Source organism: Nannobrachium achirus (genome assembly GCF_963921795.1).
Source record: "Nannobrachium achirus genome assembly, chromosome: 19".
Taxonomy (NCBI): Eukaryota; Metazoa; Chordata; class Actinopteri; order Myctophiformes; family Myctophidae; genus Nannobrachium; species Nannobrachium achirus.
This window is the reverse complement of record NC_137826.1, coordinates 32546218-32668113: the sequence shown is the minus strand read 5'-3', so window position 1 is coordinate 32668113 and position 121896 is coordinate 32546218. Positions and strand designations below refer to the sequence as shown.

Genomic DNA, 121896 nt, shown 5'->3' with positions numbered 1-121896 from the left:
AATCCATTTTGAGAACCACTGCTCTACATCACTGGTTCCCAAACACTGGGTCAGGGCCCATTTGTGGGTCACCGACACATTTTTATGGGTCCCTTACTTGTTGGTTTCCTACATTTTGTTTTTAATTATTATCAATTCAAAACATTTTCAAAAAACAAACGTTTAAGAAGTAGTGAAAAAAGCCGATCTACAAGCTTGCGACGTGTCGTGTGCTTAGATCCATCTGCTATTTTCAATAGTTTGTGGCTCGAGCTGAAAAGTTTGGGAACCACTGCTCTACATGACAAGAATAGTAAAGAGTCACTGGACATGCAGCAGCCCATAGTAAATATATATTCTGTATATACTGTACATACATATATTATACACATATACATACTGTATATACATTGTGATCGTGGAATGATAGATTGATGCACAGTTAACAAAACAAGCATGAGTATGATGCCAAAATGGTGTACAATGTTACTGCGACAAAAAGTGACTGGTGTACAGAAAAAAATAAAGATTTTCTAAAACAAAAACATCGAACCATGGAACGGACATGGGTGATGAATTACTGTATAGACACCATTTTCTAATTTGGTGAGGCACAAAATCGCCTACTTTCTGTTAGCATTAAGTCTTCAGAACTTTTGCTATTTAGAAATCCAAAATTAAATCCAAGTTTTAAAACCTTATAGGTCAAGGGTCTTCAACCATGGGTCCGGGACCCCTAGGGGGCCCTCAGAGTTACTACAAGGGATCCTCCAAAATGTTGTTCTCCTTTTTTATATTAACCATGTGAACCCTAGTGTCCTTATTCTGAGAACTTTGGCCAAAAATAGCAGATCTACAAGCTCTACAAGCAGATCTCACAGCGCCTCGCATTGCGAGGCGTTGTTGACCTTTCACTATGTACATAGTGAAAGGTCAACTTTATTAAGTATTGACAGTTCAAGTGGTTAAATATATTAAAAGATTAATTGTCATGAATCCAAAATTCACTGATGATTGTGCTGTCAAACAATGAAACTATATGGAATATCTGAACAGGTTGTGGTGGTCCCTGCTTAATCTCAGTCCTTGGTCTGAAAACATTGAAGACCCCTGCCATAGGTGGACGTTTTAAAACTAAGCATGCCCTCGAGAGGTCAAAGTGCCTATGGAAGCGGGACCACTTGGTCATCCTGTTGATGATGGGATGGAAGATGGGGTGGACATTGCCCTCTGCTGGTGAAACATGAGATGGCAGGTGGGTTGAACAATCAGATGTTGAGGGATCAGGACAGCACGATGGTGTTCTGTGAGTCCACGTCCTGTAGGTTAATGAAATCTGTACTTACTCCGCTGTCATACACAGGGTTTTCAAAGGCTGACTCTTCAGTCATATTGTCATACGGTGGCAAGGATGACGGCATTCTGAGAGACTTCCCCTGGAATCTGCGTGACGAGGAGAGAGAAGCGTTGTATAAAAGCTTGTTTAAATTGCAAACCTAACAAAGGAGTAAAGATAAATACTGTAAATGAACTTTTCCCCTCTGCTTACTTTGCAAAGTAGATGTAAATTCCAAGGACAATGACCAAAATGACTGCAGTTGGAATGAATACAGCGAGGGCTACATGGGTACCCTCCATACCATTTTCTGAATCAGCAACTAAAAGAAAGAAAGAAAGAAAGAAAAAAGAAAGAAAGAAAAAACATATTATCGCGGTACGTGGGCTCCTCAGTAATAGACAAAAAATGTTATGATATTGTAATGCTTCATAATGACATAATGACATACCATCCAGCTTACGTTCATTCACATATTGGGTTGAGGATACTAGAAAAGAGTAATTATAGTTAGTGAGTAGCCAAAAAGTACAGTAAAAAAAGCTATACAGCTAGCACTGCGCTTAAAAGGCATACATTTACCGAAAATATCTGATCTACAAGCTTATGTGTTGTGACTGTGAGCTTGTAGATCAGCCGTTTTCAACAAAGTGGTAGGGGGGAATTGGATAGACCCCTGGGAGACACCGGTCAATTAAGTATAGGGTTTAAGTGGTTAAGGGTTCTTTACTGTTTAAATAACCTTTTTTAGAACCAAGCTGTTTCGGTCCCAGTTGGCACCTTTATTTTCCTGTGTGTGGCATGTTGCATAACATGGCGTGTAGTCATTACCCACCTCTGCAGGCGGGGGGCGTGCCATTCCACTGTGACGGGTGACCGGGGATGCAGTGGATGGTGGGCTCCCCCTGCAGGTCATATCCTGCGTGGCAGGAGAAGGTGAGCATCTCCCCTGCGTGGTAGAAGGCCTTCTCTGAGCTCTGCATGCTGGTGGAGGGAGCACCAGGGTTCCTGCACGGCTCGTACCTCTCAGCTGACAGGAAGACAGTGTGACAACGCACATAACCTGGTCAAAAGCTTTGGTTCCAGAGCACAGGAACTCTGCTTGTGCATGGTTTGGATGTCATCATCACATTATCCTGCATCAGTGATTCTCAGCATTCTTTTTTGAGCTCTGCACTACAAGCATATTTAATAATCCTCAAGGCCCACCCCTCCCCACAACAAAATATTGTAGATTATTTAGTATATGAGGGGAAAAAAAGCTGCGAGATCTGCATATCTTTGAAAAATCGTGAGTGTTTGTGGAAGTATTTTTGACCTGATTCTATGTCTTCTAAATCCTTCTTCTAAATCAGTGGTTCTCAAACCTTTTTATGTCAAGGACCCCCAAAATTCTATGTATTTGGCTGCGGACCCCCACCTCAAAGTATGTTGTTCCAGGAATCACCAAGAAGCAAATATTTGAGTTACACATGTTCACTTTTAAATATTCAAAGACTTGCAAAAAAAAAATCATGATTTTTCCAAAAATAGCAGATGATCCCTTACGAGTGCATTTAGGCAGCCTCTCACTCCACTTGGGGATGGCTGAGTCTCTGTTGTAGCAGGTGAGCAGGCTGTTTCCAGACAGGACGTAGCCCTTGTTGCAGATGTACTGCACCGTTGATCCCACTGCAAAGCGGCTGCCCGTCTGCACCTTGCGACTGTGCTCCACATTCCCTGGGTCTTGACACATCAATACTGGTCCACAAAATAAAATAAAATGACATTGTACAGAACTGCGTTAATGATAATAATCACATGACGTGTGACATTTAGACCTGACTGAGGCAGATTCTAAAAAAAAAATGTCTAAATCCTAATAGTTTTCTGAAAAAATATATTATTTCCTCTGTAGCAGATGAAAACATGAAATGACGCAGATGCTTTCCCAGATTGTGAGGTATAAACAGGTTACGTGTCGTATACGTATGTATACAGGTTACCACAGGTCTAAATGGGTTAATACAAGCAACATAAGGGACCCCACAAGATAAGAACATAATTTAATGTGATACATACTGTAACTCTTTGTATTGTTTATAATGTGTTGATGCCTATTGTTCAACGCAATTAATTAACCATCAATATCAGTGTTTTCCATGTTGTATTGGCACTGTGAAGGGATTGCTGTTCTCACAACTAAAAGTGAACCAAAGATATCCTATACATTTCCAAGCTAAAGATACAGCAACATTAAGAATGAGGTTTATTGAAACCTAGTGTAGCCACTAGGGGGAGGTAGGTCACTAGAGGATAAAAGTGACATCATGAGTGATCAGCATGTAAGGCCTTTTACAGGCAGATACAATTTACAATTTAAGCATATTTAAGACGCTCTTAACCCAGAGCGACTTACAATAAGCAAGGACAGCACAAGGTAATACATCAAATGCATAGAAGTAGTTAACTAAAAGCGTAGGTTAACCAAGAACCTATCAACTAAAACCCTTAAAATCAAAATATCTATAATTAGTACATCAAAGCTATTTCTCTTTTTCCAGAGCGCTGCCATGTAGCTGCACATAGCTTGTAGCTGTCGGCGCACAGCCGCGCACACATAGGTGCCGCTTGACACCGCAGTTATCGTTGCCGCTCTGAGAAATCGGTCAATACACACTAGAGCTTCATTGTATGATAGGATGCCAAGTTGAAAATGGCCTGGCATCGGTTCATATAAAAATGCTAAATTACACATTTTGCTTTTGCATAAGCCTTTATGATCATCGAGGGTAGGCAACTGTTACGGTAAGTGCTATGGGCTAAGGTGGAGTCTGAAGGGGAGTGGGGGGGGTGTTGAAGGGTTCGATCAGATAGATAGCCGCCAATCCTTGGGTCCTAACACTACGCTGGATAAAGTTTTGTGATGGGGAAAATCTGCATGGCAGTCTGATGAAGTGGAGAAGCTATGGTTGATGATGTCTTGGTCCACTGCATATATTGGCATACATACAGCGTTGAGAGCCATCAGGTTTATGTTGACTGCTTTTCTTTATCTTTCAATCAGTGTATATGTTGCACATCAGCTGGTTGTTGAGTGAGTGGGATTCTATTAATCGTTTATAGACTTATTGTCATATAGTGTGCTCTTTTGCACTTAATGGTCTGCCATAACCACATGAACCCTATTCAAGGGTGAACATTCCGCGAAAACAGATCTATGAGCTCACAACACAACGCGTTGTGAACGTGTAGAGCTTGTAGATTGGCTATTTTCGATGAAGAGTTTTGGTGTTGATGGGAAAAAGGAAGGGATCAAGTGTAGTGCCCTGGTATAGACTCCGGTCAATGAAGAATATTATGCTTGAGGGTCTCTTTGCACTAATTTGTTTGGAGTGCTGTGCTTTGTACACTTGGCTTTGCTTCATGTATTCTATACTGTTTCTTTTACGTTGCTCCGAGGAGTTGGTGTACAAAGGTTGGTGCCAACTAAGTGTAGTGTGTTGTTTGATGGTGTGGTTAACATGGCTTGATTGTAATTCCAGCAGCAAGCCAAAGTCAATTCACAATTTCACATCATTAACTCAATACATTTCATGCACCCAATCACCACACATCATAATAAAGGACCACAATTGAAACGAGCTATAACCTTTTTTGCGTTATTCTTTTGATTAAGGTGGGTCTTAATGAATTACAATAGAATAAAACAAACAGCCTGGCTTATTCCCATTACTTATGTTGTACCAATAAACATAACCTATTCTTCTATTTTACACAGGACTCCTGTCTTGTATTAATTATAGCAGGGCTACACTAGCATGAACTGATGATCAGGCTGCGCAGTCCATAAGTTTTCAAAAGATTAATGGTCATACACCTTTTTAAAATGACTGATGAATGATCAGCATAGATATCATATGGTCTCCAATCTTCAGCAATATGAGTTATCCGGCTTGGACTGTGGCCTACTATCCATCACAGTAAAAGGATCAGACGTGTTAGATGGAACTGAATATCCTTTTGTATTGATCAACTTTAGAATTTAGACCAGCGATTTTCAAACATTTGAATTTCAAGGATCCCCAAATTGATATGTATTTGAAAATATTTTGTCGCAGGGAGCCCCAGGAGAAGATTTGTAAAAATTAAAAAAAGAAAATTAACAAAATAAAAGGAAAAGAAAATAGAGGAAAAAAGCAGATCTGCAAGCTACCAACGTGTTGCATGTGTAGCACTGTGAGCTTGTAGATTTTTTGGATAATAAAATAAAATACAGCTCAAGTAAGTGGACCCTCCCTCCCTGGGCTCCACTTAACCAGATAACCAAATATGTGTCCCCTACAACTGGAAGGACAACAGAACAAGGAGGGGAAACAGAAAGGAAATTAAAATGTGTACCGTCCGTCCTATGCTATCTCACCTTCCCGACACGTGGGCACCTCTCCACTCCAGGTGAGGTCCCACTGGCACATGAGGATCTCGGAGCCCACCACCTCGTAGCCAGGGTAGCACTGGTAGGTGATCACCGTGCCGTGGATGAGGTCCGGGTGGGACGTGCTCTTCCAGCCGTTGGTGATCTCCGGCAGCTCCGGACAGGTGTCATTCCGAGGCACCTCTGTAGGTGGTGGGGGGAGGAGGATGGAGAAATGTGAAGCAGAGAATGAATGATCCATGTCGGAATAACTTAGACCAGAGGTCTTCAACAGGGGGTCCGGGACCCCTAGGGGGTCCCCAGAGTTACTACAGGGGGTCCTTCAAATCTTTGTGTCATAGAAACCTTTTTTCTCCTTTTTTATATTAACCACTTGAACCCTAGCGTCCATATTCTGAGAACTCTAGCCAAAAATAGCAAATCTACAAGCTCACAAGATCGGCTATTTTCGGCAAAGAGGTTTGGTGCAGAGGGGAACTTTTCTGTAATATTCCCTGAAAGAAGGAACTTTGTGCTTCTTTTTTTTTACTCCCCAATCCCCCCACCACGAGCTCTGTGCCAATAAAGAACGTAGGGCGACTGAATAGAACATGGCTTTGAAGTTCAATATATACAACCACACTAACAATATACAGGCATGGGCTACATTACCTACAGTATCATATGTAGTATAGCGCAGCGTGTGTCTGTGCACCCGCAGGTACTTTAGATACATGCATATCTACCTACACACAGACAGACACTTATGCTACTTATTAGGATTTTGTGTTTCTGTCGTTTTCTACAGCTGATAACAGCAATATTCGGCTCCAGTCAGGCAAATCCAGAGTAGGCTCTGAGGAATAAACCAAAACCTTCTGTGCTGATAATGAATCGCAAGTGTGTCCTATATGCAACGTATATACTGGTGATTGAACATACAGTACACAGTAAAAGCCTCAGTGTCAATTCATCTTACGGGTCAAATCGTAAATTAATACAGTCTCAGAGTTAAAGGATTTCCAGATTTTGTGGTCAGTTTTCTTGTACAGGTTAAAGTGATTTAGGTGTGCCAATGTACAAACATAGACAGTAGCCATGCAGTATTGTCAATGCTTGCACTTTGGCACACACTCACACACACCTTAACTCCAACACACCCATCATACTGTACATTTATTTTACGAGCCGCAGCTGTGTTGCTTACATCACGTTGCACTATAAAGGTAAGCCTTATGCAGCCTGTCATGTTTTAGTATTTACCCTGAACCAGAAAATAAACTACAAAATCAGCCCAGGGCTTCATGCCTCTTTAAACTAACACTGAGGGCTTTAAAGCTACTAATTTGCAAGACCAGTGCCCTGTGCTCTGCTGTGTGCCAGGAGAGCCACGGCATATGGCTTGGCAGCGGCACCAGCCAGTCTGTTCTGTTGTCCCTTTGACTGCAGCACATAAGGACATTAAGGACACAAGGACATTAAGCACTGGCTAACTGCAACTGATGTGGAACACAGTCAGTGTGTAAAGCAGGGGTGGGCAACTTTGATGATGGAGCGTTTTGAGCTTGTAGATCTGCTATTTTTGCTATTTTTGAATTGGATTCCTGAAAAGTAACTTCTTTTTGTTTTAATTTCAAATGCATTTATATGTTCTTATGTTAATTTATGAACTTAAATACAAATACATTGGACATAACAAATACAATAACATTTTAATACTAGTCATTTAGCTACTGATATAAACTGAAGTAATTGAAGCGGTTAATTTTTCCATGTTTTGAATTGTAACAGCTGAAATCAATAATATATCAGTACTCTAATATCAACCTGAGGGCCGCATTAAGTGAAGGTTGGGGCCGCATGTGGCACTCGGGCCGCCAGTTGCCCATGTATGGTGTAAAGTAACTAGTAAGTACATTTACTTAAGTGTTGTACAAGTTTGAGTTATTTGTACTTTACTTGAGTATTTCCAATGTCCAGTATACTTCTACTCAGGCACGTGCACACATGGACATCAAAGGGGGCTTGAGACCCTGCCCTTTTATCCATCTGTAAAAAGTGCCCTCTCAAGACAATGAATGCAGTTTTTACTAAGGTGAAAGAACGCAAATGCCCCCTTTCCATGCCATACCCATGAAGGCAGCATTCAAGAGAATTGCCTTGTCTAACTCTCCTGAACTTTAATGCAGCATCTTATGTTGTGAAAGAATTGCCCTCTCTGTGTAGAAGTCAAGCATTGAAAATAGCCGACCTCTAAGATCACAACGCATTACAGCGCAAGCTCACAATGCGTCGCATACAAAAAGATCTACAGCACTCAGTCCACTGCCTCATGCCTACAACCGCAGCACACACGTGCCAATATCTTATAGCATAGCACACTCTCTCTTACATGTATTATTGCTATTCTGAGCATGTGGATAATCTAACAATGTCCTTCTGTTTGTCAGGATTTGTGAACATAAGCCAGTTGTGAACAATCTCCTAAAGCTTAAAAGGAGAAAGCAAACACTCATGATGTCATCAAGGAACTGTCTTCTAGAGCTGTTCAGCTGACAGAATAATAATTGTGTTCACACTAACAATCCACAGGATGATTTTCAAAGAACATTTGATGGTTAAAATACTTTCTGGTTCTGAGCACAGCTGTGAAAAAGATCACGTTTAGCTCTAAAAGCTTAAAGTTATTACGGTGCAGTATGTCTCCACAAAATAATGACTTGCATACGGTACACTGTCAACACAGCAGCAGCAGAAAGATTGGCACAATTAAATGACAAACCAAACTTCATGGCCTCCTCATTTCTTTCCCTCTACACCATATCGTTTTGGGTAAAATAGCCAATCGATGCATTGCAACACTACGTAACTCTGCAATATTCACCAAATGCTTGTCCATTTCTATTTCAAGTGTTCACCTAATACGACATGCCCAGAATAGGGATGCATGTGAATAAGAAAAACATTTAGAGCTACATTTTCGTCCATACCTTTACCCCTTTTCTCTAAACTTATTTTCCTTTTTTTACTACTTTGAAAAACGTTTTAAAAAACTTACATCGAAACGCTGTGAGTTTGTAGATCAGCTATTTGAAATATTTATATATGTTTTTCAAAATCGTAAAAAATGGCAAAAGAGTTTAGGGATAAGGGATAAGGCATGGACAAAAATAGAGCCATTAGTATTTCAGCCGTGGTGTAAAGTAACTAAGTACATTTACTCAAGTAATGTACTTAAGTACAATTTTGAGTTATTTGTACTTAACTATTTCCATTTTCCAGTACTTTTACTTCTACTCCACTACATCTCGGATCCAAATATTGTACTTTTACGCCACTACATTCATTTGAAAACTTCAGTTACTAGTTACTTTGCAGATATACATTATAATATTATAAAACATACATTAACTACTTTATATTTTATATGTAGGATCTTTGAAAATAGGCGATCTACAAGCTCACAACGCGTCGCATCGCGACGCGTTGTGAGCTTGTAGATCTGCTATTTTCAAACATTTTGTACTTTTACTTTTGGTACTTTGAGTACATTTTGATGACAACTTTTACTCGAGTACATTTTGAATTCCGTACTTCTTCTTGTAACAGAGTATTTCTACATTGCAGTATTGATACTTTTACTTAAGTAATCCATTTGAGTGCTTTTTCCACCCACTGTTCAGCAGTGACGACGTCCCCTCACCAAAAAAGTGCACCATGAATCCGTTGTTGTAGCCGTAGATGTTGGTGGCCGGGTCGGACTGGAACTGGATGGTCACGTCTGCCATGGAGGTGTAGAGCTTGAAGCGGGAGCGGGTGCCACTGTACTGACCCAGGATGTTGGCTGTGAGGTCATCACCGTCATAGAAGGTCAGGAGGTCGTTCTTGCCCACATGGAGTCTGTGGAGAAATAATGTCATGATTTTCTCGTGTGTCCTCGTCCACAAAAGGTTGGGAGGCACTGCGTTATATAGCATGGACTGACACATAAACACACAGCCACTAGCTGAGTAACTTGAAATGAAGACTCTGTTGAAATTAGATATTATGTGAGTTAAGTGACTTTTGTTTTGAATATAATTACGGTACTTTTTTAATTACTTTTAAATGTTGAATGTTAAAATGTGTGTGCTTAATTGATTATTTTCTTAGATTATTCTGTCGATTACTTTTACGATGAATGGAATAAGCTGTTGTTTTATTGACGAGAACACATTTGAATAGAATATTTTGTAATAATTGGCTAAGTTGATTAGTATGATCAACCACTTAAGTGCTATATTATACTTCGCTTTGCAACGGTGTCTCACACACATGTAGGAAAATAGCTGATCTACAAGCGCATTTTGCATTGTTTTATTCATCTTTTTTTCTTTTAATCATCGATTAAATCAGTTGAGTATTCAGAGGGAGGCATTCTTACAGGCGTCATTTACACAAAATAAATAGCTGGATACGTTCCCAGACGCAACCTTGATGACATTGAGGTTTTCATGGTGGGTAGAGCTTTGCACACTATTGTGTAAGAATATTTATGTGCATTTGTTGTGTATTTGCTTGCAGTTTTTTTTTTCTGTTGACAATGGATGACTCTGATGTGCTGTAAAGAGCACTAAATAATTCAACATACATTTTTCCCTGCTGCTACGAGAATGTACCACACTGTAATATAAATAAATATTATTTGCAAATACAACGGCATAATAACCTTAAAAACATTCTTCGCCATTCTATAACTGAACACAACATCAGTGCCATGATTACTGAGACTCTTGGAAAAAGGCAAACTTTCCCAGTTTGCTCAAATGACTGTGAATTCTTCAACTTGGCAATAGGGTTTGCTTACAAAAAGCAAACAACTTAAACAATCTGGCATCCATGACCCTGACAACAAAATACTGGACAAGGGAAAGGGTATTGAATAAGTAAGTAATTGAATCTATAATGGAGAAAACATTGACATAATCATACTCATTCATTATAATAGACACACGTGTGTGAGAGTGAATAATGGCGAGTTGGCAACTCACAAAAAAACACTGTTTGCCGAAAGCTCTGCTGTAACTGATTAACTTAAGAATGCATTAACCTTTCCATATAGAGATTCATAAGTCCTTGCCCTCTTTTTTCCTGAGCGAGAGCAAAGCTTGACATTTATTCAGAGATAGGGGAAGGAAAGCGCAGGGAGAAAGGAGAAATAATAAGCCGCCGAACCCGTCGCACAGTTCCCTGCTGAAATAATCTGCAGGGGAAAACTGCGGTTGTTCTTTATGTGCCTCAAGGCAGGTGTCAAAATAGCTGTGCAGGTCTCTGAGCGCATCTGTGGGTTGTCTTCTGTTAATGTTCACTGGCTGTCTTGGTGAGCACTTAAGGGTGGTAAAAAAGCTGCATCCTCCAGTCAACCATGGATGGAAAACATTGTCTTGTAAGCTATCATTCACCTGTCTTCTGCATCAGATATACAGCATATTTATATTTACTCTGCACCTACTGTAAATTATTGCTATTTTGAGACACCCGTGAGACTGTTTGTTTAAAATGTAGGCCAAAATCATTTATCTTACTCCCTTCATAAAATTGTATACAAATGAGTGGCAGATATGGCCGGGTACCCCACTTTCTAACACAGTTATGATGTCCTGCTCTGTCATTTGAGAGAGTTATTTTTCTCTCCCCTTTCTCTTTCTTTGTGTTAGCCTGGTGGCATGTTTGCTTTCATATTTGTATCTCCATCTATTTCAAGCCCCCAGGGCTCTGAAGATGACCGTCGGCCAATCTGTTGATCGGACGGTCAGTCCAACAGCATTCTTTTTATCTATTTTTTATTTTTATCCCACGATTTTGCAACCCATTTTTTCACCCAGTGCCAATTGCCTATGTAATCCTGGGCTCTGCACTCCCTCTGCCGCTTCTGGGGAGACAACAGGCTGACCTCATGCTTCCTTCAGTGCATGAGTAGTCCAAGTTGTTTCTTTTCACCTGACAGGGGGGATTTCCCTGGTTTGGACGTAGTGCGTGGAAGGAACACGTTATTTCAACCGGTTCCATTCCCCTCCATCAGGCGCCCCGGCTGGCCAGGGGGAGGCATTATAGAGACCAGGATTACAGCATGTTTTTGTGAGGGTATCTACCCAGGGAGACACAGGGAGAACATGCAAACTCCACACAGAAAGGCCCTTTCGCCAACCCCACCTAGGGTGTGGGCGCTGATGACGCGGAGAAGGGAACATGCCCCCAGCGCCCACATCGTCCCCCGGCGGGAATCGAACCCAGGACCTTCCAACAGTCCAACAATAATTGCTCTAACTATCCTATCCTAAAATGGTAGCAAAAAAAGTAAGATTAACATTATTATCTTGTTGTTGCTGTTGTATTGTGTTAGCGTAGTTTCCGTGGAACATGTCCTCCAACATTTCATTGCTTGTACGTTGTACCTGTATGAGCAAGTGACAAATAAATCCCTCATGACTCTTGCTTCTTGATTCAACCAGGAGCAATATAAGAAGGGATAGCAGAATTGGGGAACGTGGAAATATTTGTGCCCAAGCCCCCGATATCAATCTCTCCAAATGATTTTGATGGCCCCATGGCCTTTCCTCTTGTGCCACCATTTGATGAAATATTCCACTTTCACTCAAAAATCTTCTGGGTGGGTTTCTACTGTCTGAGCACATTAATGCTCAACAGAGAAAGAACTACACTGCTTTTGGTCACCCTATTGACTTTCCTCTATGCAAGAAATACTATTGGGCATGCTGTTGACTTTCCTCTATGCAAGAAATACTGTTGGGAATGCTGTTTATATTTCTATAGAATTCTTCTCATTTGGCATCACTTCTCTCTCCTCTTTGCATGTGTATGAAGACATGCATCAAGTTATGTAAAAGTAGTCATCACTTCTCTCTCCTCTTTGCAAGTGCATGAAGACATGCATCAAGTTATGTCAAACTAGTCATGTTACAAATAAATGGTAATAAACCAGATTGAATTTTGAACATTTTCTGACACCGAGTGTCGCACTGAGAGCTTGTAGATTTTAAAATTTGTGAACATTTGTGCAAGTCTTTGAATATATGTACCCGATTCTAAATCAGTAGTTCTCAAACCCTTTCATGTCAAGGACCCCCAAAATGTATTTGAACCCCAGAAGCAGAGATTTGAGTTACAAAAGTTTGCTTTGAAAAATATACAGTATAGCCAAAGATTTGCTCAAAATGTCAAGATTTAAAAAAATTAGCAGATCTAAATCTATAGCCAAAAGTATAAACTAATGGTTAAAGTGGTTAAAACGGTCCAGGTCTTTAATGGGTTAAGCCCAAATGTCATCAGCTGACATCATGTACTGTGAGAGGAAAAACATAAAGCTGCCTGACACGCAGACACATTGGAGCTGAACTAAAGTGTGTCCCAGCAGAATGAGGTAGAGCTGGACAAATTGATCCCTCTGTTATGTGTTCAGCAAATGGAGTAAATTAAGCCTCCGCTTTCTCTTCCGTAGAGCCTGAGGCGAGACTGCATGGGTCTGCGTTGAAGATGATAGGGCAGACAGACAGACATGGGTAAAGCCTAATTTATGCTCCGTCGAACGAACGGTCTCATGTGCCTGAAATAGCAGACCTACTGTACAAGCTCATATTTATGTGCTGAGCATGCGACGCGTTGTGAGCTTGTCGGGCTGATATTTTCAGGATGAATCGGAAGTTATGAATCTGGCTTAAGTTGACTAACTGTTTCTATGTGAGGTTGTTCAGAGGACACGTCAAGCACCCAGTCACAGATCCTAAGGCATGTCACCATGATACGTTTTGCAGAACATAATTATTGTTTAGGCATTGGGCCAAACGCTGGCAGAGGTTTTAGTTAACTGTCAGATATACAGTATAAGTTGGCCCGCCAAGTAGTAGTCAGGCGAAAACTCTCAAATGTAAAAAAGAAAAACGACAACAATAAAATACAGCATTAATATATGAAAAGGGTATGATACACGACTGAATAGAGGTCAGCCTTCTCCACAACAACAGATATTTCTCAACATTTAAAAGTAATGTGGTTCCCTCTACTTGTGCTTTTTAATTAAACTACAAAGAATAGATTTTTAAATGCCGGGGCGCTGACCCTCTGCTGAGCTCCATTGAAAAATGACCTCTGCGGAATCGTGCTGAATTCCTCTGTCCAACCAAGCACATTACATTACCCACTGGCCAAGTCTTCTACAGGGGTCTCAGAGTCTCTCCTCACTCACTGACTAAAGTGTAAGGGGTCTGCAACTTGCTTAAAATGCCATAAGAATCTATTTTGTTTTGTGTCCTGTCCTAGTACTTAATTGTTTGTGCTGTGCTGTTAGGTGATATAATTGCTATATGAATAGTTATTGTTTATTTATTATTTTGCCTGGGTACAGTGGGTAGTAAACCCCAACAGTGCTGTGCACATTGCAATGCACAAGAATCTCCACAAGAGGTCAGAGTGGAGCCAGGATGTCTTATCGACTACATTAAAAACGGACTAACCCGGCTGACAACACTGACAAAAACTAATAAACTAATATAGAGTTTTTCACAGCATTAAACTGGCAGGCATCCTGGCACTGTGTAACGCACTGCAGATGACACGATCATTATGACTGCAGGTGGGAATCACAACTGCTGGAGTCACCTGTTGTTTGCCTCTACAACATGGCTCCAGCTCGACTCCTGCTCCTGTGTTAATTAGCATTGAGCCAACCCTCCTGTTTGGCCTAAATTAATTAATCAGCACTCATTATGTACACTGCTCCTCTCTGTAACTGCTGGTTCAGACACAGTGATGCATGATAATAGTGGGTTGAATTGAAAGCCTTCTCATTAATGTCAAAGTGTGTGTCCAGTCCACCCTCCTAACGAGACCACGCTCGTCCACAAGAGTTGCTGTGTGTGTGTGTGTGTGTGTGTGTGTGTGTGTGTGTGTGTGTGTGTGTGTGTGTGTGTGTGTGTGTGTGTGTGTGTGTGTGTGTGTGTGTGTGTGTGTGTGTGTGTGTGTGTGTGTGTGTGTGTGTGTGTGTGCGCGTTGCACACACGCATACAAACACACAGTAAAAAAAAGCATACTCTTGCCACTCACACGCACATTCTGTATATTCTTACTCCATATCATCACTGTCGGGCAGAAACCTTGTAACTCCAAGTTTCAAAAATACTGTACTATGTTCTTTCGTAAATTAAAGCCACACTTCATCATACAAGAGTGTTGCACAAACGTTGTGAAAATAGCATATCTACAAGCTTGTTTGCTTGTAGATCTGCTATTTTCATTTTTAATACTAATAAAAAAGTAACAGTTTTGGACAGAACAGGTTTCCACACGACAACGACGATATGACACATAAGCAAAACAGAGTCCTCAGGGAGAAGTGGTGTCATGATGGGACCAGACCAGCTGCGCAGGGTTTGTGCTCAGGAAAACATGCATACCAAACTGAGATCAACTGGAGACCATGGAGAGAGTCTTTACTTATAGTACCATATGTGAAGGAATTAATACTAGACAAAGTATTCAAACAAATCAGCATGGAAAACATGATAGACATTTGTTTGTCCGGCCACCACTTCCGTCCCGAATAACATTATCCTGAAAACTACTGGCTGAATTGTTTGTACCATTTGATTAGTAGTAAAAATGTATTGCCATATCATCATGATTGTCTTAATCTTAATTTGTCTTAATCTTAATCACTTAAACGGAAAAAAAATACAAAATAGTAGTACCACCCACATACGGTATAAAGCCCATATAATATCAAGGGTTGTCGGGCCGAAACCCCAAATGTTCATTTTCAATTTGCTCAAGTGGAGTTAGGAGTTTTTGACCGAAGGGCTTTTTACTACTTTTCATTGGTTCAATATTATTTTAACCAACACACAGACGTAAAGCGTGTTCAACAGCACATACATATTTATGAAAAAAGAGAGGGCCAATCAGGTGGAGTTAGCTGGTTTGGCAGAAAGTGTGGAGTTAGAAGGTTTTGTCCCAATCACTTTTTACTACTTTCCATTGGTTCAATATTATTTTAACCAACACTCATCTTAGTCAGCTGTAAAGGGTGTTCAATAGCCCTGATTTATGCCAAAAAAAATCAAAAACCTAAAAAATGGAGTTAAGAGGTTTTGGCCAGACAGTGACGATATATGAGGTAAACCGATAACATGGGTAATATCCAGCCCATACAATAATCCCAAAAGCATAAAATAAATGGGTAAAATACATTTCCAACACATACTGTAGGAACACCATACATAAAACAACTGTGGAATTAACAGCAACATCAAACGACCCAGTAGATTCAGTGCTTCAAAAACATCTGCTATATTGCACCATAGTTGCTAAGTCCGCTTAAAATTAAGCAACTTTGGGCTTGTTTTTCTTGCTTTACTTGTAGATATAACACGCACGCAGTGCCACGCACACACCAACCAAGTTCAAAGAACTCCAGAGGGATATTGGAGATGTCCAACATTAGCCCATAAAGATTCATGAAGCAAGATTCAGTTGCTTCTTATTGTTATTCTGAGTATTAAATTCTCATTTTAAACTTGGTTTCAGTAAAAAGGAGGCTGACAAAGGGTGAATTAAGGAGGCGGACAGCTTCAGAATGTGTGCTATTCTGGAACATTTTGTACGAAGGAAGGACATAAATGTTGAGTGAGGTGGGTCCTTTAGAACTTTTCTTTTCAAACAAGCCTACACTAGAGATGTATAAGATAACATCCAAAAATTCTGAATGCAGTACACACAACCACCATATCCAACTTTCTGCTGTCTCCTGTCCTTGAGCAAGACATTTGAAATTGAGCTGAATCGAAAGTCCGTCTGAGGAGGGATGTGTACAGCCCATGCAGTTTCTGCAGGAACTGCTTCTTCTAGTTACACAATGCTCTCTACTGCCTCTCTATAAGTGTTTCCCAACACTGACTAACCCGGCTGTGTAAACACTGTTAAATGTGAAGTACTATACACTATACATCATTGTGAAGTACTCTAAATAACATTGTTTATTGTGTGCGTGCGCGTGTGGGAGGTTCCGGCTTCGTCAGATGTAAGACGATGTCTTTTTTTCCCCCTTTCAGATATCTAAAAAAAGATCACTATTCTTGAGAATAGTATTGTTGCACTGCCTCTGTCTAGGTTTGGCGAAGCGGGGCTTTTAGAATGTTAGTCAGAGTCATTGGCTGGCTTTTAAAATCAGGTAACCACTATGGAGCCTTAATCTCATCTAACCCTAACCCATGCAAACAAAGGAGCCATAATGCCCTCTATGATCTTGGGAGTCTGTCGATAAGCACCCTCTTCTGCTATAATTTATATCCATCTGTAGCTCAAACTTGTATGCATGGAACAGGAGAAAATGCTAACCCGGTCTCTTTTTTTTACCTTAACGCTTGACTGTTCCTACCTACTAAACTGTTATAGAAGGTACTGTGAAGTTGTTTATTTAACTGTACTGTGTACTGTGGCAGCTACTGATAAATGCTGAATAATCTTTTTTTGCTCTTGTTTTTATTTTCTCTTTCTATTTCTTTCCCCCCCTTTTTATTATTATTTTTGCCTATGCTGCTATAGTGTATGAGAGAAGCTGAACAAAAAACAGTTTTTACTCATGTACCTGTGCACAAGATGTAGCAATAAATACATGAACCTTTAACTTTGAACTTTGAATATTATAAACCAAAAACTGTTTGGGACATCCTGCAGGGTCATGCTCAAGCAATATGCCTGAAGCAGCAAGAACAAGGATATTCACCTCCCACCCCAATTGCCACGACAAGTTCAATCTCACGGGGGAAAGCTGCTGAGCTCTGTGGAAATCTTTGTTCTTACTTTAGATTGACTTAGACTCTCTGACAGGTTCCATTTCATCCCTGCCCTTGATTAATTGATTCTCTCAAAATTGTTTTTCCTCTCTTGGCTGTTAGCCCCGATGTTGTAATGTTTTTATTCGAGTGCATAAAAGTACTTATTCACTGCAGTGCTTAGTTGGTGAAGTGTATGACTAAACTTTGTCCACTAGCCCTTACCCGTTCAAAGATATGAGCTCCAAAATGATGTGCAGTGTGTGGGTTATGGGATGTGCACTGTGCACACAGTATATGAGGGATGGAAAGTAACTTTAACTGGTGCTTGCATGATGTACTGTTGGAGCATCAATGTAAGAAACCCGTTTCGTTTAATGGCTACAGAGATACTGCCCCCCCCCCCCCCCCCCCAGCCCACCCGCCCACCCGCCTGCACACACACCCGCCTGCCTGCACACACACACACACACACACACACACACACACACACACATAGCTGGTTAAACATTTTGCCTCATGCTAGATGCAGAATAGATGTGCCTCAAGCTAGATGCAGAATAGATATAGATACAGCATAAAAATGCTAATATACAGCATACGATTTGTGAAAGTGACAAACGGGCTTCACAGTTATGTCAGGTGTGTTCATATGCTAATGGTGATGCGATTTCAGATCAATTGCTCCAGCCACTGAGGAGAAACGCTGTGACAGACAGATAGACACTCACTCAGACACTCACTCAGACAGACAGACAGACATTCGGAAAATTATATGTTTGATGTAGGAGGCTTTAATCATTATTTATTTTATGATTTTGCCAGAGATGTGAAGAGCAAGCTGAGAGATGTGACAGATGTGACTCACAAACGTCACACTCACGTCAGTCACATTAAATCTGTGTGAGACTGTCCTTGCGAGCGTGTGCAAAATGAATCAGACCGTCGCCGACGCCTTGCGGCAGTGTTTGTGTTTGAGGCCTGTCAACCTCGTCTGGGCTAACGTGACCTCTACACATGCATCTGTAAAACTGCTTTTGGCAGAAACCTTGTCACATCTCAGTGTTTTATGGCTGCTCGTGGAAACGTCAAATTGCTTCTTAGCCCTTTATTATAACATTGTCACTGCCAGTTGGGAACCTTGTAGTCTAAAACATTACTTTTCAGGAAATGGGAAAAAGAACCTGAGTTCCAATGGATTCAATGTCGTTAGTATTTAGTCTCATGCTCTTCTAGTAATTTATGGTAACACTTTCTATGAAGCCCACATTTATAATGCATTATGAGGGCATTCATAATGCTTCATAACTACACTCATAAGCTTCATAGAAAGTGTTACCTAATTCATTATTTAGTCATAATGCGATGCTTAGTGAGCCTGTAGATTGTCTATTTTTGCTACTGAGTGACATTGTAGGATGAGTGGGTTTTTTCTGCATTTACTCGGCATATGGCTGCTAAGATGGCTCAGTTGAGTGCGCATTGGAAGGAGCTGTTAGGGGTTAAGTGTCTCTCTCAGGGACACTTCGACACACAGACTGGGCAAGCCAAGGGTAGAACCAGTGACCTTTCAACCCACATTTATATACTCTCATAATTATAAATAGTTAAATTAACACACTGCTTTTACTGTGTGGTAACCCTTATTGTGTGAATAGTGTCTGGGGGATGGTGAAAGACAAAGAGAGAATGTGCACGTCTGTCTGTCTGTCTGTTTGTCTGTCTGTCTGTCTGTCTGTCTGGATGTGCATGACAGCACTGTTTATGTGCTCAGGGGCGTCACACCAAATTCTGGGCCCTGGGTACAAGGATTCACTGCGGGGCCCCCCATGAATGTTAACTATTGAAAAATAGCAGATATACAAACTCACAGCGCGGCACCGAGTGCCGCGCTGCAAGCTTGTAGATCTGCTATTTTTGTGAAATTGTGAAAATGTGTGCAAGAAACCCATGTTTCCATGTCAGTGATGCTCAAACCTTTTCATGTGAAGGACCCCCAAAATGATATGAATTTGGCCACGGACCCCCATCTCAAAATATTTAGTTCCAGGGACCCCCCCAAGAAGCAAAATTTGAGTTACAAATGTTCGCTTAAAAAATACATATTCAAAGATTTGCACATATTTTCACGACTTTTCAAAAATAGCAGATCTACAAGCTCGCAGCGCGGCACTTGGTGCCGCGCTGTGAGCTTGTATATCTGCTATTTTTCAATAGCTAAAGTTACTAGGGCCCCTCCACCTCGGGCCCTAGTAACTCAGTCCCACTTTCCTACCCCTTGTGACGCCCCTGTATGTGCTGTCTGTCTGTGGTGGATGTGCATGACAGCACTGTTTATGTGCTTGAGCCGAATCACTGTTGAGAAGTCTGGATAAGTGGCTGGGAGTGTGTTTCACAAGCTGAACATATTCATTTCAAAGCCTGTTCTGAGAGACACACACCGGGGGAGAGTGAGAATAGAGGCTTACTGGCTAATCTAGTCCGAACGTGTGTGGGAAAAGGCACCGAATCCTTAACGTAGTGGAGGAAAAAAAAACATCTCATTTGTGACTGCTGCCACGGAAACTATTTTCCACAGCGCGCGTAGGGTAGAAGTGCATTCGATTAGAAAGTGAAAGTGAGAAAATTGGCTCATTAATGGTAATTGATCCATTTGCAACTCAGAGAGCGTACACATATGAGCGTACAAATGGATCCGTATGGATACATTTTGTTGAGATTTGTACAGAGTTAAATTAACACTCAGGATTTTACATAGTGTTTACGTTTTAGTTATTTTAATGAATACGACTTTATTTTAACTAATCTATGCGGTAGAGTATGTTAATACTACTCTTCCAATGAGAAATGTAGACCCTAGTGTCGGGTATGACACCTACTGGTAGCCCTGTCGGAAGCTCATAACGTACAGTCAAGATTCTACCCTATGGCAGGGTTCCCCAATTAGTTTTCCCCAAGGGCCGAATTATGTCTAGGGTACCAAGCCGAGGGCCACAACATTGCAGGGGGCGACGGTGGCGTTCCCGCTACTCCAGCGAAGGTCATGCCTAACACTGTGGTTCCCTTGACACATCACTGTAACATCACAAGTGACATCACCTATTTAAAAGTCCATATATGGGTATTCCCCAGAATCCCTTTTATGCCCATATATGATCCCCGATGTCATCGATATACATCACTGGCCAGATGGCCAAGACATGGCCCATATTTGTGTGGCTGGTTCAGATAGGGATCTCCATGTATGGGCATAAAAGGGATTGTATATATATAAACTTTATTACAGGCTCAAGGCCCACAGGGTAGAAAACAATACATTACACAAACAAGATAAAAAATAAAAATAAACAAGAAACAGTACAGTACATTTACCCAGCCCCTCCGGAGCTAAAGAGGCACTCATGCCAGTGTTCTCTAATGGTAGAAGTGTACCTGACAGAGCTACATCCAGGGTCTGCCATCAGTCCAATTAATCCATTCAAGGAGCGATCCAGTCTGCACATGAATTTATAAGTCAGGTTTCTCAACAGAGCCATGAAGGTGGTGAGACCCAAAGTAACAAAGAGCTCACTGGCCCTTGTGCTCCTGGGTTTCTTTAGCAGAATGCGAAGGCAGTCATTGTAGGCTACTTGCAGCTTCCGTAAGCTCTCTTTCTTATACTTCACCCACAGAGGGGCTGTATAGAGAGGGGTGCAGTAAGCTCTAAACAGGTTAACCTTAACATCAGTAGTACAGTGGTGAAATTTACGAACCAACATATTAGCTTGTACATAGAGCATTCTCCTCTGTCTAGACATATCCTCATCATCCTCTAAGGTGTCTGTAATAATGTGCCCAAGATATTTGGTACTTTTCGACACACACGTTGACCAGACAAGTAAAATGTATGTTGTGATGTCATGGGAACTACTCTAACAGAATCCCTTTTATGCCCATACATGGAGATCCCTATCTGAACCAGCCACACAAATATGGGCCATGACTTGCCATCTGGCATGGTCATCAATATTAAGCCCATGTCTAACTTTATATGGGAATGCCATATCTGTGTGGCTGGTTCAGACAGTGATCTCCATGCATGGGCATAAAAGGGATGTATCATATATGGATCTCCATATACAGTATGGGTACCAGGGGTCTCCATACATATGGGTAACTGGTCCGATATACATCACTGGCCAGATGGCCAAGAATTGGCGCGACCTTGAGGTCGCATGTCGCCCTGAGGCGTCTTACTAGTGATATTTACACACTAAAACATTTTAGGTGACTAAAATATAACTAAAACTAAATGGAATTTTATACAAAAGACTGTCACCTAAAACTGAAATCAAAATTTCCTGTCAAACTCAACACTCTGGTGTGACATCATCACTTACACTTGGATGTCCAGCATGATCCTCTTGTCCTCCTCGACGTGGATGCCCCAGATGCAGTCCTGACCGCGGTCGTAGGCCTCCGGCCAGTTGGGAGACAGCACCACCCCCGCAGAGTCGGTCATCTCTCCGCTGCACACAGCTGGACACACACAGCAACAGATAAGATACACAGCCAAATCCTCAGCGTTCTTTTAACAACCCATTTAGAACGGGTACACATTATTGTGTATCATTATTTTATGCTTTAACTATTGAAAAATAGCACATATACAAGCTCACAGCGCGGCACCGAGTGCCGCGCTGCGAGCTTGTAGATCTGCTATTTTTGAAAAATCGTGAAAATTAGAATTTTGACCCGATTCTATAAGTGTCTTTTGAATCCTTCTAAGATTTTTTGAAAACCCTTATGTTTATGTCAGCAATCTGGCTCCCATCGTCAAAGAAAAGGTCCTTTTCACTTAACTGGAGCTCAGTTAGCCTGTTCTTGAGAGACTACTATGTCAGTGGTTCTCAAACCTTTTCATGTGAAGGACCCCCAAAATGATATTTATTTTGCCACGGATCCCCATCTCAAAATATTTTGTTCCAGGGACCACCCAGAAGCAAAATTTGAGTTTCAAACGTTCCCTTTGAAAATACATATATTCAAAGATTTGCACACATTTTCACGACTTTTTCAAAAATGGTTAAAGCATTCAATAATTCTAGGCCTAAATGGGTTAAATCCGCTCACAACTGCCAACATTAGGCTGTGAAAAAGTTGGGGGGATTTTCTGCCGAACGGCCTGCCCTAAAATAAATGAATGAATTATTTATTTTATTTTTTCAATATTTGTACAGAATACAGAATGTGCAAAAAAAGTGATCAAAAGTCAAGTCAAAATTGCAACCTTGATGGATAAGATAGGAGCATTATTATCATTTTGCTTTTTTATTTTCTATTATTGTTGTTATTGTGGTAATTTATTTGGTTTAGTCATTCACCCATCTAGAGACTATCAAGCACCAAACAATGTGTATATAATGTTTTATTTCATGGTCTGATGTACAGTAGGTATATGGATTGTGTCCTGTTTTGCAACTTGTCTGAGCTGAGATGTCTGTGTTTGTTTTGTTTTGTTTTGTCTTTGCCATAACATTTAAAAAATCAATACAAACATTAAATGAAAAAAGAAGTCAACATTGCAAACATTCTGAGTGTGGTGGGACTGTGTGTGTGAGGGGACTAGCGATTAGAACATGTATTAGTTGTTAGAAAGGGGACAGTTTCACAACGTGGACTGGAATGTAGAAGTGTATTTCTTTTTGGGAACTATTTCATCTATTTTCACTTTTCAGCAGCAAACAGCAGAGAGGGCTTCACTGAGCGCAGTGACACACGCCAGGCAGGGTTGTTTGCGCATGCATTGTGCATGAAATTGGTAGATTAACGGGAGAAATTAAAACAGGGAGCACAGTGGGAGAAATAGGGAGACTCCTGACAATCTTGCCGTCAAAGACTGATTAGACAGTCATCTGATTAAATGTTACCATCGACAAATCCTATTCACTTTTGTATCACTTAATATATACGAAAAAAGATATACTAATATAATACTGTACAGTATGTATGAGAAATATCCACATGTAAATAGCATGTCTACAACAACTTGTGGGTCTCATTCTTAGGCAAATATAGGCAACAGCCCGATCAGAGTCCCATTGACTTCCATTATGAAGTTAAATAAGTTAAAGTTAAATATTTCAAAAAGTATCACATTTATATGAGGGTCCCTGGTGGCCCCTCATAAACTTACAGTATGTGACATAACTAGTATACTTCCATATACTATTTACTGGCAGTGAGTACAGGACATTCACAGGATTAACCACAGACTAATGCACACTCACAGTATAGATGGCTAGCCAGAGCCACAATGTAAAAAGTCAATGGGAATTTTGAATGGGAAAATGTCTATATGACCTTTTGACATCAAATGTTGATAGTCTATTCGACAATACCTCACTCCAAGATGAAGGTCAGTTCTGAAAGCAGTGGGAACATGACATAGGCCTACCGTACAAGGACACACTGAAGTGTAGAAAGTGGAATAGGTTGGTATTATAAATGCAATTGCTGTGAATTCATCGAACCGCGGGCGAGTGTCGGCTTCTATTGAAACAACTTAAATTGGCTTTCTAGGCTCCTGAACTCAAACCTTGGGAAACTGCACACTGTCCTGGAAAAGCACAGTGACCATGACATAAAGCAACCTCTGTCTCTTGTGTGTGTGTGTGTGTGTGTGTGTGTGTGTGTGTGTGTGTGTGTGTGTGTGTGTGTGTGTGTGTGTGTGTGTGTGTGTGTGTGTGTGTGTGTGTGTGTGTGTGTGTGTGTGTGTGTGTGTGTGTGTGTGTGTGTGTGTGTGGAGGCCCTGAGGTATGGTGAATAGGCTTTATGGAGAGGCCATGTGCCTCCAAGGCTATTGTGTGTGCCCTGCAAGCACGCAGATGAGCATAGATTTTTATTATAATAAGTGAAAATGTATTGACAGTCAGAGGAAAAGCAGCTTAGCGAGGTAGAATTAGCTGCCAGTGGTCTGTGTTATTTGAATAAAAAATAAAAATATCGAAGCATCAGGAGGTCCTGGTTGTGCGAAATAAAAATGTCAGGAGATTTGAATCCCTCAAAAATTCCTGGTGACGATTAAATGTATGGACTCACCCCTGCAGGCCGGCTCTGTCTCATTCCACTGAGGGTTCTGCACATCGACACACTCGATCACGACAGATCCTTGCTCCAGTGTATAGCCTGGGTTACAGGAGAACTCCACCACTGCACCTACACTGTAGGTGGAGTCACTGCCGCTGAAGTTCCCATACTTGACAAAGGGTTCATAGCACGTTCCTTTGGCAAAAGCTAAGGACGCAAACAAAATGCAATGCATCAAACATGAATAACATAATGCCGTAATTAAACGTGTATATCTCAAAATGCTATTTTCTAAAAGGGGCCTTGTTATACAATCTGAAACGGCATTAACTTACCTTCGTATCTTATGGCAGCACCGGTGGAGGTAAATGTTCCGTCTGTGGTGAATTCCACAAACAGATGACGTCCTGTGCTGAGCACGCCCTCATTGGGCAAGTACTCCACTTCATAGGAGTCGTACACCGGAGGAGAGTCTATGTTGTTCCCGTTTTTTATCAGAAGCCTGAAATGCAAAGGAATATGAAGGGCATACTGGAAAACTAAGAGAATGATCACAAGCCATCTGAGAGCCACTTTAGCGCTCCGTTGTTAGTGGTTGTAATAACGTTAATGTTATGTTGCACTTTTAACCAAGCATTGATGATGGCTTTGTTCAATAGGCCTAGCAATTTGCAAATTGGAAACAAGGTTTAGTAATGTAGGTCAGTAATTGGTAAATGGTGCATTTATATAGCACCTTTTATCCAAAGAGCTTTACAATGTGCATTTCATTCACCCATTAACCCACACATTCATACACCGACGGTGGAGGAAACCATGCAAGGCACCAACCTGCTCATTGGGAGCAATTAGTGGTTGGTGACTGGTGTCTTGCTCAAGGACACTTCACCACTAACTCTTGGGGAGCCCGGGATCGGACTGGGAATCTTCCTGTTGAAACCTTTTTTTGGATCATGACGCAACCCCCCCATACAGTATATAGGCCCAAGTCATTTGTGCCAAACAACATTATCCATTTTACAGTACTGTAGGTCTACATGAGGAAGCTGGAGGGATAACATTTGTACAGCAAACCCTGCAACGTTCGTGGCACTCCCCACACGTAGCAATAGTTGAGGCTCATCAACATGCGATTCGAATTTCAGGTTGATTTCATGTTGCTTCGATATATGGCATTTTTGGTAAGAATTAGGCTCCTCACACTCATTGTTTAAGCCATTTAAGAGCACACCGAGAGTAATTTTTGGTGTTTCTGCAACAAACAGTGATATTTGTAGCATTTTGTGGCACCCCCTAAGGGAAATCACTCGATCGCACAAGTGTGTGTGTATTTTTCTAAAATAGCTGCTACACACATGTGCACATCACGCACGCACGACCACACACACGACCACACACACGACCACACACACGACCACACACACACACACACACACACACACACACACACACACACACACACACACACACACACACACACTTGCTCTGACACTATGTGCTTCCTGCAGTGTGCATACTCTACCTGTCATCATCCTCCGCCAGAGCCACCTTCTCAAAGTGAATATGAAGCCGGTGGCCCTCTGGTGCCTCCAGGACCCAATGGCACGTCAGATTGTTACTGTAATTTCCAGGGAACCCAGGAGAGACAATACGGCCGTGGGTGGCATTTTTAATCATTCCACCACAGAATGCTGAATGAGGAGAGAGAGAGAGAGAGAGAGAGAGAGAGAGAGAAGAGTAGACACAGATAGGGTAGGGCGGGGTTGAAAGTGATGGCATAGATTATGGAACAAGTCTTGGAGAAGAAGTCTCTGTCCCCGCCTGAGGGTGGATTGAAACGGTAATCAATGGCTGGAAGCTGTGTGCTAGCTGGCTCACCAGGACCCAAATGTCTGGGTCTGTGGGAAGGACTTGTAAGGGGAAGCGCAAAGCACAGCAGGAACACTATCAGTGGGGAGCAGCTGCAGGCAGGCAGGCAGGGAGAGAGAGCGACTGGGGCTGGCATAGCAGACCAACCTTCACTACTCCAGAGAACTATCATGCAGCCCACCTCTAATTAAGGCAGCTTGGTCCAATGGTTCTTGTTTTGCCCTGTCCCCATGGAACAGCTGTCTGTGGTGCTAATCACATGCAAACACACTCATTTGGCCTTGGAAAGGGGGGGGACGAAAATGAACTATAAATATAGCTCGTAAAAAGACCACCACCTGTAGGTTTGAAGGAAGACTAAAGATGAAGTGATTACAATATTCACCCATTGTTATGTGGGTATGTTCCGTGCATAATTATGTCTTTAAATGCAGTTTAGAACCACGTGCAAAGTCAGCCCCAGTGCACATCTAATTGAACGAATTGCAAAGTTATGCTTATTGCACAGATAAGCCTGGAGCCAACATTTGCTGCCAGAATATTGCTGCTTGTACTGCAGAAAAGGGAAAAGAAGCCCCAATATCAGTTCATGCAAGGCATACTTAACACTAGTTTGGGCCATTTACAGTAAGTATTGTATTAGTGTTCTCTGAAGGGGCCATTTCATTACATCTACAGACTACACGTGACTAGGCATTTTCTTGCAGAAAACGGATGCTTCTGGGGTTCCCAAACCTTTTAGCTGGAGACCCGAAAGTACATTTTTATTCCAGAAAATGTTTGCTTTTTGGGAATGTTTTTGGAAAATGTTTTGAAAGAAATAATTAAAAACAAAATGTATTTAACAAAAAATAAAGGGACCCATAATAATTTTTCCGTGACCCAGAGATGGGTCCCAGCGTTTGGGAACCAGTGATGTGGGGAACCCTGCGGTGTTGTTCTTACCCACACATCTGGGTTCCTTCCCACTCCAGTAAGGTGTGGTGGCGTTGCGGCAGGTGAGTGTCCTGGGGCCCTGCAGCCTGTAGTCGGTGAAACAGCGGAAGTAGGCCTCACCGCCGGGATGAAGATGGGTCACAGACACTTCTCCACCAGCAGGCTCCTTCGGGAAAACACAGCTCAGCACAAAGGCTATAGGAAGGATGACAGGGGATAGAAAGGAGAGAATATATATTATTAATTAATTAGCCAGGGGGAAAAAAAGTACAAATCTCGAGCAACAAGTTAATATACAGTTGTGCCATTTCAACTCTTCAGTGTTTACTGTTATTTTCCTGAAAATGACTTTTTTCCACTGGTTTCTTTCCCTGTTTTGCTTTTAAAATTTTTATGGAGAACAGAGCTTATCTTTGAGGAAACTAGCAAAAATAGCTGATCTACAATCTAAATTTTCAGCAAATCCCCTGAAAATCTATTGTCTTGCCAATTGCAGGACGTGCAAAGTTTTGAAATGGCACATCTGTAGCAAGGTTGCATTTGATTACAGCCATACAGTATGACTGAAAGCACAGCTGCCTCTAACTTTATTAGGCACTTCTCCACTGCATGGCACCAGTTCAACTCAATTCTACACAATTCTGCTCGCATTTGTTACCAGGACCAGGAGTTCATTTTCCACTGCATATAGTCCCCCCCTCAGTGTAGCTGGTCATCCAACCCTCTGCATTGTAGGGTAAAACAACAATGGCGATGTGTCTGGAAACAATCTGTATTTCACCTCTGTATACTGTACGTTACGGTAGAGTAACAGTTTCTGGAAAAAATTAAGTTTGATAAAAAATATTCAGTTATAGGGGGTACCGGCTAGTTGAGCCGGTACCATGTGCTAGAAAAACTCTATAAATGTAAATGAATGTCTCGGCAAGGGTTTCCTTATGCATGCAACACGGTATAATTGACTATTCCTCAAGTTTTGCCAAACATTGTTGTGTGTTGAAGTAGCTATGGATGGAGTATTGATTGGCTTTATATGGTCAGGGAATTGACTGTGATTTGTGATTTTCCACTCTATATTCTGTCCATGTTCATTAGCATGAGTTTGGATTATTTGTAGCTGTAGGTCTGAAATGGGAAGGAGAAGCTCAATTTGTCCAACAGAGGCTTTCTATAATAAGGTCTGGAATTCAATCTTCAACCTGGTTGTTGTCTGAGACAGTTGTGTCTCTTTATGATGAACAAATATCCAAAAAGAAATGTGCAGTGCATACTTTATAAAGTGACCTCACAGATTAATCTTCTGTGTCCACTGATGTGTGACACATTTTGTTTGTATTGTGGATCTTGACATGCACTTTCCTTCTTAAATATGAGCTCTCATTCCCCTACAATACTTCCTCCTAAAACATTGTGCAATGCATAAATCAAAAGTATATTTTCTTGCAATTTCTCACCCCTTCTCTCTCTCTCTCTCTCTCTCTCTGTCTCTCTGTCTCTCTGTCTCTCTCTCTCTCTCTTTCTCGTAGGCCACTTCATGCACGCACGCACGCCCGCACACAGATGCATGCATAAGCAGGCATTGTAAAATTTTACCAATTACCCACGTTCAACTTTGTACATAAAAGTCAACTGCTATTTCAATTCACTGCAATAATACAAAATTAATAAATAAAACATAGAACAGATATAATAATAAATTGTTCCCCACTACTTTGGTATATTTTGTCACTGTATATTTTGCACATATTGCATGTGAAATGTCTACTCTGCATTTACCCATCCTAATTCCTAACTATTAGGATCACTGAGTGCTATTAGTACAGCACATGTGGAGCAGTTAGGGGTTAAGTGTGTTTCTCTAGGGAACACTTTGACACATACAGTAGACCCAAGAATGGATATCAGAGCGTTACAACTGTGCTGTAATCACAGCTGCAAGATAAATATACCGGTGCTGTCCCTGTAATTAAGGAAATGCCATTGCCTACAGAAGTACATTTTGATGATAGTTTGCGCAAACGTGCCCGTAGTGGAAGCTATTACGCTGCCTTCCTTTCCTGTCTAATGTCAACACCGTTCTCCCGCAATGGTGTACCGTCTTTGATGATCAATAAAATAATACAAATCACTGGAATACGGTAATTTGTTTACTTTATTAACAGTTGATCAAAGCAAACAGCCTGGACCTGCTATTGGTTTTTAATGTTGCAGAGCCGAAGAATTACACGACTCCAACTACAATTTTACATTTTGGCACATTTTACAAGTTGTCAGTCGACAACAGGAAGACAATAATACTTGGGTGCTTTTGATTCACTGAATAATAGCTTCATATTACAATCAACTATCAATTCATAGTGTAAAAGAAAAGGGGCGGGGAACATTTTTTACACTGCGTTGTGATACACATTTATTTTAAAGCACTTGCTAAATAGATAAGTCATCATAATCTCGATAGCTATTCCGCTACTTCCGTCAGAAATCACGATTTCTGATTTACTTTAGTTAAGAGTCAAGCCCTGCTATATAAACTTCAATGAGACATACACAGACTTAGTTTTCTGTATTAACACATTGACCGCCATTTTAACATTCACTGTAGGCTCCCCTGCCATTTTGTTTAAGCATTTTCTTCATATTTAGACATTTTTCCTAAATTCCCTGTTTGCACGAAAATGTCATACAGTGCATGGATTAAAAGAGGACATCCTCTAGTCTCTCCAAAAAATATTTTTTTGTATGTACGATGTAGCAATCTAGAGTTTTGGCCATTTCAAACCCCTTGTTTTTTCAAAATCCAGGTGGAAATTCAAAATAATTGGAGTTATTGACCTTTTTGTGAATGATCTGTTTTCAAGTGGATAACTCACTTGAGATGTGTCTTTATGGCTTCAGGCATTATCAGATAAGTGTACTAATGTAATTATGTAATAGGATTTATTTTTAGAATTTTCTGTTTAGAAAAATGCAGAGAAAAATATTTTTATTGGCTATATCTGACCAAAAAACTCACATACTATATTGCAGTATTTCTGTGAGTATTTCTGTGAGCCCCCACTTGGGGGCGCTTTCTCTCTGTCTCTGTGTGTCTGCTGGTTGTCTTTTGCTCTGTACAGGTGCACACACACAAATAGACATAAAAGGGGGCATGAGTCTTTTTTCTAACATGTCCTAGAATGTGAAAATAGCAGATCTACAAGCTCTACAAGCTCAACACATCGCTCTGAGACTGTGACACATTGAGAGCTTGTCATTCAATTTTATATGAGATACTTCAATGGTTTCCAGTGGAAATAAGCTTAGTCTTTTCATGGATCTCCTTTTAGTAGACCTTGTACCAGTGAACTGTACCGTCATGAAACTGTACCTTTTCCTATGCAAACTTCTAATAAAGTCTTCAATCAATCAATCAAAGTCGAGCTTGTAGATCTGCTATTTTCACATTCTAGGACATGTTGGAAAAATGTCTCCCCCTGCCCCTAAAAAAATCCTCTGCACTGCCCTGCTAAACAGCTCCTCTGCGTCTTTGCTCGTTAGTAACGACACTAGTTGATCTCTTGCTTTTTGGGAGGAGCGTGGTGGGGGAGCGTGGGAGTTTTGGTGGTGGTCCGTGAGAAGTGTTGGCTGGAGACCAGGCAGGGTAATGAGAGGACGGACCCCCTTCCAGGGACCACTTCACTTGTCTCTGACTCAACTGGATCGCGTCGTGAACTTTATGTAATCGGGCAGTTTTATTGATTGATTTTGTAAGAGTTGATTATCGTGTTCCCACTGCTCTGCGGAGCGAAGCGTTGGGCCCGCGGACCCCCTGTTAGAAAGCCGACCAGGGACCCCCCTTTGCAAAGGACCGCCTGGCGCCAATGGCCTGCTTGGCTGCTTGTGGACCATTACAAAACAATATATTATAGCCTGGATATATGGATTATAACCTGTGGATTCTAATCAACCATCATCATTCTCAGGTATGTTTTAGAAGCATTTATATGGCGAATTGGCGATAATTATTTTGTATCTAGAGAGAGAGAGAGAGACAGAGAGAGAGACAGATCTCTGAATCAGAGACTCTGATAGCACTGTGCTGATCAGGACAGGGGGACCACTGAAACAGACAGTGGTCCGTGGACCACCAGCCAGCTAAGAGATGTTCACACACACACACACACACACACACACACACACACACACACACACACACACACACACACACACACACACACACACACACACACACACACACACACAGCTGTTCTCACACTTTTTTTTTCTTCTCTTTTTTTTTCGCCAGCCTTGTGTGCGCAAAATGCGTCACTGTGCCAGTTCACTGTGGGTTATGGGGAGATTTATATGCATTTGTATTGCAATTTATACATTATTACAGTCTTTTTTTCAAACACACTTACTTTGATGTGTGATATTTTAGGTTCTCTGTAAGATAAAAGGATAAAAATTTGTCACGAGCTGGGGGAGAGTGTAATTAAACATTACATTATATAAAAGCAAATTCTCGGGACTATCGGGCCTGGCGGGGAACGACATTGGGATTTTCTCGGGACTATCGGGGGAGGCGGGGAATGAGTTAAGATGTGTTCACTTCTGCCCCACTCATGGAGCAGAACACATGCCAAACAAGCAGCTTTACTGAGGTAAGCACAGGGCTCAAACATACTGGAACAGGTGGAACAAACAGAACATGATGCTGCCTGGCAAACAGACTATAGGTTTAATAGAACTCCAAGCAGCGGCTATAGCGGCAAAGAAGTAAACAATTTAATGAATGCACAATGGGGCAGCCTGAGTGAAAGCTGGCTGAGCGGACTCCAGGACGCATGTCGGGGGAATCAGGGGAACATCTACAGGGGAGAAATATGTTATGCACAAAACGTTGCTGTTGTGGTTTCATTACCTTCTTAAATATATTACTTTCAAATAATTATCAAATTATGGCCGGGCAATGCAGTATATCGATATATAGCATTTATGTAAATGTAATGTTGTTTTGCACCTGTAAGTTTGTTAGCTTGAAAATCTGTCATTGTCATTGTCCAATGAAGTATAACTGAGCAGCCTTGACAGATATAATTAGGCCTCCTACATCGCTCTAGTATATTTACAGGGAGAATAAATTATTATTGTTTCATTAGCTGCCCACAGCCCATTTATATTTGTAGGTGCTCATAACACCGTGCATAACTTTACAATCTGTGGTGAGTCATAAACTGGACAGCTCACACAGAATCATTTGTCATCTACAGTATTGGGACAGTGATGAGATGAAGCAATTTTAAAGCTCTGTTTTTCGTTGTGCACAGATAGCTCATATTTGGAGGATGAATACACAGAATATGTGACTCATAAATTAAATCTGTGAAAAAAACACAAGTGGCAAAAACTGAATATAACCACAGCAGATTACCTGCTGACAGTTCCATTAATAAATTATATGTTTACTTTGATTAAAAGCATACTGTTCTTCTCTGGTTGATGAGCCAACAGACAGCAAACCCCACCCCATGTATAAAACAAATTGTCACTGTCGGGCGGAAACGTATCTTAAAAATATAAAATAAAGCCTGTGTTCTAATGAGCAGATTTATAAGCCGTAAGGCCCTTTTCCACCGGCAGAGATAACGATGACGATAGCCATAAAATATCACAGCGATAATTATGCCTTCACATTGATGCTCGCTCAGAGCGCATCACGAGCTGTTTGTCAGAGACCCAGTTCCATATCACTGTGATCTTAACCACATCGTTGTTGATCCTAACGATGTAGTTGTCGGCTATCGTTGTCTTTATCGGTGTTTGGTGGATGCTGCCGACCCACTTCAATTGAAAACCCACTTTTTTAAATCGTTATCGTCATCGTTATCGCTGCCGGTGGAAAAGAGCCTTTAGCCTGATATTGATATTTGACAGAGACATGACAATTTGGCATGGGCATTGAAGGCATGTTGTATATTAAGAAATGTCAAACCATCAATTGAACAATAACATATAACTATTTGCATTGCAGCACAACATGGACAATACCAGTACCCCTAAAGTCTTGTGAAACTGCCTCCATCTAATCTGCCTAACCTACTGGCTTAGGTTATTCTTCTGCACAAGTCAGTGGTTTTCACCATAATGAAACAGCTACTCTGCAAGACACAAAAAAACAGGCCCCTCAGGGACATCCATTCAATTCATAGTTTATCACTGGCTCCAATGAACCTAGTTATTGCCATTATCATAGCAGCATTTATATCTCTATTGAGCCTATACAGTAAAGGGAGCCGGAGGGAAAAAATGTCGAGCCAATTCCTGAAGAATTAAATTACGTTCTGCCTCCATTCAGCTGAATGTGTTAGTGGGCCATAAAGTATGATTGTTTCGCTATTACAAATAATGGTTCCACAGTGCCGGCAGCCTGGAAGATTAGCTGATGGTGGGCCCATTGGCAATGGATGCAGAGCTTATGTCCTTAGTTATTGTTCCTGTCTGGAGGAGACAACCCAGACCCAGTCACACTGATAATGCCCAGGTAATACCTTTGTTTCCACTGGCTGCTGGCCTGGCATTTATCACTGAGGTTTTTAGAATGCACAGATTGCATTCTAAAAACTTCATGAATAGTTGATTGTCTGAATTGCCTACTACTAGTGCTATGTATTACTAGCAACCTTATGCTAAAACTATATTTTGATTGCTACCATAGGTCGCAGTTAATTGAGTACCTGAGACGAATAACAGTCCATTTTTATTTTATTTATTTAATATAGATATTTTTTGATTTACCAGACTGTAAACCACAAACTAGTAATTTTTAATCTGTTAAATGGTTAATGCACTCTCCCCTCATTTTGTTCAATTGTCTGTTTTAATGTTATCTGCTCCCTTTGTCTGCTGAATATGGCTTGTACGGACTTGTACTGTTGTTCCACAAACTGTTAGAGATATACTGTTTTTCCACTTTACATTAGTATTATGTCTTAAAATTCCTAATATATATATGAGTTCAGTAAACAAAATGAGGGGGGAGTGCATTAAGAATTTAACAGATTAAAAACTTTGAGTTTGTGGTTTACAGTCTGGTAAATCATTTTTTTTTTTTAAATATGGACTGTTTTTCGTCTCAGGTACTCAACTATGAAAACTGTCATATCTTGTCCATAAGTGAGTAACGCCTCAATGTCTATAGCTGCTGACCTGTTTGTTGACATTGTGATGTCATATTGTTGTGACATCACCTCATCAAAGATCAAACCCTGGATATCCATACATGGAGACGACTGGATCATCACCTAGTTCTCCATATATGGAGCTTACCTCTAGGTGTAGAGTAGCGTCTGGTGACTCCATGTTATGAGAGGAGACTGGAGATGCTTGTCTATAGTCTACTCTCCCAAGACCAAACAATAGCAATGACATGGACGATACACATGGGCATAATGGCATAATGACTAAATGAGGGAGAAAACTAAAAACTAAAATTATTGATTTGAAAAAAGTTTTATGTTTTTATAGCTAGTTGTACATTACACCAAATCAAATGGGTTCATATCTGAGCCAAGTCTTCTCCAGCTTTTCTTTTTTTAAAGATTAAAAACTTTAGTAGATATATTGTGATATACATATTACGTATCACATGAAGCTGTAAACTGGTCTTGTATTGTGAAAGGTCAGTGGCAACTTGTGCCAAAGTTCAATTGATTTGAGTCCAAGCGACTCTGCAGTGTTCCATGCCAAGGGCAGAGCTGCTGTGGAGGTGGCTAGCACCGTATTCTCCAAAAGAATTCAGTGGTTTGGTCGGTGCAAACCTGTAAGCATGTTGACCTGAATAACCTCTACAGCCTCCAGGTCATGAGTCCTGCAATGGTAGCCTTGCGTTGCCAGACACGACGCGAGGCTACTGCAATGGGCCTTTCTCTTTAATGAAACCTTGCCTGTTGGCCCAAAGTTATTTCTACTTAATAGCATTTATTGAACTGGTGACCATTAAAATAAAGTGTTTAACCCGGCCACATAAATATCAATAGCTCACGGCAGAACTACTGGCCCGTCTCTCTAATGCTGAATCACTTTCCCAGGGACAACGCTATTGATCTAAAAGGCATTGCTTCCATGCAGAGTGAGGATATAGTGTTTGCCCATCCTATTTATGCCTGGTTTAAATTTGGTTGTGCGCTGGGACACGCACCATAGCAGATCAGCAAGCTCACGCATCAAAGCTTGTAGATCTAGTATACCGTAAATCACTCTTATTGGTCATTCTCATGTTATCCAGTGATAACCTAAGGGCGGAATGTCATGTCACTTACGACAAACTTGACTGACAGGTGAAATTTATGATTCATAACACTGGTAGCCTTTGGTCCAAAGCTTTCAGTTCAACTGATGATGAATAGAGGATCAAAGACTGCAGACTCTCAACAAACTCAGTCTCATATAAGGAACGTGTTTCAGCCCCTCAGGGCTTTTTCAGGTGGATGTGACCTAGCTATTTGCAGTAATTAAATATGCAAATTGCAACAACACAATACAATGTGTTCATCAGTGTTTTCTATTCCTCAGTGACACTGTAGGGTGTGGTTATTGTAAAACACTGTATTGATACCGGTGTTTTCTGTCGTAGTAACACTACTAGTGAGACGCCTCAGGGCGACACGCGCTACAGGGATGTGGACATCAGGAATCTCCATATATGGGCATACAAGGGATTTGTTCCCCTGGCATCACAGGGATCTGTCTAACAGGGCATCGTTAATATTGGTGACATCAGGGAACTCCATATATGGGCATAAAATGGATTCTGTGACATCACAGTGAAGCCAGTCCGTGATGTCAGAGCGTCAGACTCATTCTGTTTGGACACTGTACTATTTTGATAGTTGTGCTTAAGGACATATATTTATATATTATTCGTTCCCTCTCTTGATGTACCTTGCTCTTTACTGTACTCTGTTCTTGTTTTTCTTTTATCTTTTTCTTACTTCTCTGTAACTTTGTAAATAACCTTATACTGCTGTGCTGCCTCTGGGCAACTGATTTTCCCCCTTGGGATAATAAAGGTATCTATCTATCTAATTTGCTCTGCATAGTGTGGGTTACTGTAAGGACACTGTGATTGTGTGTATTTTGTTTCTGCATAGTGCAGGTGACTCTATATATACTGTCGCGTGTGTGTGCAGAAACAACCTTGTGCTTAATGGACGCTCCACTTTTCATGTGCGCTTCACATACTTTTAAACCCAGCCAATTGAGCTGTCCTCCAGCACCCGTCCCTCCACCACCACCCCCCAGTTCACATGTAATCACATCGCACTTCTGCTGCTGTTATTGAGGCATCCATCAGTCTGCCATCAGAGGCGCAGCCTCAACGCTTTAGCAGACATTAATTACCCTGAGCCCAGATCCCATCGCTCCACAGATCTGTCTGCCACGCCACGCTTGTCCAATCACATTTCGCACAATTATGAAAGATAAGGTGATACCGTGTGCATTAATTGAAATATCTCCAGCAATCGTATCCTTTTGAAATGTGTGGAAATAGGTTGCTAAGTTGCTGTCATGCTTTGGAGGGTGATGTTTGGACATAACAAAAAACAGGGTGTAAATGTGTTTCACAGATACCATTATAGATCTTCTATTGAAGATTGACAAGAATCAAGAGGGGTTAATTTCCATCATTGCTTTATGGGAATTTTCTTTAAATATTTATCTCTGTCTTTTGATATTCCTGTCGTCTTTTGATTCTATTCTTTGATTTAATCTCCCTTGCTGATCTCCATGCACTGTTTTCTCCCTTGTGCTTTCTTTGCTTTAGGATGGCTTTTATCTTTCATATCTTTTTATCATTGAAAGTGCCGAACCCTTGACGTGTGCCACTTGACGCCGAGCGGCATCCGGAGCTGCAAGCTCAGTGGAGTTCTAACCATTTATATTATATTAACAGTGAAATCACAGAGAGCTGGGCAAAAAGAACAAAGCACTCACACCAGCCGCTGCACCTGAAAGGTATGGCTCCATACGGTATGGCTTTTCACAACACAAAGGAGTCAATAGAACAATGTGTGCTGTACAGTGCATAGAACGATTGCCCTGTTGGCCCCATTTTATTTAACAATTTGCCTAGTCCATATGGAACACTAGACAAGGTGTTCCAAAAGGGTGCATGAGCTGGATGTGTTACAGCACACAAAGATACAATTTGAAAACCCTGTAATACCTAGTTGACTGAAGTCCCCCAGGACTCTGCACTCGGCCCCCTTATTTTTGCGCTCCACACTAAATTTCTTCGGCAAGTAGCTGAGTTACAAGCTCACAACATGTGACGCATTGTGAACTTGAAGATCTGCTGTTTCTGATAAATGTTCGCCTCCACAATAGGGACGCTTTAGGGTTCAAGTGGTTAAGTTACTTCCATCTGGGCATTACCCTTCATGAAGTGGCACTGAACCTTTACTCTCAGCATCAAGGCTCACATCTATTCAAAGACGGTCTGCTGTGTATTGCATTCGTCGTTGTCGGGTGGAAACCTTTCATGTCCAAAACCGTGTGTAATTGATGGCCATTACAATTTGTATGTTAAAATAAACCACTATTATAGAGTCCAGACACGATCAATGACATGGACATTAAAGACAAGAGGCGTGTGTGTGTGTGTGTGTGTGTGTGTGTGTGTGTGTGTGTGTGTGTGTGTGTGTGTGTGTGTGTGTGTGTGTGTGTGTGTGTGTGTGTGTGTGTGTGTGTGTGTGTGTGTGTGTGTGTGTGTGTGTGTCAGCTAATCTTGCAAACTACTTGACCGATTAGCATCATATTTCTTGTTCAAAATGCCAGAAGGCCAAGGAACTCAAATCCTTATTTAACGTCTACTATGTCATTTTTGTGAATTAACTCTGGTCTCTTCAGCTACTGACACACAACTCATTGTCACCGTAGTTCAACGAAAAATTGCTCTTGTAACGTAGTGTTGTTCTTATTAGTGAATACTATGATGACGATCGCAACATGCAGAGGAATGGGAGAGTGCAACTGAGAGAGACATACAGTGTGTCATTACAGTATAACACCAACATATACATTTATAAGTTATATTACATATCCCCAAATTACGAGAGTATAGATAGATGTTTGGCACATTCAACTCAAGCTGTCATACAGTCGAACTCGTCACACATTGGTCTTCTATTTCCTTTGCTCTAATTAACATATTAAAATATTATTTTCACTTGAAGACGGACTGCCTGGATTTATTTTCCTTGGGGAAACCATGTACGCAGCACTTCCTGGACCTTTGGTTAGTTATACGCACCTTAAGTACGTCTGAGCATTGATAACATGTGTCAGTACGTGGCTCTATTCTTCATCTCTGTATTGGAACAATGCATTTTAATTCCTGTTGAGAGTCTGCACGCCTCCCCTTGGAAACTGAGTGGAATCTCTTCAGTCAGTCTATAATAAATTACATTGCCTTGTGGACCAGCATACCGTCACTGTCGGGAAGAAACCTCGTATCTCCCAAGTTTCAAATTTGTATGTTTTTTCGTAAATTAAAGCCCTACTTCATCATACAAGTGTTGCACAAAATAGTGAAAATAGCAGATCTACAAGCACACAACGCCTCGCACCGCAAGGCGTTGTGTGCTTGTAGATCTGCTTGTAGATCTGCTTCCACAAGCTTGTAGATCCACTTGGGGAACGGCTATTTTCACTATTTTAAATCGTTAAAAAAAAAAAAAAAAAAAGGAAGGTTTTGGGACATACAAGGTTTCCACACGACAACGACTATATCGTACTCCATTTCACCTTTTTGTAAAGCTGGATGAAAGAACCCTTTTGACACGAGCAGCGGGGCCTGCCTGGGCTGAAAGAGTGTATAGGAGGAGTATTATTAACTCACCTTGGTAGTGCAGCAGGAGGGAGCCCGACTGGGGCTGAAAGCTGCTGTGAAAGCGGATGGCGATCTGGTTGCTCCAGCTGCGCAGCACCAGTCCTGGCATCAGCACCGACTCGTTGGCCAGGATGGAGGGTTCACGGCCCCCCGTGTCCTCCACCGTCACTCGCTCCCCATCCCACACGCTCACATTGAGCACCTGGAAAATGTAGAGAGCACATCATGTCTTACCCATTTAGGCCTAGAATTATTGAATGCTTTAACCAGTGAAAAATAGCAGATATACAAGCTCACAGCGGAGCTTGTAGATCTGCTATTTTTGAAAAAGTCGTGGAAAATGTGTGCAAATCTTTGAATATATGTATTTTCAAAGCGAACGTTTGTAACTCAAATTTTGCTTCTGGGGGGTCCCTGGAACTAAATATTTTGAGATGCGGGTCCGTGGCCAAATACATATCATTTTGGGGGTCCTTCACATGAAAACGTTTGAGAACCACTGACATAGTAGTCTCTCAAGAACAGACTAACTGAGCGCAAGTTAAGTGAAAAGGACCTTTTCTTTGACGATGGCTAGCCAGATTGCAGACATAGAAACATGGGTTTTTCTAAAAATCTAAGAAGGATTCAAAAGACACTTATAGAATCGGGTAAAATTCTAATTTTCACGATTTTTCCAAAAATTGCAGATCTACAAGCTCGCAGCGCGGCACTCGGTGCCGCGCTGTGAGCTTGTACTGTATATCTGCTATTTTTCAATAGTTAAAGCATAAAATAATGATACACAATAATGTGTACCCGTTCTAAATGGGTTAAAGTGGGTGGAGTGGTTGTTGGAGATTTGGGGGAGAGATGGAGGTGATAAAATCTGCAAAGAAAGTGTTGATCTGCAACATTAGTATGTTGGACAGTAATATAATGGTATTATAATGGTGTCAGCCTGGAAACCAGACGAATCTGCCATTGCACAAAAATAACAAAAATAAAAGCCCTCTGCAGATTTGGCATTGGCACCACTCAGTTGTGATTGGATTTCACTCCCTTCGAAGTAGGAGGGACCAATCAGGGCCCATTATGCAAATATGGGGTGGATTTATCACCAGAGGCATTTTTTTTAAACCGCCCCCTTGGAAATTCAGGTTCCATACAGAGATTCAAGACTAATATCAATGAAATAATATTAGTCTGGCCATGCCAGTCAAGTCCAATGTATGTAATGTGTCATTTTGGGATAATATTCTGATAATAATTATTGCCATAGAGTGTTTGTGTCAGGGTCCCTCCTTCTCTCCAGCTCTATAGAATATAGAACAGATGGGGTACCAATTTAATCCAATCAGGAGAGAGAACCCCACAATTAAGATTATTTATACATTTTATAATCTGTTAACTGTTAAAATGATGTAATTTTAGATTTTGTTTCATCACTTCCTCTTTCACAATGTTCACTTCTTTATCCTGTATGCTGTATGAGTTCTCTCTCCTGATTACATAAAAAGTAGGGGTGCAGGAAAAAGTCGATTCGAATTCGAATCGTGTTTCTAACATGTAATGGTAAGATTCAGAATCGATTCTCATTTTCCAAAAATCAATTTTTTATTATATATTATTTATTAGATATTATGATTTTTATTTTATGATTTTTTTATTACGATAATTTATTAGATATTATGTTGTGTTTGTACAAGTTAAAAGAATGTGTGCAAGCATGAATAAATCAGACATGTTGTCTTGGATTTACCTTTGTTTGTTTAGAGAATCGTTTTGAATCGAGAATTGTTTTTAAATCGGAAAATAATCGTTTCTGAATTTGAATCGTTTGGATTTGAAAGAATCGAAAAAAAATCGTGAATCGTGACCCCAAGAACCGATTCTGAATCGAATCGTGGGATACCCAAAGATTCGCAGCCAGCCCTAATAAAAAGCCATACATAATGCCGACCTGAAAATATATTTTCTGTTTATTAAAGAGCAGGATGGATGTGGTGACCCCTGTTACTCAACAAACACTCTAGCAATGATTAGTTCCGAATATATAACTATATATAACACTTAGTATTAACATAACAAATATATAAATTACAGTACCTTTACCACATGAGCCGTAGCATCCCTATTCCGAGCATGTTATAACAGTTAAACATTTGGCAATAGTGGATCTACAAGCTTACAGTGCACCCCAACATGGTGCATTGTGTGCTTGTAGACCTGCTATTTTCGCTATTTGATATATAGCACAAAGTACATAGGGTGTACGTAGTTAACTCAAGCCAGGGGACAGTCCACTGATGGATAGAGGCAAAGAAACAGTATTATTTTGTCCAGTTTCGCAATAACAAACTCAGGGTGAGATGTGTTTTATTTTAGCCGATTGTTTTCTCATGCAGTGTTTTTGATTAATGGTAGCGTCTGCCTGGGTCATTCCACACATGGTTTGCTTGCACGGTTGGCTTCTTCCCTTTTAGTATTCAGGATCTGTATCAGTGGTTAAAAACACTATTTCTATTCTCCCCTCTTCCTGGCAGTTACGCTGACAGCTGTGCTTTATCCCATTCCACCTGTTTGAACAGCAGCTGCTCCTAAATCTGGTGAGGGGACCCCCAGGGGATTGCATGTGATGTGGTTAAACCCTCTCAATAACGCAATACCTACACATTTAACCTCTTTAAACACCCAATTCTTTGTGAAACAGACCCGAGTTGCTACTGTGCTTAGTACGCTAGTTCACTTTTCCCCAAATGTCTTCGCCCCAAAAATAGAAGCCAATGTTCCTCCCCAGAATATAGATGCTGGGGTTTGAGTGGTTAAGAACATCTGACATAACCCCCACTGAAGTTGTCAATCTGTAGCTAGTTGTTAGAAAGAAAAATAAAACAAAAAAACAAGAGTAACCACTAACCAGGTGCGCAGGAGGTAAAAGAGTAAATGGTACTCACGGAACGAGATCAAGACACAAAAACAGAGACAATCTGGGGAACAAGCCTTTATTTATAAAAAAAAAAAAGGCAACCGAAACTAGTGCCTGATTGACTATGTAGCTAGTTGTTGTCTTTTGAGTACATTTTGAGCTTATGATCATTATTATTATTATTTATTTTTTTAAGATTTGTTTTTTGGGCTTTTATGCCTTTATTGATAGGACAGTAGATTGACAGGAAATGGGGAGAGAGATGGGGAGTGACACATGGCAAGGGTCGTCCGGATCGGGAATCGAACCGGCAACGGCGCCAGTCATCCATGCCTATGTGACAATGCCTAAGTGGTATGTGCCTGGACCAGTATGTTAATCTCACAGCAGGCTGTTATTGTTATTCTGCTCGCCACTGTACATTGACTGTATGGAAAGTCTGTCATGTTCCTGTTGGATAGCTGTCACTCACTTGAAAGGAAACTGGTGACAGGTGCAGAGAGAGGAGACTTATAAGCCTACTCTGTTTCGTAAGGTCAGACAGCCACATGCTATTGTGTGAGAGTGAAACACTGTTTTTCCCCCCTCGATTCTCAACTGAGAACACAAAGTCAAATCAATAAACCAACAATCTTTTTATAATTAGAAAATATATACAGTATATTGTAATTGTCATGCAATTCCGTAGGTGTAGCGGCTTAAACAACATCACTCCAGTACGTGATCAAAGAATGTCAGAGTCTTGGTGCATCTCTTGTCATCGACTCTCAAGGGCACAAGCAATGACAGAGCCTTAGGCGCAGTTCCCTTCTCACTTGTCTTTTTCCGTCATTATTACTGAAAGCTCAGTGTTTTGCAAAGTGGGTTACAGTATGTGGGCTGAAAACCTGCAGTAAGGCATCCGTGTGTTTGTTCATCTGTAAGCTTCTTACTCACCTCACGGCGGCCTCTGTTTATATAGGGAATTCCTTTGCAAATATAAAGCGGCACTGAATAAAAATAGAGCTTAACTTTTGCTCTCGTCCCGATACCTATATAATCTTCATTGTGCCATTTTGTCCCGATACCTATATAATCTTCATTGTGCCATTTTATTTTTTTAATTGAATCATAAACACATTTCTTGATAAGCTATCTTTCTGTTTGTGCTTGAAGGTTTTGGACCGCCAGAAAAGCATTAAGACCGACCGTCCTACAGTAGCTAGCTACCAAACAACCAACCGACCGACCAACTGTGCTATACCTATCAAATGCTCGCTATACCTACCAATTGACCGACCAACCAATACACCGTTCTACTTATCAAACGCTCTACAGTACACCTACCAAATAACTGACAGATCACCCTGCCTACCAAACGACTGACTGACTGACAGAATGTCCAATACGTATCAAACGAATTACCTGCCAAAAGATTGACAATATTGGTGTAACTAAGAGATGAGTTTAACTTGTATTTTACCAGGCATTTCAGGCTTTCGTGACCAAATACGGTTATGTTTGGTGAAATACGGTTATGTTTGGTCTTGCACATTGTGACTGCCATTGTGATGTATATCTACTTTTAACGGGACAAACATACAGACAGAGAAACCCTATTCAGATTCTAGACTCCTATAGCCACACCATAAAAATTAAATCAATGTCACTTTTCTTCTACTTCGAAAATCCCCTTCTTTCTCTCCCATTTCTATCCTTTAACATTTTTGGCTCAGGGTACGCCTGATAATAACCTTTTCATCCACGTTACCCAAAAGATAGCACTAAGTACAGTGCAACAAAGTTTTCTAAGTATGCTGCAAGTGGTTAAACTGAAGTGATATCGATGAATTCCAAATACCGTATTATCAAAGTATATCCGAGGCACCCTAGGGTGCCACGGCACCCACTTTGAGAAACCCTGCTCTACCTCCCAACACAATTATGTAAAGCTTTTGATTGGATGACAGATAACTTCTTGCCAGCGCCATGCAAGGCTCATACATATTCCAGTCAGCATTCTCTCTACAAATATCAGCCTGTCATCATCAAGGGAGATGTCCTGCATGCTAAGAGCTTCTCCAGGGAAGATAGTAAAAAGCAATAATACACTGGCTAAGTGTGTAGTGACAGGTGCTGGGAGTCCTTTTGAGAGTCATTGGTATCGTATAATATTTGTTTAATAGAAATTCATAGGTATTTTTTTTATACATTTTACACATATTGAAAACTTGTGAAATTGGACATTCTGCATAATGATACATTTTACTTTTGTACTTTATGTATAATATTTTGATACCAATACTTGTGTACTTTCACTCAAGTCAGTTTTGAATTCCGGACTGTTTCTACATCGCAATACTTACTTAAATACAAAATTTACATTTGTGCCACGGTTACACTAAATGGCAAGTGAAAAAGTACAGGCACACCAGTAGTCATATCCATGCAAAAATAGACTCTGTAACTTGTTATCACTTAATCTCTCTTAAACGTTTATTGAGCGGTGGTCACACCGTCTCCATAGTGTGGTCGTGTGTAACCTGAGCCAGGTCTGCAATAGCGTTGAGTGACCAGAGAGGTGCTGTTGAGCAGCCTTCAAATGTAGCTACATGCACGCACGCACGCACACACGCACGCGCAGTCGCGCACGCGCGCACACACACACACACACACACACACACACACACACACACACACACACACACACACACACACACACACACACACAGACATGAAAATAATGAACACCACTGCTCGGTTCACACTGGTGTGATTTTTTTAATTTACTAATACCAAATAAAAAGTCTAACCACTTATACTTTCAATAATTACGTTAAAAGTAAAAAAGAGATAATAGGTTATTGCCCAAAGTGCATCACAAATATACATGCAAGTACAGGAAGTCAGTGTGATCATAATCCAAAACGATTAACAAATGCATTTCTTTTTGAAAATGTTGTGTTTATTTATTTTGCTTTCAGTCTAAAATAGTTAAATAAAAAAAGATGCAATAGCTTATGTCTGTTAATTATCATATTTCTTGGCTCAGCACACAAATGTTTACCATTTTCTGATGAAGTTGCTGTCTCAGTCTCTGTCCTCACCAACCACACAACTAATTTATTTCAAAGCTCTCTTCTGTGCAAAATGTGTATCAGAGGAATTCAGAGAGTGTAGTACTAAAATAGATTTTTATTTTCTATTATGTAAAAAGAAAAGTTAACGTCCCAGTGACACTGATTGTTCCTTGTTACGATGAGTCTGCACATTTAGTCACGTTAATATTGATACAGCTGATCAATAACATTCATCAATAATTTTACTACACAGTGAGCAGTGTGTCGAAGTGTGATTGTTCACTGTATCTGAACACGTATGCCGACAGACTCACGCTGTGTTCACACCGACAGCTACAAAGCTGCAGGCCAGCATTCATTTTCGAGGGAAGCCAGTTGACGTGAAGATTCAAAGCGATGCCCGATGTTTGTGGATGCTACAAAATCTACAAAGCTACAATAAAGTTGAGCTGGCTTCAACTGCAGCTACAAACCCCCCCCCCCCCTCTCTCTACACCAGTGTTTCTCAAACTTTCACATTTCAAGGTTTCTCTGATTGAGTAGCCTACAAATGGAACCAAGTTAACTCGTTAGGGTTAATTTGGTTACATTTGTATTCTGTCAGTATGGGTCAATTTAACGCCCTAAAGGAGCCCACAGCGTCCATGGAATCCACTTTGAGAACAACTGCTCTACACGATTCCGTCGACAGTTAGTTCCCTGTTCTTTTTAATCCTATGCATTATATATATTTTTTGTGTGTTTCTCGCTCGTCTGATGCATGCTTGACGTCAACAAACGTGTTGATTAACATTTAACAGTGACTCGGCCACATAGAGGCTGTGTCACTTTACTTTGTAGCTTTGTAGATTTTTTAGATGCCAGTGTAAACGTAGGTTTGCATTAACTTGTAACTATTTAGAGAAAGTAAAAATGTACACGGCATCACAACAGCTCACATTCACCTTAAGGTTGCAATTCGATTCACTGTTCATCAAACGAAACATTAATGTTCTCAATCTATTTGGGAGTTATCTGACTGAACATCAATTCGATTTGTTTTTGTGTTGATTCGTAAATTAAAGAAATTCCCACAACAAAATAAAGAAAACATAATCAATAGTTGCAGCCCTACATTGAATCGCCAACAGCTCACGTTCATATTATGAGCAGGTTGTAGGAAACGTGTAGGATTTTGACCTTTGCCACCACTCTCTATTCATGTAGCAGGGAGGCTCATAGTATGAGGGACAGGTGAGCGAGTAGTGGGTGGAAATTTGCACCGGTAGATAGGCTGGCTCCACAGGGCACTGTCATCTGTCTTCCACTCTGGGACCTGTCACAGCAGCCAGGAACAGCTGTCCTGCCTCAATTATGAATCATTGGCCGTGTCAGGAGACATCAGACCACCTTATCTTCACCAGCAGCGCAGCCACAGGTCCAGAGGGAGCACGCGCGCGCGCGCACACACACACACACACACACACACACACACACACACACACACACACACACACACACACCTTACAATACTCATTCTGGGCTCACATGCATACAGTACACACTATACCCATGTAAATACATATATCGTCGTTGTCGGGTGGAAACCTTGTATCTCCAAAACCGTTCGTTTTGTATTCATCATTTTAAAAATGATTTAAACTAGTGAAAACAGCAGATCTACAAGCACACAACGGCGTTGTGTGCTTGTAGATCGGCTGTTTTCACTACTTTTGTGCGACTGCCTTGTTTGATGAAGCAGGGCTTTACTTTGCGAAAAATGTACACATTTGAAACTTGGAGATACGAGGTTTCTGCCCGACAGTGACGATATATTCTATTATATTGGGAGCTGGCTTAAAGGACAATAGCAGTGTTACTATTACAGTATGTCATTATCCATTGCGAATATTGTCCATTGTGAAGTGAACATGTAGAGTTGTTATAGTAGAGGGGGTGGGGGGCTGCACAATAACTCGGAGAGGGAGCGAGTGCCTATTTCAGGTCGGGGAGGGACGATGATGTCAGACCAGAGTTCTATCAGGAAGAGAGGGAGTGAGGGAGGGAAAGGGAACCCATTTCACCCAGGCAATAACCCCGCCAAAGCTGTGTACTAAAACTATTTGTGTACACCAAATTTGGTGGAGATCGACAACCCCCGGCTTGCTCGGCGGTGCCTCTTTTGGATCAAGTTCCCTTCAGACGTCGTGCCTCCGGTATTTGAACTGTTTTAGCTGAGCCGTCACCTTTTACGTGTTGGGTTTAGAGAACGGCACAAGTGATCGTGATGACGGTGTCAATGGATGTTCCCATCAGGTAAAATATTTGACTTTTCGGCAGTAGATTGGCAGTAGATTGGTCAAGTACATAAATGTCTGGACCATCCAACAATACCAGAGAGTGTTTCCTGCAGTGTCTTTCAAATCAACAATAACTCATTTTGGACGATGCCCAAACGTACTGGTTCATTATGTTCCAAAACCATTGGTTGGCACGGTCTACACTCTACAGAAATGGTTTCTTATTTGGAAATTTGGCATGTAGTCATGGCTGCAAGGCGCATCATGAGGAAGGAACAGATGGATTAAGATACAGGGCAAAGGGGAGAGAGTGCGTGTATTAAACATTATCTTAAATCTTAAATGTTATCTATCTATTAAATGCACTGAATCTATGTCTGTGTGTGTCTGTGTCCAATATTTGCCCATACACTGCATGCCCATAGATCCCCGAATGCTCCCAAGTTGGTGGTCATACAGTACATGACTGATGTCATAGACTGGCCTCCAAGTACTCTTATAACAGGTACTGTAGTGAATTAGTATAATTATAATAAATACTAGAAGAATTGCTCTCACAAGAGTCCAGACCTCCGCCAACACTGTGCAATTATCAAGATAGGCCATTTCAACCCAAGATAATATGAGTCATTTGTTTAGTTGAATGAGATAGTCAGATCGGATCATTCCCAACTACAATATAGTTTCTGCAAATTCCCCGCAATACGTTCTCAATTAATTTGATGACGGACAAAACTTCACTGCTGTCAGTCAATAATATAGAACTAGACCTTACCCGTTCGAATATATGTGCTGCAAAATATGTGCAGAGTGTGGGTTATGGGGAAAGTAACTGTAACTGCATAGTGCGTGCGTGAGAATATGTGGGAGCATCATAATGTAAGGAGCAGCCCATGGAGGAGTGTATTTTTATGATGGATACAAATAATTTAACAGCAAAATTAGTAGAATAGAAGTATGAGGATGTATTTGCTCCACATCATTTTTCTATACCCGTTGGAAGATGAGACACACATCACCCGTTGCATGCGTGACCCATGCAGAGAGAGAGAGAGAGAGAGAGAGAGAGAGAGAGAGAGAGAGAGAGAGAGAGAGAGACTGCAACATTCCTAACTGTGAGAGAGGTGTGTGTGGGCCCGGGGCTACAGATCCCATGGCCTGGAGGAACGGACCGTAACCCTGACAACAGGCTGTAGAGCTGTAGAGTGAAGAAACGCTAATAAATAGCTAGAATTTGGGAAAAATGAAATTCGGGCTCCGTCACCGTGTGTATAATGCTAATGGCCAATGCCATGTTAAATTTGAGATCAGTCGCTGAAGCGAGTGAATAGATAATGCATTTTGTGACTGACTGACTGACTGACTGACCTCTCTCTCTAATTATAGTATGGATTGTACATATCATTTTCCATCAACTGGAAATGTTGATAGCCTACATACTCAACGGTAAGAAGAAATGTGCAAAGTAATTCCACTCAGTCCTCTGGGCAGGTGCCAGTTTTTTATTCTTCAAATAAAATATTTCCTGAACTCTGTCAGAAAGAGAGAGCAGGGCATAGCGGTGCGGGGAGTCATCTCTTCCCTCCGGCCGTTGTCTCTTCAATCAAACGGTTTTAATGAACTGACCAGCCTGGAGGGCTAAAATACCATTGACAGACCTTGGTCTGCTGCCAGAATGCCATAAAAAATATATAACCCTGAGATCACAGTAACAAAAGATTTGCTACAGTGTGTTTGCCATTCTGCGTGATTTCTTTATACTTTGATCTGGAACTGTTTGTGAAAGTCCTTGTACAGAAAAGCATCCCAGGAATGCACTGCTGTGCAGCACGCAGCAACGTGTGAGCGTGAAGAGAGAGTTAAAAAGGAAGATGCATCTTATCACATTCCGTGCAGATAGTGGCCTGCTGCGGCTGACAGGTGTGACTAGGGTTACAGGCTATCTGACGACATGAAACATGGCCTCAAGATAATCCATACCATGTGGTGATACACACTAAAAGTCTGTTCCAATAAAGAACACGAACATGTGATGTCGGCGTATTTTGCCTTGCATTTTGAATGCTTCTGTTGACATTGACAATACATTATAGTGACAGCCCGGAATGTATTTTTCATGCCCTCTCAAATAAATCAGTAAAGAAAATGTACTCTCAGCTTATATTTACTGTTGAAAACACCCAGTTATCCACTATCATGGAAATACACAATCAGAAATCACACATAGTCACACATAAATTGGAAATTAGGTGAATAAGAAATAAGTACCTCCAAACTGCCAAGGAACTCAACCAACTTGTGGATTCAGTAGTTCCTGTGTGACACAATTGTTATTTCACAGTTTGGTTTGTTTGCTCCGGGGCAACGTTCCAAGAAATGGCATTTCCCAGGTAAATTGAGTGGAGCTTTGATAACAGTCCTTATTACTTCACTTTAAGCCAGTGATCATATTACACAGGGAACATTTTGTTCTCAGTTCATACTCAGTGTTGCCAGCTGTACGATAATTATCATATTTTTACGATAACTTTACCCCCTCTGTATGATGTACGATCTTCCACCCAATGATACCGGACGCATGACGTGTGTCCCTTTGGAGCTGCATGGCTGCCATTCTACATCAGAGTGTCAGAAGATTATTGCAGGTGGATGTGTCAAGTTTACACATACTTTGACCACAGCAAACTTGTATGGGAAAATGACTGTCCCCATGCAGCCCCGTCAACCTCCAATACACCCTGTGATGGACATCGACTCGGGGGTTGAAGTTGAACTCACATATTAGAGGGAGCCAGCCAGACCCGTTTAAAGAGAGAGTTATGATAGTCTTTGATCTCACTGTGACTCTTTGGAACTATACAGAATTCAGGCTTTTGCAATTCCCGCCCCATTCTGCCCTGTTACTATGGTGGGACATTAACCCTGGGCAGATTGTTTTTTATAGTGGCAGTGAATGGGATTTTTGTATTTTTTCATAGCCTCATTACAGCTATATAAAGTACCAAAGGAAAAACATCTAGTTACATTGCAAAACAGGGGGTTTCCCCGAAAATATATGTTTTAATTTGTTTAATCCCAGTGGGACAGAATCACCCATTGCAGATTCTTTTATAGTGGCAGTGAATGGGATTTTTTATTTTTTTCATAGCCTCATTACAGCTATATAAAGTACCCCAAAAAACACATCTACGTGATATTAATAAAAAGGGAAGAAAAAGGTACAGTAATTACATAGCAAAACAGTAGTTTTCCCCCGAAAATATATGTTTTAATTAGTTTAATCCTCTGGATCAGAGAGAGAATAGAAATAGAAAGAAAAAGCGCATCGCATCTTGGGTAGGAAGAGGACAGCCAGATTATAGTTCTCCTCACATAATAGTCTGGCTTTTCGTAATTCTGCCCATTTAAAATATATGTACCCAATCGTAACTCTTAGTTACATTGATAAGGTCCATGTGAACTAGTCTGTTGAAGCTTATTCATTACAATGATCGCAAACGCTATGGTCGCGAGCGGCCTGGCCGTGCTCCGCAGTGCGGACAGCCGGTGAAAGACGGCTGCCACTTTCTCCGACTGCAGAACTCCACCCCCGCTTGCAAAAAGTGAATGTATTTTTCTGGTTGGCCAGTCAGGGAGTCTCAGGGACCAATCAGAAGGCTGACAAACGGTGAATTGTGCGCCGATGGCAGGCATTAATTTCACACGCTTCTTGTTCTTGTCATCTCTGAGCACACACAAAAACAAAAAACAAAAAACAATTCAACTTTTGTTGTTGGTCTGACAATGAATCATAATGATGAATAATGAAGCATAATGAATATTTTCTGTTTAAAGGGAAAGTCTATGGAAACACCAGTTATGCACTGAGACTTTTGGCTTCTATATGCAATGTGCTGAATGTGGTGCACAAATATTTTCCTCCCGTTTGTGGCTGTTGTATTGCACTCATTGGCTGAAGTATGTGTGTATAGGCATGTCAAACAAGGTTGTTGCTTACAATAAATAGGCTATTTTGTGTGAAATTACTGTATTTACACCTGTGCTTTCTCTTTGTCGGATGTGTATGATAATTTTAAGCCTCTGGTACAATAGTACATTTTCCATCACTGTACTCAGGGGTACAGTGTTCCCAAGAAAGAGCAAAATGACTGCTGTGTGAATACGGTCAATCTAAGATTTTGGTTTCTGAATACTTATTACAATGTCAGCCGCTGTGGTGCAGCACTGCCAACTGCTGATTTCATGCATATCCTGACAAAGGCATTAGCGGACAGGGAGAGAGCACTATTATGATGCTATTTGTATGACTATGGCTATCTCAGTAGAACATTCACCTCTGCATAAACAGACAGAACCTTTTCCTGTTTATACGGTTGTCTAAAACAATGGCGGCTTGCTAATCAGCAAAAGTTGAACGCTAATCCCAAAGCACAGCAGTCCACGTTGTGTTTAAACACAATAGCAGCTGGCACATTTTAGCTGACACTTTAGTAAATTTCTCAACTCCCCAGTTGCCACCGCCTGACACAGTGCATACTGTATACCCAAAGATACACTTCCTTCAGGAAGTTCTTTTCAGCTGGGATGTTATAGGAACTTCAGCATATGAAGTATGTTAATGAGACTTATTAGATTCTTTCTTTCTGATGAATTGACTCTGCTGCCAGACATCCCTCATGGGCCTGGACATCTCAGTTTGTTATTTGCGGAAGGGTGCGGTTTTGCATAGATTTGAATACATGCATTGCTGATTTCAGCTCTTATTTTCGGGCTTGCATCTCCACTCAGCCCTGCTCTCCATGACACTGACAGAGCTAGAGGGAGAGCATTATTTCCCCTCTGCCAGACAGAGTCGTCTTCCCTTTATGACAGCCAGCTAGGTGGAGTAGCAATTAGTGTCACCTGAAAGCCTTCCTCTTGGGAGGGTTTGGGCTGACGAAAACTCATCTCGGCTAAGCCCTGACACCCCTAAAAAGCTCATCAAGATCAAACTGGCCTCCTTTATGTCCTGGCATCCTCCCCAAAGGCATGGCACGAAGGCTCCTGCTGTCTCATCTCAAGTTGATTAAAGCCAGCAGGGCTGTGGTGGCCTCCATTACACTGCCAGGCCTGCATGGCTCCCCTGTGACATTCTGCTGTGTGTCATGTGTTTGATGCTGCCGGAGGCGAGGGTCACAGATGGGCTGAAACCGTTCTGCCGTTCCTGGCTAAACATTAGTTTTTGTTATTTGACATTGACTCAAATAAATGGTCTGCATTTACAGTACAGCACCAATTTGTCCAAACCGCTTTACAGTGTAGGCCTACATGCATTACACTTTATCCATGCATGGTGAAGGCTTCCATCTCAAGGACAATTCTGCCTGATGGCATGAGGAGTAGGGATTGAACTGGAAACGTTCCGATTCCCAGACAAAATCCCGCCTTGCCTGGTTAGAAAAGGTTGAATAAAATAAAGGTAGAAGGAAATACTAATGGTATAAGACCACTGTGGGTCCCCAGTCAACTGTTCAACTGTGGTTAAACAAACACACATTTATTGTATCTGTCAACTCACAGCTGACAGATTTTTTAATCACGGCCGTTTTGCAACATTTGTGCCAAAAATACTTTCATGAGTTATGACAGTTATGTATCTACGGTTGTCTCTGAATGTTCAAATTACCAGACCAGGAAATTATTAAAAAAGAAAACACCATAAGTGACTTTACAGAAACAGAGAGGACAGTAGCACTGGTAAAACTAGGTCTCATCACAGTGTGATGAGGACATTATAGCCTGCCATGCAAATCTCTCTCCAGCTCTACCACTGACTCAGACCATGTTGGACAATGGAAATCAATCCCTCCCTCCACCATCCCTGCCTTGGGCTAAAATTGACCACATCCTAGACTGACCCTTGAAAATCCCGCCCTCTCCCTCCCTCTCTCGCTCTCTCTCTCTCTCTCTCGCTCTCTCTCTCTCTCTCTCTCTCTTCTAATAATAACCACTAGAGACTCACACAGGTAACGTTAGATCAGTGCATAGAAGGGGAGAAGGGGACAGATTAGTATAGGACAGATATGGCCTGGAAAGAGTCGATAGCTAGCAAACGCGAAGGATTCACTTGATCAAATGATAAAACACACGTCACATCAGATTTTTAAGTACCTCAGGATCAAAGCACAAATAGAGGTACGGGATCTAAGACACTTATTAGAATAGACCAAAGGAATGGCAAGAACATGTTAAATATAAGTTTCAGATTGTGCACAAAATTTGAATATCTCAAAATCATAACATCACGCACACCCCGTGTTGTGAATAACCACTAGCTTTCTGAACAATACATTATAATAAAACATACTAAGAAAAAGAAAGAACGTGGAAGCTACACAGTGAATGCAGCCATTAACCATTTTGTAATTTGTGAATTTATCAATTTGTAACTCTGCAAGTGTATAAATGTGACCAAATGGATCCGTATGGGATTTAGTAAATGCCTGACCATGCAGTATGAGTGAGAAACATGTTGAAGATGATGAGAATAGGAGCAGTACTGTGTCATTGCAATAATGTTGGTCATGCTAGGCCAAATTCATGCCTAGATTTAATTAAGTAAACCAATATTATCCACAACCATGGGGGTCTGCTGAATCTCTTACATGCATCTTATATTTCATGCATGGAAAGATGAAATATTCAATAAATATTCTTTTACGTTTGCTTATATGCTGTACCTTAAAGGGATATTTCACTTTCAAAAAAACTTTTGGTAATTTTATCATCTAATCAAGCTTTTATGAATACCCTAAACAGTTTTTAATTTGCTTGGTTGAATATTTAGATATTTGATGTAAATGTTACCAGGCCCTCCAGGCCCTGGGCCTCTCCCCACACACACCCATTGTAACTTCAAACTTCATTTTAACCATGATAGATTCATTAAAAACACCCATTATTTTTTCTGGTGACTCATACTACCCTCCTAATATGTGAGCAGGCCGTGTTTTTTCGATAACTTTTTTCATTTATTTTTAATAATTATTTTTTTGTATTTCATTTTTTCAATTTTCCCAAATAATTATTAACCCATTTTGTGCTCCAGAAATTAACGGATTAAAATGTCCAGAGTGCCTCTCGCTGGCTCCATAAACGGCCAGTCTCTTATTTTGAAGGCCAGAAGTCCATAGCTTAAACACAGGGGTTAAAGTTCTCCGTCCTGGGGACGGATTTCCGTCCTGAGGAGTCCCTAGGGGCTATTTATGAGATCAATGGAGATTTGCAAAAAAAATAATAAAGGGAGTGGGGGGGGTGTAGCCATGACCGCGATGTTAATAACATGACCGAAATCGTCAAAATGCAGCATAATACTTGCTAGTCAAGTCAAGTGATCTCCAAATTACAATGCATCCCTCCCCAGCGAATTATTTTAAAACATCTATGTGACTATGTATGAAGATGCGCGGCTCAGATGTGCAACAGGCTGGCCGCTGCCGCTGCCCAAGCAGCTGCTGTAACTTGACACCATTCACACCAAGTCAAGGTCCAAGCGTTAGCCATTAGCCTCAGTTAGCTTAGTTTTTAGCCCTGGTGTGTGGCTGACTGGCTGTGTTGTGTGCATGACGTGCAGATGTGCAAGCTCATAATGTGTCACTTCGTGACTAAAGTACTTTGGATTTTAACAGTGAAGTTATGGAATTCGCTCTGTATGGATAGCAGTGTCCAAAAGATGAAATCACGGGAATAATGGAAGTCACAGGAGTTTTACACCATGTAAACAGCAGGTAGGCTATGGCTATCTAAATATGTGTTTACAGGGAAGGCAGCAGTAATTGACAATAAACGGTTGCTTACGTTCTCTTGCATTAAAATAAGCAACTGAACACTTGTTATGTTTGCCAATCAGAGATTCGGGGGGGATTTATTTGTCACTCCCAAAAGTTATCCATACAGATGCTAATTCAAAACTTCGGGGCAGTGTTTCATTTGGGACCGACGCAGCGTAGCCTATCATGTTATGGCATCAACGGTAAAAATACGCTTTTCAAACGGCGGCGCGGGGGGGGGGGGGGGGGGGGGTGGAAAATACATTTCCGTCTTGGGATTTTTTTTTGCTTTAACCCCTGTAAACACTTCCGGTTTGACGTCATCGCGTCATTCACAGGAAGCGGTCATCATCCACATGGTTTTGTGTAATGGCGGAACGGAGCTTTTCAACATGTGTTTTATTAGCGAGCATCTACAGTATTGCCATCCTCGCTTTGAAAGTGTTGTTTGGAGATAATGGACATTAAAGATGAGATTCCCCGTCTGCCTCAATGTTATGGGATTACTATTTTGTGCTCGTGGATCCGTGATGATGATAAATCAGCGAGGGAGATCGTCTCGGGACCTTCCGCGCATGTACCCGGTAGGATAACCGCCGTTACAGTAATATATTACTTTTCGCGAGACATCTCGCGATTGGCACTGCGAACATCAAAGGGAATTTCGCGAGATATCTCGGGAAAGGCACTAAATGAGTTAAAAATAAATGAAAAAGGTTATCGAAAAAACACGGCCTGCTCACGTATTAGGAGGGTAGTATTAAGTCCCCAGAAAAAATAATGGGTCTATATATGAAAAATAATGAATCTATCATGGTTAAAATGAAGTTTGAAGTTACAATGGGTGTGTATGTGGAGAGAGGCCCTTCCACTGCTCCCTGTTGAAAGTGGAATATCCCTTTAAGCCAATGGTTCTCATAGTGGAGACCACCAGGGGGTCCCCAGCAAAATTAGTTAATATAGCATCAAAATTGGTTTACCTAACCACTTTAATCCTATATGCATTGGTTAATTGAAGATAGCCGATCTACAAGCTTTTTAACAACACAAATCTTTTATGGGGTCACTGGTTTTGCAATACAGGTAGTACTAACAAGTATATATTTATTGAAAGCTGGAAATTCACTCATTGCCTAATATTTGATGATCATTGTTTAAATACAACACAATACGGGCAGATTAACCGTTGGCTTCAGAGGTGAACAGAAATGTTCTAAAACGTTTATATATATATTTTTCATCCTCTTTTAATTACAAACTGCCGGAGTGTTGAAAGGAGTATTAACCAAATACAATGTCTCCCTCTTTATGATATATTGTTGGTGGATTGTCAGGGAGTGCATGAAATGATATTCCAAGACAAATTGAGGAGCTGTCTCCTTTTATCATTTCCATTGTAATTCAAGCAGAACAGCGAGAAGAATATTTATGATAAAGTCCTCTCTCCTCTATAGACCGATTTCCTGAGCGCATCCCTATAGAAAGCGCCGTCGCCATTACCGCGGTGTACCCGCGGTGCAAACAGCAGCCAGTGGTGGAGTAGAAGTAAAATGATTGAAAATGGGAAAAACTGAAGTAAAGTACAAATACTCAAAATGTTACTTGTTTGTACTGTACTTAATTAATGTAGTCAACGTAAGCCATTTACCATGAGAGGGAGTTGTTCAGGGTTGTTTGGCACGAGGCCAACAACCCACGACCCTCGAATGGTAAATTGCTTTTCTACCACTTCTACCATATAAATGAAAGAAAACACTGTTGAAATGTTACAACTGCAACACAACAGTGGGCGGGGTCCATGAGCCAACTCAAGGTTGTTGACTGATTTACCACAGTTTTAAGCCAATCAGAATCCAGTATCTGAACATGTGACCACAAAAAGTGGTAGAAAAGTTACTTTATACTACTGTTTACACCACAGTTAATGGCGGCGGCGCTCTCTACAGGGAAGCGCTCAGGAAATCGGTCTATAGCTTTAATTGTATCCTTCTTTCCTTTACTTTCTTCACCTTCACCACCTACAGCTGCCTGTCTGCCTGTGACAATGCTACCCTCCTATAAAGGATGTTAGTCCTTGAAAGAGGAGCACTCACTTCGGTATGTGACTCTTTACTTTATCTCTGAGGAAAAGAATGTTACTGTACCTGTAACAGAGTTTTACAGATGGGAAGCTCTCTGAACAGTCAAGCCCAATGGACCACCAGGATAAAACATCTGCTAATGGATTCTATCGGTTAATGGAAGGGAGCAGTCTGTGATCCCTCCTGAGGTAGATATGTGAGCATGACAAATAAGCTCAAAAGAAAAGTGGAAGCAATCAATTAGCTTGGCTCCAACAACAATCTATTTTGTCTCTGTTCCTTTATCTTAGACTATGATGAAGAGGAGATTACTGTCACCAAAGGGTACACAAAGGGACGCTGATGAATAGTGCTCTCAAAATGAAAGGCCCAAGCATTGATCTGAGCAATATTTCAGTGTGTTATTAATTGATGTAATCTGGAAAACATTCAGTCCTCCCAGGTGGAAATGTTATTATCACAGTAACCATTTTAAAACTTACAAAAGGATGATAAAGGAGGAATTGTTTTAATCATATCACTACACATTGCCAGCTTGTCGATCTATTTTCGGTGTGACGTAGTTATATGACCGTTTTGGCGTTTTTAGTACAGGCAGTTGGCTACAACAACTTAAAAACATGGCTCAATGGAGGACACTAAAAAGCTAAAGGTTTGTCTCCATTGTGGTCCAGGATAGTCGGAGCATTAATTAAAGATTAACAGAAAGCGTTGTGCATAGTGATGTTCAGCGTGAGTATGCACATTCCTTCCTTTAGTGACACTGTGTTGTACAAAATGCACATAGAAAGAGAGGGTGTGAGAGAGAGTTCAGGGAGAAAATGTTACCCACATCTGAAATCAGATGAGGGATTCTTCTCAAGTCCCACTTGATAAACCATGCATGCACACTGCACAGTCAAACCTAGAGTGTCAGTTAGTGGCTATAATCTCCATCTATCTCTCTACTATGATGTGGCTCTACACCAGGCTATAATTCTGTGTGCGCGTACGTGCGTGTGTGCGTGTGTGTGTGTGTGTGTGTGTGTGTGTGTGTGTGTGTGTGTGTTTGAGAGAGAGCTATTAAGTATATGTCACAGTCCATATATGGCCAAGATCCCTGATGTCATCAATATTAAGCCCATATCTCGGAATGCCCATTTATGGACATTTTGTGTCAGTCACCAGTGTGGTTGTTGCGACGTGAGTCACACTTACAAATGAATTCCGTCCTTGTCCCTTTTATGCCCATATATGGAGATCCTTGATATCATCAATATTAAGCAGCCCATATCTGGGAATGCCCAAATATGGACATACTGTGTCAGTCTGTTGTTTCAGCGCGACCCGCTCGCTTCCCGCCCTTAGGGCGTCTTATAATGATTAATGCCCTGCTTCATTATACAAGTGTCGCACAAAAGTAGTGAAAATTGCAGACAATCGTGACCTGACACTTTGTAGATCAGCTATTTTCACTATTATCGGTTTTGGACATACAAGGCTTCCACCCGACAGCAACGATATGTACTGTAGTGCCAAACTCAATGGCTGAAGCTCAGATTAAATACTTTACCCACTGTACAGGAGTATCATCTCGATGAAGTATTAAATTGTTTAACCAGTGAAGCTCTTTATCATTAAGCCAAATAGCAAAAATATTCAACATACTGTGAGCCTATATAACTATAGATAGTCTGTTTTCTCTATTTTGGGGGAAGAAAATATAAATTTGGGAAACTTTGTTAGGTTTATTTAGATATTATTGTAGGTTTTTACCTATAATGCCATGCCAAAAATGTTGAATAACAGAAGTTACTCCCATGGTGAAACGGTAAGATCTCATTTTGCACATGTAGTCTCATGTTTAGTCCTGTCATCGACGTACATATTATCACTTCCAGGCCAGCGTCGGAGGGTCAGGTCTGAATCACAAGTTAGCAGCATGTCTGTGTTTTGCCAGAGAAAACCCCTCTGATTGGCTAGGTTGTATCGGAAGTAGGATTGGTCTGTGGTTGTGTGTATTGATCTCTACAATGAGCAGCAAGCTGGGGACTAATTGCATCCTTGGGTAAACACAGGAGATTGAGTAGTGTTTACCTGAAGTGCTGAAACCTAAAAATCACCAGAGTGAAATGCCAGCACGAGTGGTATACATCACGGCAATGTGTTAATCTTGAAAGACAGTTTTAACCCCAGGAACCTTGGTCTTAGCATGTCACTTCTAGGCTACTACTACTAATGGTGTCCCGCATTGCTTTTAAAACCTACAGTGGCCTGGGTAGCTTTTGCGAAGCAGAGCTTAAAAGCCCTGTTATTATAACTGTATTTGGGCTCTGATGTCGCACAATGAAAATGGATGATCTACAACACGTTGGACTGCAATTTTTTGTGCGTGACATAAATCTAACATATAATTTTCGGAATGTCTGAGTGAGTGTCTGTCTGTCTGAGTGTCTGAGTGTCTGTCTGCCACAGCGTTTCTCCTCAATGGCTGGAGCAATTGATCTGAAAAACTGTGAAGCCCGTTTGTCACTTTCACAAATCATATGCTGTATATTAGCATTTTTATGGTGTATCTACTATCTATTCTGCATCTAGCATGAGGCTTATCTATTCTGCATCTAGCATGAGGCAACATGTTTAACCAGCTGTGTGTGTGTGTGTGTGTGTGTGTGTGTGTGTGTGTGTGTGTGTGTGTGTGTGTGTGTGTGGGAAGGGGGGGGGGGGGTGGGCGGGGGGGGGGGGGGGGTGTTGGCTGGCCCTCTTTCAGATGTTGTCATGTAGATCGGTACACAGTATCTCTGTAGCCTTTAAACGAAACGGGTATTTCTTACATTGATGCTCCTACATATTATCATGCAAGCACCAGAAAGTTACTTTCCATCCCTCATATACTGTGTGCACAGTGCACACCCCATAACCCACACATTGCACATCATTTCGGAGCTCATATCTTTGAACGGGTAAGGACTAGTTGAACTAATTTAGGCAAAGTTCATTTTTCTAAAACAGCCAGTCCCATTCCTTGATATGTTGCCATATTCTTAAACGTTTTAGAAAAGCAGTAAGCCCTCAAGGTCTCAGTTTTTGTTTTATAATGGCTGAGAGGGTCGGAGGCCCTCTGCTGGCATGTCGTGGCACACTACTCCCCTCAGTCATTATAAAATACTCTGTAAACTGCAACCTCGACTCCTCGAGTGGATTGTTGCTTTAGTATTGCACTGCACATCCTTGGCATGTGTAACAGGGTGCTACATGTTCTACAAGTCAGCTATGGCCTGGCCAGTGGCCAGTGTCCTCTTCCTTGCATTTACATGCTGAGGGTTACATCAACAAAAGGGACCGTAATTGAACAAGCAAGTAAAAAAGGCTGGCTCTGTTGTTGTAGAGGTGAGCACAATGAGGAAGATGGTGGCCATCATGGCTAACCCTTTCCATCACCTTCAGAAGGAAATCATAGGGCGACTGAGTACCATTGGTGAACGAAGATTCATCCTTAGTGCTGAAGACTGATGGACTGGGTAATCCTTCGTACCGGCTGCCATGATAAAGTGTGTGTGTGTGTGTGTGTGTGTGTGTGTGTGTGTGTGTGTGTGTGTGTGTGTGTGTGTGTGTGTGTGTGTGTGTGTGTGTGTGTGTGTGTGTGTGTGTGTGTGTGTGTGTGTGTGTGTGTGTGTGTGTGTGTGTGCGTGCGTGCGTGCGTGTGTGTGTGTGCGCGCGCATGTGTGCGTGCACGCATGTGTGTGCAGTTTGTGTATTTTAAGCTTTCAAAGTTACCCCAAGGAGGCATCCAGAGAAATGGTGCTCAAACAAACACTTTTTGTTTAGACTTATCTTAGCACTCCAGAGGCAGCAAGACAAAGCTCACCCATTTTCAAGTCTCTGCTGGTAAATTAAGTGTCTGAAAAATTGCTAATGCCAAGTAATGCACATCCTGACATACTACCGGTAGTTCACTTTTGTAGACTTGTGCAAGAGGGGCAGAATACTTACCAGGCATCTTACAGGCCCCAAAACATGACACCCCACATACTTCCACAAACATGCACAAGTTTGAAATACTACTACTTGGAAAAGTAATGGTTTATCTCCTTTATCTCCTACTTGTTGGACAGGAACAAAATCACAGTTTTTCAAGGCCATCTTTCCAAGGCACAGCCCATGACTTGTGGTGTCCCACAAGGAAGTGTCTTGTGCCCCTTGCTGTTTCTAATTTACATTAATATGACCTCCAGTGAAAGCAGCTTGCAGTGTAATTCTGTATTTTATGCAGATGGCTCAGCATCCTAGCTTCAGGTAAGGATGTGGTAATGCTGCATGCCATGTTTGTGAAGGATTTATCAAGTTATGGCATACAGACAAGTTGTCCGTTCACCAAAACAGAATACATTTGATTTAGTTCCCAAGCCAGGCTGTGCTAACTGGCTTTGTCCCAAATTGACGTCAGGGGCCAGGCTATAACCTGGGTGGTGAAATTACGGCATAAAAAATCATGAGCATGGTAAACAGCAGAAATAAATGTCAGGCCACAAAAGCTCAGTTTCTGGACGCAGCTAATCACCATCTACTAGCCAACTCCCTTGTTTTATGTGTTTTTGATGATGCCATCTGCTCATGGTAGGGAGGCCTGACTAAAATCCTATAAGAGTAGTTGCTAGTTTTGCAGAACAAACACTGTTAGGGTTGTTTTGGGGCTGGCCGTGAGGGACCATGTTGGCAAACAGCACTTCCAGCAGTTGGGCTGGCTCCCTCTGGAAGCTATTGCAGTACAACTGCAGCTCAACATGGTCCATAGCATCCTTAACAACAGGGCACCGGCCCCCCGAAGTACCATCACTGTCAGAGGAGTGGTGACACTCATGCTCATGCACCAGACTAGAGCTAGCATTGCAGACCTGTGCCCGGGTTTAAAATCAATATACAGTAGGTAAAAGCTTGTATAATGTAGGTTTAGTTGAGCATTTTACAGAGAAGACAGTGATGGGAGTGGTCAAAACCGTTACGGAACAACAATAACAAGAAACTGTAAACGCCACATTAAAACCAGTAAGACTCCCTAATCTGGAGATAAACGACCGTCAGGTCGGCAACCTGATGGTGGTTGTGGTTTGCCAGCCAAGGAGTGTGTTTGCAAAGTTTGGCATCGATAGGGCCAACAGTGCCGGAGATAAGAGTAGGGCCAATAGTGTGACGTGACATGACGGACAGATGGAGGGACGGAGGGACTGACGGAGCTTTTCATAGTAACTTAGGAAAAAGACAAGTAAAAAAAAAAAAGAAAAAAATCAAGGAGACAAGTAACCTATTAGAAAGAAAAAATACAGACAAAGACTAGAACTAGCACTCACCTGAATTTCAATGCCATAGCCCAGATAGACTGTCACCAGGTAGGTGCATTCCATACCGGAATCCAGAGTGATGGCAGGTTGCTGCACAATTTCGATGTTGCCCTCAGGGTCAGTGAAATTCAGAGTGCAGGGCCCTGGAGGAGACATAAAAAAAGACCTGTGATCCCTTCTGCCCAGACCATTGATCCCTCCTGTCCAGTCCACCTGTGTCGGAATAGAGCCGTATAGCCGGTCACTCTCTCCAGGCTCCCTCTCATTTTGGGATTAGTGGATGAGACAAAGTGCAGGCCAAATTGGTTTGCCACATGAACAACTCTGTTATCGCCACGGGATGAGCTCACTCAGCATTCCTAATTCTAAATGTCTCTGTCCTTGGGTCAGTAGCAGCTGTGGTGCCTTTTTCCCCAGGTAGTGCTACACCAAAAAATGAAGCCAACTTGTAATGTTATCACATAGTTTATTTTGATGAATGAAAATTGTTTTATTTGTATTTAGGCCCTGCCCTAGTAAGTAATTAATTTGTGAAAGACAGGCATAACTAATGGCATGAGCGAAATGTATGATTATGCAGTACTACATATTTTTGTACTTGGGCTAATAATAATTTCAATGTTGCTATATTAAATGATCCATATCCATTCACTGCAATAATAACAGACAAAAACAGTTTTGTTTTAAATTTATTTTTACAATCTACGTACAGTAAGTGTTTTGATAAAAACAAAACAAAGAAAATGTTAATCCAGTATCATACAAACCAAACAACCTGTTAATCGGGTGAGAACTCTGCGAGTTGTGGTACTTTTCATGCCTCAATAAGCTCGGTTTATACTGCAACGCACGTCGCAGATGCGAAGTGCTGTGGGCTTGTAGATAGGCGATACTGTCGTGCGTCAAAGCACAACTCAGCATAGACTACTACTAATACTGTAAAAGGCGTAGAAAGCGAAGCTTACCAGGACAAATATGGTGGAATGAACAGCAGCAGTCAGTGCGCACACAGAGGCCGGCTTGCATTAAAGGGTGAACTGTGCATGTGCGAAACTTTTTGGTCAATGTAAGATCTATTGCGCCCAGAGAAGTATTAGTTTAGATAACATAGAAAGTTCATTTTCTACATTTTATGGCCGATTACATTTTACTAATTAAATCATATGAACTACATAATATTGACCTTGTTGGTTTGAAATATAGAAAATATATTTTAAAGTAATATTTATGGAAGTAAGAGTTTGGGAGAGGTGGCACAGCACACTATTTTTCTCTTATGTTATTTGTTTTATTTGTTGAAAAACAATGAAGCTATGATAACATGCTCAAAAAGCTATGATAACATGCTCAAAATAGGAATGCCAGGTTGAAGGTAGTTAAATGAGAAAATGTTGTGGTCTGTTAACGGTACCTGATGTTTGCATGGTGGTGATGGTGGTGGTAGTAATGGTGCTCGTGGCAGTAGCTGTGTTTCCTTCGCGCTCTCCTACTTCAGAGGCCGTGGTCAGCTTGGTGAGCGGACGACCAGGGCCGTCTTTGTTTTTCACCGGCGTAGTCTTCGCTTCCCTGCCCTCCGTCCTAACCGAGGGGGGTGCAGAGGGGGTCTCCACAGGAACGGCGCCCTGGCCATAAGGCAGGCCTCTCCGAGTGGAAGGAGTTGTCGTGGGGTGGTTTTCATCGCTCTTAGTCTGTGTCACGTAGGTCGTCAGGGACTCTGTGGTTGCTGGCCCCACGTCTACCCCCGTTACTTTGTCCTCGGATACCTTCTTCTGGGATACGAACACAGGCAACAGAGGCGTCGTGGGAGCCAACGTGGTCAGCGGGGTAGTGGCGGCCGAGGTGGCGGTCGAGGCGATGTCCGAGAACGCCGGGGCGTCCTCGTGGGGCACTATCTGCGTGGTGGGGTCCCCTTCCTCCATGACGGAGACCGGGGCAGAGCCTGGCATGGTGGGATCGGCGGCCAGAGATCCATCGTCTCTGAAGAAACGCTGGTCTCCTTGGAAGTCCTTGGTGAGCAGCTGCTCGTGCAGCAGGCCCTTGAGGACATGGTTGTGTATGTTCAGTGGCGAAAGTGTGGTGAAGGTTTGGACCTCGCCCTCTGTGTCCAGGGTGCTGGAGGGTGTCGAGATTCTTCTCTCCAGCTCTGCGGTTTTCTGTCTGACGCCATTTGTTTCTTCTGGTGTTAGAAAGGATAGAAAGAAAGAGAAAGAAAGGATAAAGACAATATTTAAACAATAATACATAACACATGAAACGGTTACATGTCTCCATTCCGCCATGCTGCCATTCCGACATCCCCCCATTCCGACACTAACCCTATACCTAACCCTTACCCTAACCCTAACCTCTATGGAAATGCTGCCACTCCGACAATAAGAAGTCAATGACGGAATGGCAGTTTGTCGGAATGGAGAGTAGTCACCCATGAAACACATTTTCAAAATATATGGTGCACTCTTGAGAATCTGCTCAGATATCAGATGTCTGGTGTTGACATCATAGAGCACTCTGATATCAGTTAATTTATGGTCAGAGTAGACACTACGTATGTTGCCATTTGGCATTTTTGTCTTTTAAATGTACTTCAAATGAAGGTCCCATGTATACAAATTATTATAACCCGTTTGGTTAAACATAGATTCTGTGTTGAATACTAGACTACCAAGGAAGCCACAACCATCACATGTATCAATGACATACAGTACTGTACCTAGAAAGGCTCTTGAATTTTGAGTTGTTCAATAATCTTGAATAGGGAATATGGCTTCATAGCAGAAAACACCAAGCCATATGACAGTAGAGTATTCTATGTCGGAAACAAAACTATGTTTATTTTGGCAAATGTGTCTTCAATTGCAAGAGCTTAATGTTTGTCTTAAATATTGAAAATAAATATTTTGTAGCATTATGAAAGTAATTATACAGTGGCCCTCATTTATCAATGGAAACCAGCTTAAATTTGAGGAATTATTTTACAACGGGGCTCACATTTATGATTTATCAAGCAGGTATAGCCTGTCAATCACAGTGTAAACGGTGTGTTGATAAATCTCATGTGGAGACACAGTAGTAAGAGTGGGATTATCATAGCCCATGATGTGTGAATAATCTCTGTCAAACTATACGAATCACACCAAATTATAGGCTGTGTTATGATTGGAATATGTTTTGAATATCAATTTACCCAGCACTGATTAAATTACTTTGAGCGGGCCGTACGCTCAAGTCAAAGTGACGATAGATTGATAAATCCTATGACGGTTATCTTGGGGTACGCCAGTTTCTTGGTCTGCGTACTGTAAGCTTGATAAATGAGGGCCAGTATGTTTATCACCATCACCATGTAAGATAAGGTTTTAAGGATCCTGACAGATTGTTAGTGACAGATATATGAGCAGAAGCAACATAAAATAAAAATCTAGTTTCCTGACTTGATTATTAAGGTGTTCAAGTGGAACTTCCTGGTGAGCAAATCATGTATGCCTAACAGACATCAAATGAAAGCACTATGTTTGACTAGGTTTTACAATTTCTGTCTGAAAGAGGGGATGGGGGGTGGGGTGGGGGGACGTAGGTTGATGTTACTGCGCCAGATTGTGTAATATGAATTATTAGGGCATGCCTCCTAGCAGAGATTTGTTGCAGTCAGTGGTGATTCCACTCAGCTTCTGCCATGGTAATTTCAGGCTCTCTATAGCAGCAGCCACTGCTTCGAATAAATCCAATCCCCTCATTTGTCCTTTCAAACTTTGGAGACGGAGCAGCTCCTCTGTGACATGCATGTTGCCATCAACGCCTCAGTCAAAAATAAGCAGCTGGCAGGGGCAGATTAAGACTCAAGGAGGACCCTGGCCTGGGCCAATTATCTTTTAAGACCCCCCCACCCTGACCCCACACTACCCAGAACAGGCAATTGGGCGTGTGCACCCAAACACACTACTTATGAGTTGGCATGTGTGGGTTGAGAAAGCACCTGTAGACATTTTATCATACAGGATTTACATATTATAACCTAGTATACAGTACAGTGGCTCAGGGGCAGAGTGGCCGGTAGAGCGGCCTGATGGGAACCGCAAGGTTCAGGTTCCCAGTTAGATCCCTGTTTGCGACCGTCAGGTCGCACTTACTATCAAAACCTCCACAAACTGTGAGTCAGTCAGTCAGTCAGTCCGTCCGTCTGTCTGTCTGTCACACCTCACACGTCACACTATTGCCCTGCTCATATCTACGCAACCGTTGCCCCGATCCATGCCAAATTTTGCACACACGCTCCTTGGCTGCCAAACTACAACCTCCAAGGACCCCCAGAGCTCCAGGGACCCCCAGGTCCCTGGGGGACCCCCAGATGTAAAAAATGACCAAATGTGCAAAAATGACCAAATGACCACCCCAACGGGGCTGCTCACGGGGAATTCCCGGGGACCACCGACTCCTGCTGCTCCAGAACGGATGCAAAAGTGGTGGCGCCCCCAGTGGAGGACCCCCTCCACTGCAGCTCACATTAAATGCCGTAACTCGGGCTAGGAGGGTCCGGGAGAGCCGGGAACGGGGCTGCTCACGGGGAATTCCCGGGGACCACCGACTCCTGCTGCTCCAGAACGGATGCAAAAGTGGTGGCGCCCCCAGTAGAGGACCCCCTCCACTGCAGCTCACATTAAATGCCGTAACTCGGGGTCCGGGAGAGCCGGGGCCGGTACCTATTCGTCCGCCAAGGCAACGCGGACACCCCACCCCTCATTTCTCACATGGCCCTCTTCTAGCGCCACCATGAGGCCGATTCTTGCAAAACACATTTTTGGACACTGCTCCTACAGATTTTGCCCTAAAATCACACAAATCGGTACACACTATGTCTACACTCATGTCATCAACATGGATCTGTCCCATAGAGCGCCACCATCAGGCCGATTTTTTCAAACACATTTTTGGACACTGCTCCTACAGATTTTGCCCTAAAATGTGTATACATGTGACCTGACGGTCGCTTATCTCCCGATTAGGGAGTCTTACTGGTAGATTAGTGTGGAAGTGTCCTTGAGCAAGACTCTGAGCCTCTAATTGCTCTGGATGTGCAGGTTGGTGCCTTGCATGGTTTCCTCCGTCATCGGTGTATGAATGTGTATTCAAATGGCTGAATGTAATGCACAATCATTGTAAAGCGCTTTGGATAAAAAGCGCTATAGGGGCCTGTAAATGCACTTTTCTTTTGTAAATATATAAGGCCCCCACTGCCCTAGGGGCTACTGGTAGCCAAGGGCCACTGGGCAAATGGGCACTGGTCCCAATGGCCTGGTCCATAATCCATCCAATGCTGGCCTGTTATATCAGTGTTTTCATACCATACATAAGTCAAACTCCTGCCCTTTGTCATTGATTTGTTCTCAATCTCAATCCTCCATGCAACTGTGTTCCAAATTCCAAATCACATTTTGAAACAAGTCGCAGGCCATTTTAAACCTCTCAGCAATCACGGCACGACATCCCTATCAAGAACAGGAGTAGTTTATCAAATTGTAGTTTATTTGGGTGTTGGATAATGGAACTCTTCTTTGATTAATGCCAGTGAAGAGGGGAAACCTTTGGAGAGGTTCTATTGAATATATAACTGTCTTCTTTTCAGTTAGAGAGACTGATTCAAGGAACAAAAGTGAGCACAGTGAAACTCATTCAGGGAGTTCACATATCTACAGTATGTTATTCTTGATTGATCAAGTTAGTGTTAACTACCTTACGTATTTATTTTATTTATTTTAAGCAGAGAGCTGTGGATTTCATTTGTGACAGCAGGACACAAATAAAATGTAGAGCTGTTCCCTTGACAATTGGGAAAGATACAACGGTTCTTATGGCCTAATATGTTTGTTTCTGCATGGCTTCCAGGCATCCCTCTACTGAGACAGCAGTGGTGTTCCACTCAGCCAGAGCTGCTTCCTTCTTGAAATAGTTTGCTAACCTGAAAACGACAAAGTAATACATTTTTTACCCATCATTTCCCTCTAAACCAGCAGTTATCAGCCCCTGGTGGGGTTTACCTGCATACATACAAAGCCCTCTTGCTGTATTCTGCCAGAACAGCAGATTAATAATATTGGTACATAAGAGAACCAAGATGAGTTCCAAGACTTAAATAGGATTCTAAGACTTTATTAGGCTCAACTGATTATTTAATTATAATACTTAACACTGTTCCTGTCATTAGGACTCGGGCACCAAATTAATCTACGTCGCTTGACCGGACTTTGGGACGATTACCTTATACTGTAGAAGAACACGTCTTGAGTCTTGACCAGTGGACCCTGAACGATTGCTGCCAGCACTAATTAAATAAATTATTATTTCCAACATCACTGTACTTATAGTTCATTCTTTAACTAACTGGACTGGACTGTTTTGTGTACACAGTTAATTGTCTCCACCAGCCGAAGGCAGGGGGAGAGTATGTTTTCGCCCCTGTCCGTGCGTGCGTCCGTCCGTCCTCCGAGTTTGTTACCAGCTAATCTCCGGCGCCGTTGGCCCGGTCGCTGCCAAAATGAGCACACACACTCCCTGGATTCCAATTCAGAACCTCTGCCCCACATTTTTCAAATGGCCCTGTTCTAGCGCCACCATGAGGCCGATGTTTGCAAAACACATTTCTGTACACTACTCCTACAGATTTTGTCAAAAGATCACACAAATTGGTAGACATGTAGTATCTCTACAGTCATGGTCGACACAGATCTGTCTGATTGTCCATATTCCAACCTGATTGGCTGAGATTGGCTTTCAAAGTTTGTAAGATTGGTCCATTTTGGACAAAATGCCTCAAATCACAAACGCAGAGTGCAATTAACATGAAATCGCGCACACACGTTCCCACTAGGCCTCATGGTGGCGCTATAACAGGCCGATTCGTGGTTTTACCTATAACTCCACCAATCAGTTTCGAACTTTGTAATCGCACTCCCTATAGGCCAAGGAAAAACCCTTTCCTTGCATTTTTCACATCAGCCTTTTATACAGGTAGCGCCACCAGAAGGCCGACTTATGTAAGACACATATTACTCCCTCAGATTTTACCCAGAATTAACACAAATCAGCACACAGTATCTCTACAGTCATATGATCAAGACGGATCTGTCCCATATTAAATATTCCATCCTGATTGGCTAAGATTTGCCTCCAAACTTTGCAGGATTGATCCGTTTCGAACAAAATGCCTCAAATCAAGCATGCAGTGTGCAATTGTAATGAAATTGTGCACGCACATTCGCAAAAGGCCAAGGAAGAAGTTACACTACAAAATGTTCAAATAAGCCTCATGGTGGCGCCATGAAAGGTCTAAGATTGGTGAAGAACACATGCCACCCTTTTTACATTGGCCTATTATAGCACCCCCAGGACGCCTGGCCTAGTGGAGACCTGTGCTCGGAAGAGCACTGCTTCTAGTTTATATTGTTTTTACATGTCAGTACTGACACACAAAGTACTCTCTGTTCCCCAGAAAATACTAGCTGCCTCTAGTGGGACTGCACTAAGTATTGAAGAACAATACTGATTGAAGCAATAGACTCATTGTTTGATCCCATGTATGTTACATAAACAAGAATAATCCGCAATATGTCTTGACACCTTCGTTATCTTGAACTCTGTGGGTGACAGTTTGTCCTAATGAGGCGGGAGAGCTGCCAGCACACTTCCCATGGTTCTAGATGAAAGGGCGGTGTTGACACTGGTGGGAAATGAATGACATACAGTATCCCAGGGTGAGTGTTCCTATGGAATCACTGTACCCCAATAGGTTGCATAAACCACAGAGCTGCCAATTAAGTGTCACACAAGAAAGAAAAAAACACCTACACGTTAGACAAAGGTTGTTTTTTTTTGCCACACAAAGACGTGATGCAGCTGTATTGTTAATTGTCGTGAAGCTGTGTTTTTTTGGTTGGTTGCTATACCAACCTTAGTGGTAACCAGGGACCTTGTTAGTGACCCTTCATCTCTTCTCTCTTCTTCTTTTTCCTCCTTTCTTGTAGTTGTTGTGACTACTTTGATGATGCAATGAGCTGCAGACAGGGACTTTGTGCACCAGTAGGTGTTATTGCTGTACCTTTTTATTTATTAGGGCTGTGTCCGGGGGGTGTGCTTGTACATCAAGCTGCCTCACGCTAGGTAAACAGTAGACAGATAGCTCCTGAACTATGGGCCACATGGCTCGGGAATTATTGCTTCCCTAAACTAAGCATAAAGAAAGGTCCATGAAAAAAAGAAAACATTGTAGTCTCACGTGGTTGCTCTCCTGCAAAATGTGTGTAATCTCACCTACTGTATACGAGACATGAATGCTTTTCATCAGGCGTTCCAATCAAGAGCATTTACTGTAGCTTGAAATGTCACATGCCATGTATTGGCATGAGAGCGACACAGTGTGCAGTGACACTGTAACTCTTTGTTCTCCATCTTTTCACATCTGGCCCTGCTGTGTAGTTTTGGATGTCTGTGCTTTTTGGCGCTTTTTGTCACATTTCATCTCAGCAGTATAAAGTGATCCTTTACAAATATGCTGTTCTGTTCAGTTCTTGACACATTAGATTATCAAGCAAGTGTATTCAACAAATGACTAATGATAATTGTGTTGATAATAAGCCTGCTGATTTAGCTGCTTGTCAGGAGATAAAGTGTTCTCCCTAAAATTACTCACGTTACCCACAACGGCAAATGTACATTTTGTGCTTTAAATGGGCAAATGGCAACAGAAATCAAATGTCACTTGAGTAGAAGTGTTAAGCCAATGTGACATTATTTTGCTAATGAAGAGTGCTTTTAAGGCCACACTGCACACTGTAATAGCGTGATCGTGCCATTCAAGAGGACGAGTAAACAATTTCTTTACTAGGCCTCTTGTGGGCTGACAGAGAGATGACACGTGGCATTAGATTTTTACTGGCAGACTCGACAACACCCCATTTATCTTTGTGGGCTACAGAAGAAATTCAAAGACCTTTTTGATGTTCCAATATGGAGTGGAAACATTTCCTCCTAGCCTTATTCTGTCACAGTTGGAGCTGCCAAAGTGTTTTTTAAAGGTAAACTAAGTATATTTGACAAGCCTCAGTACCAGGATGTAGTACTCCATGCAGGATTGTGGATGGTGGTATATTAGCCAGCCTTTTCAAAGCCAAACCTCAGACTGTAAAGACTCCAGTAAAGGCATGTGAAAGATCGAATCTTATCTTTATATATTTATATTAAAATTGGCTAACGGGTGGACGCCCATCTGGAGAGTGGCCAGATGTTAGTCACAAACGTAACATCCGGATTTGATTGGCCAACAGATATATAGTTTTCCAGGCAGCAAAGTGGCCTAAAAATCTAGTTCATACGTGGGCAACTGGTGGCCCGGGGGCCACATGCGGCCCCCACCTTCACTTAATGCGGCCCGCAGGATAATATCGGAATATTGATATATTATTGATTTCAGCTGTTACAATTCCAAGCATGCAAACATGACTCGCTTTAACAACTAGTATTAACATTTTATTGACTTTTTTATGTCCAATGTATTTGTATTTAAGTTCATAAAGTTAACATAAGTATAACTAAATGCATTTAAAATTAAATAAACTTTTCACTTTAAGGATTCCAATTAAAAAATGGCAAAAAATGAATCAGGATTAAAAAAAAAAAAAAAACAGATCTACAAGCTTGTAGATCGGCTACTTTTGTGTGACATCGATGTTGAAGGAGCAGGGCATTAATACGTATATAAGAAGTTTCTGCCTGACAATATAAGCATTATGTGGCCCTCTGGAGTGAGTGTGGAAATATAGTGGCCCTCTCCATCATCAAAGTTGCCCACCCGGCCACCCCTGATCTAGTTGTTCAAAATTGAAGAGTAACTTTTAGAAAAAACATGAAATAACACTAAATACTCCATATTTCCCCAAATACAGAAAATCATCTGTAACAGATAGTTTTCTGCTGAAACTTGTAAGTTGATCATATCCCTCATTCCCTCGCTTATGTCTTTATGTTTCTGTCGGCCCTTGACCATTCAATTGCTGCCAGGTTGCTGGCCTTCAGTCAGAATATCGAGTGAGAGCGGAGAGCAGAGCCTTGGGTTAAACCAGAGTTTCTCATACGCGGATCAATAGAGGATCAATGTGTACCGGCCGAAAACCCCAGCACCACACTGATTACAGAGGAGAAAGAACTGTTACTGCACTCATCCAAGAAATCCTAATTGGATGTTCTCAGTTGCTGTTTCCGGCCTTGTACAATGGTGCTGTAAATGAATTCCAAATTTAATCTGCATCGGTCCACTCTAATTCAGCGTTTACAGAACAGGACCTGAATGTCACACCACCAACAATACAATTACAATTTATAATTTAGGTGTAGCGGATGCTTTTATCCAGAGCGACTTGCAAATTGCAAGAATGGAGTAAACGGCAGGGTACACTACTGTCAAGTACACAGAGAGCCAAGAAAACAATTTAGAGTTACAAAGCATCTAGGATAGCAGACCTGGAATCTGTCTAAATATTATACCTACAGAAGATATACATAAATACAGTAAACACATCTTTCTATCATAGAATGAAGTTTGACTAAATAGGTAGCCTACATTACGGTACATCCATACTCCATTTAGACAGTCTTTTTTTCTGATGATGAAATCACCTTCATCTTCAGTATTTCCCTTTCTCAGCTTGAGAGCATACCTTTTTATTGGCACAACTGACAGATTAATAGACTGAACAAAGGGACATGTTCAAAGGCTTATCAAAGATCTGAGCCATCGCAACCATGGACTGTTTCAGATACCAAGTTGCTTCATTAGTAGATGGCTAAAAAGCTATTTATCCCACGCAATCGGCCTTATGAACGACCCATTCAGGAAAAATACAAAAAAGCTTGGGAAATGCTAATACCATGTCTGCCTGTCTGGAGTCAGCGGCAGCGTAGTGTGCTAAATAGTGTGCTAAATAATGACAGATATTTATCAACTTTTTCATTTCAAGGACCCCCAAATGTATATGTATTTGACCATGGACCCCCATCAAAAATATTTTAAAAAATGTATAAAATATTTAAAATTATAAAAAAAAAAATCCAAGATTTTCAACAACAAAATATGTAATAGTAGAAAATGAGAGACAGAGAGAGAGAAAACATCCACATACCTGATAGTTCATTACACTGCTAACGCTACTGTAACGTTACTTGGCTTATGTACATCTTCTCGGGACTGTTTGATGCTTAACTTAAGATCCCCTGTGTCTCCACTGAGTTTGGAAAGTCTGATTTCAAATTTTCAATGTAAACCCCTTACAGGCTTTGTTCAAGTACAATTATCTTGTTCACCTAGGGTCAGTGTATTTTTCGGCCGTTTGCGGTTCAGTTTTATTTGTGTTAACTTTTAATTCAGAATACAGTCCAAAACAGTCCAAAACGGCCCGTTTCTGAATGCTGTTTTGAAGTGGCAAAACAAAACTTAGAATTAGGTATTGTAAGAACAAAATGAGACCCGGTTCGAGCTTCTCGTTGCTGTGGTTCAAAACAGAATGCTGGTCGTCCAGCTGTACTAGAGAAAAAGCAATCGGTTTTGATACACGCTGCTCCTAGAGGTGGGACGTTCGCGAACGAATCAAGTCTTTTGAACGGCTCTTTGAAATGAACGATAGGATTCGGTTCACAGTAGGGAGACGTTCCTTTCTAGTGAACAGTGGTGGGAAAAGTACTCAATTTCTTTACTTAAGTAAAAATATCAATACTGCAATCAAGTAAAAGTTTGGAATGTTAATCTACTTGAGTAAAAGTAAAAAAAGTATTGCTATCAAAATGTACTTAAAGTACCAATATTAGAACGTACTCATTATGCAGAATGTCCTGTTTCACAGGTTTTCCAATGAGTAAAATGTAGAAAAATCATTTGAAAATAGCCGATGTACGATCTACTTTAAGTACATTTTGATAGCAATACTTTTTCACTTTTACTCAAGTACATTAACATTCCAAACTTCTACTTGATTGCAGTATTGATATTTTTACTTAAGTAAAGAAATTGAGTACTTTTCCCACCACTGTTCACTAGAAAGGAACGTCTCCCTTCTGTGAACCGAATCCTATCGTTCATTTCAAAGAGCCGTTCAAAAGACTTGATTCGTTCGCGAACGTCCCACCTCTAGGAGCAGCGTGTATCAAAACCGATTGCTTTTTCTCTAGTACAGCTGGACGACCAGCATTCTGTTTTGAACCACAGCAACGAGAAGCTCGAACCGGGTCTCATTTTGTTCTTACAATACCTAATTCTAAGTTTTGTTTTGCCACTTCAAAACAGCATTCAGAAACGGGCCGTTTTGGACTGTTTTGGACTGTATTCTGAATTGAAAGTTAACACAAATAAAATTTAACCGCAAACGGCCGAAAAATACACTGACCACCTAGGTCACTTTGGTCAATCTAAATCGCACCTTATAATTGACGTTAATAAAATAAAATAATGTTATTTATTTTCATATTGTTGATTCTCTCAGACTGGAAAAGAGGGTCTCAGCCCTTTTAGAACAACGTTCTATTGCATGATCTCCTCTCTCACACGAGGAGCAAATCCATTCTGCCAAAATAAAAACATCTGTTTGGCTATGATAGTAAATCATCTGCAAGTGCCTGAAACTACAAAGACATCATTATTTCAACAGGATTGTATATCTCCTGATACACTCCTATATCTAACTGAGCAGCTTTCATCGAGTATATGAATAAATTCTTCTTCTTGGTGTAAGCCAAACTTGCTTTCTCTGAGGAAAACATGTACTTGTTTAAATTGAGATATTTTTTGTACAACCTTGCGAATCTTGTACTATTGTCAGACTTGCTGACAAAAACTAAATGAGCCTTACCAGTGCCTCATTTCTCAGACATGCTCGGTGATCTGATCTCCACTTCCAAGTAATTATCTTTCGAGGACTCCAATCAGGTGTAAAAGTAATATGCTGACTTGTCTAAATCCCTGACAGACGCTGGACTGGGAGTCAAACTAACTGTGCTGCAGCTGTCAGAGCAATGTGATTCTTCTGACATGTTCGTGACGGCCCTGAAAATTGCTGTCATGATAGAACTTCTATCTTTAACCAAACACACTAGTCAGTCAAGTGCTGTGCTCCTATGAGACCTACAAAACCTGTATTGTTTCCAAGATCATCAGACTTCCCACACCCACACTTAGGCCATCACACACTTAGCACTTTCAGTAACAAATTACACTGATGATCCCCCGTATCGCTACTTCGACCATCGGGGCGACGATACAGAACCCTGAAGTGGAAAAAGATTAGTTTTAGCAGGAATTGCTGCACTAAACAAACTGTCACCGCCCCCGTCAATAGGATGGTTTTCTGTGTACATTGGGGACCTCATGTTTTGTTTTGGTGATAGTTTTTGTGTTGTATGGTTATATGTTGTTTTGTTGTTGTTTTCGAACAGACTTGTGAAGACAAAATTAATATCCCTTCAGGGACAATAAACTAATATTATTATTAGGGCTGGGATGCGATTAAAAAAAAATAATCGAGTTAATTACTAATTAATTAATCGCAGTTAATCGCATTTTAATCGCATATTAATATTTTACCCGAGAAGCTTTTTTTTCAAGTAAAACATATTTTGTTGTACGAGACGAGTGAATCAACGAGTGAGCTTTTTAAATCTAAATTTCGCATCCACTGGGCCAAGCAAAGCTGATCGGCTACTTCTCCCTTTGCGTTTGTTCTCTTCTTGATTTGTGCATCGCTATGATCGGTATGCCCAAAACTGAAGGTTGTCAAAATGTTGTCCTTCCAAAACACAGGTTACAAGACGCAGCGAGGCAAGGAAAAGTCCCCGATGCCACAGACTCAAGATGAGTTAAATTGAACACCAGGATCTGCTTCATGTGTTCAATCAAGGGTCACCTCTCTAAACGATCAAACGATTTGTGAATTAATTGGTGGTTACAGTATGTCTGAGTCGTAGTGAACTCTGTCTGAGTCATAGAGAACTCTATATATGGTTATGTCTGACCACTGTATGACATGCAGGGCAGTGGTCCACCCGCCCACCCATTAGACAATTTTATTATAGGATGGCTACCCAATAGGCAGGCCTGGCCTGCGAGACCCATGTGTGGCACACACACACCTGTCATACTGTAACCTACACATGTGCGTAATAAGATGTGTGAGTGAGAGAGAGAGAGAGAAAGAGAGGGAGGGAGGGAGGGAGAGAAAGAGAGATTCCCGTATGCTGTACCACTAATGGTTAGTATGTGCTCAGCCTCCACAGCCAAACATGTTATAGTATTAGTATGTGTGACATTATTGTAGATATGAAGTTTGGGATTTTCTATTGATGTGATCCGGCTGTTATGATGATCCAATGAGAAAGAATCCTCCTCAAGATGACAACACACAGCTCCTCTCTCCGGGTGTATATCAATGGAGTAATCAGAGGTTGCTAATAAGACAGGACAGGCCCCCCGTGGCAGGGCACTGATTGACATCAACCTCCTGATATCGCACAGGCTTTCCCCCCTTGTTATTCCAGCCAGCCAGGAGACAAATGAATCAATAGGCACTTTCCGCCATGATCAGATACAAGGCCTTCAGATGACTTTACATGACTCCTTTTCATGGCCTTCACTAGAGGTTTAGACACAGGTTGCAAATAGTGAATTCATCCGATCTGGGTGAAAGTGGGAGAAGTCTGAGGAGGGGAGGTTGCCAAGTGAATGAGCTCTGTTCTGATTGCTCCAAGTAGTAAAGGAAGGCGTCTGCACTGGTCTATGTTAAGCTATTAGGGAAGAATGAAATGACAAAGCTGATAAATGATTCCATTATTCCCCTTGATGAAAGGATAATTTCATCTGGTCCGTGGGCGTGATTGGGGTGTGGCAGTGACAATAAAGAGAAGAATGAGGCTACGTCCCCACACACACACGATTCACACAGTCCTTTTCAAAACGTTTACCGTACATACAGAATTGTCTCAAGAAATGCATGTGTCCACATGAAACCACTGAGAACCATTGTGTTGCGATGTAGCCTGAACCAATTAAATAAATAATAATAAAAGTGTTTGGGGGCTCACTCAAATAGAGATTCTGTGAGCGAATAGGGGTGGACGACGTCGCTGCACGACACGTTGTCGCATGCGGTACGCCAGGGCTGTCTCATTGAAACAAATGTATTTTAATGAGATTTCATTGTTCGCTCGGGAGAGGTTGCGCCGTAACCTCATCGTTTCAGGAAATATGTGAATTTGTTTTGGCGTCTTCAGATTTATTCACCCTGGGACCTGGTTTAAAAAATGAGCACATTCGGCATCCAAAACGCTGGCTCTGTGTGACCGAAAGGTCTAAACTCTAAACGATTAAAAACCTTGCGGTTTCACCTAAAATCGTATTTTTATGGATGGCACCTGAGTATCCTTTTATTAGAATTGACAAGCCCCACCATATGGTGTGCCAGCTCGGCATTGGCGTGGTCTCACAGCCAGCACACCACTACTCCAACTGGGTCCACACCTGCCACACATATCGCTCACTGATCCGACAAGGCCTGCAGTGATTGGGCTGAGTGAGACATGGCTTGATGAGTCAATAGAAAATGCGGAACTGTAAATCCCCAAATTTCAGAATAAGTAGGAGAGATCGGAATAGACATGGGTGCAGCCGGGCAGGGTATGCCTTTATATTAGTATGAAACTAGGACGCACAAAACGGTATATGAGATTACCAAGAGGTTGTGGCAAGAGTTCAGTTAAATAATACAGGTATTTCTCTTCATCATCTAAACTGTCTTATAACTTAAAACTAAAAATACCGTTATGGATTAAGCTACAGGGTACTGATGCACTTTAGATTTGTGTTTTTATAGTTTGATATTTATCAGCGATTTGAGGTGCTTTTCAATGTTTTGTATTTTGTAGTTCATGTGACGTGTTGCATGCTAGGGAATGTATTGGTCCTACTGTATGTAATTTATTGGACTATTTATTTTATTTTATGCTGCAGAACCACAAGTGTTTTATTATGATGTTATGTGTACTCTATATCCTGGGTTAAAGTTATATTGTGCTTTTACAAAATCTACTAAATCAAATCTACTTACACGTTGCAGTTTACATTTTGAGTGTGTGTGCGTGCGCGTGCGTGCATATGTGTGTGCCTCAGTGTACACTCATGTGAGTAGATAAGAGAGAGAGAGAAAGAGAGCAGTGAGCACACCACATGCATACCATAGATAATACAGTAGTTCACATTTGGCCCATTCACTTGATCTATAGGCTAATTAATCGGAACAATAGACCCCTGAGATCACAGGCCACCATGCTTTTTTTAAAAACATTTATTTATCTTATATTTTTTAGTTTGAATGTACTGTATATATGTACAGTATATTTGTTTTACAAGAGAGTGGCTAAATACATATCATAATAAATTACAAGGTCCACTATTTTGGGGCAAGAAGTTAAGTTGTTGAGCTAAATTTAAGTCTGATACTGATGTACAGTGCTGTGCATGTTAAAGTCATGTATACTTTACATTAAAGCATACATTATACGTTACATTTTGCAAACAAGCTGCCCGTAAGCTGCCCGTTTCATGTTGAGGTGCCCACAACGTTTAACTGTCCACTGGACCTGCATCTGTTTGGCCCAAACCCCCGAAGGGGGCTTTTTTTTTCTCTAGTAGAAAAGGTGGAAAATGTAATTAAGTGGCCTTAGGCAGGAAGAACAACGGAAAAGCTTTAAACAGGAAAAGGTCACCTTTTTATTTCTGAGACAATAATTGTCCTTCTCAAAAAGACACGAGCCACAGGACACAGGGAACAAAATAAAATGCTATTATTTCAGAGCCTCAGAAATCCTTCCTCCTGTTTGGTTGGAGCATAATGGCTATATTAAGATGAAATACCTGCACTCCTCCCTCATCCAGACACCCTCCATCTGCACTTTGCCTTCTTTAAGTGGAACCATAACTTTCCCCTTTAATTCATGACAGGCTGCCTGTTTTTCACTTCATTGAGCAGTGTCCTTCAGAGGGGCCTTAAACAAACTGTATCTTAATGGTGCCAGCGAGAGCTCACAAGCCATGACCTTTAGCTGGTGTAGAGCCAATGCAGAGCTATCCCATGTCACCATTAGTAGGACAGCTACTATAGGACATTCATAGTATTCAGACAACAAAGTATAGTGCATAATACTGTATACACATGTAGGCTATGTATGTATATCGTCGTTGTCGGGTGGAAACCTTGTATGTCCAAAACCGTTCGTTTTGCATTTATCATTTTAAAAATGATTAAAACTAGTGTAAACAGCCGATCTACAAGCACACAACGCCTCGCGGTGCGAGGCGTTGTGTGCTTGTAGATCTGCTGTTTTCACTACCTTTGTGCGACGGCCTTGTATGATGAAGCAGGGCTTTACTTTTGCGAAAAAAAACATACACTTTTGAAACTTTGAGATACGAGGTTTCTGCCCGACGGTATGTATGTACGCACGCACACACACACACACACACACACACACACACACACACACACACACACACACACACACACACACACACACACACAGCAATGTCTCATAGCAATGTGTTGTGTCTCTTCTTTAGCCCCAGTAGCTATAGAGATCTGTGATGGACCTCTGTTCAATACCTCACTCCCCAAAAGGATTCATGCTTCCCAGAGGATGGGCCCTACTGATTTTGGTGGCCAAAATGTCCCATTACACACAGGCTATCTGAGCAATTCACGTTCCCTGGAGAATGAACTGCAATATTTTGAGTGACCCCCATGACCTTTTCCAGAGAAGTAGGTAGTTATCACTTCTCCCATAGACAAGCGAGAAGTGAGAACTATCCTGTACTGTACATATAGTTTTTTTATAACTGCGATATTATTGAATGTTTTCTTTGCTTGCTATGTATTATGTCCATAAATTAAATACAGAGGACTTCCAACATAAACTGTAAAAGGTCTTATTTGGGATGTTCCTTTTAGGCAGGGTGTTTTAACTGCACTTGTACTGTACTACATTTCTATTGTATTGACACTTGTCTTTACCTTTTAACGTGGGCGTGTGCGTGGACATCACGCACGATCTGTGCACGGATCATGTACCAGGCGTGTGTACACCAGGTACACCCGATCACAGCTTTCAAATAAAAAAATCCCATTGAAAAAAGACGTATCCATCGCTGATGAGCTGCCTCTACTACTGTTTACATGGAAGCTAACGCGTACTGTTCTCCATTTTTGGAGCGGTGAAAGCGCTCCCAATAGACAGGTATGTCCGTGGCTGGCTGGCTGGCTGGCTGGCTGGCTGGCTATGTGGCTGGCTGGCTGGGTATGTCTGTAGCCTGGCAATACCTTGAGTGGCCACACAAGTTAAAGGAGGGGCGCTGTTGTGCAGGCACAAACACACACACACACACACACACACACACACACACACACACACACACACACACACACACACACAGATTCACCGCTCCACTTCGAACCGAGGTTTGATTTTTGTCTAATGAAATAATCAATCAATCAATCCTCTTGCACCAATCTATCTCTCTTTTTGTTTAGCTATTTCCTTAACGTAGAACTCGTGAAGGGTCGTTATTGTACACTACATGACTGTGTGTGTGTGTGTGTGTGTGTGTGTGTGTGTGTGTGTGTGTGTGTGTGTGTGTGTGTGTGTGTGCGTGTGTGCGTGTGTGCGTGTGTGCGTGCGTGCGTGCGTGCGTGCGTGCGTGCCGTTTCAACTCTTCAATATTACTGCTCTTTTCCTGAAAATGTCCTGTAAATGCATTTTTTTCACTGGTTTCTTTCCCTGTTTTGCTTTTCTATGTTTTATGGAGAACTGAGCTTATTTTTGCAGAAACTAGCAAAAATAGCTGATCTACAATCAAAATGTTCAGCAAATCCCCTGAAAATATATTCGAAGTTTTGAAATGGCACATCTGCAACAGTGAGAACAATCAGCTCACGGCAACCATAATTTGTGTCTCTACTTTGGCTTTTCTGCACTGCAGTGTTTGTATTGTAGCCTATAGTGTAGAGCTATATAATATAAAAAATCTTAGCCTTGCACAAGAGCAAAGTATGGGGAGCAATACCTCTAGACCAGAGTATGTGTTCAGAAAGGCTTCTGTCACTGATGACTACAAGAGCACCGAGATAACCGAGAATTCTCTGAAAATGAAGATGAAGTACCTACACGTTCTCTGACAAGAGAGACCTTCTCTGGCTGCATCATGGCTAATATCACTTTCTGTCCTGCCTCAAGTGATCTCCCAGCCCTATAACAATTCAATCAGTGAGGATGAAAGGGTAGTGTCTAGATTCAAGGACCATGAAGAAGCCTGCAACAGCCTTACCCAGTGAACAGTACCAAGAGAACAGATGTGATCTCACAGGCTCATTTGATGAATTTGGGTGAAATGTATTCCCGTCTCCCACCTACGAAAACATGAATAAAATGTCCTGTCCCCTTGCTGGCCATGCAGTGGCGAAATTAGACCTTATTCCCCATGGGTTTTCGGATCAAGGGGGCCCTGATCAAAGGGGCCCGGGTCTGTTGTCTTTGCGCGATTTAAGCGCAAACTACAATGATTACCCCTAATATATTGGAAATTACCAAATACATATAATATCCTAGTATGAATTTATGTAGATATGGGCGCATTGGGCGTATATTTTTATTTAGGCCTATTAAAAACAAAACTTATTTTCGCCACTAGGGGGGGGCCTTGGGTTTTTAAAACCCTATCAAATTACGCTTGTGTGGCCATGTGATGTTGTACTGACGTACAATTATAAAGAGTACAATTTGTTAATGATGGAAAAGCTGACTGTATGCTGTAATGTTCCTTCCAAGTGGAACTAGGCTTCCAATTCATCTAATGTCCCTTCTAGTTTTCTTTTTTAATTTCTTTTTTCTTTTTATAATCCCATGATTGTAATACTATTAAATTTAGTAGAGAATGCCTAGCTTTGTAATAATATATTAGAGGAGGAGAGGCACACAACAGAACTCAATTATAAACTGTGATTTATATCTGATCAGGTATGGATTCCAGGGTGTCCCCAAGAGATCCCATGAGATGAAGATTGTATCAAATGGGGGTCCATGGGCCTAATAATGCATTTCAAACTGGGGGTCCTTTTTGGAACAAGGCTGATGCACACCTCATAGGTTGGTGACAGGTGCATAGGACAAAAAGTCCATATATTCAGAAGGGGCTCTCTGATGAACATCAAAGAAAAAGGCCTGCACACTGTCTGGAAGTTGCAAAAATGTTGCTCTTTATCTAGACGTTTCGGACATTTAGACCTGACTAGACCTTACCCGTTCAAAGATATGTGCTCCAAAATATGTGTGGGTTGTGGGGAAAGTTACTGTAACTGGTGCTGTGCGTGAGAATATGTGGGAGCATCATAATGTAAGGAGCAGCCCATGGAGGAGTGTATATTTATGATGGATACAACTAATTTAACAGCAAAATTAGGTGAATAGAGGTATGGGGATGTATGCACTTACTCCACATAGTTTTTCCATACCCGTTGAAAGATGACCCGGTGCATGCATGACCCATGCATGCAGAGAGAGAGAGAGAGAGAGAGAGAGAGAGAGAGAGAGAGAGAGAGAGAGAGAGAGAGAGAGAGAGAGAGAGAAGAGAGAGAGAGAGAGAGAGAGAGAGAGAGAGAGAGAGTCTCTTCACTGCAACATTCCTAACTGTGAGAGAGGTGTGTGTGGGGCTATGGGATCCCATGGCCTGGAGGAACGGACCGTAACCCTGACAACAGGCTGAGCTGAACAGGCTGTGCTGTACAGAAGTGGTGAAGAAACGCTAATTAATAGCTTGAATTTGGGAAAAATGGAAATCGGGCTCCGTCATCGTCTGTATAATGGTAATGGCCAATGCCATGTGAAAATTGGGATCAGTTGCTGAAGAGAGAAAGGTGGAAATGCATATTCTGACTGACTGACCTACTGACTGACCTACTGACTGACCTCCCTAATTATAGAATAGATTGTCCGTCCTGGTGAAGGTCTAAATCAGTGGTTCTCAACCTGTTGGTCAGGACCCCCAGGGGATTCCCCAAATTATTTTGGGGGGGGTCTCCAGATGATTAACTTAACGTGCAACATTGTTTTCTCTCAACAGTAAACAAACAGCATAAAGTTTATAGTGTATATAGGGTATCTGCCCATTTCTAAAGTGACAATTTCAGGACTTTTTAATACCTCTAAAATGGCAAATTAAACATTGGCCAAATTGTCTTAGATTAGAGGCAGAAATTGTGAAAATAGCAAATCTACATGCTCACAAGTCACAACGCCTCGCGTTGTGAGCATGTAGATCTGCTATCTGCTATTTTCACAATAGAACCGTGTTATACAAAATGATATGCCTCAACTCTTTTAGTGCCTGTCAGAGTGGGGGGTCCCCAGTTAAAATATGATTATTTGAGAACCACTGGTCTAAATGACCAAAACTTTGAAATAAAAAGCAACTTAAAAAAAGGTTGAGGACCAGTGTCATACAGGATTGATAAAAAGATCAGGCAGGAAGAGAAAGTGAGTGCAGAGGTTAGCGACATGGACGGGTCTGTCCCAGCAGAGAGGCTGTCCAACATCAGTCAGCAGAGACTTCCTGCTCAGGGGCGTCACAAGGGGTAGGAAAGTGGGACTGAGTTACCAGGGCCCAAGGTGGAGGGGCCCTAGTAACTTTAGCTATTGAAAAATAGCAGATATACAAGCTCACAGCGCGGCACTGCGAGCTTGTAGATCTGCTATTTTTGAAAAGTCGTGAAAATGTGTGCAAATCTTTGAATATGTGTATTTTTTAAGCGAACATTTGTAACTAAAACTTTGCTTCCGGGGGGTCCCTGGAACTAAATATTTTGAGATGGGGGTCCGTGGCCAAATTCATATCATTTTGGGGGTCCTTCACATGAAAAAGTTTGAGCATCACTGACATGGAAACATGGGTTTCTTGCACACATTTTCACAATTTTTCAAAAATAGCAGATCTACAAGCTTGCAGCGCAGCACTCGGTGCCGAGCTGTGAGCTTGTATATCTGCTATTTTTCAATAGTTAACATTCATGGGGGGCCCGCAGTGAATCCTTGTACCCAGGGCCCAGAATTTGGTGTGACGCCCCTGTTCCTGCTTCCTGTGCCACAAAACAAGGGCAATAATATGACGAGCACAAGCATGTCCTGTGGTCTCTGGAGGAGGGAGGTGTGATCGGCCAATGATCCAGGAAAGAAGAGAGTTATACGGGGCACGGCGGAGGGAGCGTTTGGAAAATTGCGTTGGGTTCATATCATATGACAGGGAGTGAATCTCCCTTCAGACCTATAGAGACCAGTGCTGTCAGATATGAAGAGCAGGCGTCGCCATCATGAGGTCATTTCATTTTCCTCCCACTAAACCACAGGGAAATTGGACATAAGTGACGGAAAGACACTCCCATAGAGGAGGTCAAGAGTGTGTGTGTGTGTGTGTGTGTGTGTGTGTGTGTGTGTGTGTGTGTGTGTGTGTGTGTGTGTGTGTGTGTGTGTGTGTGTGTGTGTGTGTGTGTGTGTGTGTGTGTGTGTGTGTGTGTGTGTGTGTGTGTGTGTGTGTGTGTGTGTGTGTGTGTGTTCCTCTGGCAATGGAATAAAGAACTAGTTGGAGTGTTATGACTCAGGTGGACCAATGACCAACCAAATACCATGTGTCACACACCAGATCACTGTAGCAGTGATCTGCTATCTTTTACTTTACATTTTTATACCTTTGCCCTCTTGAGTCTCTCCTCTCTCACCCTTTAAACAGATAAGCAACAGTCAGATGGCTAAATGTTTCATATGATATATCCTAGCTAATAGTCAATATATTAAGACAACATACAGTACTGTATCACTTAGATTTTGTATATAATTTTACAGAAATGGCATTGCAATATGCTCTCGATTCTATTACATTAGAAATTAAATGTATATTGATGATATAGGTAATAGAGCTTGTTTGCTGGCAACTGATAAGCCTTCTTCACACATGCACCGTTACTTGAAGTTATTTATACATTAACTGGTGGTGCTGTATGTACTGTAAATATAGAACTTAGTAGGACCTGACATGCAATGGACTTCATGCAGCCAGCTCTTTGAGTTAAGTCTGTGTAATGTCCAGCTCAATATGTGAATGACTACTGTAGGTGACTGTTTGGTAAAAAAATAAAAGTACAACACACATGGGCGTGTTGATAATGCATCACTCGCCTCAGCAAGGCCAAAGTCAAATCACACTCACACCGACCATGAGCTGCTGTACCTCACACTGTGTCATTGTAAACAAAGCACCACAACTCCATCATCTGATTCCTTAAATATACAGAGGATGTTTACAGTATACATGTATGCCTTCAAGTAGTTAGAATTCAACCAGAATGTGGCTACACCTTTGGGACAGTAGGGACTAAAGCCATGTTAAATAAAACAATATAATTCATAATGGTTAGCTCTATATGTGTGAAATTCAAATAGCTAAAATTGCCCTAGATTTACCAGAGTTCACCCCGTTGTTACGGGTTAGGAATTGCGCCATGCCAGCCAATGAGAGGGAGAGAGAGAAAAGAAGAGAGACGGGGGGGGGGGGGGGGGGGGGGAGAGGGAGAGAGGGAGAGAGAGAGAGGGAGAGAGAGATGTCAAGCGCAGGTATTTTAATATGCTGGCTGCATGTAATGCTGAAATGAATTTTATGCGTTTTGGCAGCGGAATGCCAGAGAGCAAAGCCAGGTGAGGGCCTGTGAGTACACAAATCAGAAAACATAAATGCTGTAAACCAAAACACAAGCTGCCTATTGGGAGGTGAAGGGAAATAATATTAACACTGACAGTGATGGATGATTCTCCTGCCTGTGGTCTGGTAGATACAGACAGAGTCCTTTGCAGCAGAGGTGCACCATTTTCCAGCGAGTAGTGGAGACTGAGGCTATAGGCCTATTTCTATCATGGCTTTTAGAATGAGGATATTAATTCACTGTTTTTTTGCGGAGATAGATTTTCTGCGCACTAACAATGGGTGCTTATATTTTCCTTAACATTTGACACCCAGTTTGACAAAAGCAACAACAACAGACTGGGAGCTAAATAACTAAGTCCATTTAACCACTCAAACCCCAGCATCCGTATTGTGGGGAAAATAGCCGATTGACAAGCTCACAACGTGATGCGTTTGAGTCGCGTTGTGAGCTTGTCAATCGGTTATTTTCAGCTAAAGCTTTCCCCACAATGACAGAAAACAGAAAAGACACTAGTATAGTGCCTGAGGGACTCTGCTCATCCAAATGGGGTTTAAGCTGTTAATGCAATTTCACTCTTATGGGTAGACTATGTACTGAATGGTTTGAAGCTACAAACACACAACATCAGTGGTGTCACACCAAATTCTGGGACCTGGGTACAAGGATTCACTGCGTTATTTTGTGCTTTAACTATTGAAAAATAGCAGATATACAAGCTCGCAGTGTGGCACTCAGTGCCGCGCTGCGAGCTTGTAGATCTGCTATTTTTGAAACGTCGTGAAATTTTGTGCAAGTCTTTGAATATTTCAAATCCTTCTAAAGATTTTTGAAAAAACTATGTTTCTATGTCAGTGATGCTCAAACCCCCAAAATGATATGTATTTGGCCACGGACCTCAATCTCTGACCTCCATCTCCATCTCATATGTAAAAAATACATATTCAAAGATTTGCACACATTTTCACGACTTTTCAAAAATAGCAGATCTACAAGCTCACATATATCTGCTATTTTTCAACAGCTAAAGTATAAAATAATTAAGGCCCCTCCACCTTGGGCCCTAGTAACTCAGTCCCACTCCCCCCTCCCCCCCTTGTGATGCCCCTGCACAACATCTTTCTGTGATGAATCTGAACATCCAGACTGCAGCTTGTCATGCATTGCCACCACATTGCAAGGGGTGGCTGAACCGACCATGACATTAGAACAAGCAGACCCTGGGGAGCTGTGATGGCTATCTGGGGGGAACAGAGGAGGTCACCCCCACACCACCCGATGTCCTTCCTCTAATTTAGACTTTGACCTTCAGGTGAGGATGGATTGAATGTTGCGGAGAGAAGGATGTTTCCAATTTACAATGAGGCTGTTTTTGCAAATTACAGGTGCTCCAATTGTGATTGTACCGTGTCATGTCTGAACCTATGAGGCAAGACAATGTTCTGTATAATATAGAAATTAAAGTACTATGATCTGTGTGTGTGTGTGTGTGTGTGTGTGTGTGTGTGTGTGTGTGTGTGTGTGTGTGTGTGTGTGTGTGTGTGTGTGTGTGTGTGTGTGTGTGTGTGTGTGTGTGTGTGTGTGTGTGTGTGTGTGTGTGTGTGTGTGTGTGTGTGTCCATGGAGACATGGAGGGTAATATATCACTGGGGGAGGCAAAACTGAAACTGACAGTTGTGATTGTCTTGCTGTGGTGTACAAACAGTACTGTACATTTTTGCAACTCAACAAAATGGGCAGACCAAACGTATAAACATATTAACATACGGTACGGCATGCTACGGTTACAGTACATAATTCCATGCTGTGTATTGCTGTGATATACTGTACAATATTAACAGGAAAGGAGAGGGATGATACTGATGGACTTTCTTTGTCAATTGTGCTGATGCGCTGATCCTATGAAAAAACAACACAAAACTAAATAGTTCTCTATAAATGGGGAGGTATGTCATAAGAAAAAGAAATCACAAAAAGTAAAAAATAATATCTACAAGCTCGCCATGTGACACGGTGTGAGCGTGTAGATCCGCTATTTCCGACATTCTTGAGATAAATTGAGTTGTGGAAAAGAGCCATAAGTAGGCTGTGTCATTGCTTGTCATTTGTTCGCTATTGTTAGTTTTTCATCCAAATGATGTTACAGAGAGGATCTGGAGATTGGGTCTTGGATACAAATGAGGTCCTCTTGGCAGAATCCCAGCCTGGCAGACTCCAGGTCACATTAATGAAGAAATATGATTGGAGACTCTGAGAGGTGGGAGTGCCATGCACGCGCAGGCAGCTTTATGGGAGATCAACAGCCCTCCTCAGGCACAGGCAAGTGTACACTTAGACATCAAAGGGGGCTTGAGCCCCTGCCCTTTTATCCGTCTGTAAAATTATGCTTATTTCAGTGTGGTATCAAGTACCGAAAATAGCCGACCTCCAAGCTCACGAGCTTGGAGGTCTGCTATTTTCGATATTTCCACCAAAAGGCCCTTTTAGAAATTTCAGCCCCTGCCTCTCTGACATTTTCTGCACGTCCCTGCACAGGCAGTGATGTAAGTTTGCCTCCTGCTGCTTATCACTGGGGAGGATCAAATACGGTATGTCTGCCCATAACTTATTCAACCAATATACAGTACTGAATGTTTCAATTGGATTCTTATGAGTGAAGAAGCTTCATATTGTTAATGTTACAGGTAGGCCTATACAGCTAGAAGTAGATAAGACCGTGGCCAGACATATCTAGTGATTTCTTTATGTAAACACAGATAACAGTAATAATTAAATTGGGGACGGGTTTGATTGATTTTATATAATGAACACACAGACACACACACACACACACACACACACACACACACACACACACACACACACACACACACACGTGTGTGTGCGTGCGTGCGTGTATTCAATCATCTGTTATTTCTCGATAGCAGACCTCTGCTCTGCGTTTGCGTTGCGAGGCAAGTGAAAAACTGTAAGCTAATAAGCTTTCTTAATACAATTATAGTAAATAGCCATGTAATAAGCAGGATAATATTCGGCTTTACGTTGAACCTGCTTCAGTTTAACAGGAATAATTACGCTAAGCAGGGCAGGCTAATCTTAAGCTACATTGTTTACATTGCTATGCATGTGCTGGGTTACAACCATAAAATCAACAGACGATTTTCCTTTAGCAAAAGTATAATGAATTAATTTTTGAGCTCTCCAACATTTGAGCGTGTGTGTCTATATCAGCACGAGGTGTATGTCTGAGCACAGCAACACCAGCTATAGCCACCGAGCGGTGCTGTTCAGCAGCCTGCAACGCTCATTCATACTTGGTGTGATTTTAAATCTATAACATAAGATTTTTTCTCTCATATTTTGTGCAAAACTATTGATCCCTTTGGAAAGTAGCTGTGTATTAACACTTTGACAGCCGTATGGAGATGCCCATATTAAAACCGTTTTATACCGGACATTTGAGCAAGGAGTCTCAGCCAGACCGGAATTTACCGTACTGGGTCATTAAAAACGAAATAAATGATTTTTATCAGAAAATCGGCGATTGTCTAACCTTCCCTATTCACCGCTCGTCCATCGATAGCGTATGGCTCCTCTGACATGAAGCGGAAGTGACGTCAGGTCCTTTCCCTGCTATAGCTTCCCAGCTCCCATCCATTTATGGTTTAGACGTTAGCGTTAGCATAGCTGGAGTGCTAAGGGCTAAGTTAGCGAAAATGTTCACATCGACTGAAGAGTCATACTTGGATTATTTGAGCCCACATTTGCGTGAACGGATCGCGCACTCGAAACGCACGGGGAGAAGATGCCTCGGCCGAAACCGCCACTCTAAGCCAATGCAGATGGAGGAATTTCGCTGGGGACTGTGGTGAGAATACAACGGGGATCGCGTGATGGTTATGGGGGATGGGGGACTACATGATATTGCGCTGAAGGTCTTATGAATGCTGTTCAGATCATAATATAATAATAGAAATTTCACGGCTAATCTACCAACAAGCCATTCTATTTCGGCTGGCGAAGTGTTAAGCAGGGTAATGCACAGCGAGCCGGTTATTGCTAAATAACCCCCAACAAGGTGAAGCAGGACCCCGACATGAAGCAGACGGGTCTAGAGTCATCCTAAAGGGGGAACCTATACTTCAGCGAGCCATAACAACTGGCTCGCTGTTCATTCATTCTCCATACTGAGAAGCACCATAAAATGTGGCTCTTCCTGTATGTCCTCTATTCAGCATCATAAACATTGTCTAATAAAAGGCAATGTTGTGAGCCAAAGTAAGAAAGCACTGTGTAAATCGCTGCTGTTGGAACCAACGCACTTGGGATCCGGAGACAATTTATGACGGAGAAACCTATATACTGTAGATAAGCCTTCAATATTCTTCATGCGTCCTCACGGACAACAGTTTTGTTAGATACAAGCATTTAACTGTTGCCACATATGGGTTAGAATGCGTACAATATTTTTAACAGCATCAGGATTTCTCTCTCTCTCTCTCTCTCTCTCTCTCTCTCTCTCTCACACACACACACACACACACACACACACACACACACACACACACACACACACACACACACACACACACACACACACACACACACACACACACACACACACACACTAGCCTGGCTGGAATAGTTAAAATCTACTTTTGACTTTGATGTTGACTGTACCCTGAAATCCTGTGTTGCTTGTTTGCTAGGAGGGCCCTGTTTGTTTCCCTCAGGCCTGATACACCCACTCCCTACATTCTCTATGACTTTCTATGACTATAAAATCATCAAAAGAAGGTGAACAGGGATTTACAGCGTAAAGCTTTTAATACACTATGGTCATGTAGTCAAAACACTGTATTTTAAAACGCATTAACGTAGTCTGTTTATAATCAGTTACTAATCTTACCGAAGTAGCTTTTTTAACATGTAATTATGATCCACTTTGTAGAATAACGTGTTACCATACTGTAGTTTTTTTTGTGGGTGTCTGCATTACAGCAGCACAAACACTGGATTTCAACGGAAGTGGCGCAAGCAGAACTACAGTATGTGTCAGAGAACTGAGTGTAAAAATAAAGAGTAAAAATAAAGTGGTTTGTTTTGCTTGAAAGGGTTTAAAGGGGCTTGGAAAGACGTTTTATAGTGTCCAGTCCTTCATCTTCCTCATCAGCGTTCATGACAAGTTTTTAATAGGTTGTCTGTGAAAACCACGAGGCATACATCAGAGATGTTATGCACTCACTGTTTTATAAAGCTAAGCTTGTGTGGGTGGCATTAAACTAATGCATTAAGCCAATTCTGTTAATTACGTATGCCTGCGGGTGAAAATACAAGGCTAATGACTCCCATAGCTGTCAGAAATTATACACTACCAGGAAACACATTTTAAGCAACAATTTAGTATTGTTAAATAATTGATCTAGTACAAAAATCCTTGCTTTTGGTTAGCGGCTCAAACACTATAAGCCAGCGATTCTCGACCTTTTCAATTTCACGGATCCCCAGTTTGATATGCAATAGGCCTACAGAAGCCCATTTGATACGGAATTGCAGAGCCATAAGGGGCCCATTTGATTCCTAACTATCAGTAATTTAGCTGGAAACCACCTAAAACCAGCTCAAGGACCCCTGGGGTCCCCGGACCCCATGTTGAGAATCAGTGCTGTATAAGCCATGCAATTACTGCTACTGTAGGTCTATCTTCACCAGTGGTTCCCAAACTTTTCAGGTCGAGACCCAAAAGAGAGATTAGACGTTTGCCCGGACCCACACTAGAGAAAATAGACACTGAACGCATCACTTTGCGCCACGTTGCGAGCTTGTAGATTGTCTGTTTTTACTACTCCTTTATTATGGAATTTCTTATATTTGTTTGTTTGTTTTAAAAGGTATCCACCTCTTTCCACGGGAATTTACTGGAGAATGTTTTGCACCACACTGCACCACACTTCCGGTTAACAGCAGACATACAAGCTCACGTCGCGTCGCAGATGCAGCCGTTGTGAGCTTGTAGATCACACTCGGCTGTGGCGTCGGAAGCTCCGTCCAATTTCTGCGCAATGCATGATGGGATGTTGGAAACTTGTGGATACAATTATTTTAAAAATAATTATTACATTTTTTTTTAAATGTGTATATATTTTTTTATGTAAAAAAGAAAATTAGATTTTTACTGTGTGAGTTGTGAGTCGTGACTCGTGACCCATAAAAAATGGTCCGTGGCCACTGTTTGGGAACCACTGATCTATACCAGTTGTGTTGGTGGTGTGCTGAGAAGATCCTTCCTAGACACTTATGGATTTCCTATTTACAAATATGCTCTCACGCAGGACAGTGCACACATTAGTTTTACTTAGCCAGTGTCACAAGTTGTCACATCAGCTTGTGTACCTGCAGCAGCAGATCTGTCTTTAAGAACAGCCCTGGAGAAGTGCTGAAGTGACAGGCTGCTGCTCAGTCACAAATACTGCAGTAAGCAAAACAGGTTGCCAAGAAAAAAAAACAACAACAACTAACAACCGTCATAAAAAAAACATTTCCATTCCAAAAAAGATACATTTTAAGTACACACTCGCTAAGAAGTCTACAGTCTAATACTTGACCCCCCCACCGTACTGTACAATTATTTTTCACAGTAAATGTGATGTTGTTTGAATGGTGACACTTTGCCAGCATGACAATGCACAGTTAAGACTTGAGTGTTAATTATGGTGATACACTATGACAGCATGACAATGCACAGTTAAGACTTGGGTGTTATTTGCAGTAAGTCTTTTGTTAAAAGAAGTGTTACGGCAGCTCTCCACCAAACAGACTAGGCTAACACAGATTAGAGACTGGCAGTCGAATGATGTCAGGAGATCTTTCGGTTGAAAGGTGTGAAAAAAACGTTGCTGAATGCACCTGAGACGGCTATATGGCGCTAAAAATTATCTATGGCTTGATGTCTTTTTCAACAACAAGCCTGCAGCTGCTGTCCAACGGTTGGCTTTCGACGCTATAACTTTGTGACGACAACTTGTGACCCGACACAACAGCGTACCCATGCGGTGGGCAGTACAGTATACCGCCCATTCAACCGCAGATTTTCGGCAACAGACGCTTTCCAACACTTACCGCCGATGTCGATGCGGTGGAGAGCTAACTTTAAAAAGCTCTGGAGTATATAGCGATATTATTATAGCAACTACTATAGTGTTCAGTAATCAGGGACTCCCTATCTCTCCAGATCTTTAACCAGTAAGACTCCCTAATCGGGAGATAAGCGACCGTTGGTCGCTTATGTCCACAAATAGGCCAAAAGTTTGTTTTACCAATTATCAAGACATACGGGCAGTTGACAGTTTGCCATGGTTACTCATTGAAGTTGAATCTCCATATATGGAGATAACCTACGCATCACACTAAGTCTGACCTCACCAGCCCATATTTGGGCATGAGCAACTTATGTCTCCATATATGGAGATATGATGACATCCAGTGTTGGGTGTAACGTCGTTATAACTAACGACGTTACGTAACGACGTTAGTTTGGCGGTAGCGGAGGAACTTAACGAGTTACATTTTACAATATAACGGTTAGTTACTTAGTTATAATTTCAAAAAAGTAATCTCGTTATTTTTTTTTTAAAGTGTCCCATTTTCACTGTTCATTTTGTTGCCAACGAGTAAAAAAGAAGCCCCGAGTCACTTTTCCTCCTCCTGTCTTATTCTGTCAACAAATACACGTGTGAAAGGGGTGTAGCTGTCTGTCTGTCTGTCTGCCTGCCTGTCTGTCTGCCTCCCTCTGCACATGTGCAGAAGAGCCCTCTGCAGCAGCGCGGTCTGTACAGACAAGCAAAATGGCTGAGAACGAGAGACCAGTGTCGGCCTTTTGGAGATGGAAATACAGGCACTATTTTGATTATGTCGGCGAAAAAGACAAAAACATTACTCTCAAATGCAAGCTGTGTCCGGGTAACAAGTGCCTGTCTGCTTCCAAGATATCTACGGCTAATTTAAAGAAGCACTTGGAAGCTAAACACGGCAGCACTAAACTGGTGGCGAGGAGTGCTGACGAGGATACGGAGGTAAACAACAATGAACCCGGGCCTTCTGCTCCCAAACAACCAAAAATAGATTTATCTCTCGCTACTGTCACTAAAAAAGAACTCAACAAGCTCGTAGCTGGTTATGTGGTGGAGGAGATGCTTCCCATCTCAACTGTAGAATCTAAGTCTTTCCGCAAGATCATTAAGAAAATCCCTATGGCTGGGAACAAGGATGGAACAACTGACAGGAAAACGTTTTCCAGCTATCTCGACAAGGCTTACCGTGATATGGAGAAAGAACTGAAATCAACGTTTGAGAGCATAGAATACGTTTCTACCACAGCAGACCTGTGGACGGCAAACAATAAGAGTTTTATGGGAATGACAGCCCACTGGATCCATCCCTCTACTTTGGAGCGCAAGAAAGCTGCCATTGCTTGTAGGCGAGTTAAGGGAAAGCACACTTATAACGTCATTGCCTCTGAAATCGAGCAGATTCACACATCATATGGCCTGAGTGGTAAAGTGACAGCCACCGTCACCGACAACGGCTCAAACTTTGTTAAAGCCTTCCAGGTTTACCAGGAGGAGGCTGGCGAGCCTGGGTCTGAATCAGAGGAGGAGGAAGTAAGCGCAAATATTACCTTTGAAGATCTACACGCAATCCTTTCCACGGCTGACGAAGACGAGGACAACAACTTTGTCCTCCCTCCACATCACAGGTGTGCGTCGCACACGCTCAATCTCATAGCCACCAATGACATAGAGAAATGGCTGTTGTCTAACAATGAAGTGAAGGGGGTGTACAGGAGCTCCACTACCAAATGTTGTGGCCTGTGGAACAAAGCTAGCAGGTCATCTGTGGCATCAGAGAGCGTGGAAGACATCTGCAGGAGGAAGCTCCTGGTTCCTTCTAAAACACGGTGGAACTCCTTCTATGATGCCCTGAACAGAGTCATTGACAATCCCCTCGTAGACCTTAATAAGCTTTGCACAGCACTAGGCATCAGGTGCATTACAGAGAAAGAGTACCAGTTCCTTAAAGAGTACTGTATGGTCGTGAAGCCCCTCACAGAGGCCTTGGATATTCTTCAAGGCGAAGACCACTGCTTTTATGGAACTATCCTGCCAACACTCCATAGGCTGATGGAGAAAACCCTGGTGTTAAAGGATCATGTCTCCCGTATGACATCTGGGTTGCCCGATATCATAATTGAGGTAAAAAATGTGTTCCTGCTCATATAGCACTTTATCATAATGTGCATTGTCCATGTTGTTGTAGCCTAGTTATTATTATTATTATTATTATTAAATTAATACTGAGGGTGTTGCTAAAATGTAATGTAATGTGTGTCGCTAAAATTGATAAATGTTACACAAATAACATTGGGCAAAATATTACGTGAAATAACTTTGTAATATTGATATCTGTGTCTTGCATAATGTCTTACAGGCCGTCAAGAGGCGTTTCGCAGCCACGCTGGAAAGTAAGGAGGCCTTGCTGGCAGCAGCGACCCTTCCTAAATTCAAGCTGCGATGGATGAGGAGGGACAACGAGCGAAAAGACCGCACCAAGATGCTTCTCGCTGCCGAGTGTCGTGCTCTGCTTGCGGCCGCACCTCTGGAACCACCGCGGCCTGCACCTGTCGCCGGCGGAGCGAACGAGGATGATTTCTTTGATTTCGACGATGAAGGAGAAGGAGAGGCCGAAGCCGTGGTGTCTCCGGACTCTGAAATAGCGGATTATCTCAAGTCAGGTGATAGGATCGATGTATTGAATAAATTCTCCAGGATCAAACAGATCTTTCTTCGACTCAACACGCCGACACCATCCAGTGCCCCCGTGGAGAGGCTTTTCAGCCTCGGTAGTTTGGTCCTCACGCCCAAGAGGAACAGACTATCCGACCAACGCTTTGAAAAACTTGTTCTCTTAAGGTACAACCACCACTTTGGCGAAGAAGACGATAAAGCCACCGACTCTCTCTCCACGGCACCGATCCGTTAATTGTACAGTAAAGGTAGGGTAATGGAACTGTATTATTATTTTCTGGTTAAAAAACAAAAGTAGGCCTTATTTCTGTAAAAAGTTCAAGCTCAGTCATATGCGATAGGCCTATTCTGTAATTCATATTACGGTAATCATCATTAGAATGTCTGTGTCAGCTGTTAGCCATCTCTGTGTCAGGTGTCAGCAATGATGACAATCACCGTACAAAACAAAAACCTTTATTTAGTTTGCTTTATTTATGTATGTATTTATTTTTTGCCAATTGCCACCCTTTGTTTTTAGTTTAGTTTTGTTTTAATTATTTTATTCGTTTGTGAGAGAAACGAACCTTTATTTATTTTGATTTATTTATTGATTTACCAATTTATTTATTTTTTGTCCAATTGCCACCCCTTTGTTTTTAGTTTAGTTTTGTTTTAATTATTGTATTCGTTTGTGAGAGAAACGAACCTTTATTTATTTTGATTTATTTATTGATTTACCAATTTATTTATTTTTTAGTTTTAATTAGGCCCAATTATTATATTCGTTCTGTCTGTCTGGCGTCTCGCAATTTATAGGCCCTAATGCAAAAAAAAAAAGAAAAGACTGGCTGCTGTGCTGTGTGTCTGCATGTACGGTCGGTCACGGTGTGGAATACGACATTTTCTGATTCCTTGATTGATTGAAAACTGAGTATTGTTTTGGCCGATTTAGAAATGATTAATAAAAGAGCTGTGGATATTGTCTATTGTGTATATCATTCTTGTTTTTAACTGCAGAGTTCATTAATATGGGACATAGATAAGGCCGCACAATGACGTTACGCAGTAATGCAATGAAACCGACATGCACAAGGATTTGAAAATGTGTTTTAATTGTCGGTAACGGTAAAAATATATCGTTAAGTTACTTTTCTCATTGGGTAGCGGAGTAACTTAACGGATTACTTTTTCAAGTCAGAAACTAAAGTAACTTAACGAGTTACTTCAAAATGTAACGATACCCAACACTGATGACATCACACAGTCCTCAGCCGATGATGTGGCGTGATGTCATACAATACACAAACAAGCCCTACAGTATAAAGGGGCAATTCTTGCCAGGAAAGAAGCATTTCTTCGACTCAGACCTTATCGCCAGGGTTGGCTTATAGCAGCTGTCGGTAGGACCATATATGGATTCTGTTAGTGTGGATCTCCTAACAGGGCATCATCTGGGATACAATCCCTTTTATGCCCATATATGGAGATCCCTAACAGAATCCCTTTTATGCCCATATATGGAGATCACTAACAGCTAACAGAATCCCTTTTATGCCCATATATGGAGATCCCTAACAGAATCCCTTTTATGCCCATATATGGAGATCCCTAACAGAATCCCTTTTATGCCCATATATGGAGATCCCTAACAGAATCCCTTTTATGCCCATATATGGAGATCCCTAACAGAATCCCTTTTAATGCCCATGTATGGAGATCCCTAACAGAATCCCTTGTATGCCCATATATGGAGATCCCTAACAGAATCCCTTTTATGCCCATATATGGAGATCCCTAACAGAATCCCTTTTATGCCCATATATTATGGAGAAATCCCTGCTCTGAGTATCTGACATCAGTGTGATGTCACCTGTTTATGCCCATATATGGAGATCCCTGCTCTGCGTATCTGGTTGCTATGGTAAACAGTTGGTTGCTAGGGTAAAAAAACATGGTTGCTATGGTAAACAGTTGGTTGCTAGGGTAAACAGTTGGTTGCTAGGGTAAAACCATGGTTGCTAAGGTGGTTGCTAACGTACACTAACAGACCAGCAACAACAGACTGTTGCCACAGCAACGTACACAAAGGTTTGTGTACACATGTGGTGTGATGTCATACTGATGCGGAGATATGAGCAGGGCAAAGGTGTGACGTGTGACGTGTGACCGGCGGACGGACGGACGGACGGACGGCCGGTGGAGGTTTTCATAGTAAACTGCTCCCTGACGGTCGCAATTAACAGAAAATGCATTTTTTGGATACAGGATAAACAATGAAATTGATGATGATCAAAAAAATGTGAAGTAGAATTAGCTTTGACAAATGTGGAAATGCAGGTGATATTCCATTATAGGAGTTTTAATAAAGCTCATGAAAACAAATATTATCACTGTCCAGGCAAATTAAAGCAATTATTCTCACCCAGGAAAGCTTACAGCGGCTGCTGTGGGTTTGAGCTAGTAAAAAAGCTCTTACTCCATTGGGTGTTATTGGCATGGCAAATCTTCTGCCACTTTGTGAAAAACAAATAATGTTTCTGTTGCTGACATTTGCAGGACACCTTTTCTTCTAGAACACTTTTTATTAATACAAAATAGAGGTCTTCACGGGTCCAATTTGAACTACCCGAACCCAAAAGGACCCGGGGGAAACGGACCCGGACCCATATGGCCCCGTCTATCATTTGGAATTTGAGAACCGTTACCCGATCAGCCCCGAGACGTGATGGATCCGATCCGAACGGCCCCGCCTGTTATTAGAAAAATTGGATCCGATACCCGAGCAGAACGAGAGATCCGAGACCCGAACCTGTCGCCCCGAAATGAAAGAATGCCAACGTTATTATATTAAGAGTTGTATCAGACATATTTCTTACCTAACGTCGCCACGGTGCTGCTGTTGCTGTCAGCGGCGCTGTGCCTCTCGCCAAAAGATGATCTTTTCCCAGACCAGTAAGTCAATGCGGACAGTTTGTAAATACAAATAAATCCATGTTTTTATTCCTTCTTATTTGGCTAGCCAATGCTAATGCTATCGTTTTCTGTCGCATGTGTTGTTCATTATATCTTTCTGCTTTGAGTGTCCATTTTGCTCTGCAGAGCATGACAACACGCAATGACAACTCCATTGTAAACCGTTAACCAAAACGTTACGTTAATATCTTTGATAATAATAACAATCCAACTGATACAGTGAGTGTTGTTGTGACTGAGTGAGTTCTACTTCTCAGTTCTCACAACCAATGCAACAGATTACATGCTGCATCTTTAGTGCCATCGTGTGGCGTTATCTATTTGGTGCAGTTGTTGCGTTCACTTTCACTTCAATCTCGTTCTGTCTCGGCTCCACTCGGGTAACAGGAGATACCCGGGGAACCGGGGCAGACGGCCCCGGCCCCGGCCCGCCCCGCGGTAAAAGCTAGAAAACGGCCCCGTTACCCGGCTCGGTTCGGTTCGGATCGCGGGTAATTTCGGATCTCGGGCAGGTCCGAAGACCTCTAATACAAAACCATGCAACATAGCATCTGTCATTGTCATTTCATCATACTGTAGCTTGACGGCGCGCCTGTGGTGAGAGTTGAGGGATGAAACTTTACCGCATGCGGTAGGCTGCCTGCTTGATGCTTCATAGCTGTCATTTTCATGTCACTCAGTAGAGTACTTTCACCGCACGCACGCACGCACGCACGCACGCATGCACGCACGCACGCACGTACGCACACACACACACACACACACACACACACACATACACACACACACGCGCGCGACATTTAAAGAACTGCTAAATGTTGGGGGTGTTCACTGAAGTATGACAAACCTAATAATGTGAACCTAGAGTGGTTGGTATGAAAGTAGCCTGAAGGAAATGTAATGAACAGAGGCTGAACATTAATAAAGACCATTTCCCATCTAAATAAGCCATTTTACTGTGCTGTGATAGTTACTGTATGTTCAAGGCATGTGGAGAGTGTTAGTACTATATAGTACAGTAGTTCATAACATAAAGTGCTCTGGCAATAAGATAAATCTCAGCTTCTTATTATCGTTTTCCTTTGTTAACCCATTTAGTGCTCCAGAAATGAACGGGTTAACATGTCCAGCGTGCCTCCCGCAGGCTGCATCCACGACCGTTGTCTTATTTTGAAGGCCAGAAGTCCATAGCCATGACGTCATTCACCGGAAGCCATCGTCATCAACATGCGGTTGTGTAATGGCCGATCGATGCCTTTCAACATGTGTTTTATTAGCGAGAATCTAATGCCATCCTTGGCTTTAAAAGTGTTGTTTGGAGATAATGGACATTAAAGATGAGATTCCCCGTCGGCCTCCATGTTAAGGGATTACTATTTTGTGCACGTGCATCCGTGATGATGATGAATCAGCGAGTCCAATCGTGCCAATCGTTTCCAACGGACCCTCGGGTAAGAACGCCAGCGTTACTCTATATACAGTACTTTTCGCGAGTATACTCGGGATCGGCACTCTAAATACTCGAGTATTTTTCACGAGTATTCTCGGGATTGGCTACAAATGATTTAACAGTCAGTATTTAAAGGACCACACCAGCGGCCTGGAAGGTTTATTACCCAAAGCATACCGTACCATGTTTTTCTTCTTTCTTTCTTTTTTTTTTTTTTAAGATTTGTTTTTGGCTGTTCTGTCTTTATTGATAGTTCAAGTGAAAATTGACAGTAAAGAGGGAGGAGGAGAGACACACAGCAAAGATCGTCGGGGAAGGGACACAAACCCGCTACACACTGTCAGGCTATAGAGCCTATGTGGTATGCACCTGGACCGCTAGGCCAACTGTATACGCCATGGAGACTTGAGTTCAATAATATTTTTTTGTTTTTTGTCGCATTCCTAAGAAAATTATTTGATTACAATAAATATACCCCCAAAGTTCCCAGGTCTGCAGTTTGGTGTAACATAGTGACATGTCACTATTTTAGTGTCACACATCTTTTTTCGTACTGAGATGAATGGAATAGTGACCAAACAAACAATGGAATATTTAACATAATAGGCAGCTGTAATGGCATGTATAAATATGGTGAGTCGTAATCAATAAGATAAATATGCCAGATGGCGTGCCGCCTGTGAACCGGCTCACCACCACCAAAAAGATGTGTGCGGATAATGCTTTACAGAAGACCGTCGACCGTGTTCACATTGAATTAGGCCCTACAAGTCTGATGATACCCTGCTGAGAGAGGCCTTATCAGACAGCACTTATCAGTACCCTTTGGCAGGTTCCACAAACAAAGAGGTCCAAAACTCCCAAAGTTCTCCCTAATCTGTTTTCAAGTGATCCACACTGACAGAAACGCTATCATGCATGAAGCAGAGTGAATCATTTAATGTACTTTTTTTTCCTCCCTAAAATAAAAACTTTGACAAAATGCTAGAGGGGGGGATGACAGCTTGTCAAAAAGAGATAAACTGTGCAAATGAATGAGAGCGTGAGAGAATAAAGTGGAAGCTGGCATTCCAATGAAAGTAGGTAAATGCAAGTTATATTCTTTTCTGACAGATTTCTTTTTTCTCCCTAAAGTGGAGTGATTAAACATATTATGTACGCATGCACGCACTGCATGCACACACGTAAGTGTGCACACGCACTCACTCAAGTTGTTCCCTGTGTCATTGTTTCTAATGCAACGTCTATTGTCATGGATAATTAACACAAATGATTGTACAAATTACTGTGTACCTCGCTGGCACTGTGAATGACATAATCTAAGGAGTGGTTTGAGTGTGTGTGTGTGTGTGTGTGTGTGTGTGTGTGTGTGTGTGTGTGTGTGTGTGTGTGTGTGTGTGTGTGTGTGTGTGTGTGTGTGTGTGTGTGTGTGTGTGTGTGTGTGTGTGTGTGTGTGTGTGTGTGTGTGTGTGTGTGTGTGTGTTAAATCACTCCACCTGGGGGGAACTTGAATGCATTACTGTGCAGCTAGTACTGTTGATAGTTGAGGCTGGGACAGTGGTGTCAGTTCAGCAAAAGCTAAGGTATGGCAACATGACTGGTGTCTTGCACGTGCGCCTTTGACACCAGTCACGTTTCCATACCTTAGCAACAGGTATGATGAATTTATTTTAAGAAGTACATTTTATTTTTTCCCCGCTGTAGCCAAGGTATGGCAGCTGCCATACCTTGCCATACCCAATTGACGCCTCTGGGCTGGGATTTGCAGTGGAAGAGGAGTCATCTGGAGGTTGTCATGGAGCAGTTTAACGTTGACCAACACTGACTGTTAATGCCCGTGGCCAAACTATGACTCACTTTTATTTGCCGTCAAGCTCTGACCAAGTGTGGATGACACTCCAGCCACGCGTTAGAGGAGCTGAGGTGAAGCTAGGCAGTGTGGCCACTGATCAAGGCAGTGGCCGGGAGGCACCTTCTCCCGGGACGTGACAGTTTATGGTCAGTGCATTTATCACAAATGTCCTGCCGCATTAGCGTGGGTGATTTATTGCCAGACACATTGCATACATTACATACAGTGTCTGGGTTATTGTTGCACGCAGGTGTCTCGCAAACCCAAAATAGCCGTTCTACAGGATTTTTTAGATCATCTATTTTTGTTGTGCATCACTGTCACGCAGCTAAGTATAAATCAGCCTGTAACAGTATATATGTAGATCTGGATAAATGGTCCAGGGAAAAGGAAAGATGAAGCATTGAGTGCGTTGTGTGTGTTATTTAATGTGCTGCTGGCCATAATTGAAAATGACTAATGTGCCGACACAATGTTATTACGGGTGATGACGTTCTGAAAATCATTATATTGTGTTAAGCCTGATTCATGCGTAAGTGAATCACATATTTTTTTCAGTTGAAAGTATGTCATTTTACACTGCTGCATATACCATACTTAAAGTGTACTAACAGACCATTTGTCAACTACATGATTGCCACCCACACATGGACAGCTTTATCCTATATTTCTGGAACAGCATGTAGTTTGTCACTGTACAACATTGTATAATACAACAGAAATTCGCCTTACCTTTATGTTCTGACCGTTCAGTGGTGATTTGTTTGAAGAGAACAGCAGGACAGAGAGAAAGAGATGGAGAGAGAAAAGAGATTTGTGTAAATATACAGTACACAGCATATTATCATGACTTTGCTGGTTTGAAGCTCAAAAGCAGAATTTATGTCCCAAATCCACATTTAAGGCTTACAGTATACAGTATAAATAGGTTTTTGTGAAGAGTACATTCCTGATTCCTGTCTGACTTACCAGTGAATACAATTCATTTAGGGAACTGTAGGATGTCTGATATTTTTGTGATAATTTCACAATAAAATTGTTTAATTCCAATATATTTTTAATCGAATTGATGGGTGTCAAACGGAAGCATGCAGTGACCACACAAACAAACAATCTACGAACCAACCAACCAACCACTTAGCTCCAGTTACCTGTCTGCACAAGCCCTCTGGGAGGTGCGTATGCGCACAGCACTTTATGTCAATGTGTCAGCACTGTGAGCTGTGCCCAGTACAAGGTCATGCACACACTGTAGAAAGGACAGCCTTGCACGGTAATCTTTTTCCTGGCCTCTGAGAGGTGAAGCTAATTCTGATTTAGACAGAACATGAGAGAGCTGTTGTTTTTCATCATGTGGCAGCGAGCCCCGCACTGTTGTTCCACAGCTTCCTCCAGGAAAAACAATTATTGTGAAATTGAGTGTTTTGGGCTGACTTCAAGCCTGAGAACACTGGACAATGCCACACTCGATGTAATGTTTTTTATAGATGTTTTTTACAGAGCATTTGTAATCTAAAGCACTGTAGCACCATGAAGCAGCTCATCATCCCTGATGTGAAATTGTATCAATTTCTTGCTCGTTGCTTTGTGCATTCGCTCATATCATAATGCTCAAGTTTCCGTTAGGAGTGGTGTGTGTGTGTGTGTGTGTGTGTGTGTGTGTGTGTGTGTGTGTGTGTGTGTGTGTGTGTGTGTGTGTGTGTGTGTGTGTGTGTGTGTGTGTGTGTGTGTGTGTGTGTGTGTGTGTGTGTGTGTGTGTACATGCGTAGATTTGAGTGTGTGAATGACTTAATTGATATCAAATGCTTCTGAATAGTCGCCTGAAAATACAACCTTATCTATACTTATTTGTTAATACAGTATCTTTATTGCTGAATCAGATCCGCTTGTCATGTAAAAGACACATTCACTCACTCACTCACACACGCACGCACGCACGCACGCACGCACACACACACACACACGCTCTCACACAGTCTCAAGTCAAGACAGTCTTGTTGGCGCCCACAATTCTCAAATGCTTCCGCCTACAGTACTTGTGAAACTGTGAAGCTCACAATCTTCAGTTGAGAAAGTCATTTCCTCCCCTGTAAAAATGTGACAGAAACTCCTTATGGATGGTGCTGCAGACAGTGTTAAACTACATGTGTTGTGTCTCACACCTAAATGAGCCATCCAGCCAGTCACTCTACTACCCAACACTCTCTCTGTCATCACATATCCATCAATAGTCCTGATGTCTGACTCCATGGATAGCACTCAGTTGATAAGAGACACAGTGCCGGGCTCGGCGAGATAAACAGCTGTTTCTGACAACTTCTCAACCGGAAAGGGGAAGCTACAGTATGTGGGGCAGGGTGGGGGGCAAACAACACATAGTATGATTACTAGTTTTATTCTTTAATAGTCGGTATACCACCTACTGTATGCAGAAGTTCAGGTATCTAAATCAGACAGATTTTATTTTATTGGAACTTCTCTAATCAATCTATAAATCGATCGTTGTGTATAAACAGCCCTTTTAAAAGTTGCATGAAAGACACTTAGAGTCAAATAAAATGTGCCACAGGTCAAAAGTGTAAATCCGTTGTGTGCTCAACTGATTAGCATGCCACGCAGTAAGCTGTATGGGTAAAGCTGGATGACACAGCGATGTGGTCGCTGTTGTTTTACATGCAGCACGGAGGGACACAGAAAACACCCATGACTTATTGATCGCCCTGTAAAGTGGTCGTCTTATCAGCTGGGGATGTCAGCCTGTATAGTGCAGTGAGCTACAGTTACAGATAAAACCATCCACCTGTCTCTCGGATGGCAGAGAGAGAGAGAGAGAGAGAGAGAGAGGCACAGCCATGTTGCTGTTTTAATGGAGAGATAACTGATGAAGTGATGACCCTGGGACATTACGGAGATTGGCACTGGCCCTGAAAAGGTCAGCAATGCCATAAACCAAGTCAGCGTCAGAGAGCGCGGGCCAGGATGCTGATTGAAACGCCTGGGATTAACTCATAACTCCTCGGAACACTTAGAAAACACGCGCGCACACACACACACACACACGCATGCACGCGCGCACACACACACAACCTGTCCCCGCTGCATCAGTTTAACTCACAGAGACAGAGGGGAATTCAATATGGCGATAAAGCAAACAAACAGCTGACGTACTCTGACCAACTAAGTCAAAACAAGGGGAGAGAAATCTTTGGACGGGACATTATAGAAGTTCACAGCTAGACAGTAAAAGCGGACAGGTTTTTACACTTAGAATGAACACTCTACACATTAGGATAATTGTGGTTGTTTATTGTTATCGGAGGCATATATTTATTTGGCATATTTATTTATATTATTATTTACATAAGGTTTTATTATTATTTATATTTTTACCGTTTTTATTCTGAATAAGGGTAATAATAAAAAGATAAATTTTAAATTTGACAAAAGCTAAACCCCGAACCTGCTGTTAAACTATGGCATGTCTGTACAAAACGTGTCTGTGAGGTAGTGAATGTGTAAACGCCGGTGTACAGCTCCAATCTTGGTTTATCATGCTTGATCTGGAATTGAGTGCTGGGGGATGTGGCGGAAATATTCTGGAGACATAGCAGATCTACAAGTTCACAATGTGTTGTGGCACGTCATGAGCTTGTAGATCGCCTATATTCTGAGAAAATATTTGATGTAGAGAGAAAAAAGAGGGGGCTTAGTACAGACCCCTGGGGGACTCTGGACAACTAAATATAGGGTTTGTCTGATTAATTTATTGACTCAACGTAGCAAACGAGTGAATGCCAAACATCAGTTTTCCATTAACCTAAGCAGAAAACATAGTGTTGAGTGTGTGTGCATTGGAAGAGTAATGCCATTCAAATTGAGGTCAGTCTCAATAGAGTGTGTGTTCATTTTGTAGTTGGATTTCAGAATGAGAACAATAATCAACTAATCAAGGACCATGCCGGTGGTCTGGCATATTTATGTTATTTATTACGACTCACAGTATACATGACATTACAGCTGCCTATTATTTTAAGTATTCCATTGTTTGTTTGGTCACTATTCCATTCATTTCGAAAATCTATGTGAAACTTCAATGTAATCCAACGCACATCATATTATTGTGCCATTTAAATGCATTTTAGAGCATGGATTGATTTCAAAAGTGAAATCACATTAATTTTGGAGTGAGTGCATTGTTCTGGGTAAAACTGTTTTGTTGCTCTTCAGGTAAAGGCCTGTGCAGTGAACCTGAGACAGGTATGCTGGGGTTTATCTTGTCAGGCATTTGGGAAGACAGCTACACGGTTCAAACAATTAGAAGTTAACCTAGATAAGAAACTACAGTATCTTCAACAATGTGTTATGTAGACACTTGGGTTAATACTGTAGTCTACGATAACGATTATTACTAAGGATTTTTTGTTTTTTAAACATGTATTTGTAGCTCAATGCTATACTTTATGCAATTGTCAGGACATAAATCCAAATTTGGCACATAGCCTTTGTCAATCGTCGTCAGTTCCAGGAACTATCTCTTATTTCCATCATACCACACACAGAATGATTTTATCATACTAGTGATAAAATACACCACCGACCTAATGTCTTAATGACTAGATGTGTTTTACAGTAGCCCCACTAAAAAGCACGGCATATGTCAGTTCATCGAGCCACTAGTCCTTAACAACACATCTGAAAAACGTCTTGCTGGATTGACATGGAATTGGCTGAGCACCAGCCATCCCCAGAGCATGACACCTATTGATTTTGGTGACCCCATGGCCTTTCCTCTAGCACCACCCTTAGTCCAAATGTACATGTACATCTCAAATTCGAATGGGCTGATTGCCATGAAAAGAGCTGAACACATTCATGCTCCCCAGAGGATGAACCCAAAACGTTTTGAGTGACCCCATTGACCTCTCCTCTTGCACACCACTCACTTCAAATGTCCACTTGCACGATATATATAAATAATTGGCAGATTGCCAATGAAACTTGTTGAGCATATTCATGCTCCTTGGAAGAAAAGCATTTTGAGTGGCCCCATGACCTTTCTTCCATCCACCCTCAGGTCAGTTGCCAACTTTGCACGCAGTATATCTAGTAATCTGATAAGCAGTTCGCAGGATAATAAGAATTAGGATTATTTTGGTGACCCATGGCCACCATTTGACCAAAATGTCCATTTGGGTGTAAGGAACAGTGCAGCCTCTAGGGGTTGCTAGTGGGGCTTTTCAGGCCCTTAGTCTTGATGTTGTTTGTTACTTCAAGAACAAGATACAGCATGTACTGCACAGTATTTCTCTCAAATTCCACTCACAGATAAGAGAATAATAACACTGTTATCACATTTGAAAGTTAATTGATTACAATTATTGAGAGGGACAATAGGAGAGACAACAATGAGTGAACGAGGGAACAACTGTGGGGATGTTGGGGTTGCTTGAAACGATGGGTAGAGAATAGCCCTGGCCAGTAGAATTTTAATTACTGCAGACAGCAGCACTTCTCACACACTAATCTCCTCCACTGTTGGATTTAAAGGCAGTACTGATGCTGACAAAGTGATCACTAAGGGAGAGATGAAACATTATAAAATAAAAAGGGGGAAATGGATATGAATAACACTCGCTCCTGCAGGCAAAATTGTCTTAATGGCTGTTTCACTAAACTAAATTGTTCATCAACAGATTGCCATGGACTATTACCATTTTGTAATGTGGTGTATGTGAGTATGTGTGTGCGTGCCTGCCTGTGTGTGTGCGTGCCTGCCTGTGTGCGTGCGTGCATGCGTGTGTGTAGGTGGGTGGGTGGATGGGTGTGTGCTGTGCTCCACGCTCAAGTACAAAATATAATGTAAATGCTTCAATTAGGGATGGATAGTTTTCCACTATTTATCAAGTGTTTGGCCATCAGTGAATTCCGTGGTCACTCCACGGTTGTATATTTGGAGTATTCCAGCAATTCCAGCAGAACATTAAATACAGACGAAACAGCAAGGCTTTCAACTAGTCTAATTCAATGTCATGCTAGCATGAACTCTCTTTTTTTCCCCTTTTTTTCAACAGAGGCTGATGACATTGTAAGCCAACACCAACATTGAACCATCAGCCATTATGATGAATTACACACTGGCCAATAGTTCTAAGCCCTGCTGTGATGAGGGAAGAGAAGCCCACCACCATCATCATCATCACCCACCAAAACCACCAACTACCAGCCTGACATTTCTATTACAGCGAAACAGCAACTCCAGGAAGGCATGCTTCTGTCAGTGCCCTGTTTCCGTTCCAACTTAATCCTTCTGGCATTTCACTAGCCAGCTCTTCTTCCGTATACACATATACTGTACACACACACACACACACACACACACACACACACACACACACACACACACACACACACACACACACACACACACACACACACACACACACACACACACACTGTACTATACACACACACACTGTACTATACACAGTTACACACACACACACACACACACACACACACACACACACACACACACACACACACACACACACACACACACACACACACACACACACACATACACACACACACATACATACACATACCCACGCACGCACGCACGCACGCACGCACGCACGCGCGCACACACACACACACACACACACACACACACACACACACACACTCTGCACTGCACTGCACTGCTTAATATTTTATCCACTTTGGATGGGATTACCACGCAAGGGGTTAGTTTGATAATTTTTGGCAGGAGAGGGTCCCTATCAACGGTTGTGATGCATGCAGGGCATTTTTCTCTCATTTCCCTTTGGCTGGGTAAGAGAACGCCATTTGATTGAGCTTGTTGAGTGTGAACAGGGATTGATGAGAGGTCTCGGTCTGGAGAGGGAGCCTCTAATGAACAAATAAATCAAACACCTCCCCCTGATTGAGCAGGCAGCCCACTCCCTGTATCGCCGAGTCACACCACATCACACTTTCTAAAGAAGATGATGGAGAGTGCTAATTGAATTGCGGTGTACACACGAGTGTTCCTCCCCCGAACAACCGGAGCAATCACCTCGCTGGGTATTGCCTTTAATTTCACAGCCTGCAGTCAATTTCACACCCTGTGATCTCCATATGTTTATTTACACAAATCGAGTTTCTGTTATTAGTGACAGGCCCTCAGCCACACGTTCAAATTAAGGTGTGCACCCTGTGCACGCCCATATAGTAAATAAGTGCAGTATTATTATGCATCATGCACACACGCACGCACGCAGGGACGCACGCACGCACGCACAGACTATACACACTATACACACCCACTACCACCCCCTCAATTCACTCAAACGGCGTAGATCCAGAAATTCACAAACGTGTTAATAGCACTGAATGTGGGAGGCGATTTCTAAAGGGGAGACGCAGTGGATGGTGACTCTGAATTTATCACACATCATCAAAAGCTGTAATGAATGTGTAGTGAGCAATGAACTGCAGTGTTAATTTATCCATTTGTAACTCAGAGTGTGTATAATTGTAACCAAATGGACCCTTATGGGTCCATTTGGTTACATTTATACACTCTCACAGTCACAGTCCAATTTACATAGTGAAGGGATGATGGAAAAGGACTTAAAAATCTCTTTAAAATCTCTCATCTCATTGGTATTTTCCTTTCAGATCGAGTGAAACAGAACTATCAAGGTGTTTAGGACATTCCAAATCCCTGAGATCTGGGCTCATTTCCCACATTATATGGCTCGCCAGTTGTCTTCAGGGAGTCTTGCTGCCACTCTCGCAGACGGAGAGGAGAGCTGATCATTACTGGGAAGCCAGTAGCCAGGGTTTGATCAAAATGAAAGTGAGAAGCAATGTCTGCCAAGAATAGACACAAAGACATCCACTGCAAGACCTTGTGCACTGTGTGCAGTGTCACAGGGTTGGTTTCAAAGTGTTTGTTAGTAACGCATTCCCCTGCTAACTCACACACACGCACACACATGCACACAACACGCACGCATGCACGCACAGAGAGAGAGAGAAAGAGAGAGAGAGAGAGAGAGACTACAGTTAGTACACCTTTGACAATGCTTGGTGAGGAATTTATGTTTAGTCCGTTTTCATTGTTAAATGATGTGTTCACGCTTTTTTGCCTAACAAGATGTTACACGGTCCTCCACTTAAAAAGCAGACAGTGCAGCGAAGCAAACTCACAAACAAAGTGATAGATCCACAGACAAAGCGACTGGCTGTGGTTAAGAATGCTGACCGTGAGTGTTTGGAGAATGTTCTCTCTCTTAGTCCAGGCTGAAAAGGTGTTAACAAGTTGCATGCAATAGTTTGAGGCAGTACCATACTGTAAGTACAGTACAACAATAGGTGGATCAGTATACGAAGAGACCAAGCTCACCTCTATTTTCATGACATTACTTTGTAAATCTGCTTCACCAGCAGGGAAAGTATATACCGCCGCTGCAATTCAGGATAATATGCAATAGAGGTTGCATATCACAATTGAGATTGTGAGACTACTCTTTGTGAATAGATTTGGAAAATAATTGGATATAGAACACGTTGTAGGGTTCTGTTTTGGCTGACAGTGCTCAACTGTTGGACACAAGACACCACATCAGAATGGTTCACAGCCACTGGTGCATAATTGGACATTTTACCATGAGTGAACACACCCTATGGAATGTCATTGTTAGGTACTTGTCATCTTGAGACAAAAATATAGTTATAATGTAGGAAATTGCAACTGTATGGTTGATGATCAGATCCGCTTGTAATTTTAACAAAGAAAATGGCACAGATTTCTTTATGTGCGTACAGAGACAATACCATGTTTAATGCTAGAACATTTTTGAAAACATTTGAGGCGAGAAATATACAATGCCGTAACAGAAAACGTATTCAGCACTGCCTTGTCAGTGCCTTGACCAATGTGGCATGGAAACAGGTAATGGTACTCGGTTACTCTCCAGTGCCCAACACCAGTGCTCATAGCCGGATAAAAGATGTGCAGACATCTGGCATCTGGAGTTTGGAAAACTGTGAAGCAGTCTAACACACAGAGCTTCCTAGGAAATACATCACAATACGAAAACTAAATAGGCCTACGCTAAAAATACCACTTCAGCTCATCTTTAAATATGGGCCTGCAAAGCCCTGTGAGACTGAAACAACGAAACATCTTTACAAATTATGTTGAGTGGCGTTGAGCTTTCATGTAAACCACTGTAAACTGAGGCTCCTAAATACGGTGTGCTTGTGCTCCTTACTGTTCATATTATTGTGACCGTAGTAGGTCGCAGTTTACTATCAGAACCGTCACAGCTTGTCCGTATACGTTGTCCGTCCGGATGGGTAGCGCCTGACACTGTGGTTCCCCTGACACATCACTGTGATATCACAGTGATGTCAGATACTCAGAGCAGGGATCTCCATATATGGGCATAAACAGGTGACATCACAGTGATGTCAGATACTCAGAGCAGGGATCTCCATATATGGGCATAAAAGGGATTCTGTTAGGAATCTCCATATATGGGCATAACATGGATTGCATCCCAGATGATGCCCTGTTAGGAGAACCACACTAACAGAATCCATATATGGCCAAGACAGATGGCGCGACCTCGAGGTAGTTTTTTGCCCTTAGGCGTCTTACTGGTATGATACTGTGTTTAAAAAAACACTCCAATCATACACATCACAGACTAGAAGGAGGTTTTTGTTGTGTTGTGTGTGAGCCAGACAGGTATCCTCTCTTGTGTGATTTTGGGGGGGAATGTATGAGCGCTCAGGGAAAGAAAGGGAAACAATATGAAGAATAGGATTTGTAATGTGGAGAGATGTGGACTCTGTCAGACAAGAAAATGTATGACAACACACTCTGGCCTCCTTCCCCGAGCTTAGATATGATAAGCAGCATTGAGTGTGCCTCCCTTGAACAGCCACGTCGCAGTGTAACAACAATCCTCATGTGGCTGGGGCAGTGGGCTATGACATTTCACCCCATGCCGAGTGGATCCTCCTCCTATCTCTCTCCCCCCCTAAGCCCCAGTGGCTCCTGGGAGCACGCGGTGACACGGTCAGCATGTGGCACTCAACTGAGGCTGATTGAATTAACTGACACAAAATGGATTCTGAGAGCTCAACCTGCCGGACAATTGAACGCATCACTCACGGGTCTGAATCGCGATAGTTGTAGATACTTGCCCGATCCAGGACACAGAGAACGGTGAAGCCATGGCTTTAGGCTGAATACGTTTTCTACTCCTGCATCAAATGAAACAACACCGACTGAAGAGGATACAATCCATCAGCCTAAGAAGAAAAGGAAGCTTTGGGAAATGTTTCTTGTGCATGCTTCACATCAAAGCCTGATGGGTTGTGCTGTGTCGCAGAGCAGATTATCAACATTGGCTTTTTTTATGGTTTGCAATTACAACGGTGCGACCCCAGTTCCCACAACTGTCAACACACATTTTTACTTACAGTAAGAAGATAAACTACCTTAGATATCCAAGTCTGTGGTAACCCATGAACCAGAAACCCACACTGGCATTAAATAGAAATTGTTATTCTGTGATATGCAAACATACATAATAAGGCTAGCCCTGCCACAGCAAGTTATAATAGCCCAGACAATTACTGATGAGAAGTGGATGTGTTTCTGACTTTGTGTGCGTGTGTGGTTCCTGTCTCTGGGGCTTCTGCTGATGCCCTGGTGAAAGAAAACAAAACAGAAAGAAAACTCCTAACTTAAGAGTTATTTCTTTCCATAGTAATGAGGCAACGTCAGCCTAGGTTGAAGAGGAGGCTTGTCACAGGAGGTTTGCAAATTCACATCCCTTAATTTCCGTAGGAAATCTGGGCGATGGAAATTAATGAGAAGTGTTTTCCTGTAGTTGTTTTGGGCATCCCCCAAGCATGAGTGACTGATTGCATGTGCTAGGCAAAAATATCCTCTCCTCAGCAGTCTCTGCCCCAGGCCAAATAATAATAAAATATCGTCACTGTCAGGCAGAAACCTTGTATCTTGTGTGTTTTTTGGTAAATTATACAACATCATACAAAAGTGTCGCACAAAAGTAGTGAAAATAGCAGGTCTACAAGCACACAACGCCTTGCAACGTGAGCCGTTGTGTGCTTGTAGATCGGCTATTTTAACTATTTTAAATAGTTTTTAAAATAATAACAAAAAAGGAAGTTTTGGACATACAAGGTTTCCAACCGACAACCAAGGATATAATTGCGACCGATTACAATGAGAAATGTCACAGCTTGTCCGTGTCCGTGTAGACGTGTATGTACACTGTGGTTCTATGAGTTTGTCTGTGGTTCTATGGGTTTGTCGCTCTCACATTATGCTCTGATGTCACTGTGATGTCATGGGAACCACTCTTATAAGAATGGGTTTGCCATCACGCTCTGGTTTGATGTCCCTTTTATGCCCATATACTGTATGGAGATCGCTGATGTCATCACGAGTCACACTTGCCAATTAATTACGTCTTTGTCTGTTTTATGTTCATATATGGAGATCCCTGTCCTGATGTCATCAATATCAAGGGCATATCTGGGAAAGCCCATATTTGGTAATGCCCATATATGGTCATGTTCTGACATCACATTGTGGATCATGCAGGGCTCTCCATATACTGTATGGGTAACTGGTCCGATATACATCACTGGCCAGATGGTCAAGAATTGGCGCGACTGTCGCCCTGAGGCGTCTTACTAGTAGTATACTAGTAAGACACCTTAGGGTGCCATCCGACCTTGCCCTAAAGGGCGAGGTCGCGCCAATTCTTGGCCATCTGGCCAGTGAATGTATATGGGACCAGTTACTCATATAAGGAGACCCCTGCATGATAGTCAACAATGTTATGTCAAAACATGCCCATATATGGGCATTACCAAATATCGGCATTCACAGATTATGTCCTTAATATTGATAACATAATATCCTTAATAATGTCCTTAATATTGATAATATAGGAATCTCCATATGGGTATAAAAGTATGTTAATTAGTAAAGCCTTCGGTAGCAATAACCATGGGTGACGAAATACTCAGCAATCAAATTCTACTGTCCACAGAAAAACAAAAACAGGCTTCAGGCGTGCCTTGTGGACTCAACTGCATTAAGTCAAATAGTTTCTTGTAGCTATTGTTCTGAGGTTTATTGGCTACAATTAGGCAGCTATGGAAGACACAGTCTGTACTTGGACTGACACGAGGGTGAACTTGAGGCGGTGCAGCCCCAGGGATGGGGATCATTGATTTCCTTTAGCCATGGGCGGCAGGCTCCTATAGCCAGCAGGCTGTGCTGGCTTCAAGGTTCTCTCATTACCAGACACGCACTACGCCGCTCACCGCCAGGGGCGTCACACCAAAAATTCTGGGCCCTGGGTACAAGGATTCACTGCGGGCCCCCCATGAATGTTAACTATTGAAACATAGCAGATATACAAGCTCACAGCGCGGCACCGAGTGCCGCGCTGCGAGCTTGTAGATCTGCTATTTTTGAAAAATCGTGAAAATGTGTGCCAAGAAACCTATGTTTCCATGTCAGTGATGCTCAAACTTGTTCATGTGAAGGACCCCCCATCTCAAAATATTTAGTTCCAGGGACCCCCCAGAAGCAAAATTTTAGTTACAAATGTTCACTTAAAGAATACATATATTCAAAGATTTGCGCACATTTTCACGACTTTTCAAAAATAGCAGATCTACAAGCTCGCAGCGTGGCACTCGGTGCCGCGCTGTGAGCTTGTATATCTGCTATTTTTCAATAGCTAAAGTTACTAGGGCCCCTCCACCTTGGGCCCTGGTAACTCAGTCCCACTTTCCTACCCCTTGTGACGCCCCTGCTCACCGCTGCCAGAGGCTGTCTGCACACAATATTAGGATCCAGGATGTAGTGGAGAGTAGAAGTAAAAGTATTGGACGTTGGAAATAGTCATGTAAAGTATACAAATAACTCTAATAACTCTAGTATACAAATAATACTTAAGTACAGTACTTGAGTAAATGTACTTACACCACTGGCCGGGGATAAAGGCGGCTCCTTTGAGGGCCGCAGGTCCCCTTTGGAGAGGACTCAGGACCACACGGTGGCAGCCAGAACCTCTTTGAGTACAAAAGTGTCTTACTTAAGTAAAAGTATCAATACTGCAATATAGAACTCTGTTACAAGTAGAATGTACTTAAAGTACATTAAGATTAAGTAAAATTACTCAGTATGCAGAATGTTCAAATGTCCAAACATCTTTTGAAAATAGCAGATCTATAAGCTCACAAGATTGTGAGCTTGTAGATCGGCTATTTTCAAATGGCCAAAATGTACAGGGCTGTCTAGGGCTGAAGTGCTTAATGTATGTATGTTTTGTAATAATCAAAATCTACTAAGTTACTAGTAACTAAAGTGTTCAAATAAATGTAGTGGAGTAAAAGTATTGGACAATTGGAAATAATCAAGTAAAGTACAAATACCTCAAAAGTGTACTTAAGTAGGGTAGGCCTACATAGGTAAATCTACGTGGCACTGGTTACTTTACACCACTGCTCAGAGCCGTGAGTGACATGACTCTCTGTTGCATGCTGCACCAGGAGCGCCACATGGTCACTGAAAGAGGCGGGTGAAACACTTGCATCACAGACGACACGCTATGCACACATGCCGTGTCCGCAGGCTGTATGAGACCACCTTCAGTGGCATCGCTCTGTAAAGCGTTGACCTCTGTTTCAATGGAGGAATACTCAAGGATAGCAGACTGTTAGACGTATTATTAATATTATTTTAATAATAAAATAAAAATAAAACCAGCATGTGCATGCCATAATCACTCTCACATGGGTATGAGTGACGGGGGAGATAAGCTTAAAAGGATAATAATTTAAATTAGCCATTTCCATAAACCCCCGATTGCTACAGGACCCATGTCGAGAACAAAACGATAAGAGGAAAATATGTAGAATAGGAGAGATCAGTAGGGTGTGGCGTACTGACTGACAACAGGCCCTGCGTTACACTGCCTTTTGAGGGTAGTGCCAGCACCCAAGCCTGACCTGCTGCCGACGGTGCCCCCGTTGGCACGGGTATGGCTAATCAGAGGCAGAGGAACCGGAGCCGCGGCGGTGCGACCTGAATAAAACATGTCGGGGGGAATTGAATCACGAGAGGGGCATCTGCAGAGCTGTGTCGCTCTGCCAGTACCGGCGCTCCAGCTTTCCGCCACACGTGTCATCATGCTGATGACAAGCCTAAAAGGAGGTGGAGGGCAACACCTTTTTTCATAATCAAAGTGTTTTTATTCATGACATGTCTATTAATTAGTTTGGAGTTGTCAGCACCGTGTGCTCTGGAGAATTTAAATTGGCTAAAGAGGATTTACTCTTCTTCCCCTTGTCGAGCCAGTGAATTCTTGGCAAGTGTTTGGAATGGGGGGCGGACAAATAAATGTGTGTGTGTGGGTTAGAGGTGTCAAGAAAAAAAGCAGACAGACAAGGTGTTTGTGCGCACCTATGTGTGTGTTTGTTTGTTTGTGTGTGTGTGTGTGTGTGGTGTCCCATGAGACATGGCATGTAATATATCATTGGTGAAGCAAAATTGAAACTGTCAATGGTGTTTGTCTTGCTGCGGTGTACATTTTTGCAACTCAACAAAGATGTAGTGAAAAATGACTGGGTGGCAGGAAAGCAATCATCAAGTAAAAAAAGAAAAACACTTTAACAAAATATACTAAAAACTAAATTCAGACAACAAAGCTAACGCTGGCATCACTTGAACCATTTTTGTTATTTCCACAGCCAGGAATGATACAGCAGAGACCGTTTAAAACGGAGACGGTAGACTTTAGAGTCATCTCCCACCCCTTTAGGAAACCAGCTACAAGCCCTGCTATTAATTCCAATGGGAGAAGTGAACGTAAGCACATTATGACAGGTTATTTAGCTCACAGAACAGAACTCACAGAAGTAAACCCTGGACCCATTTTTCACAAGCCACATACTGTATCCTCCGAACACGATGACACTAAAGACACTATCTGCTATTTTCAGAGCGCAACACAGGAGCACAACCAAACATATGAAAAGACTTGTCTTTTAGTTCGGGGAAATCTCGCTCTTTCGAACAACCATCATTTCGACAACGGAGCGTTGGGAGGTTTAGCGACTCACCCCACAGAGGTTAGGGAAAGGGTTAGGTTTGGGTGTCGAAAAGATGACACGTAGAAACATCGAAACGCTCCCTTTTAGTTCTACTGGATCTCTTCTCCACTATTCCCTCCCTAACGTTTTAGTCTAGTTTTTATTTGTTGAAGGAATTGTCAACATATTTAGTCTTAGTTTTAGTCATCATAGCTTAGTTTTTGTTTCGTTTTTATTTCGTTTTTTTCGTCAAGGAAAAAAGGTAGTCTACGAACATTTTCCGCCATAGTTTGAAGAAATGTTTAACTTTGCCCGCAACGACTTGCTGCTCTCATCAGGTGTGGATGTTTCAGTCTAAACAGTGGGATCTCACGTCTCCAAAAATGCTAATCTTTCTAAACATTTTAAAAAATAATAATAATAATAATTAAAGAAACACAACATTGACATCTACTGTATGTTACTGTAACCTTATTTTTTTACTTTCTGTATAACATGACACATCATTTTTGTAGTAAAACATATTGTTGTTGATGGGTTAAACCTTGTACCGGTATGTCCAAAACCTTCCTTTTTTGTTATTTAAGCGATTTAAAATAAGTAGATCTGCTATTTTCTCTACTTTTGTGCAACACTCTTGTATGATGAAGTAGGGCTTTCAATTATGAAAGAACATACTATTTTGAAACTTGTAGATACAAGGTTTCTACCCGACAGTGATGATATAGGCCTACTGTACACACGTTTTGTTTTCTTTGGGTTTTAAAAGCAATCTAGTGCCTGGGATTTATACAGTATGCTAAAATTGTACGGTTTGGGAAGTGGGCAGTGGCAATGAATCAGGGCTGGTGATGGACAGGTTCTATTGAACAAGAATAGCTCAGAGCAGCTCATTAAAAAACAAAACAAAAAAACAGAAGTAATGCATGTGAACTAGTTCATTTATTGGGGCTGTGTGGAGGAGGGAAGGTCTCCTTTGGGAAGGAAGCCGCATCAGGACCACACATTGTGTTTCTGTGTGACACAAGGCACTTAGAAGACTTGTAAACTATGCTCAAATTCTAAATTGTGAACTACAGTATACAGTTGAACATGCAGACTCTATGTTCAGTTTAGATTGTATGAACTTAAATCTAACTCCTGTTCTGCCCTGGATTTGAACTCAAGTGCAATTTATTTTCTTTACAACTGAGTTAAATAGAAATGATTGTCCAGTGGAGAATTTTGACCTTAAAAGGTCAACATTTTTCTCAAACCAGAGACAAGATCAAAGTTTGTGTCAAACCAGGATCAAAATGTCTCAATAGAAATGAGACCAATAATATACATTTTAACATTATACTCTACCATACAGATTGGAGGAATTCTGATAGAGGGTGCTCTTCCACAAACCACAAACGATCCCTGGACTCCAGAAGAAGAATACAACCGGAAATGAAATCATCTAAAAAAAGATCAGTCGGTCCACTGTAATGTTATCAGATTTAGTCCATTTATCTCCGATTTATTTTCCCAGATTACATTTTTGGTGTAAACAACTGGCCATAACTTTAGAACGGAAGATTGCGGTTACAAGAGAGACGAGTCTGTCCAACATCACATCCTTTGTTTACATCCGTGTTGGGAAAAGAAATCTGTGGATCTCAGAAGATAAGGTAAAATCTGCAGAAACACTAGCAGAGGTAGCGATTATTATTAATCAATTAATACCCATTAATGAATGTGTCAAAATGTCACATGTGTCTCATGTGAATTTGCACAATTCTGTTGTCTATGTTCTTGTCTACTGTAAAACCTACACTCTAATGAATGTTACATGATTTAACTAACAGTGCTGGTTTAAAATCTCTGCAAAATAAAGTCTGGCATTAATTGTTCCCTGCTCTACGGAGCCCCTAAATAAAGAGCCCCTAAAGTGACATGGTGCAGAATATTTTATTAAGGTGTGAGAATGAGATATATGGTGTGGCAACGATTTATTAACTTGAGCGAACAAGATCCTGAAGTCGTTAAAAGAGTGAACTATTGCTGTGTACAGTAATGCTAGGTCTTAAACCATAGAAAGTCATCAACGACCTGTGTTTGACACGGCTAATAAATAGGATAGTGGCCTTGGCCGTTGTCAAGACGTACTGTAATCAGTCAGCAGTAATACTTTAGTCATGGGGTGGATGGAACGGGACAAAAATTGATATGTAATGTTCATTTCACACTCCTAAAGTGAAATCAGTCGGGCAGCCAGCGCGTACATGTACTGTACAGCGTAATGTGCAGCGCCAAATTATCTTCTCCCTGACTTAATTATTCATTACACAAACATAATTATTTTGAAGAATCTATTTTTCACAGGAAGTATTTCAAATGCTCGCCAAAAGCACATCATTCTGCTTCATCATTAATGAACAAAGAGTGCAGATAAGGGTTTGACTGCTTTAATGAATATTTAGCACATCCCTTTTTAGCCATCCTTAAAAAGAGTGCCCTTGTGCCAAGAAGGCTTCAAAGTTACTCATGGATTTGTTGTTGCTGGGAAATGCCCTGACATTTTTGCTAAAGAAGCCGCACTTTCGTTTGATTAGTGTGAAAATGACTAAAGTCTAGTAGGGATATGGGGAAGTTCGCTGATACTTTTTTTTTTTTTTTATCCCACGATTTTGCAACCCATTTTCACCCAGTGCCAATTGCCTATGTAATCCTGAGCTCTGCTCTCCCTCTGCCGCACTTGGGGAGACAACGGACTGACCTCATGCTTCCTTCAATGCATGAGTAGTCCAAGTTGTTTCTTTTCACCTGACAGGGGGGATTTCCCCAGGATGGACGTAGCGCGTGGAAGGAACACGTTATTCCAACCAGTTCCTTTCCCCTCCATCAAGCGCCCCGGCTGGCCAGGGGGAGGCATTATTGAGACCAAGATTACTGCATGTTTTTGTGAGGGTATATCAACCCTAGGAGACACGGGGAGAACATGCAAACTCCACACAGAAAGGCCCTATCGCTGACCCCACCTAGGGTGTGGGCTGATACTTAATGTAAATCCTATCCTATCTTTTCTATTGCAAGGGGGACATCACTTCCCAATGTGTTCTGTGTGCTGAGAGCTCTCGCAACTGGAAAATCTCCTCCGTAGGCTGGCGGCGACTTTACAGCATGAGCTCTCAACACACAGGATGCATTGAGAAGTGATTTTACGCGTATCCTCCTCACATAGAATGGCAGGATTTATATATCAGCAAAGTTCCTATTTACTGTGAACAACTCTCCAAATGGTTATGCCTTAGGCTTAGAGCAAGTTACAGCATAATTGGACAGATTGTGGTGCAGGGGTATTTCATATTAAAAGCTCATGAAAAATCATTTCATACAGTACATACATTGCAGACATCAAGGTGGTCAGTGTCGAGGGACTGTGTTTGCCCATGGATGTAAGATGCAGAGAGATAGGTAACATTTTATATGTGCTGCTGATGCTGTTCTCAACCTGTATCTGATCGGCACACACTGGCTAGAGCACAACCCCCTTTGTGCACGTGCACACACACACACGCACACGCACACGCACGCATGCACACATGCACGCTCATGCACTTAGACACTACACACACACACACACACACACACACACACACACACACTTGCAAACTCATGCACATACACATACACAAATAAACACATACCGGTACATACACGCACACACACATGCACGCACGCACACGCACATGCACACGCACACACACACACACACACACACACACACACACACACACACACACACACACACACACACACACACTTTGCCCTCTCCTCCCTTCTGTTCTCGCCTGGATCGCTCTGACTTGAACAGAGGCATCTTACACAGTGCAAGGCTTTGATCTCTGGGCCCTGTGTTTCTGAGCCTACAGATCAAGGGGCCCGTTAGTCCTGAAACTCACTGAACTCAGAGATGACCGGAGACAAAGCACAAACACGGCACCCAAGAGCCTTTCTATATCCATTTGCGTGAAACGTGCGGTGAATAAATTCACCCCGAAATTCCTTCTCCTCGAATCTCCTCTACAACACCCTATTCCACCAATCATTACTGTTTGCTATTTGCCAGCCGAAGCTGGTGGTTTCATTGATAACATC

The 121896-nt window shown here is 41.9% G+C and overlaps 2 protein-coding genes across 2 annotated transcripts; both read right to left on the bottom strand.

The window, feature by feature from the left end:
* Nucleotides 1–1262: 1262 nt before the first annotated feature.
* LOC308305016 (seizure protein 6 homolog) lies at nucleotides 1263–64182 on the bottom strand (the record flags this gene model as incomplete). Its single annotated transcript, XM_080749654.1, has 15 exons — nucleotides 64143–64182; nucleotides 62741–62874; nucleotides 39288–39480; nucleotides 27416–27601; nucleotides 26124–26292; nucleotides 24937–25103; nucleotides 24614–24808; nucleotides 21913–22051; nucleotides 9412–9608; nucleotides 5718–5912; nucleotides 2864–3055; nucleotides 2151–2345; nucleotides 1767–1805; nucleotides 1529–1637; nucleotides 1263–1422 (listed from the first exon to the last, which is right to left on the bottom strand). The coding sequence occupies exons 1-15, from the start codon at nucleotides 64153–64155 to the stop codon at nucleotides 1263–1265; spliced, it is 2283 nt and encodes a 760-aa protein (XP_080605780.1). The 5' UTR covers nucleotides 64156–64182.
* A 40-nt stretch (nucleotides 64183–64222) lies between these two features.
* On the bottom strand, nucleotides 64223–66513 carry LOC308304778 (uncharacterized protein; the record flags this gene model as incomplete). Its single annotated transcript, XM_080749408.1, has 3 exons — nucleotides 64223–64309; nucleotides 64429–64907; nucleotides 66480–66513. The coding sequence occupies 3 exons, from the start codon at nucleotides 66511–66513 to the stop codon at nucleotides 64223–64225; spliced, it is 600 nt and encodes a 199-aa protein (XP_080605534.1).
* Nucleotides 66514–121896: the final 55383 nt, after the last annotated feature.